At 40.9% G+C, this 144179-nt stretch overlaps 4 protein-coding genes across 4 annotated transcripts in view; 2 read left to right on the forward strand and 2 right to left on the reverse strand.

Annotated features, from left to right (window-relative positions):
• Window positions 1-229: 229 nt before the first annotated feature.
• On the reverse strand, window positions 230-85140 carry ADAMTS17 (ADAM metallopeptidase with thrombospondin type 1 motif 17). The gene is made up of 25 exons (XM_053463779.1): window positions 84946-85140; window positions 84580-84697; window positions 76273-76625; window positions 71350-71518; window positions 69984-70159; window positions 68249-68332; window positions 67400-67554; window positions 67025-67068; window positions 50895-51000; window positions 39269-39409; window positions 38348-38498; window positions 36136-36237; window positions 34800-34945; window positions 30964-31130; window positions 30627-30754; window positions 24400-24520; window positions 23665-23739; window positions 21710-21790; window positions 19161-19318; window positions 18306-18465; window positions 17347-17482; window positions 5971-6175; window positions 2962-3114; window positions 1422-1599; window positions 230-824 (listed from the first exon to the last, which is right to left on the reverse strand). The coding sequence occupies exons 1-25, from the start codon at window positions 85138-85140 to the stop codon at window positions 673-675; spliced, it is 3654 nt and encodes a 1217-aa protein (XP_053319754.1). The 3' UTR covers window positions 230-672.
• Window positions 85141-96886: 11746 nt separating this feature from the next.
• CERS3 (ceramide synthase 3) lies at window positions 96887-131180 on the forward strand. Its single transcript, XM_053462376.1, has 11 exons — window positions 96887-96999; window positions 102107-102280; window positions 108257-108374; window positions 117842-117960; window positions 124529-124586; window positions 125398-125448; window positions 125600-125692; window positions 127393-127521; window positions 127711-127817; window positions 128426-128579; window positions 130830-131180. The coding sequence occupies exons 2-11, from the start codon at window positions 102108-102110 to the stop codon at window positions 130944-130946; spliced, it is 1119 nt and encodes a 372-aa protein (XP_053318351.1). The 5' UTR covers window positions 96887-96999; window position 102107; the 3' UTR covers window positions 130947-131180.
• A 2979-nt stretch (window positions 131181-134159) lies between these two features.
• Window positions 134160-143303, reverse strand: LINS1 (lines homolog 1). The gene is made up of 8 exons (XM_053462367.1): window positions 143190-143303; window positions 141899-142140; window positions 141498-141664; window positions 140216-140305; window positions 139087-139228; window positions 137880-138464; window positions 136349-136517; window positions 134160-135066 (listed from the first exon to the last, which is right to left on the reverse strand). Exons 2-8 carry the CDS (start codon window positions 142029-142031, stop codon window positions 134301-134303), a joined length of 2052 nt encoding a protein of 683 aa, XP_053318342.1. The 5' UTR covers window positions 142032-142140; window positions 143190-143303; the 3' UTR covers window positions 134160-134300.
• Window positions 143304-143518: 215 nt separating this feature from the next.
• Window positions 143519-144179, forward strand: part of ASB7 (ankyrin repeat and SOCS box containing 7) — a 15694-nt gene continuing 15033 nt past the window's right edge. Inside the window, exon 1 of the mRNA XM_053462378.1 lies at window positions 143519-143663. The gene's annotated coding sequence lies outside the window, so the exon portion shown is untranslated. The remainder of the gene's footprint in view (window positions 143664-144179) is intronic.

Raw genomic sequence — 144179 nt, forward strand, 5'->3', positions numbered from 1 at the left:
TAGCATGTGGGGCCTGTTTGGGAGTGTCCCCTACTTTCACATTATAGCTGGACTGTGAGGCTTTCCGTGTGTGTCTAATCTTTAGCACCAGAAACTAGGATGTGAACTGATGTACACACCAATATGTTGGAATTTCTCATTGCCACTGATCTATTAATTAAAGTTAAAGGGACATTATGACCTGTAAAGCTGTACAGGTAGCTGTGCACACAAACATCCTGTGCAAACATGCAAGACTCACTATAAGCACCTTTTATGTTTTATGGAACAGTATTTCTAGTCTGGCATTCTTTTACAGCCAGGGACCCTGTGTGCACATAACGCCAATAAACATTATTATGTGCCTCTTTCACCTTTGGACAAATCGGCAGGTGTATCACAACCTCCTGCACTCAGCCCTGCTTGATCATCCTGAGAATATGTCAGTTGTTGCTCAACAACAAAACAATCCATAATCAAGTCGCTTTTTTCGTGCCACAAAAGCCACAAGTAGACCAACTAAGCAGAAGAACAAATGAAACAGTAGAGAGGTCCTTTAGGTTGGCGTGTAACTGTATGGCCGGTATATGGCATGACGAGCCAGCAGAAGTGGATTCAAGTTTTATTTGATTATTGCAGCACTGCTGTTGTGTTGCTGTATGTGGCAATGCTTCCGTCAGGATCCCAGATTCACTAGCTCTGTGGCTGCATTTTGGCGGCATAGAAGTCCCTGCACGTCTGGCAGCAGCGTTGGTACCATCTCATGTCCTGGCACAAGTTCTTTTCCCGGATGACCTTGCAGTACACTGCCCACTGGTCACCTGTGCATTTGTACGTCAGGGCAGCTGTGAGTGGAACAAGAGGGAGTAGAAACAATAATACAGGTTATTACGCAGGGAGTGCAATAAATGTTACCTAGTGTGGCTCCCTTGAGCTGCTGCCACTTTAAAATGTTGTTAATGCCTGTATAGGGTTATCAAATGTTGATGATTTCTTTATCTTTGTGAGCTAAAAATTCAAGACCCCTTTGAGCAGGGACTCCCCAAAGGAAAGTTTTGTCCTTTGTTCTATGCATTGGTGATGCCAACTAGATGACATTTACCTATTACTATGCATAGATAAAGATACGCACGTGCTTCATCAGCAATATAGCTGTACTATGAATTTTCTAAGATAAGCAGTCCCGTTGAACTGTTAAAAAAGGTGGGGTTGTAATCAGGGATGCTTTTCTAAAATGAAAATTATAATTCATTAATGAGCAGTTGGTCAGTTTGGGTCACTATGATTAGGTACAAAAATATCAGCCACGCTTGCCCTTTTGTAGCGTTAGTTCTATTCATCCACAAGCCACCCTGTCGATAAAGGCCAGCTTGGTGGCAACCCTACCAACTCAGGCTTATTAAGTAACAGACCCGCTGTCCTGTTATACTGGAAACACTGACCCAGCCTCGGAGAAGTGATGGTGTTTGCATTCATCTTCTCATTGCAGGCCTCTTGATGACACTGTCTGTAGGCCACCTGTTTGTCGAGAACGGAGCATTCATTTCCATGGCGACCTGTCACTTTATGCATACACTGCACCACGCGAGATTGCAGACCTTTTCCACAGGTGGCAGAACACTGGATCGATAGAAGTACAGTCAGAAATTAGATGAAATTCAGACGTGATGGAAATACTTTGTACCACGTATAGTGTTCCTTTGCTACGCACATCTTAAAAATAAAGATGAAATGATAAAAACCGACGTCCATGATTTTGCTAGCATATGGTAACCACGGGGTGCAAGTTAGAGTTTCATCAGCTTTGTTGATGTTAGATGGTTAAAAAAACAGCTTCTGACCAGTAAAAACATAATAAAGGCAAACCAAATGGAAGAAAGATCACAGATCTCCACCCCCTGTCTGCTGCCCCACATGTAAATACACTTTCACCATTCAATGAGGCAAAAGGGGCAATACTGTATGCCTCCGTACATGTCCACAGACAATGCATATCCGCAGGAAATAAGCATTTACTTTACACTGCAGTTGTCTGTAACCATTGCACTGACCTATGAGGAGTCTGTTTGATTTACGGATGTCACCTTTTATCGGCCATTTTGTTTCCTATTTCTGACTCCATAAATATTTCATAGCATGCTGACAAAACGCAGGCTGGGTGGCAGCTGCAGACTGACATCATTTGAGATGGAGTAATCGTAACAGAGAGCTATGGAATACGTCCAAGTAATTGATAGTTACACGAGTATATTGCATTATTACGTAGGGGTTCTACGTGGACGGCACTGGATGACAGTTGAAATTTTCCGAGTATTTCCAGAAGTGAGCGGAAACCTCTGTTTGAAGACAAGCTGACAGAGGTTTAACGTGGCACTGAGAATGTGACACGGGATAACGCGATTTCTTCACCTAATTATGAGTGAATACAGAAAGAATGTAGGGTATATCCAGGTGCTGTCTCTCGTACTTCTGCACCGATACAGCACAGTTATTTATTCTTCAAACTTCTGGGATAAAGGAAGAATGTGTGGCGTGTAAAGGTGTTGAGCCGTATGCCCCCAATATGCAGACCTGTGTATCCTCGACAATTCACCCTCGAATCTCAGAATTCTAGAAGACCCAATCTGCATCTGAAGCTACAAACCAGAGAATCGAGCAGGCGCTAATAATGAGATACGGGCAGGGTACACAGCCTTAGCATTTGATGCTTTTCACCAACACCTATTTTTAACCTACTGAGTATCACGGAGATGTGCACGTTATTATGGGGAGCTCTATTCTGCAGCCCTCTGGTAATCGCTGTGTTGTCTCTTTGTGCAATAACATAGTAATGTATGATTTTAATGATTGGTACATTAGTCCCCCCCAGTATTTATACTGTTGTAAGTATCTAGTCATTTTTACAAGCTATGCAGCAATTATGATTTAAAAACAAGCCAGGAATACTCTGATACCAATGAGCTATCAAACATGCCGTCTTACTTTAGACCAATCGCCTGTCTTCCACTCATAGCAACCCGCGTAATCCTCACACTCCTCTTCTGCCCGAGGCCTCGTGGCTGCGTCACATTTTCCTTTTGCATTTGTGCAAGATATTCGTCTCTTCCGGGTCCCGAGGCCGCAGTCTGACGAACACTACAGAGCGGGAAAGAAAGGTGACATAATACACCGTGAAGGAATAAACTATAAAATCTCTCCTCCATCTATAGCAATATGTATTAACATGTGCTCATATTGTTATTTTTGTATATTGTCAACTTAAATGTTCTTCCCTGTTTTTAAATAAGGCGCTATGATTGCCAATGTATATTCTGTTATAAAAATATAAACGCATCTCATCCCATTACAGCCAGCTTATACCCCCTTTTCCCAAAAACATTTTGTGGGTGTCCATCATTGCCTTGTACAGTGCAGAGTTCCTAGTACAGTACAGAGTTCAATTGGGACTGCTTTATGCTGTAGGCCTTGAATTAAATTAGGAGCCTCTATGCCTGTACACATACATTAAATATTCCCAAGCTGCTTTGAGGGTCCCTTGTATTGCAACTGGCCAAAATATCTCTAGGTAGCCTTGTCTAAGCCTTCTATTTCAGAATACACTTGAGCCACCAATATTTGCGTGGCCTTAACTGCTTCTAACATCATTTTACGCCACAAGCTTGTGGTATACAATCTACTACTGAGTTTCAAAATGTGTTACAATGTCATTATTCTGTTGTTATCAATAGAATGAAGAGACACTGTGCTTTGTTCCACAGGGTAAGACCAGCTTCTGCCATGGGCTCATATCTTCTTAGGAGTCCACTTTTGCCACTGATAGTCACTGGTCGATGGGGCAGATCTCTAGTATTACGTATAATAGGCTGCTACAGGGATTCAATAGCAGGGAGCATAGGGGCAAAGCTTTAGGTTGGCAAACATATTAAATAAGCCTCAGCAAAAAATAGCTTTTTTATTTGATACTGGGCTACCGTCCATTTCATTTTCAGTAAGCCCTGACTTGCTGACCTCCTCTCGGAAGTAATTCCTTAATAATGAACACAAGACGGTATCTCACATTTGTGCCAAGCTACAACGTTAATTCACAGAATTCTTCTGTTCCATTGAGAATCTGCTTCCAGATTCCTGACCACAGCTACTGTGCAAAGACTATACAGTCTTATGCAAAGCTTGTGCCAGGCCACACAAGAGAAGATGACTCTTGCTGACTGCAATTAAAAGGGGACTTGAACACATCAGCAGTTTTTCTCTTTTAGTACACTGTTACACTGAGCTGAGGGGAAAAGGGAAAAAAAGCCTCCAAGAAAAATGCTGTCTAGAAAAAAATGTTCAGCTAAATCTTTAAGAAAGCCCTGGCAGATATTTATCTGTGTCAGAGGTTGAGATGGAGAACTGCATATGATCGGACTGAGACAAGCACTTGGATGGGAGTCATTTATTCATGGCATAACTCATTTCAGCTCACTTAAGACAACTTCAACAGAGTTTTATTCTCCCACATCATAATTACATATTGTGATAGAGTCTCGGGAATTGTGGCTGATGGTGTGACCACCACTCCCCAAATATTGTAGGAATATACCCTGATTAGCCATAGGAAGATGCAGAGATACTGATTTATTGTTTATTTGCACTTGGACACTTTTAGAAAGGTGAGGATTCTAGAACAGGAGTTCCAACACTCCCTGATCTCACTCAGGTGCATCTCCTAATTAGAAAGGCGCTAGTTAAATACTCTGTCTGTACTGCGGTAGAGAGAGAACCATTTTGTTCCCTGAGATGTGGGCGCAAACACCTTCATGCATGCTTCATGCACAGTCATGCTGGAGTAGAAAAGGGTCTTCCCAAAACTGTTCCCAGAAAGCACTGTCCAAAATGTTCTGGTATGCTGAAGGGGACATATTGGACAAGGCCCTTACTTAGGGCTCAAAGCATATTAATAACCAATTTCTAGATCAACAGTATCTCCCTTTTTAGTTGTAACAGGACCTGTTACAGTCAACACATGGACTGGTTATTCTCTCCAGCCGGATTGCAGGAATGAAAGCAGGGAGTGAATCTGTCACATTACACTAGCCAGCAAGGCATGTAACCGGACACACTAAGGTAAGTGCACACAGCCATGCTCTGTTCTGCTTCACTAGCATAGAGCTATAAAAGATGACAGCCCAGATCCCAGGGCAACATGTATTCTAAAAGTAAGAGCCCCCTAACTTAAAATGAAATTATCGCAAAACAGTATAGTATCAACAAGAACTGCCCACATTGGAACATTGGAGAAAGATGGTTTAATATAAAGGTATGTGGGGTTTGACAAAGTGTATAAATGGCGCACATCCCTTTTAGTGATTTTAGAGTTTCCCCTTTGTTGTCTAATCTTTTTCAACAGAATTTTGTATAGGCTTTCATGGCTTTGAAGAACCAAAGGGCAATAACGTAATTCTGTAACTAATTACCTGACATGTGCAATGTATTTCTCATCATACCACTGGTTAGCAAACTTGCCACTCTGGGGGATGAAATACTGTGTTATACCGATGGCTGCGGCTACACCTTAAGTGTTGCAAACATGATATTACCAAAAACATAAAGGGATCACAAAGCCATCATATGCATTAAAGAGCAAATGATCGTTGCAATTTTGTAAGTGCCTGCTAGTCACCATGCCTGTTTGCGTGTTTGCATGTGTGTGCTGGCAGGTTTGTTCCTATTGTATATATACATATCTGGGAACTGTCCAGGGTTTGGCCCAGAGAACTCTGGGAGAAACGCCACTTCTCCGGTTTAACACCAAAATCCTCCAGGTCGATGGAGCGGGGGCCTGGCATGCCCCACATCTCGTCCATTTCCCCTATAAATGGGGGTGTTTCTTGCAATGTCAGAGAGACTCCCCTACAATGGAAACTAAACCTTTACAATATTTGTAATAAAGGACAATGGATAAAAGCCACTAACTCTGAGTTGATTTGGCAAAAAAAATGTTCCTCTTACCTTTGACCACTCAGAAGCCTCCCAAATTGACAGGCAGTCTTGACCTTCACAGTTTTGTTTAGTTGATGGCTTCGGGCCCACACAGTAAAGATCCCGGGTATTGACATAAGTGCCATTCTGTAGCTGGTAAACACAGGCCACCTCTCTGTGCTGGAAGCCTTTCTCACAGGTGGCAGAGCATGGACCCCAAGATCCAGTCACCCATCTGAGGAGTTAAAACAGGGTTACAACTGTGAACCAGGAATATTCATTCAACAGCAAAAATGACAAAAGAAAATTACATAATTTGTATATATACACTAGATAATAAAGCCAGAGGAACCACGGACACAGTGGATGGAATGATAATCCTTGCATATCAAAAATCTCTTTGTAAACAACATTTGGAGCATAAAGTGTTTTACTTAAGGGTTCAAGCAACCCAGAGTGAGACTATGAAGAATTTTCACCTTGACTGCCTTTTCAGTTGTAGCTCTAGAAAAACTGACATACCATTATCCCAAACTAAACAGGTCGGAACAAATATATTCCATCCTTACTTAGTCTGACCCTGACTTTTGTTTTTGCTCGTTGGAAATCTTAAACATAGTGGAAACTGCTTTTGTATCAAAATGAAATCTGAGGGGCCAAATCGACACGGTATCCATGCTACTGTAAACAATAGCGTCGCCGACCACAGGTTCTGTATCATTCATATTACCTGACATTTGCAGCAATGCACGGTATGTTCTTACAACTAAATGTTTTCTGGCTTAAACGGCTAATCCCGGCGCAATGCCAGAAAAATTGGCTCAAGGACATGAGGGCAAAATGCCAGTAGAATTACCTGGTTATCAATCAATTCTATTCTACAGAGTATTTTACTTTGAAGGCAGGCAGGTGTTTTGCCATTAAATTAACCTTAAAAAATCATTAAAGCCGTTACTGAGCTCTTCCGTTTCAAAACAATGTGATGAAATACTGCGTTACTCAGTTAGTTACCCAAGTGTGTCTTATTATAGAGATAAACTAGTAAGAAAATATCTCCAATAATTCAACGCCAAAGCCTATCATCAAAATAGAATTCCGGAATGATTTGGCTACCAAGAAGTTAAAGCACTATTGCCCTACCACAAAATGGACCCTCTGGTCTGTAAACAATGGGCCAGCTATTGGCCAAAACAACAAATGTGTAGTTATACAAAACCTAAAGAGCTAAATTTGAAACAATTTTCACCCTTTTAAAGATGAACTAATTCTATAACGTGATATACACAGCTCAAAACTGATTTTAAATACAGACTCATAGCTCCCAGGAAACAAAAATGACTTAAGGCTACAACGCATTTCTTTGTGGGGAGAAAACTATAACCAACGTGTCTTTGAAGCCAGGGATATGTTTATGGGCCTAAAATCTAGAGTAACAAACGCCACTATTAGGCTTGGTTTCCATTGGGTTTTTTTTTGCTAAAAACGCCTATAAAAACGCCAATAGCGCCACCTGGCGTTTTTTTGTGAAAAACGCATGCAGCCAGATGTTAGCTGTAATTCAATAGGAAATCGCAAAATGCCATTTCCACTTGGCGTTTTTCTGTCTGGCGTTTTTTCAGTCCTCTTTGGCGTTTTTCTGCTTTTTTGGGCTCTGTGGCAGTTTTTCAAAACTGCAGCATGTTGACACTCTGGCGTTTTTTGCAAGAAATCTTGGCTTTTTTTCTCCAATAGAAGTCTATGGGAGAGAAAAAAACGCCATGAAAAAGCCATGTGGGTTTATTGCCTTGGCGTTTTTTATGGCGTTTTTTCCACAGTTACAATGCACAGGATGGACCCAGTATCTGTGTGTCCTACGAGAAAAAGGCTGAAAACAAACAGTTTCACACAAAACAAAGTCCTGGACTGGTTCATATTGAATTTTACACCATTTGGAACAAACATGCCATTACAAACATACGCGACCGGATCCTGCGTGCCAAAAGCAACAGCAAACAATTTGCACCATCATTTGGGGCCAATCTTCCCAGAGGAGCAGACATTCGAAATAAAGCATGCCTTACAAACCACAGAAAAGAGACAAAAGGGTCTACCAAGTAAATGACATCAGGAGAGGGCAGATACTTGCCATTTATCCTAATCCCTTTTAGCTGGGTGAAACTTCTAACTTGTAAAGGCTGGAAAAACTGCCTAAGGTCAAAAAAAGCAATTTCCACAGAAAGGCTAAAACGCCAGAAAAAACTGCAGAAAAAACGCCAAAACGCAGGTAAATGCAGCGGCAGTTTTCTTGGCAGTTTTCCTGGCGTTTTTCATCAAGAAAAAAACGCCGGACAAAAACCCAAGTGGAAACCTAGCCTAAAATAAACTCAATCAGCCCTGATAGCCTGAATACTGTTCTGTCTCTAACTTCATATCCCACCTTCATTTTTTTTGAAACATACAGTTAGTTAAATAAGTATATATAAGTATACACAAGTAAAGAAAATATTGCCACATTGCAGGGAGATGGTCACAGCGGCAACAGATCAGAAAACGCATTTTTTTTAGGTTTTTTTTTGGAATGTGAGCATTGGCTTTCAACATAGGAAACCTGAGCAGCTAGGCATGCTATGCGGGACTCAAGTGGCATATATAACTTCCTAGGTATTATATCTTTCCATAAAGTGTCATTGAATATGTCCACCTGCCACCTGGGGCCTGTGAATCTTTCCAGATGCCCTGTAACTCTTTCCCTGCTAAAAGAAAACATCAGAAAGAAAGACTAAAGGCTAGCAATCAACAGAAATGTTCAGATGTTTCACATCTATATACACTTTAGAGACTTTGATTCTGACTACTTGGACTGAGTGGGTTGAGTGAACGGTTCTCAAAGTGCTGCTCTGTATTGCTATTGGTGTTATATTGACTGATTTTTTTAATGCCAATGTTAAATAAGTCCACAAGCCACAATTTGCAGTGAAATAATTTGCTCAAATCTCTACTAAATGTAAACCCTATTGAGGGACTGTACACTGTGGGAAATAGCTTCCCATCTGTCCGCATAATTAAAGGGACTCACGGGAACCCCCAATCCCTCCTTAATTATACTGTAAATTACATATAACACAAGCATGTTTCCCTTTTCAGACACTTGGATGCAAAATAACATTATATGTTATTTCGATATAAGGAATTTTCACTTTAACCAATGAAAATGGTTCTTTACAGTAGGAACAATAAAAATGTGGAATTCACTTCCTACAGAAGGTATGCTATGCCATTTGAAGCCATTAAACATGGTCTTTTTAGCAAAAGCAAGTAATATAACAGAAAATAACTGACAGGATTAGCTAGAGCTTGTTGTTCCAGTGAGATATTGGCTTCAATAAAAGTCTCTCTGGATGTTTGAATATTGTACCCCAGGGCAGTTAAACGGGATGAGCACAATTCTTAAAATCCATTGGGATATACATATGTCCACTCTGAAGAACAAAGACTTGTTTTTTAGTCATGTAGGAGGACTGGCTGATTAGCTGACCTCTTGGATCTTATTTGTTATACGTCTATATGGTGAATACTTCTGACCAAGGTCAGGAGGAAGACTTGCAAACAAGGGAGGTTTTAAACCTGATCCCCTGGATACAATGTTCCCAGATATGTAATCACATCACTGTTACCTGGTATCATATAATTGTACAACCCTGTTGATTATGATAATGATATATAAATCTATAGTAACAATATGTCTCCATAACCTGAAGGCAATACAGACACTCAACCTACAGGACCTGAAAAAGATGTGTACAGCCTTCCCTTTGAGGCTTGGATTTTTCCAAGTAACTTGTAATTAAACAATTAAAAATGCTTGTCTGTTACCCTGCATCATTTTTCAATCTACTGGCAATGTAGAGAAAAGCGGAGGTAGGAATTGCAGGGACATCATCACAGCTGCCAAGCAGATGTTCAGAGGTCCCTGGCGATGCCAGGAAAGCCATTTATGACCTGAGCCTATTGTGCAGTGAACAGCCTCTCTGCAAATATATAACAAATTCAATTGAAGAAAAGCATTTCCATGCAAAATGATGAAGGGTGCACAGACCTTCCTGGAAATTTTGAGTAATCATTTAATTGTCATAAATGGGTGATGTGTTATTGGGCAGGCAATGACAGCATAGAACTTATAAGCAGATATATATTGTCCTATAGCATGCATGAGGCATTTATTTGCCCATTTCTTCCATTATACATAATTTGGTACGGCTTCAATATGCCCGTAGTATACAAGGATTACACACAGATATACAGCTGCATAGCACACATCAGAAGAGATCAAATAGCCAGATGTTTGGGTAATGATATCTTACCTGGAATAATTAAGGAACAAGCACAATGACAACATTATCTAGGAAGTATGATAAGTAGCCACATTCTGCCAGGGGTGGATCAAGTTCAGATGTGGCCCTGGGGCAACAATGTTACAAGTCCAGTAAGCAAGTCCCCCAACGAAACTGCAACTAACTGAATGTTCACATGTAACCAAGCGGTAGAGATGGTATAAAAATAAATCTTTACATACGCCATGGAAGCTGCTGCTGCTCTTGTGTCGATACACTGATATACAGAGACACACAAATGCATAACACACATTAGCATATTATTAATTATTGTTTTATATAGTGGCATTAAATTCTGCAGTGTTATACTTTGGCTTACAGAAACATGAAGTTTGTGCCTTATGTTTTTCACCCCATTCCCTCTAGATTGTAAGCTTGTGAGCCGGGCTCTCTCCACCTAATGTATCGCTTTGTCTTAGTCTGTCAGTTCTTGTCTTGTCATAATAATAATAAGCACAATAATGCATTCCTACAGACACACACACAGACTCTCATAAACCCAGCTTCTATCTGCAGACTATCTCTCTTCTTGTAGTTGGTTGTACAATTAATCTGTTATATTACATTACAGAGAATTGCAAATAAATAACACATTGTACTGACACATGTTGTTATAATATGCTCCCCTACAGCAGTGCAATTGTATGATCGTCTTACCTGCACCACAGTGTGATTGGGTTATTTTATATGGTGTGGCTATGACTCTCTGAGCAAATGTAGACTAAGCCAACAGTGTTCACTTGATCTTATGGACCTAAAGGAGGGCTAAAATGCTCACTCGGCAGAATAAAAGTAGTGCTGGAGTCAGTGTTCATGTGTATACTGTAGTGTCAGTGGGTATGTGTGTAAATGTATAGTGCTGGAGTCAGCATGTGTAATTGTGTATGCTGTAGTATTAGTGTGTATGTGTGCTATATGTATTATGCCAGAAATAGTTTGTCTACTCTATTTTAGTGCCAGATTCAGTGAGTATGTGTATTCAGTGTGTATTTTAAAATGTATACTGTTAGCTAGTTGTGTGCATGTGTATAAGAGTGTGGTGCTAGCATGTATGGTGTTGATGTTACAGTATGGCATTAACATGAGTGTGTATGTCAGAATATATTGTTAGAGTGTTTGTATTTGTGTATGGTGTTACCATGTGTGTACATGAGCGTAGAATGTTAGTGTGTGTTAGTGTTTGTGAGCATAAAATGTTAGCGTGTGTCTGTCTGGTGTTAGAGTGTGTAAATGTTTATTAGTGCATGGTAAGGTTCGACAAGCCCCAGGTGTCCGGTTAGGTAATAAATTAAAATAAAAACATGATTGTGGAAATTAAAAAAAAGGTGTCTACTAACTTTTTTGGCTAAATCCTAGATCCAAACTAAATTTGTCAACCCTTGTCTTCTAAAATACTATCACTCATAAAATTCTACTCAAATGCTTACATATGGAAGTCATAACATGGAAATAAAAACAGCCCATGTATGTTTACTTCTCTATCCAGTTTAGTGCTTGGGAATACTCATGGATGATTGGTATTCTACCCCAGATACAATGGCCAACATGGGTACCATCCCATTCATGAAAAGAATGAGTACTGGTAAAGAGCAAAAGCCAGTTAAACAGTAATTTGATTATTTTGTGAATGTGCTGGGTACTTTTAAGTTTATTTGTTGAGCAGCTTCTCCTCCATCATTGGTGTTTGACATCTTTCATTATGTGAGTATATGACCTGACCACCAGAGGGTGCTGCAGAACATAAGAAAACAAGGTATGTTATACTATTTCTGAGATGGAACAGAAAAGGTTAACGAAATGCATACCCTAGACTTAAAATAATCAGGTGAATGTGGGTATGGTTAGCAGGTCCCACCACGCCCAGTCCCAAAAGAGCAGCATGAACACTTTAGGATAATACAGCTGCTCCACTCCGGCACTGTGGTCCAACACTAACATTCCTGCCTGATTGCTGAGAGAGGCTCCCCAAACATTTTCCAACTCGGTAGTCTGACCTCTAAGATGCCAACACCAATGAGAAGAAATCCATCATCCGATCATTAACAGAGATGCTTCACTACCTCCAAAATATTCAGGTGAACAAGGATCATGGGATACCACCTGAAAGGGTTAACAGCCTTCGGCTAGACTCACGTCAAGCCCAAATGAAACACAGCTGTTTTAGTGTGTGTTCACATGACATGTCATGGATAAATGTGAAAAACAGTGAAAATATTGGAATAAGAGTTGTAGGGGGTCATTATATTAAAAACAAGATCCTCTACTTTGATTTAAGATTAACGTATAAATACATTTATTAATCATATAAATAAAAGCCAAAAGTTACAATGTATCCAATACTAAGAAAGCACTCTGAATAATAGTAGTACCCCCTTTTTTAAATCAGGGCCACTTAGCTTTAGGTCCACGTTACCTGCGGTACATTTTTTCTGTAGCCATTCTATTTAAAATAGTATACCAGATGGCTTCTTTAACTTGGATATGCTATAGAATATGTATATTAAGATCATTTTTGCCCTCTGGTAAACTGGAGATGTAACACGATTTACAGGTGAGCTATTTTATAATGGGCATCACTAAGTGCAGGCATAGTGTAAAGCAGGGTATACGCGGAATTAAATAAAACCCAATGAATTCTCCTAATTCTGAGAAAGAATTCTGTGCTGAGCATGTTAGAGGAGGACTTATGAAAAACAGCTGTTGTCATTATGCAAACTACAAGCGTGTGTTTTCTGAAACACATTTACCTTTATTAAAATTATGATTTCAATTTTTAAAAGCAACAGGGAAATCTAAGACGCAGGGGGGAGTAAGTTAAGTTACTGACTTTTTTTAGGATGCGCATGAGTCATTCTTATTATTTGATTCATATAGCTCCATCGTATTCAGCAGCGCTGTACAAAAAAGGGGTAAAAAGGGCATAACAGCCGGTGCATCACATGATAATTTGAATTTACCAAAAACAAAAAGTGAGAGGGGACCTGCTCGGTGCTCAAGTTATTGTCTAGTGACAATGAAGCTCATGAGTCCACAACCTTGGACTCAAATAAAAAATAGTATATATGTTTATAAAAAAGAAATGAAAGAGAAAAAATACTTTCATCTGTGCCAGATGGCAGAGAATTGTAAAAATGGGCATTGGTTGCATAGGAACATGTTTATTTACTCCTGTAAACCACCAGCACTCTATAACACTTAATACATTTAATAAAGTGTTAATGTCCATTCTCCCGGGTTCACAGGACAGACCTTACCGCAACCATTTTCTTGGGGACTTAGAGGAGGTGGGTGGGGTATTTATTATTATTATTATTTTTAACTACTACTACTTTTAACCTCCTCCATCAAACAGGACAAGGGATGGCGAAGCTATCACTCATCTCCGTGCCTATACAAAATGTTACAGTCTAACCTCCAGCGGGCACAGTATGTGGAGTGGATAAGAAAAGTGGGCTCTATGCCCTCGGAGGGCGGACGCCCTGCTTTCCAGAAGTTTTATTCATCATATTTAATGTGGGGCATATGGATGGGTTCTTGAACTCCACTTATAATATTTTCTCCTCGTATTTTAATGTTTCATTTATAGATGTTTTTGGTGAGTAGGCGGCATTTCACCTTATAACTCATTTGATATGGAATCCACACCTTGCTTATTTTTTTGACACTCCTGCCAGCTGAGTGTCTATGAGTGCAGACATTAGTCTTACCCATGCGAGTTTGCTGCTAACTCTCATAAACTCACTGTTTAGTGAATAGAATTCACCACACGTCTTTCATTGTAGGAGCATTCGGTCACCTTACCAAACGGTCACCTGCTAAATATAGTTGTCAAAAAGCCACAGAAACATCCGTCTGTTAAATGCTAGCTGAGCTCCCTTCAGTATCCTTAAAATGCCTGAGAGGAGGGATCCCCAAATCAAAGTGAGTTCAACATATCCCGGACATGTGTTCCAAGGCTTACACACACAAAGCCCGCCATTCACACAACGGCCCTAAGAGGGATCTGGGATATTGGGTTTCAGTTTTTATTTCCACTGAAAGTAAGAGCAGAAAAGATCCTTTTCATAAAGTACGTTTTTCAAAAGTGAACTCCAAGTACCCAGAACTTCCTCAAAATTAATCATTCTTTAAGCATGAGCTTGCCAACAAAACTAGATTACTGCACTGCAGAGCTTGCAATCAAACTGTCTAGGAATAAATCCCAAAAAGTACTGCAATGTGATTAAAATATGTCTAAATGTCTCAACTTTTGCTTTTAAAAAAAAGTACCAAATGAGACACCAGGCAAGAACTGCCAGCTCACAGAGTACTTATACAGTTTAAATCTGGCAGAAATAATTCTTGACCCTAACTATTTTCTATACGAGTGGCTTATATATTCCAGTAAAGGAGTTCCATGCATGCTCCAACATTCTATACGACTTTATACTTCTTATATTTTAAAACAGGCTTCCCAAAGTACAGTCAACATACTTTTCAATGCAAGGGCACTAGGAAGGAGAGGCAAAAGACAGAGACACATGGTAGAGTGTCCATAAGGAGGGGTAGATAGGTGGGGGTACATGGTACAGGCATAATGCGGGGTAAAGGGGAGGCATATGGAATAGTCATAAAGAAGGGTACATGGTACAGACATAATGCGGGGTAAAGGGGAGGCATATGGAATAGTCATAAAGAAGGGTACATGGTACAGACATAATGTGGGGTAAAGGGGAGGAATATGGAATAGTCATAAAGAGGTGTACATGGTACAGACATAATGTGGGGTAAAGGGGAGGAATATGGAATAGTCATAAAGAGGTGTACATGGTACAGACATAATGCGGGGTAAAGGGGAGGCATATGGAATAGTCATAAAGAGGGGTACATGGTACAGGCATAATGCGGGGTAAAGGGGAGGAATATGGAATAGTCATAAAGAGGGGTACATGGTACAGACATAATGCAGAGTAAAGGGGAGACATATGGAATAGTCATAAAGAGGGGTACATAGCACAGGCATAATGCGGGGTAAAGGGGAGGAATATGGAATAGTCATAAAGAGGGGTACATGGTACAGGCATAATGCGGGGTAAAGGGGAGGAATATGGAATAGTCATAAAGAGGGGTACATGGTACAGGCATAATGCGGGGTAAAGGGGAGGAATATGGAATAGTCATAAAGAGGGGTACATGGTACAGACATATTGCGGAGTAAAGGGGAGACATATGGAATAGTCATAAAGAGGGGTACATAGCACAGGCATAATGCGGGGTAAAGGGGAGGAATATGGAATAGTCATAAAGAGGGGTACATGGTAAAAGCATAATGCGGGGTAAAGGGGAGGAATATGGAATAGTCATAAAGAGGGGTACATGGTACAGGCATAATGCGGTGTAAAGGGGAGGAATATGGAATAGTCATAAAGAGGGGTACATGGTACAGGCATAATGCGGGGTAAAGGGGAGGAATATGGAATAGTCATAAAGAGGGGTACATGGTACAGGCATAATGCGGGGTAAAGGGGAGGAATATGGAATAGTCATAAAGAGGGGTACATGGTACAGGCATAATGCGGGGTAAAGGGGAGACATATGGAATAGTCATAAAGAGGGGTACATGGTACAGGCATAATGCGGGGTAAAGGGGAGGAATATGGAATAGTCATAAAGAGGGGTACATGGTACAGGCATAATGCGGGGTAAAGGGGAGGAATATGGAATAGTCATAAAGAGGGGTACATGGTACAGGCATAATGCGGGGTAAAGGGGAGGAATATGGAATAGTCATAAAGAGGGGTACATGGTACAGGCATAATGCGGGGTAAAGGGGAGGAATATGGAATAGTCATGAAGAGGGGTACATGGTACAGGCATAATGCGGGGTAAAGGGGAGGAATATGGAATAGTCATAAAGAGGGGTACATGGTATAGACATAATGCGGGGTAAAGGGGAGACACATGGAATAGTCATAAAGAGGGGTACATGGTATAGACATAATGCGGGGTAAAGGGGAGACACATGGAACAGTCAGGAATGCTTAGAAAGTTCATGTCCAGAGTTGTAGAGCTGAACTGTGTCTGGAAGAGGGATCTGCAGTGTCAGCACTTCTAGTACCTGGATGTGAAAATGCCACTGGAAACTGAAACATTATCAAAAGGCTTTAAAAAGAAACCACAGCGCTGACAGGGATCCAAAGAGCAGCGCTGAAAGTGTGAATGTGGTCAGCAAGCGTGGGAATGCGGTATGTCAAACCGATACAGCGATGCCAAATCTCCCAAAAATTCAGCACATTCACAATCCTTCTGAGTCTGCTTAAAAAAGCCGAAATGTAAAGAGAATAAGGTAGAAAAGAGAAGATATATGCCTCTGTAAGATTTTTCACGCACTTCTCCATAACACAGAAGCCCAGAACAGGACTGTAATTAAGTTGCACAGGGTCAGCTTCCCTAAGCGCTGCAAAGTGGGGGTGCGCATGAGCTGCCCATTAGGAATGCCCATATGCCTCCTTTTTGCTTCTTTCGACAAGCTGAAGCTGCTCTGTACGTCTTCTGCAATAACAGGCGGGATGTGACTGCTGACCTGCCCCAAGTATCAAGATCCCTAGTTATATCACTGCCCCTGAAAAAGGACGTATCTGCAAGAACAGTACAACTTGTACCGATCTCAAGCGGGGGGGGGGGGGCGTTCAGCCTCCAGTTCTGTTGCTAAAATTATTAGAATAATGGGAGTTATAGTCCATTTAAGAGTTAACACCATGCCATCAAATTAAATAGACATATACAACGTATTTTACGTCTATGTGTCCAGCGCATGCAAACTGAATACAGTGTATTTCTCTGATTGGACTGAAGGCTCCCCATGTTACAAAACCTCAGCACATGAGAAGCATTCAGGACCTTATCGTGAACACATGCTCTCTTGCTAATCACAAAATGACCAACTAGCAAATGCTAACGGATATTCCTGATTAATGTTGCGTTCACATGTCATGGCCGCCTCTGGTCTGGGAACATTGCAAAGCCTCTGCACTGTATTGCCACAGACATCACCCACCTGGACTGACATGGATGCATGTTGCATTTTCGGACCTGTGGAAAAGGCCGGGAAACGTGTTGACACAGGCTCTCGTTCACGATTACCATGGTTTTATTCACAATCTTTGTGCACGAAACAAGGGTTCTTCGTTCACCTAATCAAACGTAAAAGTAGGAGAGATTGTGACACAAAGCAGATGCTTGGTATGAAAGCCCTTCAGAGAAAAAATTACTAACAATTTTAATAATCTGGAGCTACCAGTAAATGTTAAATTGAGGCAGATCCTAAAGCATTATTTACAAACCATTCTTTATATATATGCTGCTTCTAACAAGGAACTTCCGAACTGCGGTTTCCACAAGTTCTAAATTCTCTACGTCCATAAACATACATGCAACATGAATGTCAGCTCATATTTATGACGTGTAAATGCGTGTTGGATCTAGACAGATGCACTCTTATACCGGGATAACTTTCTGCTACAAGAAAGGTTAAGCCAGACCTGCACATAGTAGTACTGTGATAGTACAATGTAAGAAATGTCACTCATTTACTTTTGCATTTTTGTAGCTTGTGATACTAGTGAGTTGAAGCCACAACTTTCCTTCAACCTCTTGCTTTAGTGAATAGCCCCCAATATCCCATGTGGGCTCCTGTGGCATGAGTTCCTTCTAAAGCCTCCTGCTCTCCCAGCAAGGACAGTAACATCTGCGTGCTGTAAGTGCCAATGACACATTTCTTCTGAAATATGATTTCCTGATTATGTTGGCATGATGTGAAGATTTAACATTTCCAAAAAATACCAAATCCGTTCCTGAACCTGTGTAATTATTATGGAGATTATTTTGGTTTACAGTCATGGGATTCATTTACTTTACAAAGGCTGCCAAAACTGCAATGTTCTACATTTGACATTACCGGCTATACCCGTGTGTAACATGACATAACAAGGTAAATATAGTAGTCAATAAACTCACCTCCCCCACACTGCACGCTACATCCTTCCCAGCTACTGTGCGTCCACATGTATAGGGGATCCGGCTGTCTCTCTGGCTCAGGTTTCTGCTCCATGGAGTGGTTCACTGGGATGGTATACTCATAATGGATTCCATAGTTCTGGTCATGAAACAGCAGAACCTTTCCAGCATGAAAAAACAAACTTTAATGGGGAGAACACCCAGAGACCATGAACCATGATTAGGACGTGTAAAGGCTATAAATATTCTCAGGATTAAACGATTGCTTCCAGAGAAGACCAAACCTCTTAGCAGGTAGTTGTCTAAATACCTGATTTGTTTCAGTTAATTTACAATACAGCAGCCCTCAGTGTAAAATAAAGGCCGGCTTGCGATTAATTGCCAAGCAAAGTCTATTTAGTTAAAGGATTAATCAAGCTTTGCCCAGAAGTACATACCACAATTTGCCTGTGGCAGTGTGCAATGGATCAACAATGTTGTTCGAAACAAAATCTAAAAACTGATAATAACCGCGCTAACTGCGAAGATAATCTTCTTTGGCTTCTATGGCAATTGCTTCATTTTAGAACTTTGATCAGGATATTCTAACTATTGCTTCAAACTCCTTCTACTGGTCTGTGTGGACCATGCAAGTAAACCTCAGAACTCACTGTCTCCCTGATGTACCTCTTTTATACTGAGGCCTCAAAAGCTCACGATCTGGTTTCTTCCTTTGCAACGCTTTAAAACAGCTCTGCGTGGATACTGTACCCTCTCCATTCATAGATTTTGCAGAGTTTCCGTGTTCTATGTGGACATGTGTGCATGTTGTCAGTTCTCTCCTGCACTGTTTGTCATGATGAAAGTAAAAATTACCATAAGATGCAGAGGTGTTTTAGTCGGCCCCTTGGCAGATATCTTCTCCCACAATCCCCTTCGCACATAGCGGATGGTAGTGCCTGCGATTTGGAATTCCCCTGGAAGCTCAATTTTCCAGTCACTATTAATGGATTTCTTGATTGAATCTTTGAGTGCTGAAAGAGTTAAATCCAAAATGCATATCACTACTTGTCCCTTAAGACATTTGAGCACACCCTATTGTTTCCTGTCTAGGACCTACAAGACATATTTTCCATGCTGTACAATGACAATAAAGTACTGTATTCTTCTCACAGCTCCAGGTTCCTCAATGCACCCTGCCATTTCTCTCTAATCCCCCCTCTCTCTCTCCTGTGCTCCTGAGTATACTTTCAAATTCCCACATTTTCTTTTCTCATTTTGCCGTTTTTTCCACCCTGTTCCCTGCCAAGTTCTTTCCTTTTTCAGCTACCTTGAGTCCATGTGCTTATGCACAACATCCAAGAGCTGGGACGGATACAAGCGTCAAATTACGTTCTAATATCCTTCACTTGTTCCTTAGCAAACATTGTGTTTTCTTTGGCTACTGCCACTAGAGAAATCAGTGGGTTGAGAATTATTAGTGCCCGCACACATTTCTTCTGCCGTTGTGGGAGGGGATATATATTACGACTTGTTCTCCTTACTTCCCTTCCATCCAATGCCAATATATGGCCCTCACAGTGCAATCGCAGAGCTTCTCTCAGACGCTGCATTTTAACTCCACGTCCAACACCTCCTAGCTGCTTCCTGTCCTTCAGTCCATAAAGCCTCAAACTGAAAACACAACACACCATCTCTGTCCAAGGTGATCCTGGCCTCTATGCAACAGGAGGGAGGAAGGACTATTCTCATAAGTTATACATTTCCAAGTCAGTATAAGGCAGATTGTCAGGATAAAAATGCATTGTTTAATTCAGCTGTTTTGTACATTAAACCATACAAGATAAGACGTGCTTGGCCCACCTAGTCTGCCCTTTCTACTACTTCTAGAAGGCATTGGACAGAACTATCAGAATCAGCTATAGCCTCCCAGTGAGGGGCAATTAACAGTTATGTATGACATATACAACATACATGCAGCTCCAACGTGCACTCTGATTGGACCTTACGTTAAGCCATGCAAAAGACAATCCCCACCGAGAAAAGGCCATTATATATATATATATCACATAATATGGATGTTCTCCCTCCCCCCCAAAATATTCCCTCTAAACATTTTGTGTACCGTCTACATTCCGTTAATAGTATAAAATATCACTGATCTGTCTTCCACTACAACTACCAAGAGTGATTTATACCCCATCTCGCAACCCATCGTGTTCTCTAAATACCCTCCCCTGCCCTGGCCATCCTACTGCAAATTTCCCTTTAATCTATTCAGCTATATTAGGTGTAGGAAACATCTAACATCCGTAAAAAATGACTGTAATTAGAAATGAGTGTAATCAAAATTAAAAGCAATTACGTGATAATGGGTGTGTATAACATATGAAACGGGAGACTGCAAATCTTGACATGGGGACATTTGATCAGATGGGGGGGGTAATAAACAGAAACCATTAATGTTATCCTGTAGTTTTTGAGTTAAAGTAAGTAACAGCGTTGCCCAGGCCCATTCTATGTCAAGCAGTACGCAGTAATGGGACGTTTTATAAACAGACATAAATAACATCCTAATTTCTGGTTCGGGGATGCCTTGCTGTACTTGGCACCTCACCCAGATGCTGGGTTTAAACTCAGTTGCAAAGCTGTAAAAGCTGGGACAAGCTGGTCCTAGTGCCAGTGTACTCGCATATACAGAGATCTGGCACTCCAGCACGGCTGCCATATGTATTACTGAGTAACATGTCACAGGAAAGTCGTCTGAATCGGTAAGACATGAAGGTCAGCAAAGAAAAGATAGTTTGCCTTTGTTTTGTTTGGATATCCGACACCTGCCCCTTGGCCCAGTGGTATTCCAATCTATCAAAAAACTCTTATCTTCCCAACTTTCTTATACGATAATTATACTACATAATTATCAGGTTCCAAAAAGATAAGAAGTGCCATGTGGTAATCATATCTGTTACTTGACAAAGTTCTGTACAACATCTGTCATGTGACATTATAAATGACCGTATGATTGTAAGATCCAATGAAATTTTAAAATCAAATTCTAAGAGGTTAAAATTCCCAGCCATTTTGCTATATTTGGAATATAATATGAAGGTAAATTTCTGGTCAGCTCTCTTGTCATCACTAGAGTGACACTTCTGGCAACCCTCAGACTTTGGAGCAAGCTGGACTGAAAATAGCCCAGAATAAAACTTCTTATCTTCCAAACCCTTTCTCGAACACATGTTATTAACTAGGTGCCTTCTGGGCCAAACTGAAACACCCTTTCCAATTCCCAGCACATAGCCGTCTCTCTCACTTGCTAGACACACAATTGTGGCTCAATGTTCTTCAATAGTAACAAATAACCCAGCTTATTCAGACTTTGTGTCATAAGGAGCTCCAGGTTGGGCATGCACATGGAAAATTACCCAAAAAGCTGTGTGCTGGCTTATCCTCTACTACTCGGATTCTTCTGGCTCCTGCAGGGATCACAGTCGCTTCAATATAACCTGTGAAGGCAGGTACAGTCTAGAATTGGTAAAAGGCAATGTTTAATGAAATAGGTATATTTTGTAAAGATGACAGAATAATGGGAAACAGGTAAGGAGGAGAAGAAAGCGAAAAAAGAGATGCAGTGTTTGGGAAACAGGACTGTCTGCTTGGGACAGACCAGGACATTGAAATGCATGGAATCTGCACATGACACGCAACAACCAAAGCCCTTATCTCCACCACCTTTAACAGTTTAACAGACACTCCAAAGAAAAAGTTTGTTGAAAGCCAAACACTCCAAATCTGGAAAAAGGCAGAGCTATCCACTGAAATAACATGCAGAGGAAAGCAACAATTCCTTAGGATTGTTCGATATAAAACCATTTAAAAGACACCACATTGAGACGATAAACACATAAGAAATTGAATGTCAGCCTGAGCAAACCCAAGATCTGGTGCTGCTGGAACAAATACACGACAAAGACTTTACTAAGCAAACGTGTGAGCGGCTACACTGTAAACAGTCTGTGGATGTTGGGTTTGGCAGGATGGTGCTTACCTTGTTCTCATGCCAAGTTCTCTGACACTTTATCATCTGTCATGCGAGAGATGACCTTGTAGGACGCTGGCCCCAAGAGATGGGAGCGTGTGATATAAAGCTGAAGGGGAAACCTCAGACAAGCCAGATCTTGGTTTCTGCTCAGGATGACATCATGGCCGAGTCTTTAACACAAAGTATATAACGCGCTGGCCTGTGGTGCACTGGGGCTACCATGAGAGGCCAGGAATATAAGGAAACAGGAGAAGCCCCACCGCAGATCTCATACAATCCCCTTTCTAAGGTATACCTTTAGCCCCACACAGAAGGATCATTTATCAAAGTAAACCACAGCTTGTGAGCAGGGCCCTGTTTACCTAATGTACGGTTTGTCTTAGTCTGTCAATTCTAGTTTTGTCAAACACTTTGAATGTATGTATTGTAAGCAGCGGCATTTAAATTGTTGGCTCTATATAAAATAAAAGTTAATATTGACCAACGTATCTACGGGACCCAGTTTGTACAAATGGTAGTGTATTTCTTCATAGATAGACTATATGCTTGAGGTTGGCAAACATTGTCCCAATAACTATATAATCTCATTTAGAATTAGAAACAAGACTTTGATAAATCCCTGTAACACATTCATTGATTAACCCCTTCAATGCCGACTGGAATGCCACATTTTTGGTAAACAAGCTCTATGTACAGTATACGCTTAATTCAAGACTGTAAGCTATTGGCATGTATCAGGCATGACATCTTTGCTGATCTAATAATTGCTGATTAAGGTTGTGTGCACGGTGAGGGGAATATCTTGATCCACTAAGAAGAGGGGTAGCCAGAGGTATTATGCCTCAGCATGGGGTCATTTTTTTTTTTAGTCAGGAGACCTCTTAACTTTTCTCTGGGCATCGGTCCAGACCTCTTACAAATCTACCCACACATGATTGCAATTACAATGTGTATCAAATATTCAGCAATTATCTCACATGTGGGAAAACATGCAATAACATGTGTACTCCATCATGTCACCTTCCGATAAATCCAGGCTAACCTACATTTTCTTCTTAGCTCTGCTGGTTGGACTAACAGACATGTTAAGTTCTCCTTCCTTCTGTGCAAAGTTGATCTGCCTTGGTTCATCTACTACTTTTTCAGTTTTACTTTAAAATAAGAGAATATAAGGCCTTCATGTCAAGCAGTGAAGGGGTTAACTGTGCTCAAGATGTGGAAGAATACATATATGTTTTGGGTAAGTAAGGATGACATAACTCCTAAGGAAACACCAACCAAACACCACGGATATGCTAGTCAGCGAGGGAGAACACACGAGGTCCACACTGATCTTACATGTGAAACACTTGGGGGCAGTCTTTGGCTTTGTCAAGACACATGTAGAAACCTTCTTACAATGACTACTGTTAACTGGGGAATACAAACAAGTCATAAGACAACATTGTAACAATCAGAGGCTCTACAGTGACATTTTCAGCACCAGGGATGGACAACCCAGTGGCCATCCTGTGAATTTAACTCATATCATGCTTAACCATCATATTGGTAAGATACCTGGTATAATAGGTGATATGGACGTCAGCCACTAGAATGAATGCTGGTGCAGTGCAGCTTTTCCAGTGAGGGTTATAGCAAGGTAGAATGCTATTAACGATACATACTGTAGATATATATATATAATCTACTCCATGGAACGAGCTCCAAATCAGCTAGTGCAGTGAATACACATAATTGCCTATAATCAGCTCTCTAAGTTATTTGTTATCTAAACAGGGGAAATTCTCAGTACAGAGTGGAAAAATTCTCCAATTCCAGAACACAAGCTATTTTTAATGGTCTTATTGAAAACATTTTATGAAGTTGTCATGGAGGGTGCAGACATTCTACAAGGTGGGTTATTATTGAGCATGTCCCTAGACAGTCATTTAGAAATGGTTTAATAACACACGTTGATGTGTCATGGCCTCCTCACCCATTACTGGAGTTGTGAGTCACTTGTTACATGATGATTGATGGACTATTAAGTTCAGTTAGTTGGCTTGATGATAAGCTCCACCACGGTGCACTCACCCATTCCTTTGGTGAGGTTAAAGTCACCTTTCACCACCTTACAAGTCTTTCCATCTCCGTTGCAGATCCCACAACGATCTTCTTTGGCGAAAGAGCCAATGATCCCATTACAGCCGATTTTCTAAAAGGAGACAAAACATATGAATTGCATTTACTTTCCTCAAGGAGACATGTGACAACATAGTGGGCAAGTCCCTTCAGAATATAGGTGGCAAACAAAATCTGATGAAATATAACATCATAGTAATAGTCATAAGAAGATGGAAATACTCTGTAGAATAATCGTGCTGCTATGTTCCTTGTTAAATTTTCTTTATCGTATTGCAGGATACATAGGAACATTTAAATCGTAGAACGTGATAGCAGATAAGAACTTTCAGCTCATCTAGTCCAACCTTAACTCAGTCCATCTGACAGTTGTTATGTTTATGAAATATAGATATTCTCTAACCCATTTGAGGATGCCATAAGGCTTAATATATGAGCAAGGGTAATTTGCCAAGAAATGCCACCTGTAGTCTTATAACACTACTTCTGTTAGCTCTAAGATGCCAAGCCTAGTCCAGTAAGGTGCACCAGGTACTGTAAGCAAAGTATAGCAGGAATTTTCTCACTGTGTCTAATTAGAGTCTTGTACTAAACCACCGCAGAGAAAAACAGCAGAAGAAGTGGAAAAAAATGACAGTGTTAGGGAATCAATTATATTTTAGATAATATACATGAATAAAATGTATTTGCGCACAGACCAAAGAAATACGACAATGCCTTCTGTAAAATAAAACATTTAAAATAATAACGTTACTACCCACTATATTAGCAATGAATAATGCTTTGTGGTCGTGCAATATAGCTATGCACTCTCTTACAGAGACAGACAAGCCGAGAGCCAACAAAGTGATTTGCAAAGTAATTAGAGCCATAGGCTAATAGGTGTCATTTGTATTGATTTTTCAGGGGAATTATGTGTCAGGACGACATGTGAGGTAGACCTCGGCAAACTGAAAGACTTAATAAATTGTAATACTTGCCAGGCTGTAATTATCAATGCAGAATAAATATATATGGAAATATTTTTTATTCTTATGAAGTCATGTGGCATTTGCATTAACCCAGAATACGAGTGGTATTGGGAATTTGATGTGAAGTCGAAGTGAACCTCTTACCTAATAATGATAAGGTACACTTATACAGCTATATACCTCGGAACGCAAATTGCTGACTAATGCATAGATTGGGGAGAAGTGGCCTGACCCTTTTCTTTCATGTGATATGAAAGGTGTTATATTCACGGCTATCTACACATAGATTATTATAAAAATGCAAGAGGGTGGGACATGATTAATCCCATAACTTTGCATTTCTTACAGGCACATACATGACCACTTATATAAGAATCTAGTTACAGTCTATAGAATCAGCCTATTAGCCTGACATCATATAGTAGGGTTCTGAGATACATTCACCTCGATAACGAGGTTGTGAAAGGAGAGAAAGCTTGGTGTATGCGCAGCAGAACGTATAAGCTCACCTGAGCAGGACCCTCATTACCACTTGTTTCTGTAGGTCACTTTGTCATCTTACGCACTAATTGTTATGTCCTGTTTACCTACTGTACAGAGCTGAAGAATATGATACCGCTATATAAAACAGTAAATAATAATAATTGCACATGTGGTTGCTCTCCCTACCAATTTGTTTGTAATGTCAGCAGGTACCCAACCTGTCTCCAACTTACATCCACCAAAAAAGACTTGGGATCGGAAGCTTCCCTTTTACTTTGTTCAAGGTGGAAAACAGAACATTCACATACAAGAATTATTCATTGGTCTTAATATCAAAACCCTGCCTAAAAAAATCAAATACGTCTGAGGTTTACATTTTACTACATTACAGGAAAAATAATTTATGATTATCCATATTTTTACTATTCTACAGAAATGCCTATAAGTCATCTTTTAAAAAAAAAACAAAAAAAAACACTGGCACTGAATGTGTTAAGAAATATCACATCGTATATTAGGAATTAAGCAAAACATTATCAGTTTTGTTAGTGGGTTTTTACAACAACTTTGGGGAAAAAAATGCCAGAAACATCACTGTGAGTTGACGTATTTCTTAATGTCTCCCATATGTTTCTGTATTAAACTGTCTTGCTGGGTGATTTACCCTTATGGATGCCAGATGTTCTCCAGGGACTCATTCTCCATTTTGAGGGATTAATAATATGAAATGGTTCCTTAACAACCACTTTAGCGTTTTTTTTGTTTTTTTTTAAAGTCTGCCATTGCAGAACGAGTTCTAATGTAATTGATGTCATATATGCGGGAAAAAGGTATTGATCCACAGATATCCCATTGTACAAGTGAAACATATACATTAATTCATGTTTCACTATGCCAATCCAAATTAAACAGCATATATTTAGCAACCGATCATAAAAAAAAACTGTTCATACAACCTTTTTGGATTTATATATTTTGTTTTTGCTATTGGCACTCCAAAAGGAGCAAACTGACTGAAATACAATACAATTTATTTTACTCCATCATTTGATGACCGGAGTTACAATAAAACCATGGTGAACGATTAAAAAATATCAAAAACACATTATTATTATTATTATTATTTTATTTTTGCATCTTCCACATGCAGGATACCTAAGTAATATCATACTTAATGCTTCAAGTCATTTGAATTTCTTACTTACTTTTCTCCTAAAAATAAATACTTACCTACCCACGATAATCTTATACTATTGCTTCTTGTGACCTGAAACGCGATACAGCATGCAACATCACTGCATAGGTGCAGAGGCCAAAAATAGTGTTGTACTCCCATATAGAAGCCACATACTCCCAAAAAGGCCGCAAAATTTAGGCTTATTTCCAGCAATACACGGCTAAAGGCAACGAATGCAAATGTCCCATTTAGTGGAAAACCATGTACATTTTTCAACACACTCCTTCACCTAACACTAATTAGCTAAGCACATAACCCTTGGTACTCTAGTGACCAGGAGAAGAGTGTTTTGATGATTAAAAAGAATACTGACATAATACAACACAACATATAACCAACAATTTCTGTGTATATAAAACAATATACCTATGACAAATCCAGTGCAACCAATAGAATGCGGAGCCCACAAGCTAGGCTCCCTGGACCACGCTGGAGAGGAGGACGTGAGCTCCAGAGTATGGACCTTTATAAATTTGCATCCTTAATAAGCGAGAAAACAATGTAATAATACAGCAGTTTTCTAATAACGTTTACTATTGCTTTGAAAGGATAGGTAACTAGATCTTTGTGGGCCATCATGAAGAACTGATCTATTCTTGGCCACGCTCTAGAGTGGAAATCCATCAGAGTCAAATTCTGGAAATTAGTATTTAGTCTTGTCACTTGGCAGGAACGTGCTGCTTGTTTTGTAATACTCAGTCTTTTTCCTAATTCTAATGTTCTAGTACAATGTGCATTGTTCATGTTTGTTCTTCTATATTAAAAAAAAAAAAAAAATACTAATAAAAATCAAAAACAGATGAAAGCCTCTAACAAGCATTCATTTTAACAAACTCTGATCTAAATGAAATATAATCAAATCTACTGAAATTAAAATGTGACAAGGTCATGTTTTGTCAGGTATCAACACCCTGGCCTTTGATGGTCCTTCACAATTTATGTAGGTTAGAAAAAAAAGGCTTCATATAAGAAACCTACATAATGCAGACTATTCACGGGCACAGATTTTGAAGCTGAAGCTCTGAGGAAGATGGTAGAATTTGATTAGCTGTAGTAGCGTGGATAAGGTTGTAAATGCTATTCAGAACTTGAATTAGGTTTTGTATCAAAGTTTTGTCCAAGAGGACAGCGCGAGACAAGCAGGCTGTCAGTTAAAAGATGAGACCGGGATATAATCCTGACTACAGGGAAATGACTCCAGCTGTAGGGGAATGTTATGTGTATTAACATGACACTTTTATGTTGTGTCAGAGTATTTAAGGAAATAGTTAAGACAATGTATAGGAACTACAGGAAAGCACTTGCATTGAACTTTGTGAAAATGAAAGTGTGTCTTTCATCTCAGCACAGGTCTTCAAATTAAAATTCTCATTCTGAATGCTGGGGTTTTGGAAGAGAGGAAGTACGGTTCCTTACAGGCTCTCCATCTTTTCTATATGACACAATGAGGTATTATGTCACGTAGAGCCCAATGGGAGTTAAGTGTCTATCCTAATTCTGCAAACACTGTTTTAGGGGTCCATGAGTGAACCAACCCCACAGAGGCTAAGGAAATGATATGGCACTTACCCTCATGCATGAAATTATTACGTATTAAAAAAACCTAAGATACATTTTGAGCTTTTGAAAATCATGGGGGTCCATCTAGTGTCCTTTATCAATTTTATCAGATGGCAAGCTAACATTTGCCTGAGCCCATGTTGAGTATCACCCTGCTGATCAAAAACCAGGAAAACTATCTATTCTGTATCAGTCCTTTAATAAACCGCTACAAACATATTCAACCTACTGCATCCCACGATATGGGTCAATATGGAATCATTACTAAAATCTACAAAAACAAACAAGTAGTAGCCTTATGAAAAAAGCAGCAATACTATATATTAATAATTAACAGCTTTCAATGCTCATCAGCACATAAAAAGGACAACCTTCCCTCCAGACATTGAACGTATTGCGAGACTTATCCCATGCTACCTTCCCAAGAACCCAAGGTTTCATTTTAGGATGTCAAGTCTGCAGTTAGATAGACAAAGCTTGAAACAAAGAGAGGACCTAGACAGCATCAATGACCACACTTCCGTGTGTATTGTCCCCGAGTCCACATTCAGTCCCAGATTCACTGATTCAGCAATATAAGCAGTTCTCACATAAACATCTCCAGATGTTACCCTGAAACTCTCCATATAAATGCTTGATTAACAGTTTCATGAGACTTCATTTTAAAACAATGTCCTCATTAGCTCTCACCCTGATGAACAGAAAAGCCAGCCACCACTCGAGGTGCTGGCAGCTCTGCCTCGATGAGTTATGCCGGTACACCGGGCAGATCCAGATAATTCTAAAGTGAGGTCAAGGCGTTAGCACACCTGATAAGAACGTGAGATAACGTCTGAGGTACTGAGTGCAGTGAGGTTTCAACAAAAGCCTCAGCCTCGGCATTAGCCTTGCTGATGACAGGCAGGCTGGCAGCTTGCTTCTTGCTAACCCCTTTGGACGGGTAGAATTCAGCTTTCTTGGCACAGTGAAACAGTTAGTGAAATGTTTGTAAAACAATAACATGGCCAAAATGACGTGGCTCTGTGGTCCAGTTAATGTTTTTTTCCCTTTTGCAGACTGTAAATATGTTATTTAATTACTCTGTTGTATAAATGAAGACAGTGTCATGCGAGTTCAAAAGAGGCTTGTTTCTTTATGTCTAGCAGGCTGTTCTTATTTAAATTACTAGTTTTCCATTTCAATTTGTCTGCTGGAAAATCACTCCCTCTTGTGGGTGGTGTAGTTATGCATTTCCTTCTTGCCTCACTGAATATGTACCCACTGCCGTACATTTTCGATGGTTGGTGATACTGGTAATAGCTTGAATGGAGCAATCATTAAGTACCTACTAAAGTGCTTTAAAGAGACAATGGTATTATAAGTTCAAATCACAGATTTAATTTCCATGAACCTAAGACGAGATCAAGGACTCATTAAGGTTTAAGTCTTTACATCAGGAACAATGGGCAGACTAGATGGCATATAGTTTCTAACCTGCTGTCAAATTCTAAGTTTCTGGTATGTTAACACAACATTATTGGGGTAGAACTGCAAATACTGAAATGAATATAGGAGACATGGAAGTGATGTTGCATTGTAAAAGTTTGAAGAGAATGATCAATTTGTGAAGGAAACAGAAGAGGAATAAATTAAGGTTGGACAGGGGACATAATGTGGATTACTGTTTGGCTATAAAGTGAGTGAGTACTGAACAAAATCTCAGATGCTTCCAATGTAATTTTGTCACATCATTGATATACGGGCTCTGGGATTAACACCTAATAAACTATTTTTCTTGGCAAGTATATAAAAATCTAATTTCACCTCATTTTACAAACACACCTATGAAGAGTCACTAGCATGTTCATATGACCTACATCAGAACTAATGTCACCAAAACTATATGCATACTAGTATTTATTTATTTTTAAAATGGAGAGCTACTTCACCTGGCACCTCCCATGAACACAGATATCTGTCTCGTAAGGACCACAAGGCGTCCCGTCCAGTACTTTGTCTGATACCAGTATCGGAGTATCACTGCCCACAGGCGTACAGTACAGTTCACACGGCTTATCTGGGAAAGAAAGAATCGGGTTAGAATAAAGAGGAGAAACACAAGGAGAAAATGTGAGGACAGAAGCTGGGTAAGGCAACCGAATGAGTGGCAGCTGTGGTTAGAGAACTCCCATTTAGAAATGAAGAGAAAGTCAGTGGAGTGGAACCAAAAATATAAAATCCAAAATGAAAAGACTAGTGCGACGGAGGGTGTGAACGTAAATATACCATCAATAATGACAGCTGTCAGGGGGCTTTTCTTCTTGTTGCCGCTGCGTTCTTGGGCCTGACACTGATGGTCCCTGAAGCTTGAAGTGCCCTTGGGACAGGGGGAGTTCTCACAGACGATATGCTCCACGCTTGCACCTCTGCAGCTTCTCCCTCCAGGACCAGGTCTGCCACAAACAGAGAGAAAGCTCAGACGTTAAACCCTCATGGCCCGTTACAGACCACATGTCTTCTAAGTAGGTGTTCTATCTGACAGAGAGACTTCTACTGGTAACTGGTCTCAAGCTTCCTGGATGTCTCAGGAAAGCAGTCAATACGATTGAGAAACTTACAGTGCTAGTTTTACATTCTTATGCCGTCTTGGCATAGTGAAACTAATACACCAACTAATGTCGCATCTATATGGACAGCTTTAAAATGTTACTGGAAAAATATACATATGTTGAGTGCAAGGTGCCCTTTCTATATCCAGATATCTACATCATTGGAACCATTGTATTCCTTGTAAAATCAGTCCTACAAAATGTCCTGCTTATGCCGTAGGTAAATGCCACTGTGCCAGCAAGCTTACGCTTGACTGTAACAACAACTGAATAAAGGTAACAATATGAGGGCAGCTGTCTGACACTCCACAACTTCAAGCACCTAAGCAGCAGGGGGAGATTAAGATCAGGTGGGGCCCTGGGGCAAAAAAAATTTGGCTGAGATGCTCAGCAAGAACAGCCGCTTCACCGCCTGTCCTACGGTGCATCCCCGCTTGGGAGTATTTCAAATTTTAGCTCCCTTGTGCCATTAAAGAGGAAAAATCTCCATCAATATAACCATCTAATCTACCCAAAATGGCATTCATGTACCGAAATGCGAGGAGGCAAATTTCCTCTGCACAAGAGAAACAATAACCCCAGATGTACGTTTGGCCCTTCATTGGCCTTGTCCGTGGCATATGGTTGGTATCCCTCTAGGCACAAGAGAGCAAGGAGGTCCACTTCTGGAACACTTTGGCTAAACCCCAAGTGATCCCGGAAGAGAGAAATGCCATACAAACAAGATGTGATGCTCGTAACAGACAGCCCTGGGGTAACACCGTCACAAGCAGTGACGTACTTACCTTTGGTGCTGCCTAGGCCTAGGCCAGGATATGCCTACCAGCTGCCCCTCCCTTATTAAGTGCCAGGATATGACATCATACCCTGGTGCTCCGCCTTTCAAAGATGCACAGCACCTTTGGCTTCAGTACCCCAGCAAGTGGTGATGCAGTGTGGGATCCGAACACCTTACAAGCAACTTCCACTCTTACAGACTGCAACATGTGACAACAAAACGACAGGAAGTGAGATGCTCAATCTGCCATCGCTGATGATATGCCAAAAAATGGAGTCTGCCTGCGTCTTTGCAAACACCTTTGCTGCAGGAGAAGGACATCATAGACCAAGAGGGCCTAATCAAGTCCGCTATGATGGCAAGCACAACTAGCACCGTGTTAAGAATCATTAATGATCCCTATCCATACTCCAGCAATGTTTTCAGTAAACTTTTTCATTGATGCTCACACCACTACAGGTCTAGGTTCTCGGTGCCCAACATATAACACATTTTGGTGCCCCAATGTCTTTCATGTTTTTGTCATGGATTGGTTGGCAAAAATGCCTGCTATAACTTTTCACGCTTGGTCGCCTTTTGAAGGGGCCGGACCGGACTACAGGACAGTAATATGTAGTTATAGTCATCTAATTAAAACATGTTTCCGCAATGATGCAAACTATAATTCAGAAATACTAATAATGATTAAATTAAAATGACATAGACACATCAATAAGTCAGTACAGCAGATGAACATCCAAGACCATGTTGTACACTGTATGCAGAATGCATAGGACCTCACTCAATTAGCCATGAAATCACCCTCCCTGTGCTGAGTCAAACGATTTATCCAGCTGACACTAATATGTCCTCTGGAATTGTGAAAACAGCTTCAAAATACATTATCTCAGGGCCCTGGAGAAAGATGGTGTGCAGCCAGACTTAACTTTTTTTTTGTTCTGATTAAGAGATCATTTAAGTCTTTATTTAAAGATTAAAACTAATCATAGCTTTAATTAGCAGAACTTACAAAATTCTATATTTATACATTTTGTTTTAAAATTACAAGTATCATAATAAGGAGCCCAGCCCAGAGCTATTTCCTCAGTGTACAGCTATCTTCAAAAATGGTTTTATGGTAAATTGCAAATGTAAACGTGTGCTCAGACTTACACTGTAAATGTTCTAACGCTACATATCTGAGGTAGAGCAGTCGGCAGCTATGACCTCTTGTTGCACACTTTTCCAATTTCCAATTACAAAAAAAATATTTTTTACAGTAGCGAGAAAAAGTGCAGATAGGGGTCTTTCTCTGCTGTCACAATATGTATTTTATTATTACTAATTTAGTTTTTGTAAATGGAAAAAAATATAAAACTGCATGAGATGTCCATTAAACACAATGCCGGAGTTATTCTCAGCTAAGGGGAGAAGTTTATCTCAGTATTTGAAAACATGCCGTGCACATATTGACTGGACCCAACAGTTCATACAGTATAATAAGAGGTTCCTACAAACTCTTTTGTCATTTGTTATGGCAATCTTTATTACATTTGCTGAACTATGACACTGGATTACTTCCACAACCTAGTACTGGTCCCAATGGGCACAAAGGAGTGGGAACTGGAAATATAATGACTTTGCATCAGTTACAGGTGCAAGTCTGAAAAAAAGAAAAGGTTTCATTGCAGACTCCGTTCATAACAGCAAGATGTAACGCAGATTGACCCCATTTGACATTCCAGTGGTCTCTGCAGGATCTGCCAGAGGTGAAGCCAGGACACTATGCTCCGCTCTCCTGAAACACAGCGTAGTAGGAATTCTCTTCAGGAATAACCATGCGATAAAAAAAATACAAAGTTACTTCCAGGCAAACGGCGCTGAGCTGGACGTGACCCCGCACAGCTTGGCTGAAAGCAGCTCTGTTCAACCTGCATGCGATTTGTGCTCCGAGCACAGTTCGGTTACAAGATACAGTCTGTGTGTACTTGGAAAGGTCGTAAAAACCACCTCATTTTCCTGTTTCAGGCTTGGCTTTGACAAGTGTGAGGGTGACGCTGCCAGCAGCAAGCCCTTATTTTCTCTAAATACAGAGAGCAAACATCTCTGTTATTTTTATGATGCAGCCATCTGGAAGATGAGGAATTGAGAAAGAAAGCGATCAGCCCACATTGAGTATCCAAGCACACAGAATTTACCCTTTCAATTCTAGCACTGAGGACTACAACTCACATGTGGCTCGGTCAGCTTCTGGGATGTCACATACTCCATTGCATCTGCTGTGAACTAAACATCCCATAATACTCAGCTTGCCAAGCATCATGAGAGTTGTCGTCAGTTGCTGTCAGAGTCCAGAAACTGCCTATCCTCTACTTAATCCCTGCTTTAAATGTCTGAGAAACCGAGAAACGCAGGGAGATAAAAAGGAGGAACAAAACAGAAATACAGAAAACGTTTGCATGTCCAGGAAGTCTAGGAAGGACATGACGGCATTGAAATCTTCTGGATCATGAGAATCACTTTTCATCTATAGTTTGGGGACTGTAGGAGAAGCAAGAAAAGAACATATAGGAGAAAATAGAGAAGAATAGGCAGCAAAAAGAGAAGAGAACATAGAGCATATCCATAAATTCAACTATTCAGCTATGGCCTGGATGTCTTAATGTGTCATATATTGGGGAACTGGACAAGGTTATACAAACCTCTTGATGTTATGCTCTGCAGTTTTGCAGAGTCCAACACAAAGGGATACTCACGGGGGATTATCACATTTCCTCTGCCTAAAGCGTACTCCGGTCGCACATGTACGACTGCACATGCTCCAAGGACTCCATGCACTCCAGTCTCCATCTACGTGCTGAGGGATTGGGGTCTTACTGACGCACTCTCCAGCTCTGCACCACTGAAACACAAAACACTTCATGAATTCAAACTTAAATAACGCTGAAAAATGCTTAAAGTTATATGTTCATTAAATGCTAAAAAAGAGATGGCAAACGGAAGAGGCTATCTAGCTAGGTATTACGTGCTGACAAAGCATATATTCTTTTGCGAACAAAGTTCAAACTTCTTTGAGATAGAATCTGAATGTCCAACACAAGACCACTCACTTCACACCTCACGGCTTTTTCCATTGGTGGGCTCATGAGAAAACCGTGTCATGCCACATTCTTGTAACAAAGGCGTGATTTGTGCCAGGGAGGGCCATGTTGGCACCCTAAGCCCAATTTGGGCGTAAGGTGCTTAACGTGAGCAATCAGAATATCCCACTGGTTTCCATAGTAAACATTTAGATCTTTGTCCCAAACTTGACTCTAAATATTCAAACTAGTTTCATACCAGTCACACTTTCTCACTTCTAACCCCTAAACTGTTACTCTGTAACTACAATGAAGGAAGTATACAAAATGATTTAGTTACCTAATTAGTTACATGATTATTACCACTCTTCTAATAGTCAGGAGATTATAAACAGCACTCTGCCTTGTGTGCCATTGTTTTTTTTATTGGAAAGAATACATAAATACTGTAGGCTGCTGATGTTGATACAAGGGCTTCCCATGAGCTGTGCACACGGGTTGGCTGTACTTTGTCCGGCTTCTTTTTATCTTTGCATGTGTCTACATATGTGTTGTTTAGGAAGGATGTATTTCAATCTGATTTGCCATGGAACCTGCTGATATCAGCAGGTTTATTAAAGAAGAAATTATAGATCCATTGTTCTAACTTGTTTCATTGAGCGCCTGTTCTATCGGTTACGTGGTGAAGGCAAAGCCCGTCAAAGCTGTCTTGGAGAATTCTACAGACACGTTAATTGGCACCGAGGTCAGAAAGAGCGTGCCGGAGAGGATTACTATTGGGAGAGGTAGTGATCTGGATTGATTTCAATTGGACAGAAATACACTTTTGCACATGTTACGCACACAACGTCCACACTTTTACACAATTCATTTTTTTGTGTGTGTGAAGGCAAACGTGCAAACTAATGAGGACAATCTTTCAGCTCCCGGCTGGATGTAACCAACCCAAATAAAAGGACTGTTCATATTCCAGGAGATCACCTTCACAGAAATGAACGCTACACCTGCTCACCTTGTCTGCGCCACACTCTGTGCCGTCAAGTGGGGGGTCCAGTTTGGTTTTGCAGGAAGTGTCTCCCTCCACCAAGCACCAAAGGCCGGCACACATGAGATGCTGAAATCACAAAGCAAACATTTATATGGCCAAAAATAAATAGCTGTAATTAAAACACTCTGCTCGCCAGCTGTCTTTTAATGAATGCAGACTTTGCCTTATTCTGTATATGCTGACAAATGTTCTTTTCGGAATAACATTCAAAATAATGTTTTCTTTTCAAACAACAAGTTGCACAGCTTTAGTTTATTCATTCTAGCAGAGCAAGAAGAGATTACACTGTTGTTTACTATAAACCTCTCCAGTATTAAATGTGTTCACTAATACACAAGGCTTTACTGCCAGTACCCTTCATCGTGTTTCTTTTTATGAGCGTGATCAGTGGAAGAGTTCAGTGAAAGATTAATGGTTAGAATGTATACGGTTAACCGTGTAAGAATGCCTGTGTTCAGTAAGCATTAAATAGCACCAACAGTAGCATTATATAATAGGTATATAATGCGATGTGAAATGCGTGGGGTATTTTAGCATTGTGTGTCTACCACAGAGTTTGGTTTCAATTAAGCGTTCTGGTCATGCCATGACTTTCCAGTTACCTTCTCTTTTTGAGGTTGTTCTCCCATTTGTCATGCTCATCTAGAGATGCATTTTTCTCTGGATGAGTGTCCAAGGACCAGATTTTGAATCCATTTCCAAATTAGAGCACTTTATAATTTGTCATACTTGAGACCATTAAAATAGGGTTATACACACAAAGTGATTTACTGCCCCTGTAGATCTATCACCATACATCATTTAGGATTTGGAAGGGGGGGATTTAAAGGAGAAGCATCGACATTTATGTAATACACACAAAATTGTATATACTGTAGACTGCTACTGGGAGGTTATTCAACGCAAATACACATTTGGGGGCATTTTGAATATTCCAGTGTCTGCTACTGCTGTCCGAGGAGACTTCTCTCCCTGACAAAAGGTATTATGCACCTAGTACATCTTCACTTACTGTATATACATGTTTAAATGATGTACATAAATCAGCAACAGAAGACCATATCAGTATTTAAATGTAATAGTCAACCTTGGGTTACACAGGTGATCTACTATTTAAATCAAGTTGCTGATTACAATCAATGTCATCATTCCTATGGAAAAATAATGTGTTTCTTTAATAAAACCTAAAAAGAATCCGCGTAGACATAGAGGGCAAAAAAGAATAAAATTGCTTGTCTTGACAATTTCTCTTTAAACGGCTGCTGAGCTTTGCACATTAGTAAATGGCAGAACCCCGTGGCACATCAGCCTGTGACGTGGGAGTTTAAATGCAAAGCACATTGCAGGAAACAATTACACAAAAGCAAGTAACTCTATCTATGTGTTTCTGCAGCTACAAAGACCAACAAAAAAAAACAAAAAAACGGGTATTCAGTTTTGTTACAGCATCCAGCATTTAACCCTGATGCTTCAGAGATTTAGAGCAACAGCAGAGCCATCGGGTTCATCGAGCACATGAGTATTATTTTAACTGAAGGGAAGGCCATTTACTACGGGAGAAGAGCTGTGATTTGGGAACTACGGAGGGCTGCCAGAGGCAATCGCTGCTCTAGGTTGCAGGGTGCCATTAATGGATATTATTGGGACCTTTGGCTTCTCTTGTCACCCCTCTTCAGTATCCTAATTCACCGTAGTCCAGTGTTATAGAGCATAGGGACCTCCGTCCCTTCTCCATCTTACTCTGGCAGAATGAAGGTGCAAGATATGACTTTATATGTAACGTCTGCATTCTCATCTCCTGGATGCCAGACTCTAGATCAGCAGATATAAGGGATCTTGTGATCCTGGTTGCAGCAGAGACTTACATAGTCTTAGTGCTTAGTAAGGAATGCACTTTCTGACTTTTCCTCATTATCAAATTTGTCTACACCTAATATTAGAATGTTTTGCTATCCTTTAAATCCACAATTACAAGTTAAAACTAATGTGAAGTATAGTGAATCTATTATGATTTCTTAACCCCAAATTACATGTATTATTTAGACTGATGTTAGCAGACCAGAACATGTATTTATACACTGATATTACTACATTCTACTACCATGAATGGGAAGACTGTGATTAAGCCGGTGGACACCTGCTACTTTATTGGGCTTCAAGGTACCAATGCGCTCACCTCCATGTTCTTGCAGAATGTGGTGTTGCTGCCAAACAGAATCTGGCACTGCTCACTGGCGCTATAATGCATCCCTGGAAGCTTATGTGGAAGCCTGACAGCATGGTGGCTACGAGGGTCGGTAACCAGAAGACATGAGCTCACCTTGGACCTGCGCAGAGGAGGGTTTAAGCATGTAATTGAACTTGCTTCATAACATATCAACATGCTGTGCTTGACGAGGAAAGTGTCCCTTTCAATCTATACTTCATCTTCCTAGCTATAGACCACTATGGGGCATATTCTCTAAAGGGAGATTTTGCAAGAGAGTTGTGTTTCAGCTTCTTCACTTCACTATACATTATGAAGGTCAAACTCCTGCCTGGCTGGCTCTGTACAAAGTATAGTTAAATCAGATGTCTTCAAAACTTCCTTAGACATTACGTTATGCATCATACAGGACCAGCTCAGCCGTCCCTGTTGAAGAAAAGTGCTAGTGTTGGCCCTTCATAATGAATAGTGTAGTAAGAGTTGCTCTCCTGGTTGAATATGACAATAGTCAAAGTACAAAATCAGCAGAATTTGCTTTAGTTGCTCCATTTCTCTATTAAATACACTATTACTTAGTTGCATCTTTCCTATAAACTGCAATATTCCACTGCTGCATTCAAAGATGCCAGTGGCAAGAAACCAATTACACCTCATTGGTAAAGTCCAAGAGACGCCACACGTTCAGTAAACCATGGCAGGCGTGAGTTGAGCCCAATGCCTCCGATGGAGGGGAAAAGCAAGGAGCACCTGTCGGGACCAATTAAACAAAAAAACTTTATATTCTTCCACGTGAGGAAAAATAAAAAACTAACACGCTTCTTACTGTGCTCTAGATAAAAGTAAATATGTATACCCAACTTCATATATGCCCACAGAAGCTGAAGCACTTACTTCAGAAAGTTTTCCAGCTCGTCGCGGCTGCAGGTAGACCAGGACAGATCACTTGGATTTCTTCCTTTCACCCACTCGCCGGACATTATGTGTGAACGTCCAGCGCAAGATGGATGGTGATCATCATGACTCATTCCCATACTGAAAAAAAGCAAATGTGTATGAACAACGAGCCAGTGTTTGGTTTAGTAAATCAGTAACTCTATGAAGCTATACTAATAAGTGTTTTCATTATCCCTAAATTAGTTGGAAAACATGATTTACTGTTCCGAGTAACGCGCTCTGTGTTTATAACAGATGTTTCGAACTACACTGACCACAAATATGATGCAGCGATGGCTCTTATTTTGCACATGCTGTGTGCTTTCCATACTTTGTATGTACCAAGATATTTTGCCCTTAGAGCATTTCATTGTCATGGCAACCTGCAAACACCCAAACATGTTCCGGTTTACTGGAAGTGCCTTCTTTTTAATCAGACTATGTTGGAAACATGAAACCACCGGGCAGAACTCACTGATTTTTATATACAGGAATGGCTATCTACTAGGGGATGAGTGTCCCATCAAACAAAACCTCTTTTTTGCGCATTCAATATTTAATTGGCAAAACATTCTCACTAAATATAAGAGAGAAAGATAGAGAAGCTAATGCAGTTATTAAAACAGTGGATTGTTTTAGATGAATTAGGACAAACTTTCTCATTTTGTTACAAAAATGATTGAAGACAGACCTAGATAAAGACATTCTTTCAGTAAAAACCATGGTGACAAAATAATTTACTGATCTGCATTCCAGAAGTGAGAACAGATATAATATATGGGGTACATTTCTATGCTATACCAGGTCTGTATAGTTGTGTTTCACATCGTTGTTGGTTTTAGTGACTGATGTTAATCAATCGAAGAACTGAGTATCACCGTGGCTTTAAAGTATCATTCCAAAGCAGATGGTGATATAACTAAGAAAGGTTTCACTGTTTCATTTTGATATGTGATAAAAAGCCTTAAGATATTTAAGAAGTGCAACTTTTTCATTCTCTGTCCTGAACGCTGAACTGGAGATTTATGACATGCTTTCCGCTTTGAAAGTTATTGTATTTCAAGACAAAGGAATTTCTTGAAGAGCTGTCTGCCTAATAATAAAAATAAACTGCTTTGACCCAAAATTTCTGTGAGCCTTGCTAGAAAAAGATTCTTGTGCAAACCATACAAGCAATAACTTTACTGATTATGTTTTGTGATGTAGAATGCGAGTTGCTAATACAGGCACATCTCTCTGGCTTGGATAAAATCAATGAATTGAGTTATATTCTTTGTAATAATTGTTGGCCTTCTATCGAGTTACTGGACATCTTGAAACTCACAGATGTTGGCCTAAGCACACGACCCTCTGTTGCAACATTCTCTTTAAAGGCTTTCTAGATAAAACCCAAGTGGATAATCCTGTGATTGTATGTACTGGTATCAGGTTCACTAGATTAAATGCAGGGCTTTGGGTCATTTGGTGAGTTACACTGGTTGTTCTCAAGGTGTACATTATGGTGCCTGATGTGACATAGCCAACACTCGGAGTGCATATGCCCTAATTAGTTTCCATGTGCCATCAGCCCCATTATCATGTTTTTGCTTGGAACTAAGAAGTGTCCTCTATAGAACACAAGGCAAACAGTATAACATGTACCTGGGTTTGCTCTAACACACTTTCACACTACGACACAAAAATATAGATATAGCTGTACCGGTACAAGAGAAGGTGGGGTCTTTAATAGAAAATTATAACTTTTATCGGGGCAACATGGAAATAGACATAGAGTCACAAATACATTCAGGACCTCAGAAATCCAATTGTTAGAAGTGGCAACACTTCATGTAATTATGTGGCAAACATGAAATTCTTTGTATGTATAATTTTGATTTCCCTGGGCTGTAATTTCTGCTATTTTTAGTTGAAAAAATGTTCTATTTGCTGGAGCGCAATCATGCATTCTGCGGAATCTATTATCATTGGCTAGCTGGTGTTTAGGAGATTTTTATAATTGAATGCCTCTGTGCCAGTCTTCTAGGACTTGGGAACACTAGCAGAGATGGAGCTCCCACCATGTATTTCAGACAACAGCTGGTGTATCTAAGCTCGGCCACTGGGAGAGGTAAGGTCCAAATTGCTAATGGAAATGGCAACATAAAAAAAGAACCCAGATGGGTGGAAACAAACCAATAATCGCTGTAAATAAATCTGTAGATCCCACTGAACGCCTTCACTGCTCAGTGCCACACTAGCTATTCATAAACATGTTGTGTAGCAGCCTTGGCAATTAATCGAAAAAGCAGATCCAGATTTTGAAAAGTTCCCAAATAGAGCTGCACTAAATAAGCGTCCTGGAGAACCCAGCACAAAATTTAGAAACCTATGCCAGCGAATTTCCAATTAGCAAGAGGGATCACGGTGTTCGGGGAAGGCCGTATTCAGTCATTCATTGGCACCCATCTCACTTGTAGCTTTGTTGATCCTAGCCCCTTCCTTGATGACTCTATAACCCTCTGACGGCTCACGTCACAAATCTGATTTACAAAATGTCATTAACTGTCTGGATCTGGTCAGCGATGTTGTATTTTGCTCCAGACTCTGGATTTCCAGGCATAACGGCTAAGCAGATATTGGAACAAGCTGAGGATTTCAGGCCAATTTTTATTGGCATACCAAACTCTCCAGCAGTACAACACCTTTTCCTTAAAGGTATATCGTCACAAGTGTCCGAGTGACATTTGAGCGCAAAATATTTTTATGCTATTTGTCAATTTAAAGCAGTTTTTATATCGGAACCTGACTTTAGTCTTGAATGCATGTTAGTCTGGAATGTCCAACCAACGTTTGTAATATGAGGGAAACGGAGCGATTTAATGAACGTACACAATCTTTCCGCAATAGAAATATGCCATGACTAAAGTTTTAGTACAGTTGATAAGAATTGCAGGAGAATGCTAAGGATGTATTGCCATTAGCACTTAAACTGTGGTGATTATATATATCTTAACCCCCGTAATTAATGACATCACAAAGTGCATGGATAGACAGGAATCAGTTAAATTCTGTCTTGCTTTATGTTATTGGCCGCTAAGGTCCTAACCTCAGAGATGAGCCTAGGGTTAGTGACTCTTGAATGCAGCATTTCTTCACCTCACCCCACTGTAACTAAAACACATGCACACACTAACACCCACCTTACTTTAACAACATACACTTACACATACAAACACACGCTATCTCCTTCCTTCTGCTCCCTCACACCACTATCTCTATGCCCACCCCTGACGCTCTCCATATGTTGACACACATGCTAAAACCATACACTAGAACAAACACTCAAGCACCATAAAGCCACATATGCTAACGCCAAACACTAACACATACATACACACATACATACAAACTCTCACTCCATCCCTGTCATCACTGTTACCCTACTATGCGCTTTACATGACGGCGCTAGGTGCCTCTGTTACGGGACACATTGGTGTCGGCACTCATGTTAGTTTGCCCCTAGCAAACGTTTACCAGTTAGCTGATTGACCTATGACTCCAAATGGGTTGCTTTTTCATGTTTTTAAGTTGAAATATCCAGTATGTTTTTGGAATGATAACTTTTTTGTGTATTGGTTTAGCTAATTCCCAGCACTCTTTGTTTCTGCTTTCATCAACGGAGCACTCGATAAATCCCTGAAACAAAACAACAGCACAGTTGCCAGAAGTCATTTTATGGGGATTCTTTCTAAAATTTGTTTTTAACAGTTTTCAAGAAAGGTTTGAATAGTTTGGGGCTTTGCATCTGTGAACTTTGAACATGCTTGCTAATAATATTGGGAGCCCTCAGATAGAAAAGTGGTTGTTATGAATCACCCCATTTGTTTACTTCTCTGGTGATAACCCATTTAATTAAAAAAAACATTTCCTATTAATTTGTGCCGGTCTTAAAGGGCCACTCTAGCCATCTAATGTTTGCAAATACATGGGGTGATTTTGAAGAATTCCCCCTTACGCATTTCCTCCTTTACTGCCCCAGCTATTTTCCAGACAGGAGATGCATTTGGCTGAACAGATATTAATGCACTTGTCATAGTTACTGCCAGCCAGCCCCAGTGCTGGCTCGGTGAATGCTGTGGTTACGGGGTGCCCGTTCAGACCCTTGTGTGCATGTGCCGGAAGCACCCCCATTCATTTTAAGCAATCAGTGCCAAGAATCACTGGACCACAGAGGACGTTCTACATCAGGGACATGCATAGTACTTACAGAATACAGATTATATGCATTCTTTCTTTTTAAAGAAAAACTTCAGTGTCCCAAGCAGGAATCTCACTATTTAATGCATACACCTATAATCTACCCTCAGGAGAAGCTCCATAACCAGTCTCCTCCATGGTCACCACAATGGTTTAAAGGGACCCTGACTCAGCTATCATATGTGTTAAAGTGCATATGATTGCTAGATTGTCTCTTTAATTTGTTTTCTTTGCCAATAGATCATAATATACACGTGTTTTTAGTATCATTGTAGGGGAGATAACTCTAGACAAGACTAAGTAAACATAAAAAATGCAGGATGGTATGTACTGGTACTGTTAATAAGAGAATCTGTATTTGTAGTGTTTCTTTTTTCAGAGCTAACCTTTATCTCCCTTTCATATGTATCTGGAGTTCAGGCAGGGATACGTCTCAGTTCTGGAGTTTGATGGCAGATTCCTGCAGCTATACTAATCATGTCTCAATGAAGGCAGGATTCGCTCTATTCATACATCACATTTTTGACTTTTTAAAATGTACATCTCAATACATTTATCCCAGTCTAAAACATTTTAACCACATTAGAATATGCCGTATTCACTATTTATGGATTCTCTGACAGACGAAGACAGAATATAGTGTGGATCAATGATAACCATCTTTCATTTATAGTGGGCTAATTATATTAATTGTCAAGTCACTTCTGGTGAGTATGCCATGTGGGTAATGGCAGCAGGAGATGTGTTTGGGCTGCAAGCCAAAGTAACTGGGGGCAGGGTGTGCATATCGGGGATTCTAAAGAATAATCCCATCCATTTGCAACTGGGATCACACAGAAATGTAAAAGCAAAACTCTGCTATGATATAAATTAAAGTGCATATAATGGTTGGAGAGTCCCTTTACTGATTTGGGATGGATGGTCATGTCTGGTCAGATCTTGTATATGATACCTTATGCTGTAATTACAGTATAGACCAACGTAGCAAATAAAGTCTGTATTTATTTTCTAAATTGTGTTACCTTGTGGTTAGTTCCATTGTCCATGACCAGAGCCGTAGCTAGCTAGCAAGAACGGAAATTATTTTATTTACACTGCCTTTATACATATCTGCCCCTAAACACACATATGGGCTCACCTAGGCAGATGTCCATAGTTCCTTCACTGCAGATGCCTTCACATTCCCACACATTCTCCACCTGCTAAGTACTAAGGAGTGGCACACTGGGTGAGAATGGTTATACATGTACTTGGCTTACTAACCCTGATAACACTTCTAAGATACAAAGACTACAGACAGCTTCCACGGCACCTTTGCTGATTAAATTTGAGATTAGTTGGATGGTTCTTTTGTTGGGAATGTTCGGGTATGTAGGGGACTGAAAATGTGAGGTACGATCCAAGAAGAATTTCACAGCCTCTGAGTTATATACAGATTAGCATTGTGTTAATGTGTGCTCATTGGACACAGTTCATAGCTTGGATCAAGACACCAACACATTGCTTCTAGGAAGATTTAAAAAATATGTAAAAAAAATATAGATGATCCAAGTGATGCTTATACATATATTACGAACTGATAAAGTAGATTATTAAAGTAAGAAATAATTTACGGAATCCAAAAAATAAGGTACTATTTCAGAAGGCAAAAATGCATACTAATAATCACATGAATAGTATGAAGTTTTGCCATCTGAAATATTTTTTTCACTTTTATTTTACTGCTCTTTGGAGGAATTTGTGATTGCTGATTGACCTGGATTTATTAGATTAACTCTTGATTATTAATCTCTGGATACATTTTGCTCACTGAGTTTCTGTAACTGGATTAAATTTGTGATTGCTGATTGACCTGGATTTGTTAAAGGAAGTTTTGATTATTAATCTCTGGATGAATTTTGCTCACTGATTTCTATAACTGGATTCATTTGTGGTTGCTGATTGGCATGGACTAATTAACGAAACCCTGGACTATCTCTGGATGAATTTCGCTCACTGATTTGCTATATTGTTACATTAGTGGTTTTAGTATTTTCTGATTGATACATTTTTCACTTTTTTTACTTGGCATTTCTTTACTTTGATATGTAAATCATGCTTTGGATCCAATTCTACTTACGAATGATCATTATAAATATCTGATAGGAATATTAAGGCACCTATATTATTACTCAAATTATTACTCACTTTAATAATCTACTTTATTTATATAACAGTTCCAAAAGTGGAGTGTGGCTAGTGATACATACCTCCCAACATTTCATATGGTTAATAGCCTGGCCAAGGGTGCTGTTTTACTACTTTTTGTCACTTTTTGTGACTTTGTCATCTATTGAAAGCAAGTTTTGTAACTGATCAGGAGATTTAGGAAAAGACTAATGTGTATAAACATTTCTGGTTGTTCCTATATGCATTATTGTCATATTTAGGGCTGTAGAACACTGTGATACTCTCATACCCACCAAACATTGTGAACTTCTGGACAAGAGGACCAACACAACCTGATAGAGGGGCACTGGAGATATGAATCTGTACTCAACTTCATTCCACTCTAAGCCATTTACCTACTGAACATATATGAAGTAGTTACTGTACAAAGGCTAAACAAGCATTTCCCTTTGTGTAAAACCTCAACAATGGAAGGCTTCAGCCAGTATATTAAAAAACTTTACGGTAAGAAATAAAACATTTTAAGAGTCTTAAAACTCTATAGCAGTAGGCTATAGCACTTCTCAACTTTCAAGTAAACATAAGCACAAGGTTTCACAAAACATTCTTCAGAATTTTCCAAATGCGTAAAACTTACTACAAGTTTAGGTAAGCAAACAGTAGCCATGTATTTTAGTCATTCCCTGCCAATACATCTAAGGAAATTTGCTAAGTATATTTCAATGTGCTGCTCTATCTACTCTGCTGAATCTCATACTTTTATTGATCATAGATTGATCAGCAGCTTCATGAAGAATAAAGAGAAACTGAAGCCTAATTGCTGCCTTTAGAAGCAATCGTCCCATGGAGCAGGTAGTCTAACATGGCTGCTTGCTAGCATGGTACCAGACATTGTGTGGTGGGATGGATTAAAGTGCAGCTCACCTATTTTGAGATCATCCCCATTAAAACTAATTTGACACATTTTTTTATTTTTATTTTAATGATGAGCTTTTAGTTGACTTCAATTCTGCTCACTTTCAGCCACAATACAGATGAAAGAGACAGAAGTTGTAGTCCCCAAAAGCTGTGTGCCAGAGACACAAAAAAGGTTGACATACTTGTAGGGATATGTATTTGGAACCTAGATTACAAAAATATAACCCCTTCGTATATGTAGCTGCCTTTCACTATATTGTGTACAGTAACATCCATGGGTTGCACATCCAATCTACGTGTGTGAACAACCACATCTGTTGGATAAATTTACCATGGCGGTGAGGGTTTCTCAAAATGATTTATTTTAAGCTACTTTTACTATTTGGTTTGCAATTTATAGAGAAATCATGTTTTTTCGTTTGTTTTTGCTGACATGATGCACATTTTACCCTAAACTAGTTATGTACGAATAACTTAACTTATTTCAGTATTAACGGTTAATTATAGATTCAATTTAAGTACAGGCTTATAGAACATGTAAGACTCCAGAAATATTAGGGGTGTTACAGACATTTCAGCATCTCTTCTCTATAATCACACACATGCACTTTTTCCCATAGATGTTAATTGCTTGGACTAATTATAAGCCAGTCGGATACGTATTACCTAATAAGAGATCTGTAGGAAACCCTTTCAAGATTCACAAGGCTCCCCAGCTATGCTTCGCTTTAATCTTTTCAGCAAAGAGATTAGGCTTTATTTTTGCTGCATTAGTGTTGTGCGCTCCTAGCTTTTAAATGAGAAGCCATTGGTGGTGACTGCTGTGTAATGTTTTTAATTAAAGATTTAAAAAAAAACAAAACACACAAACCTCTAATTGGAACTTGGCTATTTTTAGAAAATGGTTAATCATGGGTGTTGCACATAAAAGTAATGATATTTCATTTCCTATTCAAATATACATTAAGTCTAATGTGGTTCTCACCTAAATAAAAAAGGGTTCTTATCCAATGTCAAATTCTTTGTTTCTATGCAATTAAATTTGTGACGTGTAAATTCTTTCTTCCCCTACCCACGTTACCATAAGGGGCACCTGTGGGGCTCAGATACACAGTTTCACAAGGTGGCCTTGTGTGAGCTGCAATGGCGGTCTGTGTTGCAGCGGCACAGACCTCCATTACAGGTCCTTGGGCCGGTCAGGGGTGATCAGAAGATCTCCCCAACTAGCCCATGATTTCCTATGCTGTAGTGCCCAAATTAGAGGTGTCACACAAAAACTGGGACACTTGGGAAGTATGCTACCAGTGGCAGGTACAACTACAGTATGCTTGGGGAGGGGGCTTGCCGAGGCCACCATTATCATTAAAGACAGCCCTGAGTTGCAATTTTACCTTAATCTAATACAATAATGTGCTTCATTCGCTTTAATAATAGGAAGAAACCCTAGCTTTCATCATCCGAGATAATTGAGCCTTGTCATTTCTTGATAGACTACTTAAGCACTTAAGAGATGATATCATCCTTAAAAAACACAATTTATGCCCAGATTATTAGAATTTCACAGAGGCCTGCCAATGAAAACCAGCTTTACATTAATCAAAGTATCATGAAAACATATGCATATTTTGTATGATTATTTGTTTTGGACTGAAACATTTTAAGATATTTGTAATTATATGTATCATGGCAGATTTGTGTAATGTTTCCCAGGATGCACTTGATCTTGGTGTCTACCCAAACGGCTGCTCATTTGGTGCATTTTTTAGTCTTTATAAACTTTATAGTTGGTACGGTGGAGGGCTAATGAGATAAGTAGATTGTTTAGAAAGGAAGTTAATTAGGGAATAGCTGCCGATTCCCCAAGAATTATTAATATTCCCTCTTAGTTATATAAAACTAACAATTTATGCAGCACTTCTTGCAATACACAAAACTATAATGCACAAACTAAGACAAACTGATACTGTACATTAGATGAAGATGTTTACAATCTCGAGGATAAGGAGTTCTGTGAGCGCCCAACACTTAGAATTCCTTAAAAAATAACAGATTTTTCCAATATATCCAACATTTTAACGAAGCAGGGAGGCCAGCACCACCTCCATGCTGATTAAGATGGAATAGCCAACAGGTTGTAACTGCTGCTGTCCTCCGACTCTTTTACTTAGACTGTAAGTTCTTCAGGCCAGGGACCTGGTGTATTCATACATATAGTCATCATAAAGTTTGTATGGCTATATTATTATATAAACATTTTCTGCTGTTTCTATACACATTATTGTGACTTTAAAGGCTGTAGGACACACTCATGTCTACCAAACATTCAGAGCTCCTAGCAAGGAGACACCAATGGAAGAAAGAGGTACTTGAGTCCAAGAGAAGGTCTATCCTTTCTAAGCATTTAAAAGGTTTGGTCCACATTTATGATTTTAAACTGCAGCAATTAGCACTAAAACAGTGAACACAACTCTTCAACTGTGAGAGCAGGTATTTCATTTTGTGACTAACTAGAGTAAGCAGAAATCGACATAATTACATTTTACTAATGAGCGTATTTCCCATGCAATTTATCTCTGTGTGTTTTTTTTAGTGGATTCCAATTCCTAATTATTCTTCTATTTACATTATCCGCATCGGCTTAGTGATCTCATAGCACACATGCATCCCATATGGTGATGGCACCACTACACCAGATTATTTATGCATTCTGTAAATGTAATTAAGATCCATTGTGTGTTAGATTTTACTACTGTGGAAAAACTTTAACCCTTGAACAACACAGGGGTGTACACAACACATCACAAATTTGGGGTACCCATTTATGAGCTGATGCTTCCATAATACAAACTATTATCACACAATATGACCCAGCAAGATCTAAACCACAGTTTACCAGAGATCCATTGAGTTGGGATTTAACCCACTGAGCACCTGCATTCTTCACTTCCCCCATTTTGGTATGACATTTTTCATTGTGATTTGAGTGGAAGTGCCTTTCTACGATTTACATGGATACTACAGATGCATTTGTATAGAATATGTGAGACTTTGATTTGGGGTATGATCTGAAACATAATTTTTTATTTTTTATAATAATATGATTTTTGTTCCATAATGAATATCTAATCCGGATACAATCCCATGTCCTTTGTTTTCCAGTTGACTCACTTTGTACATGAGAATATTTTTCTTTCTATTTCCTTTTATATGGTTCTACGATTTTTGCTGATGCAGCAGCTGGACGTCTGATGACTATATGGACTTTTTTTTTTCCCAGGACGTATTTATATTTCTTTCCTCAACAATGTTTGAGCTGGGGGTCACGCATGCAGCTGCTTTTGTAATTAGCAAGGGGATGGAGATTATATTAGTAAAATGCTAAAATAAAAATAGACTACATCCTAATAAACATGTGTAATATAAAGCGTAATGGCCAGGACAGTTCTTCACACCAAATTAATTTTCAGCTTACAACTAATTTTAGCTGGGCAGTTCTTCATAGATTCCATCTGAATAAGAGACCTATGGAGTTCTGAAAGTTTGCATGACTTTTATTTCTTATTCTACGCTGGACAAATAAAAAGGTATCAACTTTAACTAAAGACCCTATGGGTACCAGGGTCTTTAGTTAACCAGGGTCCAGGGTAGTTAAACCAGGGTCCAACATAAGAAACAAATAGCATAGCAAAATGACACAGTACCCCAGTAACGTCCCCCAAATGACCACCGAATGAGAAAAAAAACCCAAAAAGCGAATTGGGGGACACGACCAGAAATTATGATAAAGGTCTGCTCCTGCCAGACCACACTTGGTTACTGTCTTAATTTTAAATATAACTAAATTATTAGATATCCTGAAGGGTCAGTTTTAAGAAATAAAAACAGTAAGAATTATCTTAGAATTGGACAAATTGGGGTATATGTAAAATTGTACGTAAAAATAGTAAATTGTACTGGTTTTTGTAAACTATAATTATTCTTAACTTCGGTAACTGATTCCCCTCTAATTCTAAATTCTAAAAAAATAAAAAAAGAAGAGGAAATGAATGCTTGCGCATCTATAATCACAATTGTTATTATTCCCCACTTCTTAATATGAAGTCCACGCTATGACTTTGTGTTTTCACATCTGTAATATCCCTACACCTGAGGTTTAACTTTCAGTGAAACAACAATAATCCCAGCATATGGAACAGATTGACGCTTTTACAAATCAAAAAAAAAAGTTAACTACCATATAAAAACTCTGAGAAAATCTTACTTGTGACCCAGCTCGTGAGCGATGGTAAAGGCCAGATTCAGACCGTTATCCTCTGCCAGAACACACTTGCGTTTCGGACTGCATGCACCTCCCAGATAGGCTATTCCTGCAGACAGAAAAGCAAACACTTTGTTATTCTCCTCCGAAAAACAGATCCCTTAACGGATACACGTTAATATAATAATAATTAATTAATATAACTAGGACTGGTTTTATCTGCATGTTCGGAATAACCATGCAGCCAATGGGAGATAACGAGGGATGACGAAGGGCTATATTCAGTAGAATCTGGATAATTATTGATTGGTTTCCTTTATATATTTTGCAAGACTGTACACTAAAAACTCACAAATAAATGTAAACAATCCTAAACTGTTAGGGTCCAGGAATGGTGAATATGTATTTCGATTGCATCTTGGAACAAATATGAAACAGGTAATTCTGCTGGGCATTCATGTCAACCAAACTCATATTTCGACCTTTTACTGTATGTAGCTATACTGTATACAGCAGGTATTCCAAAATTTAAAACACCAGAACAGTGGTTTTTTTAAAAAAAAATATATATATATATTTTTTTCTGCATCACAAATGGACTGGTGAATCTACCTGAATACCAAGGGACTGATTGATCTGTCTTTTGAGGACATTAGGAAAATGTTTATCACTAGTCCAGAGCATTTCGCAGCTTCTATGCAGCCTTGTTTTGGGCTGCTGTATTACCGGGCTTTCGCCTGCACTTGTCCTGGGCTGAAAGGTAAAAGCCCTTCCCCGATGACATTATGCCCCCATGCTTCCAAGCTAGAGTCTCTATCCGTCATAGCAAGGAACCTAGAACGTAAGTGCCCATAAACATTAATGCATTTAGACCTGAAGACAGTCAGTAAACAACTTAAAATAAAGGGTACCCAAGTGGTTAATTATATAGCGAGTTTATGAAATTAATCTTTTTTCATTTCCAAATTCCAGAGGAAAAAAAAAACGCAAGCTTGCAAAACTTGTAGCCACAACATTCGAGTTCAAGTGTTTATTTCAGGAACATTGTTTAAATCAGACAGATTTATAGATAACGTGAGTGACAGACATGTATACACATGTTAACCGGGTTACACTAAGTTACAGTACACTGCAAATTAGTGGGTTACCCCAGGACATGCCTAGAAAATGCTTTGAGAACGTGAGGGAGTCATGCTGCTTGCATGGAAAATGTGACGGGGGTCTAATTATATATGCTATTTATCTTTACTCCTTCTACTGACCTCAGATAAACCACACATGACCTAGGATATATCTTGTTATGGGAAGACTTGCGTTGTGTGTAAAATCTAGATTCCTTAAAAAATTGCCTTTCTGTTGAGTTAATGAAACCAAGCGGAACATGTTCTTTCACTGGGGCTTTGTTTTTACATGTGGTAATATTAAGCACTGTCGTGTGGGGTTTTGTGACTTCTGTTGGCAGATCAATGACCTGTCTAAAATGTAGACTTTTGCAGAAAAGTAAGACTGCACACTGAATCATTCTTACTAGAACTGTGCACCGATTCAATGTCCATTGCTGCCACAGCAGAAGCTCACTACTGCCAATGAGGTACAGCCACTAGTATTTGTACTTCTGGCTGATGTTAAACCATCCTGAATGATCATATCATTTTTTTACCCAACATGGCAGTCTCTGGTCGTGTGAATATGTGTTTTTTTCTAAGTGAAACACCTCTCTTTTCATTAAAAGTCAGGCATCGGTAAGGCAAATGCTTCACCGATATCAATGAAGGAAAACACAGTATTACTCTCCCTTTAAGGATACTTGCTTAATTGTGTGTGCCCCTCCTGCTTAAATGCTGTTCCATGAAAATACAAGAGGATGTGACCAGAAGCCTTTTCTATGCATTTTACTTGCAGTTCCACATGTGGCCACCAGGCTTTAGGCAGAATTTACACACTGCCTGTATCAGTTTTGTGCTCCTTTCATGCAGTCCATTTTGACAAATATGCATTAGACATGGCAGGACTATGTGCATTGAACATTGTCGCTCATTTCAGTATTAGTCAAATATTTTGGGACACTATATTAACCTCTAGCCTTTGCCTGTCCCCTGGGCTGGAATCTACTACTTGTATGCAGTAGAGTAACTGGGTTAGTGGGGGGGTTACATTTCCGTCACATACAGTTGCAGTTTTGGATTGTGCTCACAAAAGTTTTGTGAATTATTATCATTATTATTATTATTATCTTTTATTTATATAGCGCCAACAGTTTATGCAGCGCTTAATACAATACATAAATTCAAGGGATATGACAAGACAAGAATTGACAGACTAAGACAAACCGATACATTTGGTGGAGAGAGCCCTGCTCGCAAGCTTACAATCTAGAGGGAAAATGGGGTGATAAACATAAGGCATAGAGAAAGGGTGAGAGGTATTGTGCGGTTGTATCGATGACAAGGATGTTCTAGCAGCTAAGATGGTATGCTTCTCTGAAGAAGTGGGTTTTTAGATGTTTCTTGAATGTCGGGAGGGAGGGTGAATTCTGAAGGTTCCTTGGGAGCAGATTCCAGAGATATGGGGCAGCTCGAGTGAAATCTTGTAGACGGGAAAAGGAAGAGGTGACGAGTGAGGAGGAGAGCCTTAGCCCATGGGAGGAACGTAGGGATCGAGTAGGAGAGTATTTGGTAATGAGGTCAGAAATGTATGGAGGAGCAGTATTGTGGATGGCCTTCTATGTCAGTACCAGGATCTTAAATTTAATTCTAAAGGTAATCGGGAGCCAGTGGAGGGTTTCACAGAGGGGGGAAGCAGAAGAGGAGCGACGTGCAAGGAAGATGAGCCTAGCAGCGGCATTTAGGATAGACTGTAGAGGAGAGAGTCGAGACAGTGGAATGCCAACCAGAAGAGTGTTGCAGTAGTCAAGACGGGAAATGATAAGTGAATGAACCAGAGTTTTTGTGGATTCTTGGGTGAGGAATGGGCGGATACGAGAGATGTTTTTTAGGTGTAAGCGGCAGGATCTGGCGAGGGACTGAATGTGAGGGATGAAGGAGAGGTTTGAGTCAAGGATGACCCCAAGGCATCGGGCCTGGTTAGTAGGGGAGATAGTTGTGTTGTTAATGGTGATAGAGAATTCAGGTAGTGGAGTGGAGATGGAGGGAGGGAAGATAATGAGTTCCGTTTTAGAAAGATTAAGTTTCAGGTAGTGTTGTGACATCCATGAAGAAATAGCAGACAAGCAGCTGGTGATCCGGGACATGAGAGATGGAGAGAGATCAGGAGAAGATAGGTAGATTTGGGTATCATCTGCATATAGATGATACTGGAGGCCAAATGAGTTGATTAGTTTGCCAAGAGAGGAAGTATAAAGAGAGAACAGCAGAGGGCCAAGGACTGAACCTTGGGGGACACCAACCGAAAGTGGAAGGGGCGATGATGTGTTGCCTGAGAAGTTGACAGAGAAGGAACGGTTAGACAGATATGAGGAGATCCAGGAGAGAGCTGTATCTCGGATGCCCATAGAAGCAAGTGAGTCAAGAAGAAGGTGGTGATCAACAATATCGAAAGCAGCAGAGAGATCCAGTAGTATTAGAATAGAGCAGTGACGTTTAGCTTTGGCAGAGAGCAAGTCATTGGAGACTTTTGTTAGAGCTGTTTCAGTAGAGTGAAGGGGTTTGAAACCAGACTGTAGAGGGTCAAGGAGGGAATTAGAGGAGAGGAAGTTAGTGAGGCGATTGTACACAATCCGTTCAAGCAGCTTAGAGGTAAAAGGAAGCAGAGAGATAGGGCGGTAGTTAGTCAAACAGACGGGGTCTGAGGAAGGATTCTTTAGAATTGGTGTGATTAGCGCATGCTTGAAGGCAGATGGTACAGATCCAGATGATAGAGAAAGATTAAATAGGTGGGTAAGTGATGGACCAAGGGATGGACATAGAGACTTTGTGAGGTGTGAAGGGATGGGGTCAAGGGGACAGGTTGTTGGGTGAGAGGAAGAAAGAAGAGTGGCTATCTCTTCTTCGGTTGTAGGGGAAAAGGCAGTTAGTATAGTAGGAGTAGAGAGGGTGGTGGTGAGTGGTGTAGGAGGGAGTTGTAAGGAAGAGAGGTCTTTTCTAATAGTCTCGATCTTCTCTTTGAAGTGGGTAGCAAGATCTTGGGCAGTGAGAGAGGTTTGTGGTGTGGGTGTGGAGGGACAGAGAAGGGAGTTGAAAGTAGAAAAAAGGCGTCGTGGGTTGGAAGAAAGAGAGGATATGAGAGTGGAGAATGGAGTCCACACATTAATTTTGTCACTAGACACATCTTTCGACAGACAGATACAAAAGGAGCAAAGGTTAAAGAGATAGTCCTCACACTGAGATAATCCTCAGGTGTGTGCATAAGGGTAGTCGGTCACATGTTTATTTTCTCCCGCATGTTTTCAAGCACAAAACGTAAGCAATGTCTATTTCCAAACAAAAATCTATTTGGGTGAGAATTCCTAATAAGTAACTCTTTGGGGAAATGGTATACAACAAAAACATAAAGAGCCGTTTGACCATTTATTGATTGCTTGGTTAACTTGGTCACATTATATTGTGATGCATACTAATTGTTCAGCATGACAGGCGTGTATAATTGTTTAGTGATGCCTTTCACGCATCACATGATCTTATGCAGGTAATTCCTTCTGATATAAAGTAATAAAGTACCCTGGTTATGATACAGAGAGATGCCAGGACCTCCCTGTGTCAAGTACACCGTGACACTTTGCTCTTTGCTAATAATACCTAATAACAACATTTAGCTAATTATGGCCAGGCGGCTGTTACAACACACATTGATAGTGCTAATCTTACCTAATATTGATCCACTCTGGTGTATCCGCATCTCCTAGGTAAATCTATCAATTTGGATTTATGTGCTTCTTAATGTATGGACATAACACGTAGTTCTAAGTTATAGAGGACATACATCTTTCCTTAGAATAATAATCATAAGTAGTATTAAACCACAGATGAGTTTACACCGTGTAGAACTAATATATCATTGAAAGAATAGTTTTATATCATGTTTCACATGTAAATTAAGCTAAATTAAGCAAAGTTGAAGGTTTAAATCTGCAAAAAAATCCATCATCGAATTGCGGTGATATTAAAAAAATATATAAATTTGAACCCAAGGGGTCATGTACTGAACAAACATGGTGCAAAATTTAAGTGCAAATTGTATACCAATGAGGAACCATGGGGTAATTATAGCCCCATTTGGAAGAGCTTTGTTGATACTTTAACATTTATTAGAATTGCATTTGAAATACTAGAAACTAATCCTATTTGAGCATTTTTTTTGCATTATTATTATTATTTTTGCATGATGTTTTTTATTTGATACTTACAAGAAGAACAATGTATTTTATTTACATAATTTAATTTACAAACACACTTCCAAAATAGGGTAGTTACTACATAATAATCTATGTGATAAGTGTCACCTATAAAAGAGTTAATATTTTGGATCATTTCTATCAACCAAGTTTCTAAATATATGTGAAATAGATCACAGCTGTCGGATACAGAGGCAAGGATGAATCAGAACACAAAATTAATTAAACTTCTGGAAAATGTCCAAAGTTTTATGTACCCTAATCACATTTATCTCTGCCTCATGTCAGCCTCTTTTCCTCTTTTTGATTGCTACATTTTTGTCATCAATGCCTGTGACTGCCAAGGCAGAAATTCAGAAAACTGTATTCTAGCTCATGGGTGATAGGGCCACATTTTAGGATTTCGCAAACCCCGTGCCATTCAATGAACGGATAAGAGTGTTGCTGAGTAATCAACAGAGGAGTTCAACTCAGGGGAAACGTGCTGGAACTGGGTTCCTGGCACGCTTCCCTGTGATGAATACCTTGGATAGCTTGAAATACCTTTAGTTGCCTTGTCCTTAAATCAGATGAATTCTCCTCAATCTAAGAACATACAATGGTTATTGCTGTACTACTACAGAAAACAGTGTAGAGATGTTTGTGACACTTTAAACTGGATTTTTTTTAGACTTTTTTAAAAATCCACAAGAATCTCAAACATAGTTTTAATATCCTTCGGTTTCTTTTTGATGGTTACCTGTGCAGTTCTCCCTATTACACATCTGCACCGTACATAGTCTAAACAGGAGACATTCTCTATCCACTATCCAACCAGCTTATTCCACTTCAATTGCAAGCTGAAATCAATTATTTAAAAATTCTAAATGTCCTGACTGCTGCCAAGTGCTTCTCCAACAACTCAGTTTTGGCTTATTAATATACAAGTTATTTTTAAGCGCCCTCCCACTGGCCAGTGTCACAAGAGGAAAGTATTATTTGCAGATGACTTCATTCATTTATAATCATCCTGCTTTTCTAAAGACATGCCCTCTCCATGATTTGAGTTGTCCTAATGGTCATACAATCACAAATCATAGTACCCATGGAATCGCATTCTATACTAATTATGTTTTAAATGACAGCTTCCTTAACAAAATAAAACGCCAAGCTGCCTCGTGTAGATGGTACCTTAGTTGCAAGAAATATTAAGAGTTAAGCGGTCCTTCCAAGTTTATCTTTGTCCGTCCCACCCTACATCTATGACTGCCTATTCCAAACACATTCTATTGTGGTCACAAGTCAGCAATTTGTAAGGAACATCAGGTTTCTTTGTTCAGCATGTGTCTTTTTCCAGGGTGAGTGGAGCATTTTTCTGGGATTTTGATCATGTTTAATTAAAATGTCCCTAATCGTAGCCTTATGATCACTGATTAATAACTAACTGAAATACGTTCAGACAGTGCTCTTAAAAATAGTCTTTGTGGGTAAACCCAGGATGCTTTCACAAGTCAAAAAAAGGCCAAATGGTACAGAACCTCCTAATCGCAATGTAATGCTATAATACATGAAATAACTAGTTTGCCTTTACAAAGGCAGCATGACCACAGCCAGATGTTACCAAGCCCGTGAAATCCCTTCTTTTCAAGTGGAGCACAATATCAAACATATATTCTTAACATAGTCATGTGTTGAAAGTGGACAAAAAATATCTATTCAGGTCACATTGGACCCTTTTATGCAATGTGAATGTTGGTCAGTGAACTTAAACATAACAAATAAAAGAAGCCTTATGAGGAAGTGAGTCTTTTTTGATGTTCCCACACCTACTTTAAGCAGGTACCAACATAAATGATTGTCTGGGCAAGGATCTAGTCCCGGGGTGTCACAGACAGAATGTCTTATGTTGTCACCCTGGCTGACACTTTAATAAAACTGGCCTTCTGGGTTATTTTGGAGAATTCGTGAAACACAGGCTCAACCTGACAAATAATAGCCCAGCTAACTAATCACTAAGCCAATCTATCAGCCATTAATTATCATCTCCAGTCTCACGTCAACCTGGACATTTCTGTATCGATAAGTTCAAAGTGCAATTAAAAAGCCTCTTCCCAGATTTTTAGACCGCATGACACACACCTGTACTGTGGATCTATGCATTTAAATACTAGTTACGAAATCTTATCTTTGCCAATTGCTCCAGGTAGAAAATGATTTCTAATCAATCAGAAGGTCTTTGCAGGATATTCTTCTGCTGAAACATTTAATGTGATTTCACTCCCTACACGTGTAGGAGCCTATTTTGCTGGACGAATGCCCAAAGCACATATCAGGAATCCCTTTCAAGTTTATATTGCTTAAAGATTGGAGATTTAATACTGAACCGGACCCAGTTTTGAACCCCGTCCATTTAAAATAAGGCTTTAGATCATATATCAAATTACTTACTTTTTTACATTGTATACAAAAATACTAATGTATTTAAATAGAACTATATAATTAAATGTACACTTCAACCATCATATGCACTTTCATTTGTATGATAGCTGAATATCACCTTATATTTTACCACTACTCATTTCAATACAATCCCATTTGCTCTTTTTGCCACCCAGGATATTTTTTACGCAGGAGATATGTTCTCCTGCTCAGTAGTGCATATACCTACAAACTAACCAGTGATGGCTTGAGCAAGATTTACAGGGGTCTACGTCTATGTCTAGGTGTGTGTGAGCATGAATGTCTCTGTTAAAGTGTATGTGAGCATGAATGTCTATGTATCAGTATGTGTTAACATGAATCTGTATGTAAAAACTTTATGTACGAGCATAAATGTGCGTTTTTATGTTTGCATAGATTTGTGCGAGTATAGATGTTTAAGTGGCGTGAGATGGATTGTGTCAGCATAGACATGCATGTGTTGGGTTTGTGTGTAAGCATGAATGTGCATTTATAAGTGAAATGAGATGTAGTGCGTGTATTAGAATGTGTGTAATATTAGAGTGTGTACATGTGTGTTTGTTAGCGAGTATGATTAAGTGTATGTGAAAGCATGGGTATGTGTGTTGGCATGTGTAAATTTGTGTAAGCGTGTTTACATATGTGTGCCAGAGTGTAAATTGCAAGGGACAATGGTGGCACAGAAAAGCCGTTTGTGAGTTAGGATGAAATTGATAAGCTGCTTGAGGGCAAAGATGGCACTGTGGGACAGTTGCTCGGTGACGTTGGGGGGCAATTTTATCTCCAGGGGCCTTGTGGTTTTAAGTTAAGCCTCTCTGCCACCCTCTCGGTAAAATAAAACTTCCTTACATTTCACCTAAACCTCTGATCCTCTATTATTAGACCTAAACAAATTAATGATTTCTTAATTTGCATTGCTGTAAAGAGCAGAATGTCTCCATTATCATTAAATTATAGTCTCTCAACCTCAACACCTCTGTGCTGAGCCCAAAAACGTGATTAGCCATTTTTTTTTTTTTTTTTTTTTTTAAAGATGGCATATAAAAATGTTCTGGTTCAAAAATTAAGTAAAAATTACAAGGTACAGATGCTTTTTATGCATTCCCACACTATGCATTTTCTCTATACGTGTCCGGTTATAAAAAAAAAACTCGAACACAGTGTGTATGATCAAAGTTTTTGTACAACATTAAAGCTCCAGAAACGCCAAGAATTATGTGTGTAGTAACAGCATTAATTAATATGATCCATAGAACAATAAGGGGGCTGTCATGCCTCCCCCCAGGTCTCAGCCAACCCATTCCTGCTCGCTGAAGTACTAATGGCAAGTACCCCGGAGCATGGTCTTCAAGGATGAACAGCATATTGTGCTGCTGCTGCTACCTAAAGAGGAAATCCTCTTCTACTGCAGTGGTTGAGGGTGACTGCAGCCAGCATGTAATTCCGAGTAGTATGCATCGGAGAAGTACTTCCTTCTTCTTATACGTATTTATACCCTAACTCTCTCTATATCCCTTGCCCACGCAAGAGTTTTTCCATTTTCTTGCCTTGAGTTATCTTATCCTGTTTTACTGTCACCATTGGATTCTCAATTGTGTACAAGACTTCTGCTTGGCTTTGACTTTTGTTCCTCTCTTATCCCTGTGTCTTGACGTCTTGAATGCTGCTCCGGTATACCAGACCTTGACCAGCCTTGACTATGATTCTTTCTTGCTGTCCTATACTACTTTCCTGCTGTTCCTCTGCCAAGTTTTGTCCAAGGTGATACCAACACTGGATTGGGGTTTCTTATCCTGACACCTATACCTAGCATGACAGGGGCTCTCACTGCCCAAGACTTTACAATAAATCTGCCTAAGCATTTACACCACTTCAATGTACCAGGTTAATCCCAGCGGTCTTTTTAATAATAGTTTCCCTGTTGATCAGTAAAAAAATCTTAAACAATGTGAAAATCTTTGGGAAAGCCATGAATGTGAGGTTAATTTAATGCATTATTTTATCTGTCAGCCACCAGACATGCAGCAGTTAACCGGGTGCCCTCTCTTTCCACTGGCAATGAATGAGGTAATGAAAGGGGTCTGGAAAAGAGATTCCGCTTTCTGCAAATGCTTGTACAGCTCCTCCAATATCCCTTTGGATCCTGTATCCAACACCCAAATTCATACGCATGTCAATGCATTTTACATGTAAATATACATTCCCAAGTGCTTGAGCTGTAGTGAGTCGATATAATTATACCCAAGACAAAATGCCCTTTTTCTCCATATTTGCCTTTGAGGTTAGAGCCTTAACAAGGCCACAAAGATGCTGCTTGGCACATCTGTGATTACGCTGAATCAATAAAACTTTGTACTTCTTCTCTAGAGCTTTCAATGGTGTCCCTCAACACTTATCTTCATCCAGGAAGCAGTGATATTAAACTCTTGTAGTCCTCAAGGAACCCCCAATGCTTCCAGACTTTAGATTTAGAACAAACAGTACAATCAGTCTGTGCTAATGAAGCAGCCCATTGGGCCTTTGTCAGGTTGTTGAGGAAACATGCACAATTTTAGGGGCCATGATGGCCATAGTTGGGAGCCAATGCTCTAACAGTTTAGCGGACAAGGGCACACGCATTTTACAGACAGCTGTGTCCAGCACACACTACACTGCAACGTCACGCCCCAACCTAACTGCTGCAATTCTGGAATGACCCTAGTTCCCCCCTCGCCAATCCTGTCTGAACCCCGTTCCGACATTTCTGTCAAAATAATTTTCCACATCCTGTGAAAAAAAAAATAACTGCTTCACAGTATGTGCTTCCCGGTGAGGTCACTCTGCAGCTGCTGTGTATCTGCTGTAATTGTCAAGTTTACCCCAGACAACATGACTGAGCCATTAAGTATATATACAGTGTGTTATACAGCCTACTTAAGCACATTAATCTCCTTGATTGAGGAGCTGCACATTAAAAAAGTCATGCTCTGTCTGGGGCAAACCCCTTCACCACAGTAGCTGCTCGGTGCTGACATCATCCTTTCCAGCCTGGCAATATTTAACAGCATTACGCAGCTAGACAAGAAGCCCATACCTTATATCTGCTTGAAAACATAATATTTTCAGCTGATAAAATTAATTTAACTGAATTATTAGCAAGAACCATTAGGGTAAATCAGGAGTTTATTTGTCTTTTTTGTTTCCAAAAAGGGTAGGAGGGGGAGTATGCCATCACAGGAAAATACTGATTGCACAGTATATCCAATAGACACAGCATTTGGCCCTAGATCGTGTATAAAACATGAGACAAAAAAGGGAACATCACAATGATAATAGGTGACACGACATTTTTACCGGCTTAGGACAAAGCTAATTCGGGCTGCGTCTCACATCGGAGGTGAGGTATGGTGGGAGAGGGGCGATGGGGTAGGGAAGGCGATGGGGAAGACGGGAAGATAAAGGGAGAAAAGGATAAGAAGGGGAGAAGGGTGGAAAAAAAGGGGGGGGCGAGGTAAGCGCAAAGTAAACAGAAAATCCAAGCCTTAGAGGCTCAAGCAGACGCGTCACTTAGTAAAGGCCGAACCTAAGGGCTAGAGGCAAATGAAAGCCAATGAAACCAGGTCTTCTGGTACCTCTCAACAGCACCATCTGCTGATAGAGCCAATTCTTCCATTGCTCTCTTATGTTCTTTAAACATAGGAGGGGATGGGTCACCGAGTGCAAAGGTATCAAGGCCTTGCCTCCGTCAACAAATGACGGACGACCGACTTCTTATACCAAGAGACAGTGAAAGGCATTTGTTGAAGGAGAAATAATTCAGGTGCGCTGCGTAAATTGTTGGCGCTATATAAATAAAAGATAATAATAGTAATAAGGTGTGAAGGGGATTGCTTTGTCTGTAAAGGACTGTAAGCAGTCATGGATAGCAGACCAAAAGGGGACTATTCGCGGGCATTCCCACCATAAGTGTAAAAGGGAACCCGGGGATGACCCACATCTCATCACGTCACGTCAGGTCTGTAACACAACGCTACCGCAGGGGGCCTATACCAGTGAGCCAGTAGTTTGTAAGACATTTCCTGGTCCCTATTATTTAGAGAACCACGATGAGTCAGGATATAAATTTTCTCCCACTGCTCCCCCGTGAGGACGACCCACAGCGCCTCCTCCCACTGTCCATAAACGCCGGGGGTACAGAATTCAGGGAGGACATCAGCAAGCCGTACAGTCCGTATATACCATGGGTTTCAAATACAGATAAGTCTCGCAACACATTATGTCTCTGTACTAACGAGCGATGATAGCCAGTTAATTGGGCAAATCTAAACTTGTCGAGCAAGGTGGGCGGGGCAGGTGCCACTAACTGCTCCAGAGGCCGAAGCCCTGCACGAATCACGAAAGAGCGGATCCTTGAGCCCTCCCCCGAGGAGGGAACAAGTCAACTCCCAACCCAGGAGGGAAATCAGGTTGGATATGGTGGGATGGTGGATATCTGCGAGCCACTGGTTAGCAAATGCCAGACTTGCAAAGTAGCTCATATGAAAGGACGGGGGGAGGCGAGACGCCAGGCCCGCAACGAAGACTCTGAAGACAGAAGCCTTGCGGAGGAGAGTGAGGGGCGCCGAGTGGTTTCAATTGGGGGGGGGCACATGGGGGTCACAGCATGATGTAGGGGGGCCGTGGCCCCCTCTGCCCCCCCCGCCGACGCCACTGCCCTTCCTACTAGCAAATGAAAAATTAAAAGGGTCTTGAGGGGTTATTCATATGAATAACATTTCAGCTCTCTGATATCACTATGCATTATGAAGCGCCAACCCCAGTAAACTACTGCAAGAAGGACTAAGATGCCTTTTAAAATACATAATATTAATAGGAGAGCTGTTTTTCTGCAACCTCCAGGGTAGTAATACATATACCGGTATATAATAATTGATGGGTTTAATCTGCTACTGATACATCTCCCACATTCACTATGGCACTATCTCTTACATTTTCTCTATTTCTTATGTTTTTCTATAACTCATCGACTTGCAAGCAAGGCTTTCTTTATCTATTGTAACACCTCATCTTAGTTTGTCAATTCTTTTCAAGCTTGCCTTAACCTATATATACGTATAAGAAGTGATGTAAAAATTGTTGGCGCTATATACAAGATAACAAAAATGTTTCCAGGTATATCCATTATTTATTTATCTGCTTCTTCTGGGTGGACAAGGCTGGAGTACAGTTTAAATAACTAACTATACCACTATTTTCTCTGGACTATATATTTGTTAGATTAGAGCCCTATAGACTTCCTATGTACAACGTAATACCGGTTCCCCGCTTGTTCATCAACGTGCTGTGCGTATGAACCACTAATTCCTTGCTTGCTTAAGAACACCCATATGTCTCTGGGTTGTGGAGAAACCGTAAATCCAGGTTCTCCCTATAGAGGAAACACGTTGATAGAATGGAGAGATGTTGATGAATAGAGTATAAAGATTCTATAAAAGGTAACTTCAAATTATCCGTAATACACGTCTATTGCCAGTGTTCTAAAATAAGGAAAAAGTGCATCTTAATATTGAGATTTATATAGTGTATGATAAAGGAAGACTGGTTTTTTTAAATTTAATTTCACCCAATAAATATAGTATATATTACATACGGAGTCTGCATCATATATGCATGTAACATTGGGAAGCAACGAGGATTGTGTGGTGGTCTTTGCTAGAAAGATCTAACAAACAGATAAAGAATTGCTTGACTTACATACATGCATCTCTGGGAAGGTCATACAAGGTCACGCTACTGAAGGGCCCTGAGCTAAAAGTACCATGACGGAATGCTTAGCATTTTCCAGCAAATCCACAGGATTAATGACAATATAAACAGCTTCTTCGTGGCCACATGAAATATGCTGAATGTGTATGAACTTCAGTTATCATAATCACATTATAAATGAGCATGTTTTTCTTTTTTTTAAATTATTTGATCCATGTGTTAGATGGAAAATAGCAAGATCGGCAATTTGTAAGGCTTGGGTGCTCATTTTTATATAAAGTATTGAGGCTGACCAGCTCTCCAAATTGCTACTGTCAAGAGTTTTTTAAAGCCGCCGTTTCCATAATGCTAAGAATAAAACAGATATAGAGTAGGGGTCTCACATCCACTACAACAGAATAGATCTCCAGTGACCAAGACACTCCATGTCTGGAGTAGATGCTCTCAGAATTCTGTACTAATAATAATAAGAAGCTTTCATTAAATGTAAAGTCACAAACCTGATGTAGAGTTATTTTTTGTGAAGAAGTTTATCCGGTACAATAGCCTAATGCCCCTTTTTATCACTGTTACGTATAGTCCTGAGTCCATTCTACCATCTGGCCTAAGAAGCATCTCTTGGCATCTGGGATCCTGAGTTGAAGGTAAGGGGTATTTTGAGTTGCCTTGAGAAGCTGAGTTTCAGAGGAATGTAGCAACTACTTTGATGCACATAGCTCCCTCTTGTCTGGTTTCAGAATGAAGTGCTGACTGAGGCTAGTTGGAACTCAGTTTAGAAGGGCCATTACCTGCTCAGTTAATGATGGCATGTTTGAGGAAATCTTCCAGCCAAGCGCTACATTCCACTTAATCTGAACAGAGTTTAACTAATGACATATATTGAAAGAAAAGCGCCCAGAAGCTTTGCAATGGTTCTATCAATTCTCACCCATTTTACTCTATTATTATACTAGTAGACTAAAAACTACCGCATCACAGACTTCTAAAGATTCTACGGAGGTATGTCATTAAAATATAAAAAGTAGTTAGGAGATCTGTATAAAATTTTCTTTTAAAAAAATCCTTTCTTACACCCTAAAAAACTGGACTGCAAAGAAATTTTAGTAAATCTGCCCTTATAATAATAATAATCTTCAGTCAGCCGCTGTCACAATCCAGCACAAAATATTATATTAAAATATTATATTTAATCATTTGGCTGCTATGTTCATTTACTCCTTGCAAACAGTTTGGATGATGTATTATTATTATTTCCCTGGAAAGGTTGTCTCATTTAGACAAATTCTATCATTAACATCTAGGCACATAGACATGGGTCAATAGAGCAAAACAACCCCAAAACTCTCTAAGAATCACACCTCGAGTGTGTTGGGTGTGTTACGTCTCAGAAGTAGAAAAATGGTTAAGGAATTCCAAGAAATAAGCTGAGAGTTTCCTTCCAACCATGAAGGATTCTGTATAACAATATCTTCATACATGCGAACCTTAAAACACTTCTTTCTCACTTTTTCCGTTTATAACATAACTATGCATGTGATATCCCGTGTGAAACCACACTGAACCCAAACAGATGAACTTATTACTACTTATTACCGGATGATTATTTTTCTCTTTAAAACAGTGCCTTTTCCTAGATATAGTAAGATCAGAAATTAAAGATCTTCCCAAAAAATATTATAGTTTACATTACTTAACAATGCACTCAATACTAAGCCAGGCTTGTCTCAATTCTAAGTGTTATTGTTGTTTTCCCGTCATTTTCCTGCCTTTTTAGTTCTATACAGAACATTCCATATTTAGATGGAGCAATGTGATCCCGAGTAACCCTAGTAGAGAGAATGGTGTATCAGATTGTATACTTTTCAAATGTTTTAAACACCCTTCTTGAACTCAAAAGGATAAGCGTTGGCTGATGCTTTCAAATAGCTGTAATGTCACCACTTGGAATCTGAGCAGTTACACCAGGCGGAGGAGGCAACTGAATACAGAAGGAGGAGTGCGTATACTTAGAAGGTGACTTCATATGAATGAGCAACTCACAGCCATTAAGAAAAGCTTCCAGCGGAATGTTACGTATCTCCATTCATAAGACTATTGTTACACATGGCTGGAGTTAAATGGGGTTACTTCACCAGAAATCCTTATATGTATACATTGCCAAAAAGGGGCAAATGGCAGATGTATAGACGAGACAAATGATTTTTAGAAAACAAACAAGCAATGTGTTAAACACTAGTGAATAATCTAGTCAATAAAAGGGAAACAAGACAAAATGACCACGCTCCCCACATTTACATGTAAATAAATACATTAATATATAAATAAGTAACCAAGGCTCACTTAGTCTTAAAGGCGATGCTTCACCTAATATATCTGATATATGGCATTATTTTTCCTGGTAATGTTTAATACCAAAATCAGGAAAATCAGGCACTGAGAGATTGTTGCCATTAAAGCTATGAGGTTAATGAAAAGTTTCCGTGATGTCACAAGAAATAATTAAATCAGAGATATGCTTACGTTTGTTAGCTTATCATGCCATAGAGCTCGGTTCATGTTTAAATGTGAAATGTATGCGGAATAGATTTTATTTACTTACCCACAGTGTCACAGGGTTCATCTTTGTGGACACAGAAATCTGTCCTGAAAGAAAATGGTATACTGTAAAAGCTACTCCAGGCATCTTAATTAGAGGTGCAAAGCCCAGGGAACCACCTACATGTACAGCTGAGTTGGGTTAAACCTCCATGCATCCTAAAAAGCCTCCATGCATCCAAGCTACAAGACGCTCTGTCCACCTATCAAGTTTGGGCATACAGGTTCCATTTCTGAGCTTGGTAATATGGTGGTAGTGGCCCAACAGCATATGAACAGGTGTCCGACAGGTGTTTTTGGATATGCCATAACATACAGATTCACTTATTGTTGCAGTTACATGAATATTATTCTGCATACCTCAATCAGAAGTCCCTACCTGGTCATGAATACAGCTACATCCACAGGGGTGTCATCCTTGGCTCCTGGCACCTGGTTGTTTCCCAGGTACTTGGAACCGCCATACTCGTCATTCTGCCAATGGCAAAAACTCTCCAAAGACCTCTCCCCATGATGCCCGATAGATAACTTGGCCTGGTAATAGAAAGGTCCTTTTAAGGTTCTGCTCTCAGGGAAATAATAATATTTAATAGTTATTTTATCATATTCCACCAAGCTGTATTTAAAAAAATTGTGATTAATGCATTATGTTTTATTTTTTTAAATAAAATATTTGCAAATATATCGTAGGAATACAGCAGTGATCTAACAACACACTCATTCATTCCCCATTCGCTCAACCATGGAAAACTTGTCAGACTTGTCTAAAAGCAGTCACCTCCGCCACTGCTTACCTCGGCTATCTTGGACTGTAAAATAATCAAATTAATCAGCTGCCTAAGCTATAGTGACTAAATTACAGCTGTAATCTGCAATTACATACCTCCCAAGTGTCCCTCTTTATGAGGCACAGTCCCTCTTCGGTACCCACATCTCCCAGTCTCATTTTCCACCCCAACCTCTTTTATGGAAGTTTACAATGTTTTCTGTGTAAGAACGTTCTAAGACCTCAAAGTGACTGATCTATCAGCCCTTGGATATCTTACTGATGTGAAATTCAAAGAGCAGTGACTCAATAAAACGTGTGACTTTAATATATGGATCAAACAGAGCCAGGGATGCAAATACCATGCTGGAAGATTACGATACACAAGTAATCAGGCTATATTGACGCTGCCACATCACACATCATACCAGGTTTTCGGTTCTCTATACACTCCTCACTTACTGGTCGGCTGTGTAGAAGGACCAGCTTAGTGACCCGTATATACACTTTTATTCCCAAACTCTGGTGCTGAAACATGTTGTATACCTGCAAGAAGCAGAAAATAAGTTTACTTATATACCCAGAGCCGAACTAATATAGCTCTGTTACTGCCAATATTCTTAGCCAATTATCCATAGCCATACAGCGAGTCATATTCCCGTAATGCATGTGCAGATATTCCTCTGCAATAATATTTTTGTGATATTAGTTTTACGGGAAGGCTACTGAGCCACATGGATAGTTCTCCAGCACAACCATTCTGAAACCAGACAGTCAGTTCGTTGGTTGTCGGTACTTCTAGCTTTCACAGCAGAGAGAATGTATGGCATGTTGCTGAGGCTGCAATTCCTAGCTAAGGTTAGACCTGTAAAATGGATGCAAAAATAAGCAGCTGCCAGCGGCTCCCAGCTTGGGCAAATAGCTTGTCTTTTTTTTTTCCACACTTATCACTAACCGCAGACACCATTCTGCGGATGGTAATGACAGGCTGCACCTCTTTTGTTCCTCCGGGCAGAAATGCTTTGCTCATGACATGCTGCAATGGGAATTCTTCTGTGGCACATTTTGGTCAACACTGACTTCCAACACACTTTCCCCTCTGGCCTCACAAGCTTCTGATTGTAGGCTGGTGATGAACATTTTATTCTAGAGATTTATGTAGACTGCTTCCAGTAGCTGGTCATCAATCAGGCTACAGAGACGATACGGTGTTCTATGCACAGAGAACGTCATGCAAGCTCGTATACAGTGTGCCCATTCTGTAATCACCAGTTAGACAAAACCCATCTCCAGCATGCATAAGCCTATGCCACCTTACTCCACTATCCTAAATATAAAGAGATATATGAAAGCACAATCCCCAAATATCAGTTCTTCACCTCCTTGGCATTTAAAGGGTTAAATAAAGTTTATGGCTATTTTCGAGAAAATAGTTCCCAGCTAAACGCCTTTTTTCTGACATTTCTGTGGGATGCGGTTTATTTTGGGTATATATTGTTCGGACGATGTTGGGACACGACTGCCAAATAGAGGGCCGGAGATTCTCCAGTGCCGGCTTGGACAGTTTTTGAACCCTAGGCCTGGGCGGGTAACATCATCCCACAAACATAAGCGTACAAGAAACTTACAGGACGCTGCCTTAATTTAGCAGTGAAAAGAACTTAACTTCAAGAGGTGGCCACACTCGGAGTTCAACCACAGCTATGTAATTGGAGCTGTACTATTTTACGTGCTACAACTTTATTTATATTTGTCGGGTGACATAATGCCGCCCCATGAAAGGGCCACCAACTTTGGGTGGATTCCAGACAGTCTTCAAGGGCTCCACATTTATGGAGTCTCCAGAACAGCTGTTGTTGAATTGGAATAGTTACATCATGTGCTATAGATACACGCGTGTTTATGTACAATACATAAAACACATGTTTAACATAGCCAACAGCATTTTAAAACATACCTCCCAAGCTTTGGTGGACATAACCCTGTCAAAGTGTTCTACAGCCCTAAAGCTCACAATAATATGTATATAAGCGAAAGGAAATACTGTGTATATTTTGACTAACATCCTCATTTTCTGAGCCTGGAGGATGTCTGTGCACGAGCGGTTACCCCACATTAATAAAAATGAGAAAGGATAAAGTATAATAGAAGAAATGTTGGAAGATGTTGTTCCTCCAATCTCTGCAAGTGGACGTACCATGTTCATTACAGTAAGAATAAACCTCTGCGCAGCCTCTGCACCGTGATACTGCACCATGTCAGCATCCGCTACGACCAGGGTCTCCACCGTGTGCTCTTCAGACAGCCTGATTGCATTCCTCCTTTCCCGCCATTCACTGGCAGCCTCGCTCTTCTTCTGCTTCTTTTTTTTTCCTGCAGTTGTACACATGATATCTTATGAATACCTCATTACACTTTTAAAGGTTAACCCATCCGTGCAGTTAATTGGAAGCCATCTCCGGTGCTTGTGATGGCTCTTTAAAAAAATACATACTGCCGTCCGGCAAGACATTTATTGGAAGGCTAGACTGATAATGAATGAACCTCACCACCTACATGCATGTGTATTAAAAAACACCAGGCATTGTGGACCATTGCTTAGGGCCCAATCGTCTTTAAGGGTCCATGGTGGGATGACCCCCTACCTGGCATATTACTGACAGGCCAGTAAGAATGTAGGAACATAGATTCACTAATAACCCCGGGGAAACAAGAATAGATAGGGTTAAGCTACGTTTAAGACAATATTGCTTCTGTTCAGGACTGAAAAACCTGTAAAGAATTTAATCCTGGCCTAACCTGCAGAAATGCCTGTCAGGTGTGGACACAAAAAAAACGTCCTATTATTATTTTTAGAATTACTGGAAGTGAAAAGGGATATCCTGTCACTAAAATAACGATAACATAATCTGTTAAGTGTAATTATATGCCATTAAAATGGCATGTTGAGACAAGACTTGCCTGAACAGAATTATGGTTTAAGAGCTGCGTAATCGAGTTTAGAAACGAGCCCAGGAAATGTGTCTGTAAGGGCTTCGTGGGCAGCAAAAAAAAGTCAACATCAATGAACTGGAAATACCCTGAACTGGTTATTTAAAAGGGCAATTTTAGTGGTTATGTTATTTATACATTGGACTGATAAGTTATCCTGCTATATAAATATACATTTATTTTAAAAGAATAGTTACGTTAGTTTTTCTTTAGCCCTCTAAAATATCTGGTGCCTCCTCACATAATACTATTTAGCCCCCCCTTCAACATTATCTGGCAGCCCCTCCTTCTGCACACAACACTATCAGACAGCCCCTCTCCACTCTACACACAACATGATCAGGCAGCCCATCTCTTCCTCACACACTACACCATCCTGCATACCCTTGGTGTGAATTCTTGTTTCCGACAGGGAAGGTCCAATCATTGTGCATGTTACTTTAATTCCTACCCAACATTACCAGCCAGGAGTATAGTGATGAAGTATTTAAACATAGAGAAATAAGTGTGAAGTCTGTACAATAGAATACTTAAGACTTAATATATAAATATATATACTTCCCCAAACACACCTGATACAACATGACAGTTACTGTGATGAGCATCAACAGGTGACACAGGTGTTGCTGAACGCTTCTGTCGGACGATGTGCTCTCTTTCAGAAAAGGGGAAGATGGATTCTGACGTACTGTTGGTTGGTTGAATTATCAGCTGCTCGTCCCCTATTTGAATGTATCCATTCTGACCAAGAAACAAATCAGGGAAAATATTAGCGATCTGGCCTAACCAGATGTGTGCCTCCTGCTCCTAGAGAGCTACAAATCTAACACAACCCCAAAACTTTACCAAAAGCATAGCAAGCTGTCCATAACCGACTATTATAGATATACAGAAGTTGTACAAATACAGCAAAAACACTCCCATTGTTAATAAAAAGGCATATGTAGCAAGGTTTGTTGTTGAGGGCTGGTGTACACCTGCCACTTTGTAAAGTACAGACGAGGACTTGTGGGTGATGCAAGTTCAATGCGAAGCCCATTGAAGTCAAAGGAGGTGTAATGCAGGCTTCTACCACTGGAGGCAGCTGGGGTGAATCACTTTAGCCATCATGTGCACATAAGGGCATATGATAGCTTATATGGAGCATCTGCTAATATACGATTCCAACTAGCATTTGCGCACATGAATCTCAGGCACTGATATATAAAACAGCAGGTTCATGTAGAACAACAAAGACTAGTTTGAAGAAGAACAAAAAACAGTCCAGGCACAGACTGTTAAAAACTGTTTTTTTAAACAGTATTTAAACTTGGGTATCAAGTTCATGTTAGTTGTAATGAGAGAGGTCCATAGATTTTAAGAGTTGTGTCCATGTTAGATACCGGCTTTCATTCTGGTACCAAAACTCCTGGCATACTAATTAGTATTCCGCAAGCCGCAAACAGGATCTCAAGTATTATGGACTGTACAAACTGCTGGCTTTTCCCAAAGAGGAAGCGGCTATCTGGATCCGATCCTGTAAATTCTCTCCTTCTTCCCTCCCATCTGGCTGTAAATCTTGCCATCAATGGCGATGTCAGCCATATCAATGCAAGCACTGGCCCCAGTACTTTATAAGTCATACAGGTAGAAGGGTTGTCAGACTAGGATCCGAAGATGGAAAGTACAGACCCACCGCATAACAGTATTCCACCAAAAACAAACATGAAGAATGACAATTTGCTAGTCAGGGAAGGGCGTCGTGGCCCAAACCAAGTACACTTAATGATTTCTTAAAGACAACAGGAGTCTCAAGACAACAGTTTGGCGGTACCATCAGAGAAGTATAGGTGCAGACAACCACAGCTGCATGCACAGAATATCGGGCACAATAATTAAGGACCCTGAGACTTTTAAATACCGTCTACTGTTTTCTTTTAAAATAAAACTTTTATGTGTTCAGAGAAGGCTTGTCTCCCATCCCAGTTTTGGAGAAACAGTCCCCAACGTAGGTAGACTCTCCTGTGTCCTGCCCTGCCTTGTGGCTACCAGATTTCCGAAGAAGTATATGATACATGCATGACACTCTTGCTTCAGACATGGACTGTGAAGATCACTTAAGAGATAGCCAGAGAGCTAACAATATCTCATATCCTACCTGTCGGAGGACCTTGGTCTATCATCTAAACCAAAGCTGTGACAGATGCACAACAAAATACATTGACACTTCATAAATTATCACCCTATTTACAAAATTCTACAACAGTCTACTGATCCCCAAGCTGGTACACAAGAAACTAGCAGGTAATGATGCCCAGGGACTCACTGGCTTCAATCCAGTGGGAGATAGAAAAAGAAAGACTCAGTAACAGTCTCACTCCCAGATACGGATCTAACCTACTTATAGGGCGTTTATCCTGACAGCGGGTTAAAATCAAAAGAAACACTTACTAAAGAACAACAGATGGAGTCCTCATAAAGAAGGAACCTCTGTTTCCTCTTTCTCCCCCACCAAGATAAATGGATTTCTCCAACTGAATGGACACTGCAGATTTAAGATGACCTGGGTTCAAATGGTTCCCGCAGCCCCAACAAGCTGAAAATGGGCTCGCCGTGTGGGTTAAAGGGCAGCTGTCCGTGACTGTCTCTGCTTTTGCGTTCAGGTTGTTTTATTGAGGGATTCACTGCTGGCGGATAAACAGTTACATCCTTCAGTGACCTGCAAGCCTCAGCACAGAAGGAAGAGGATCACAATCCTGAAGCTGAAGAGAGGCTACATTATCCATAGAACTTCTGCCAACAACAACGGAAGGATTTTCCTGTGCAAATAAAGCTCTCAAAGCATAGAGGACCTACAGCAGAGATTAAACTGAGGTTCCTCTGATAACTGCAGTGCGGTTGACTTGGATACAGGGTGTGGATGTGCCCGGGAGGTATAAGATCGTGTGAAAAGAGGTGTTTGTGCTTTCTAGAAAGCACTGCACTGGGGCTGATGGGTCTGTAATGCGGCCGAAGAGGTTAATGAAAGTGAAAGTATCAGCTCTGGATAAATAATTAAGCGAGGAAAGGGCCCAAGCACATATATCATACGGAATGAGTTATTAATCATAAAAATATATTAGCCAAATGCACAGCGCCCCCATATGGCTTTAATTATAACCTGACTTGTGTGAAATTGCCCTACGATGATTATTACAGGAGGTCTTCAGAATAACAGAACATTCTGGAGATGGGTTCTAGTTACAAGGTTCAGATGACACAGCTAATCAACTTTCCTGCTATGGCATGGGGTATCACTACCGATACATGTCTTCTCTTTTTCTGGAGGGGTACATTGAGAAAACATTTCTAACAATTACCAACACAAATCAAACCGATTGCAAGTAATAACAAAAAATCATCTTAAAATACTTTTAAGAATTATGATGCCGTTTCACTTATACAACATATAAATTAAGCTCTGTAGATCAGGGAAATAAGCAGATCACACAAACAAAACAAAAACTTTAAAAACACTTTTACCGTTTCTATGGCAACAACTTATCAGTGCATGCTCTTCTGTCACATGACATTTAAGTGTTTCCAGCCCAAAAAAATATGAATGGGGTAGACTTCATCTGAGTTAACGACTATTTCTAGGAAGGGGTTGGACATTCAACAGTAATAGGGATGTTTATAGTGCTGTGTTTAGTAACAAAAGTTACATTGCACAGATGGAGTAGATTGAATAGGACTTTAAACCAGGCATGACCGTGCTCCGACTAGCCATCTGGCAAATACCTAGCTGCCCGGTAGCCGATAGGGTAACATACTTACAGATAGTACTGAACCAGCAGTAGGTTGGGTCCCACAGCATGCAGCCACAGGCTGGACACGTGCGGCCATGCGCTGCAAGGATATAAGAAAGGAACTTCCAGCCACACTTATCTAGCTGTCAGCCGCACATCATTTAGAGACCGCGGGTCCTGAAGTGCCAAGGCCGCTTAGCGATCCTCAGTACGGAAATGGACGTCACCTACGTATTCCTGACTTTGACATCGTTATTTAAATTAACAGCATGGGTAACTTACCCAATATACTTTTGCCGATTACTACCACACTTCAAAATCAATATTTTTGTATGAATTGATAATATTTATCATCTTCATATGCTTCTATAAAAAGCTCATCCTATTAATATGAATAAATGAAATATAAGTACTTGTCACTTTAATATTCCTGTTTTACATTCACACCAGCGAGCTCTCCTGCTTCAGCTCGGAGTCTCCAGGTAAATCCCTGCTTCCCCAGGTCTCTGGGTGACTACGCCCCAGAAGAAAGAGACTTATCTGGTAAGTTCCCAGGTATGATCATGTCCATATATCTGTGCGCACCTTGGTAATCACATATGGATGACTACCATCACGTACTTTAAATATTCAATTCAATGTACTGAATATGGTGATGCAATATTGAGTTCTGGCCCTTCACAGACAGAGTGATAAATAATGTTTTCTGTAGTTTTAGAATCCTCCTTTTTTGTATTATTTTGTTGCTTATACGGTACAATTAAAACAATGATCTGTAGAATATTCAGCTAATTAAATATCTGAACTTGGCATCTCTGATACATTCTACCCCACTCAAAATATAGTAGCCTTACTTAATTGCGTTTCTATGATTACTCTCCCATCTCTTGCTGTTCTTACTTTGCAATGGGTTACTACAGGGGCCGACAGGAGCCAGATAGTCATGGTTTCTAGGGTTTTGGATCTGGCTCCAAACTTTTTGTGCCATTTTGTTGCATCTATGGGTTACTTAGCTTAGTTAGGCTAAATCTGCTTGAAAGATCTAATGCCCTGGCGACATGTGCCCAGAAAATTAAGTATGAGGAACTTGGGGTTAGTAAGATGCCATGGGTTTTACTACCCAGTTCAGTTGACATTGAAATCAAAGGGAACTAAATGCTTAAAAGCTGGCGTTTCTTGGCAATTGTGAATTTTCACAAATAAAGTTCCAACATACATGATCACATCATTTTGTGCTTCTCTCGCTAAACATTGAGAATTCCGTTCCTCACCAGACAAGAACTGTTTATCCTATTAATCTTCTTTCAGATGTTGACAGATACTTTAAGAACTTCTGAGCTCTTGAAAGCTTACGTTTTTTTCTGTGAATGTAGTCAAATTAATTCAATTTTGAAGTACCCTCGTGTTCATGGTCCATGGATCCATACATGGTTGTGCTCCCTCATTCATAATAGAAAACTGTTTCTCAACATACGCCCAAACCCAGAAACGTTAGTATTTACCTTTTATTCTGTATGTACTCCCCTTGAAATGTTTATTATGACTTACTTCTAAAAATTGGACAGGCACTGAATCAGCTTGAGACTTTCCAAAATTCCCCAAGGGGTACGATAACACATGATTTACCATAAACCCATGTATCTCCTCAACCTTAGGTGTCCTGGTTATTCCTGGGGATATTAGTTATGCAAACTGCTTGTGCATATGACAATAAAATATGATACACACCAGTCCTGCGCATGTGCTGACAGATGCAAAAGAATGGTTGTAGTTCAGAACTTCTCCGGTATAAAAGCAAAGCAGCTCTGCTGGTATTCCAGACCGGATTCTGCCTCCATCGTCTGTCCTCTCCTCTACCGTGAAACCCGAAGCAAGAAAGTGATGGTCCTTCTGCAGGTGTAAGTACAGGTCTCTACCGAAGGCAGGCAGACGGACATATAAGTTGTCTGGATGGCTTCCAGGAATGGAGCGTGGTCTCCTGAGACTCCGGAAATTCGGTTCCCCTCCTCTCTGAAGCGGGACTGCCCCCTCCCATACAATCTGAGGGATTATAATTTCTACTCCTGGATCAGAGGATAAAGCTGTGAAACAAAATATGAATTAAATACACTTTTTTTGCATAATATGCATGCAGCAAATAGAACTTCCCAAAGTCACTCCAGAAAATCTACCCAAACAACTTTGTATCCATATGTTTCCACATCATAAATGAATAATCCACATTGCTTGAGTGGTTTATAATACAATGTAAGCATTGTTTTCCTTCCACCAGCAATGGAAATGTTAGGAGTTTAGGGTAAAGGTTGTAAATTGTCACTGGAGGTTCACTGGTAGGTCTCCGGCTGTTCCTGGACTATAAGGACCATCATCCTTAACCACATTGTGCTACCACCCTGATCACCTGGAGAGCTAGAACCTCACGTGCCGTCTGCTACTGTGTTACACCTTCACCAAAAACATTAAGTGAAGCCAGATCCCTTTCTCAGCTGAGCTCCAGACTGCTGCGCCATGCACTCAGCCTTCAGCCGGACTCCAACCCTTAATGAACGGAAACTATGATGTTCAAAGAGGGGGGCCCTGCCAGGATCAGCTCCGGCTCAAACATCAGCCATGGAAATATAAAGGGCCTCTTCACGCTGCTCCCCCCAGCCTTCTGCACAGCACACGCATCCAGCAAGATGCTCACAAGGTCTGAGGGGCCCCACTCAACTTGCTAATATATAGTTCACAAGGGAAGTATTTACTAAACTGTTTTCTGCCGTAAGGCACAATAACTTAAGTTCCATCGGCCTGTGGTACTGTTACCTGTTGTGGTATCGCAACAGCGCTGTTCAGCAGGGGGCTTTGATCTTAGATCCTATTAATAATTCTGTTATAGCCTTCAACTGTACAGCTCTTCAGATTCCCTGCTTTGTGTTAATTAGAATCCAGATCTAATCCGCAAGCCCGATAAAAAAATTAACCCTTTGGCTAGACACTATTATACCATATGTGCACAAGTGCATGCTTAAAATATTTAGACAAAAAGAAGGCACTCAAAGGGTTATTTGGTGTAACGTGACGTGAAAGAATGTGTCCTGTATTGGTTTACACTAATATTGTGAGCGAGATCAAAGCATGTGGGGAGACCCAGGATGGGACAGCAGATGTTAACTCATTCCGGGGCAAGCAGAATATTGCAAGCAAGCAGGTATTGCGTGCTGCCCCTATAAAAACTGGTTTAACCCTTTATACTTAACACACTTTATACATAACACACGTTCATGGCACTGTGCTTTAAAATCCATTGGCCATTTTAAAGCAAATACGAGACACTCTAGAGTCAAAGTTCTAAATTTTGGAGCCATCTGCTGAAATACACACGTGGGCTTATTTGCAGACTGCTAAGCGCTTTTTTCTCAGAAATCCGCTTAATAAGTAACAAACCACCTGCTTCCATTCATTTTAAGATTCATTCTTAGCTTATCAATTTTTTATCCAGTATACAGGCACTCTGCACCAAGGATTTTCTATTGTCATTGACATATTGGGCATTGGGGGCAATGAAAAAAAAAAGGTTAATAAAAGTGAGGCAATTAGCAACAACATTCCACTAGTTGCCATGGTGATTGCCCAACTGGGCAGCAGAATGCAAATATACACTGAGTTATAATAAACTGGCCAGGTTTGTTTAGGTAGAACCCAAAGTGTTCCTTTACCTGGATATATATAGGGATAGATAGATAGACAGACAGATAGATAGATAGATAGATAGATAGATAGATAGATAGATAGATAGATACTGTATATATATTATACGTAGCTATAATACACTTTGTGTGTATGCACTATGCTTTTCCAGTACGTCTTGTGCCATTTAATTACTCGGTTACACATAATATGTCTTGCTGGCAGACACTGGTCTAGCAGAACCTGTCCAGATGTGTTCTTCACTGGGATGAGTCTGGTGCATGTGTGGCAGTCTCCTGCCTCTGGCAGCATGGAGTGCCCTGGAAGGTCCAACAGAACAAACAGACAGGATGCCTGGAAGAAGGAGGACCGCACTGAGCCAGGATCTGGGAATATCCAATGCGCCTGCGCTGCCAAAGTGACGTTAACCTTTTAGCTGCCAAAAAGGGGGTACACTGTGCATGGAAACCACAGGTGAGTGTGGCTATTAAATTTGGGGTTGTAAATGAGGGAATGCATCATTCACCAAACTCTATATGTAAGTCACGTCTATTAGGACAGATGACTAGTATTGTCTGCTTTCCCAGGGGTTCTTCCAGTTAGCAGTAACACATCCCAGAAGATAACACAATGAAGTGCTCACTTACCTGGGGGTAGTAGGAGGCACAGAAGGCTTAGGACCAGCATGTCTTAACAGAGGGGCAGCCCCTGCATTGGCTGGGTACCTGGAGGGCAGGTAGACTCACTGCACTGCAATGCAGCTCCAGCTGTGATAGTGGGTGCAGTGATGTGAAACTAGGGCATGTGAATTCAATCTGCACCAAGACAGCAGTATATATATAAAGTGTATGTATCTTTGTGTAGAAGACTATGTGCAGTGAAATAAATAAATAGCGCAGCACTCGTGTAATTTGTGATGCAGTGCAAATCCTGGCAGGTAGTGCAGTGAAGATGCAGTGCCCGGTAATGGGAGAGTGCAATATAGTAGCGGTGTATGTGCGAGGTGCGGTGGCTTCGTTGCAGCGGAGGTTGCAGTGTTCTGTTGTGCTAGGATGCAGATCCAGTTACCGGTTCGTACAGGTTGCAGTGCACTGCCGGCTCTTTGACAAAGCAATTAGTACAGCAGAGAAACTCAACTGGAGTTTCAGGTCCCGCCCACAGGGCTCCGACTCCTCCAATTACAGCGCGACCGGGACCGATGTCTGACAGTTACAGGGTGGGTATTGGAGGTGCGAAGGGGGCTGTGGGCGGAGACAAGTTCAGTACACGTGGTTAGAGCTCAGTACTAGGTATCTGCCGGCAGGGGGGGTGCGAGGTGTGAGTGAAGGTAATTTGGTTGGGGTATTTGGTGACGCGGAGGGCAGGTGACAGGTTAAGTAGAGCAAGGCTAGGGTAATAGCAGTGGAAGAAGGTTAAAGGTAAACAGCAACGTTTTAATGGGTATTTCGTATAGTCCCGTTTGCAGTAACTCTACTGTAGCTCTATAAATCCCTGGACCTGTAATCTGATTTATCATTTAGTATTGACAGGTCTGGTGCAGCATCACATAGAGTCTGCACTGGCACTGGCACTGGCACTGGCTTGCTTTATACACCTGCTCTAATGTTTCTGGTGCTCCAGGATGCTGGGGGTGTTATGTATTAAAGGGACACTCCAGAAATCATATGAACTGTAATGCATGTGATAGCTGAGGGGTCTCTCTTTGTAGAATCCCCCCATATGCATTTGCCTCTTTCCCCACCCCCAGCTATTTGCCATGCAGTTCTGTTCGGCTGGGCTGGGGCTGCAGTGATGGAGCAATTTTTTGTATAGATATAGGTTTTGTTTTTTTTTGGCACAATACATGTGATGTTTTTTTAATTTTTTTTATTAATACTAGAAAAAGAATCTGAGGACCGGGATTGTAATCGGGTTGTTCCAATACACTGAAAATGCCATGGTGGAGCTGGCCCCCCTAAAAAGTTCCAGGATTCTTTTTTGGGGGGGGTGTTAGGTAGCTGTTCTGTGCACGCCCCCTATTCGATGATTTCAGTGGTCTTTTCACTTGCGAGGAGGGACCTAGAAAATCTGGCACTTCTGCAGGCCTTTTTGGACAGTGTGGCCCCCCCAAAGAAAATAAGAAGGGGGGCCTGACCACCATTTTTGGCACCAAGAGCACAAGTTTTTTCTTTTTTTTCTCAGCGTAGCCATTGACCTCGGGGCTTCCAAAATAAAATATCTCCTGGCACGTAAGTATGCTTACTGTCCAGCTTCGTGAGGAACATTACAGGGGTGGGAGGGGCTTTAACGAGATCCCCCACCCCGTGCGCACGTGCGGAAAGCACTTCCATTAATTTAAAATAAGAACCTTGCCGTTGATTCGCTGTTTCAAGCAGCCAATCAGTGGTAAGAATTGGTTGGTATGTGCAAGAGGCGTGGAGCTGCAGCTGTTTATTAAAAATAACATTTTAAAGAATATATAAAACAAGTACTCACAAAGTTCTTTAACAAACCATTATTCTCTAATGAAGCTCCCGGGGAATGAAAAGGTGTAGCCAAAAAACAGGCCATCTTTTTTTTTTTTTTTTTTTTACAAATTGTTATGATGCGATTCTTTTTCTGGCATTGTGACTAGGCTTGGTGCGCCATTATACAACCCCTAATCATCCCTACCTTTAGTACCTTTTTGTATACCTCATAAGTGTCCTGGTTTATGCGTAACAATCCTGATTTTCAGGCACTCTAATGATATCCTGCGTAGCTGTTCCGCTGTCATGCATTTGCAGGCTGTGGGGATCATGACACCCTACAGCTAAGCACCTCAATGTGGCCCCCCTGCCTCTGTTGACACCCCAACATTGGTGTCCCGATTTGGACACTGAGGGGTATTTGAGCATGCGCCACTGCTGCCACTGGCAGTAAATGTGAATGGCACCTATTAACACTTGTCTCTGCAAGTGCTCGAGCTTCAATACGTTCTAGGGATTCTAGGGTTCTAGACGAACCATGTCTTCCCCAGTCATACATGTACAGCTTCCACCAGCTCACACGCCAGTTCACTTGTGTTAAGATCGTCTCCGGTTGGCAAGCAGCACTACCGGCTCAGCACACCATAATACTGCTACCAGCTGGTGCTGTGATGTCATTAAAGTGAAATGAATGGAACGTCCCCTTTAATGAACAGGAGTGCATAAGAGATGCCCGTTAAATGAAGAAGGAAGCGAAGCAAGGGTTAATTAAATTAATTGGTAATAAAGAATACGGTATATGTGGCACCAGTAAAAGAGGAAAACCTGAGTAATGGATTTCATTAATTGTAATTATTTGATTTTCTTCCCTAAGGGCTGTAAGAGGTGTAAGGTCATGATGCTCAGTAAAAGCCCCCGTGTGTTCTGTTACCCCGGTATAGGGCTTGGTAAGGCAAGAGGAAATCCTAACCTTGCAAATCTCCCAGCTGTGAGGAGAGGTGAGAAATACAACCGAATCGTGTATCATCTTAAATGTTGATGGCAAACCGCCCGCCGAGAACGCAACGATTCAGCCAAAAATAGCTGATTCTGAGAGCATAGGAGGACACAGGGCCTGGATTCCAGTGAGCAGGCTTGAAACTGGGCTCCGGCAGTGCAGCCATAGCTTGTTAGCGGTAACCCTTTCAGTGCTAGTCCGGAATCCACTATCCTGATTAACTGACTCCCAGTAATTAGAAGTATGGCCAGTGTCCTACAGAATAACCCAGGACTATTTACACGAATTAATTTATTAATTATATGATTTCCAGTTTTGTCTACTGGGTGCCAGCTGCGTCTGAAGTAACCGTCCCCTTTTCCCAACCTTTATTCTAAACCTTAGCCAAATGTATTTATTTTAATAATAATAATATCATTTTTGGGCAATAGAAATGGGCATTTTACATATAATAATTGAGGCTAAAGAATAATGTGTGTGGGGTATGACCTGTGTTTATCATGTAAAACAACAAAAAATAAGCTTGGATAGTGCCTTTCTATCAGGAAAGAATGAAGTGTGAAAATTGGCTGTGGCACTTTAAGGTCAACAGCCGACATGGGTGCCTTATGGATATACACAGCTGCGGCTTTTTATTATTATTATCTTTTATTTATACAATGTACGTAGCTCTTAATACAATACATATATTCAAGGGGTACGACAAGACAAGAATTGACAGACTAAGACAAACCGATACTTTATGTTGAGAGAGCCCTGCTGCAAAGCTTACAATCTTTTCCTTGCTGCCTTTGGCTAGCTTATTCTTTGATCAAGTAAAATTTTGCCTGTTTCCTATATTTTGCAAACCCAATTGTCATGTGACACAAAAGCGGGCACTGATAGGATGTTGCCGTAGAAACCGAAAAAGCTTCTTAAAAGGCTTTGTGTTGTTTTTATGTGAATGAAATCACAGATCTGTTAATGTTTATTGGCTTCCCAGCCTCCCAGGGAGCTCGATTTATATTTTGTCCGTGTAGAGCAGAGCATCAGGAGGACCAGGTCAGCACCTCATCACAGAATAATTCTCATACAACGAAATTCTGGATCCTGACATATTAACAGCTAAATAAATAGTTCCCCTCCCCTCCACATACCCCCAACAAAATAGTAAATAAACCCGCGCTCTACTTGTGCAAGTTATTCATGTGTCACCGCGATCGGTCAAAGTACAGCTCGAGTTAGGTCGCTTGGTGGTGGACGTGTCTCCTGTTTGTGGTTCGGGGGGGGGTCTGTTTTTTAAGCAGTCACAGTTTGTTTTGGACGTAGCTGCGAGAGAGAAAGCTTGAGGACGTCATTATAGTTCTAGCATCCTCAATATTCATCGGCTTCGGTATCATTTTTTTAAACATTTTTACACCTTTTAAGAAACCAAAAAATAAAAGGGTGGAAAGAATTGGATCATGAGAAGGCGGTAATGAATAAAACTGTCCCTGTAATAAATTTCGTACATTTGTGGCCATTTTAGAAAAAAAAACAGTACCTGGGGAAATTTTTTTTTTTTTTTGCTGAAATTGTGAAGTTTTTTTTTATTTTATGTTAGTATAAGGGGAGGGCTGGCAACCAAGTGGCCCAGTAATAAAGTAACACATTCCCAGAATTCATAGGAAGCCAATAAAGGATCCAGTAAGGATTTACATGTCACCTTAAGTCCTTGTTAGTCTAATGGTAGAACACTAAAAAACTTTAGGTAATGGCCCAATATGTTTAAATTAGAGCATATCGAGGGTGGTAGCCCCTTGCCAACTCACCCCTGTTAAGTATCTTGATGCAATAAAATGTCACTACAAATATTGCACCAGAATCAGTTTTTATACATAGCCCTATGGGTTGTTTTTTTACATCTTCTTTGTATACAAGAATTCTCTGTCAATCTGACCCTGATGTAGTCTGCACAAAAGTGAGATAAGAAACGTACTTTTTTTTCTCTCTTATATACAGCTAATTCTGGAAACTTAATGTATGTGGGGGAAATCAATATTTTTTTTAACCATCTTGAGTAAAATAAAATTTAAATATATCAATTTCAATTATCAATTTTCTTTTGGTGTGTTCAAGAGAGTAGAGTATGGCAAAGGCTTTTTACAGTGGCTAAGCAACAGTGCCACCTACAGTAGCTGATCTATACACATTTATACATATATACGTATCTCATACATATATACGCCGTGTCGCCATTCTATGTCTCTAATGCTGACACAGAGCTGTGATCTGAGCATCAGTGGATTGCAGACCCAGATCTCACTGTGCTTCATCAGCTATAGCTCTCCCAGCGACCCACTCCACCAGTGCTGTCTATATGCTGTGTACAGCCCAGAGCCCTGGCTACACATGTACAACAGTCTGAGCATCTGCAGCTATACCTGCATGAGGTCCTCTCCCACAGGTCCTCCAGTTGCTGACACTGGAAAGTGAGTTGGCATCTACCATTATTTTGGGAGGGAGAGAATATGAGGTTTGTATATACAGTGGCAAGAAAAAGTAAGTGAACCATTTGGAATTACCAGCATTTATGTATAAACTTGTGTTCAAATATTGATATGATCTTCATCTGTTACAATAATGAGCAAATACAATCTTATTTTAACAAATTAATGTACTGTTTTTGTCCATATTGAATGCATCATTAAAACATTCACAGTGTGGGCTCAGAAAAGTATGTGAACCCTAGGCTAATTACTTCAACAAAAGCTAATTGGAGTCTGGAGTTAGCAAACCTGGAGTACAATCAATGAAACGGAATTGGAGGTGTGTGTTTTAGAGCTACTTTAACATAAAAACCCCACTCAAACATTTTGAGTTTGCTATTCCATGGAAGCATCTACTCCTGTGATCCATGCCTAGCAAAAAATAAATCACAGAAAACCTAGAATCAAGAATTACTAATTTGCATAAAGCTGGAAAGGTTTACAAAGTAATCAAAGAGTCTGCTCTCCAATTTGACATCGCTGTTCAACTGTAGTTTGCTCTCCACAACTCTACTGGGAAAATGTTTTGTGGACTGGTGAAACGAAATTTAAATTGTTTAGGAAGGGAACTTCCGGTCGGCGGCCATACCTGGAGGCAGCATATTGACAGGGCTCCCCCGCGCTTATTACAATCCGGGGTGCATCACCCTTACCAAGCGCCATCGCCGCTCCCTGAGAGTACCGGGAGGCGGCGGACACTCTCCGCGATCTAACTACCGCTTTAGTGCGGAGAGGAAACGGCGGGGGGCTGCCGGCCGGGAGCCCGACGGTTGAGGCCTACCTTGCCGACCACGCGACCAGCTTTCTGCCACACCGAGGCCTCGTTTCGGCGACGTTGGAGCCGGGGTTGATCGGTCACCATCCCCTGAGCTCGCCGGTACAGCTTCAGACGGTGGAGGAGGTGCCGTCCATCGCTTTTCATTGGATCTCCCGGAGCGCCGCGTGGCCGCCACCCGCTGCAGGACCCTGGGCTCATCATCACACCATTCAGGCCTGTATACACCACAGCATATATATGCCCACAGTGCCTGACCACTGTGTGGGAAAACAGCTCTTACCTATATATTGATGGGCTATCAGCCATAAATTCATTATACGTATTTTTCAAGTTTTTTTTTTTTTTTTTTTACTGGGCCCGGTCTGCCTAACGGCTCCTTTGTTTTGATATATAACACATTGCATGAGGCTCATATCAGTCTTCATTCTACAAATTTTGTGCTTTATCACCGTTATCTTTAAGTGCCAAACTCAAAAATTCAAATTAACCCTTTACACGTCGACGGCTTATTGAATTCAGCAACGATTAAGGCGTTTTGGCCCTAAACTATAAGATCTTTGCTCTGGGCCGTTACTATATGATATATATTTGAATTTTCCTACACAACTCTCTAGCACCTGTGCTGAATACCTGCTATATATTGGAGCCTTACTTCCACGACAAAGCGTGGCTCAGTATTTGTTTTATTTTCCACGTTTTTACATATTATCATTTCAAGCCTGATTTACTTACTGACAGCACCGTGAGCAACAGCGCATCGTGCATGACGCTCTTCAACTTTCACCTTGCAACTACAACACTTCATTGGCAATATTCTTTCCTAGCAAATTCTATTGTCTCCACTGACTCTTTTTATATCATAGTGTCCTCACCCATTACAGTACCTATTCTTTTCTGCAAATAATCACTACACTGTTCAAGAAAACCAGACAAGGAGAGGTGACAGCCAAGGGCGACCACGTAATGATGGATAAATTCCTCAACTCTTCGGGTAAAACACCCGGCAAATCCTCTCAAAAAAAGCGTTTAACGAAACTACAGTCATCCCAACCGACAAGTGAAGACTCGCAGTCTCTTTCTCCCAAGGCTGCCTTCTTTGAGGAAGATCCAGAGGACGGCGCTTCCCCTCCTCAGGCTCTGGCACTGGTGAAAGCAGTTTCTGACGTCATGATGCCAATGCTGGACCAGCGTTTCCAAGACCTCAAAGAAACTTTACTCACTATACGGCAAGAAGTAACAGATCACACTAGTAGACTCACCACGTTAGAACAGCGCCAAAGTGACAGCGAAGACCTCATTGCCAAAATGGAAACTGACCTATCTACTCAGGCCCAACAGATTAAAACACTCACTGACAAATTGGATGACCTTGAAAACAGAAGCAGAAGAAACAATTTGAGATTTGTAGGTATCCCAGAATCTGTCAAGCCGTCCTCTCTACTCACGACGCTTCAGAGCTGGCTTCCGAAAGTGCTGCAGCTGACTCTAGACAACGGCTTACCCCTTCAAATTGAACGTGCCCATCGTTTGGGCCCTGAGAGACCACCAAACAATAGCCGTCCGAGACCTGTCATTATTAAGCTGCTGAACTTTGTCGACAAAATCAAAATACTAACAGCTTACCGTAAAGTTCCTGATCTCCGATTTGAATCCTACAAAATAATAATTTTCCAGGATTACTCGGCTATGGTGGCGGCCAGGCGGCGCGAATTCGCTCCAATATGCAAGCGGCTGATCGAGGGTCAAATAAAATTCACCATGCTTTACCCGGCAAGACTTCGCTTCACAATCCATGATACGACCTGGGTCTGCGACTCACCCCAAGAGGCGGCGCTACACCTGGATGCGATGACGTCTTCGCCTATTCCATCTGCTTCACACAACTCTCCATGAACTCTGGCCTGTTCGTTCCATATTCACACGTATACACGTCTTGTCTGCGGTATTCCGAAGACCCGACGATGATGGCACTTCTTACGGTTTTAAGGTTTCATTTGTTTTGTTTAATTTTTGTACTGCTCCTGCGTGGTGTGTGCGGGTATACCCGCTTTTTCTTTATTTCTCCTGTTTTTGGTTTGCCCACAATACCTCACTTCCTGTGTGAGCTGGGACACACAGGGATGCATATTGTTTCATTATCTTTTCAACAACTAAGTGACCTCTTTCTACCCTCATCTCTAGATATCAATGACTGCACCATCTGATCAGACTCACACACAATGCCCCTTAAAATTGGTATCCTGGAACGTGGCGGGACTTAATACCCCTGTCAAAAGGAAAAAGGTTCTAACAGTGTTACGTAGGTACAAACCCCATATAGTGTTTCTCCAGGAAACGCATTGGAAAGTAGGTTCCCAATCGACATTAAAGGATTACTGGATCGAAGCCTGCTATTCTGCCCCTTATAAAACTAAATCTCGGGGAGTGGCAATCTTAATTAGCAAATCCTTACCTTATGACATCCATAATACAATTATTGATCCCAATGGCAGATACATACTCTTGGATCTCACCATACACCGCCAGAGGTTTAATATTATTAATTTATATGCTCCTAACTACCCGAATCATTCATTTTATGTACACCTTTATGAAATGCTTATTAACCTCTCTTTCTCCTCCAACTTCCTCATAGGCAGTGACTTCAACACAGTTCTAGATGACAATTTGGACAGGACGGGACGGACTTTACATTCGTTAACCCCTTTGGAAGGTATTCACCTATTCACCAACTCATTACACCTAGTGGACCCATGGCGTGTCACACACCCTACACATAAAGAATACACTCATGCTTCTAGAGTACACCATTCTTTCTCTAGGATCGACATGTTTCTCACATCATCGTCGCTTTTACCGTTTATATCTACCACTCACATAGATACAATTGTAGTCTCGGATCACGCACCTATTCGTCTTACGGTCCAACTACCCAACACACAAAGGTCACATAGACATTGGAGATTCCCTGCTCACTATACCTGTAGAGACGATTTTACCACCATGTTACAAACATCTTGGGCAAATTACCAAGATGACAATTTGGAACACATTGATAATCATATGCTTTTCTGGGAAGCCTCTAAAGCAGTAATAAGGGGTAACATCATATCTTATGAGGCAACTCAACGTAAACGCTGGTATCAGAGGTATGATTCCTTACTTGCAGAAGTGCAACGCACTTTTCTTGACTACTCTGTCCATAAAGATGACTCTCACAAATCCAAATACACAGAATGTAAGCAGCTTTTAGACGCTTTGTTATTAGAGAAAGCCCAAACTCAAATAGATTACACAAAAAATAAATTTTTCCGATGGGGCAACAGAGCTGGTAAATTGTTGGCCAATATGGCGAAATCCCGCAAACCTAAACATATTATTCATAAAATCGTTACGGATGCGGGACATAGCGTTTTTCAACCTAAAGATATTAATCATGCATTCTCAACTTTTTTTACACACCTATATACCCCTGCACAAGATAACATAGAGTCAGGCATACAATTACTGCAGAAGGCAAAACTGACAAAACTCACCAATGAACAAAGGGACAACTTAAATGCTATCATAACAGAGGAGGAGGTTAAACACACCATTCACTCTCTGCCCAACGGTCGTGCTCCTGGCCCAGACGGCTTTTCCGCTGAATACTATAAGATACTCTCACAACACCTCGTACCAGCCCTCACTGCATTATATAATGATATTTTTCAAAACAATTGCCCACTACAGTCTTTGACACGTTCCACTACTATACTGATACCCAAACCACACAAAGACCCTACAAATGTTCAATCATACCGACCCATCTCACTTCTCAACCAAGACTTGAAAATTCTCACTAAATTAATTGCCTCCAGACTGCAATCCTTCCTACCAAAATTATTAATACACCACCAATTGGGTTTCGTGAAAGGTCGTAATTCAGTCAGGGGTATCCGTACAGCCCTGGCAGCTGTAATAGCATCCAACTCTGACCCTGATCGCCATCCTCGAGCCTTATTAAGTTTAGACGCAGAAAAGGCTTTTGATACTGTAGCTTGGCCTCACCTCTACAGGATCTTAAAAAAACGTTTCTTTGGACAAAACTTTTTAAACTTTATACGCAATTTATACACGTGTCCAGAAACGGTTATCATCACAAACGGGATGGCGTCTGAGTCTATTCGCTTGGGCCGAGGGGTTAGACAGGGATGTCCTCTTTCTCCTCTCCTCTTTAATTTGGCTTTGGATCCCCTACTTCGTATTCTCATTTCATCCACTGATTTTCGAGGTATTTTTTTTGGTTCACTGGAACACAAACTGACAGCTTTTGCTGATGACATCCTCTTATACATCTCTGACCCCAAAACGTCCATCCCACACATTCTCTCTTTACTACACACCTGGGGAGAGGTGATAGGTTTTAAAATTAATGTCAACAAATCGGAGGCGCTTTATTTGGGCCCTTCTGTTTTGCCTCCGGATACCCCTAGTTTTGGCTTTCATTGGGCGACGACCTCAATTAAATATCTAGGCATCACTTTACCAAAACACCCACGTCTACTCTACAGATTAAACATTACTAGGATCATTAAGGAGGTCACGAATGGACTGAAATTATGGCACGCGTTACACTTGACACTGACTGGTAGGATTAATCTCATTAAAATGATTAGCTTTCCTAAACTCCTTTACACCATACAATCTTTACCCCTTTTGATCAAACCCACTGATCTCAAATTTTTGGATAAACAATTTAACCTCTTCCTCTGGAAGGGAAAGAAGCCCAGGATTGGTTTATATAAACTTAAACGCACACCACAGTCCTTGGGTTTTAATTTCCCGGATATTAAGCAATGTAACATAGCTGCTCTTTCACGACACGCAATTGATTGGTTGTCCCTGTCCCACAAATTTACAGACACCTCTCTTGAGAGTCAATTATGCACCCCGCATATGTTATCTGTCTTATTACACACGCCATACCTTTTATTACCGGAAAATGTGAGGGAAAATCCTTTATTATACTCCACGATTAGAGCTTGGAAATCTCTTCGTACCCTCCTCAAACTCAATTGGCAATATACTTCTCACTTACCGCTTGTTCACAACCCAGCCTTTCAGGAGGGCCGCTCCTCACTTCCATTCACCATGTGGCACGCCATGGGTCTCACATCAATTTCTCATCTCATTGATGAGTCTAACCAACGCATTCTTACACTAAGTCAATGTCGAGACAAATTTCCTAACCTACAGATTCCTTGGTTTGCATACCTGCAGCTTCAAAGTTATGTTGGTTCGGTCACTGCTCATTTCACCCACCATGACTGGCACAACCTTCTTGACAGACACATTTACGAACACAGAGGACATACACCTTCCATCAGTTTTTTATACAAATTTATTCGATCAGCATGTGACTCGACTGACAAGATTGGTGGACTGGACAGATGGACAAAATACATACCGACTGTTACCAGAGATGACATATGTAAAGCTACCGTTACCGGCTCCTCTGTTCTGCCAGTGGCGACGTATAAGGAAATGGCTTATAAAATAACTCATGATGTATATTTCTCTCCTGAGCGTCTCCACAAACTGGGTTTGCGGCCAACCTCTAATTGTCCTAAATGCAATGCTGAAAATGCACACTCCTTTCACTGCTTCTGGCAATGCCCTTTAATTCAAATTTTCTGGTCCCAAGTACATACTTTTGTTTTGAACCACAAGATTGTATCGTTTCCGCTATCTCCTGAGGTGGCGATGTTTGGTATGGCTGGTCCTACTGGCAGTTCTTCTAAAAAACTCACACATATTGTTACTGCTGTGGCCCGTAAATGTATACTTCACCACTGGATCCGACCTCAACCACCCACTCTCACTCTTTTCCAAGACAAATTGTTTTACCTATTTCGGATGGATTGGGTAGAAGCCACGCTGACAAAAGAAAAATCCACCAGTAAATTTTTTGACACTTGGGGCACATTTATTTCCACATTGAAAACAGACACACAATTGTTGATCCAATCCGCTTTTCAACATACCTCGTGGTACAGTCTCCAACTTTTTCAAGGCAGAAATCCAATTGTACCTGCATAGGTTCTGTCGCTGTGCACAACATGGTGTTTAATAATGGGTAATCCCCCCCCTTTTTTTTTTTTTTTTTTTTTACCACCACGCAGGATGAGCAGAGGGTTTATTTGTTCTTGTTTGTTATGTTCTGTTTCATTTCACACTACATTTATACACGTTCACGTCTATGGATACATAATGTCATATTCACCTCACGACGAGTACCTCTGTACCTACCCATATGGCTGACACACACATTACCATCTCACCTCCTCTTTGTGGACCTCTACTTGATACCATGTCATTCTCCTCAAATGATGAGGACTACTCATGCTTTTCGTTCTTTTTGCTACATATCCTCAACTTATACACATTCTTACTTATATTTATTATACGACATTCCTATTGTGTTGGATCTGTACCCTTTCACATGTACTGTGTGAATATGTTTGTCATTTGAAATTTACCATGGATCTGACACTGCATTTTATTTATTTTTTATGACCCCCCCCTTCTTTCTTTCTGTATCCTTATCGTGACGAACCAAAGAAAACATAAAAAAAGGAAAAACTTTAAATAAAAAGAAGTTTGAAAAAATTGTTTAGGAAGAACATGCAGCACTACGTATGGCAAAAAACGACACCGCGTACCCACATGAAAACATCATCCCAATGGTGATGTGGATGGAACAACATGCTTTACTGCCTCAAGGCCTGGACCGCTTGCCATCAACAGGATAATGAATTCCCACGTTTATAAAGGTGTCAGCTGAAGCTCGGTAGAAGTTGTGTAATGCAGCAGGACAATAGCCCTAAACACCAGGGACTGGCAATTTAAGTCCAGGGACCAATAAAATGGTGTAGTGTGAGGCCATGGGTATCCAACAGGCGGCAGCACACTACCGTCTTACACATTTGCAGCCAACGCACGTTAAACAAAAGTAAGCATCATATGCCTGGTTTACCCAATGGCCAGTTAAGCACATACATTGGACCAGGCTAGATTTCTAGCTGTTGTAGAACTACAACTCCCATTAATCACAGCCGTTACATGTAGGTTTTTCTTCATATAAACTCTGTACAAAACAAAATGATAGCATCTGTTGGAGACAGATGCCACCAGTGGAGAGATTTTTATGCGGTCAAAATAAATTTCACACATTTTATTGAAATGATCTCTTACTTCTAAATAATAAGGGCTGATTTGTGGATTATGTTCTTTACAATAAATACTTGAGAACACACAATTACATTTTTTTCTCACTCTTTGTTTACAAAAATCAACAAAAAATGTAATTTCCGTAAACTTTTTAATCATTTTGTGTTTCTACACCCACCCTGTTGAAGAATGACATGTCCTGTATGTCCCTATTGTGAAATCCATGTATAAGAAATAGAGAAAATGGGACTTTAAAATATATACCCACCTATGTATAATATGCATGCTTAATTTCAAACTAAATTTTCAGGGAAACTAAACTGAGGCCATGTTATTTTGTAAAAAAAGTCCTAAAAAGTGACTATAATGACCACAGATCATGCATCTTCCAGAACCTTGTGTCTTAGATTGGAGATTCTACCAAAACATCTGACACTCACATCACAAATTCTACCTCAGTGAGAAACATCTCTCAAGGAGTGAGAATTCGTCATTTTATTATATTTCAGTTGCATGGCAAATTTAGTAGACGGCCGTATATTGTTTATTCAACATGAAATACCCGTATACCTGTAAAAATGTGGGCTAAAGTTCATCTTTTGTGTAAGCGTTGGGGGAAACAAAGCCTTTGTGAAAATTTAATAAGGATATTATGGATTTGCTGTTTGTAGTTGGCTTGAAACACTGCAGTGAAAGTTGTACCTAAATAATAAATTAAAGAACATGCGTAACGAGGCTCCAGGGGACGTTTGGTGATTACAGATGAGTATAAATGTAGGACGACTTGGTGTCTGCACCAGAATAAAGGTGAACTGTGGGTCTGTAGGTGAGTGAAGAGACCGTGTTACTCTGCTGCCTCCTAGTGGATGTTCTGAAATAGCACCCTCCAACGCATAACCTTTATTTAGGGGCACCCAACTATGACTGACTCCCATTATCACCTTGATAGATGAGATTATTAGGAGGTGAGTGGCAAAACATTACTGATTTGTATGCCAAAAGCTTTGGTTTATTCTAAAAAGCTAATGTCTCAAATGGCAAGATCAATCTTTTGGTTTCCATGGTGATTGTCCAAGATTTAAACCTTTGCCCTAATTTTTGACCTTTATGAATGTGGTATGTTTTATAAATAGTTAATAGCTGGTCTGGTGGAGCTAGGACAGACAGTACCTCGGTACTCCTGAGTTTTTAGTTCTTAGAGCATAGCCGGCCAAGATAAATGCATTTCATATGTTCTATTAATATCTCAAGTGCACAAACTAAAAGTCGGATTGTAGGGAAACCATTTAGGGGAAAATAGCTGAACATTACTGTATTAAATGGACAACATGGTAATTGAATTTAAATGAATTCCGCTGATAATGCTGTGTTCTTAACTTACATTCTATCTGAGAAATGATGCGGCTCCATCCCTCTTATCTCATCCAGTGAAACATTTTTTATACATTTTTTATTCAAAGAGGATATGGCATATACAGAATACACAGTATGGGCAAACCAAGAGATGGTCCATAAATACAACACATATATCAGAGTCATATGAGGAAAATAAAGCATATGGCACATATTGAGTACTCAATGTAGGCAAACCAAGAGATGGTACGTAAGTCCTATATATATGTAGCAGTATCATATAAGGCATATAAGTCACAATTCCACAAATGCCTCAACAAAAAGTGTCATAACAACAAACAGTGGGAGTTAGACAGTAAAAGTAAGGAAAGGAATGAACATCTTTCCTAAAAACGATGTTCCGGGTGAGCTCGCCGGACCCCCAAAGCCATCACACCACCCAAGACCTAGTGAAACATTGTTATACCCATTGGAAAATAAAGCATTGGATCAGAGTGTTGTGAGTTGTAACCAAGCACCACTAGGAGTGCTGCAGCATGCCTGACCATAGTTTTATGGAAATATCAGTAATATGACCCTTCCCAAATAAAGATGTCAACCAAATGGGATGGAAAACCCCATTTTTGCATTGTGAATTAGGATGAGCTGGCTGATGTCATTTGTCCTGCGTAAAAACACTACACCTAATCCAAAGCAGTCAGGGCCGGGGATACTAAAGGCTGTGTGGATTTGAAGCAGGATTAACATTTGGTTTGAACTTTGAACACTCAAGCAGTGCAAGACCTGCCCCGGCAGGTTAATATCACATGGTGACGAGGATTCTTTCTATTTTGGAAGTACATTTCACACAACCACATGAGACCCAGGCTATGGTTACTGCTGCCAACACTCTGTCGCCAGCTCGGGACACTAATCATAAGTGGTGGTTTTGTTGTTTTTTTTTTTACTTTGTTTGAAGAAGAATTCCATCAGTCCAGTCCCAGTCCCAAGACTTTGTACAGCCTGCGTCCAAGGATGAAATGTTACCTTCCCCCCAATAAAGCTCACCCCCACATGTAATTCAGTTAGATAATAAAGCTTGCAATCTGATGTTGTTCAGTTCACCAATAAAGCTCACACTCACATGTAATTCAGTTAGGTAATAAAACTTGTATTCTAATGTAATTCATTTTGCCCCAAAAACTCAGCTGATGGGAGTGTTTGGTGTGCATACAGCACACATGGACCAAACACTATTCACACACATTTTTTATTTTGTTTTTGGTGCATTTCGACGAAATTCTGAGGGCTTTTTCCATTCAAAATTCGTTATCACTCATGCTCTCTTAGTGTCTCCCTACCTTCTCCGTCAACCAATTCATGCCTCCTTTTCCACAGCACCGCTGTCTTAACTGGCGTAACTACAGGGGACCAGGGCAACCCCTTCTTCCTGCCTCCCCATGACGGTTCAAAATCGTTCAGAAACTATTTTGAACCGGCACGGGGAGACAGGAGCGTATAGGGGTCACGTGACCCCACGGTGAAACAGAGGCTGCTTGCACAGAGTGCGCAAATGTGTGAGCATGGATGTGTAATTGTGTGTGTGTGAGCTTGAATGTGTAGGTGTGTGTGAGCATGGATGTGTAAGTGGGTGAAATGGAGTGTGTGTGAGTATGAGTGTGTTTACATATGTGTGCCAGAGTGTATGTTGGAAGGGGGGCAAGTGGCAAAGAAGGCAAGTTGTGGGCCCTGTGGTTTCTAGTTACTCCCCTGGTTGTCTACTTTCATTGTCTGCTTCTCTCTGCTCCGATAACCAGGCCTCCTGGAGCCCCTAATTAGAGGAGAGGGAGAGGCAGTCCCCGTGGTGTGCGACGTGGAGCCGCTCTTTTGCAGGAGTTCTGCTGATTTGCAGAGAAAGTCATCTTTACACAATGCATATGAGAGTACCGGTACTTACAAATTACTTTCAAACGCATTGTTTGTTTTAGGGCCTTCCCTGGCACGGTGGAATGTCTGATTTAATAAGTAGCTTCATTCATCTGATGACTCGTTATCATGACGTGTGCATGTGAGCATTCTGTATGCTATTTTCTACCATTTACAAGGCAGCGAGGAACTGCATGACCTCCAGGTATGAGATTCACAGGGTGCGGGACTAAATCTAAAAGGTTGCAATATCAGATTGTGCCCCGGCGAGGAAGTAGGGAAAGCAGAATGAGAATTCTATCTGCCAAAGGTTCTGTAAATAAATAGCTGCCAAGCAGGCGAATGCCCTCCTTCCACACAGGCGTGCAAGAATGCTGCGTGAATGTGTTTAACACCCCCAGTGCCAGAACGGCACGATCAATAAAGACCGCTGCCCATCCAGAACCAGCTAACTGAAACCTTGAAGCCCACGCAAAGAAATGCGTCCAATCCAGGAGCCAGGTAGGTATTCCGGGACAGAAATTGTAACATGTTGATGGTTTCATTTCCGGCAGACTTCTGCATTCGGATGTGTGAACATTTTCATTAACGAAATTTGCCAATGTAATTAATTCGTACAAATGTACGAAAACGAGGAGGGACGCCCAACAAAAACAAAGCAGAGAGCTTGGCATTGTGTTGGTCTCTCACGCACTCTCTCAATGTCTACCTACCTTCTCCGCCGACTGCTTCCGTGTCCCCGTCTCCTTTTTCTCCAACAACAGATTTTAGTGTTGGATTCTCACGTTAAAGCGACAATCCAGCCATCACATGCAATTTGATGAATATGATATCTGAGTGGCCCCCTTAACTCTTCATGTGGTTTCTCTTGCAAATGCATTGAGGGGATTCTGCAAATATACCCCCCCCAGGCTTCCATGATATGTGTTTTGCTTCCCACGTGATATACTCATTGCCAGTTGACTCCAGTTGGGTTCATGCACAAAGTTTTTTTTATTGAGGAGAGTAATTATCTTTATGGCATTCCGAAGGATTAAAAAATAAATATTTTGTCAGCGGATCCTATTCCTTTGACCTATTTAAAAATAAAAAAAATAATGTTCCTAATTCCTCTAGATTGTAAGATCATTTGAGCAGGGCCCTCCTCACCTGTAAGTAAAATTGTTATGTTATATATTACTAGTTATGTCCTGTTTACGCATTGTACAGCGCTACGGAATATGGTGCATTGTGGCTGGGGTCTACTACATATTGCGTTAAGTCTGCTATTCTTAGTAAACATGCTTGTGATTGATGACATAAGCATCGCCATATGGAGTCACTTTCGATGATGGGGTGTGAGTGAGAACTGGAGTGTGATAACGGCTGCACCTATGTAGCCTTTTGTGTAGCTGCTATACCTTTGTGCTCCCGTTCCGCTCCCTAGCATTTTAATCATCTACAGCCACTGGTTACCAAGCAGAGTTACTGATTTGCAGATATATCGATAACACAGGAACCGAGCTGTCCTGATGTGTCTTTTCACCTGTGTTTACAGAGTGGTAAAGCTGGTCAGTTGGGAGAGCGAGCCACTCCATGCGGACACGAGTAAGTACAACGGGCAACCAACCACCCAATGGTGGCCCTTTAATTCATACAAATGTTTGTTCAATTTATTAAAATGCTTGGATGGTCCAGTGTGCATAAGGATGTTAGATTTCCTAGTATGCTTTTTTATGTCTTCTTTTATGTCTCGGCTGATGTTACGAGGACTTTTACGTAAATGTTCATTTTGAGTGTTTTTAGTCTGCTACTTGTTGAGGTGTAGTAGCATTATTAGGACAATGTTTAAATATGAAGTAGACAAAGATCCAGAAGTGGGAAATGTGGACTACTATTCTCATCATGCACCACAGCCAATGTTCATCATGGGGTTTGTAGCTGAACCTGTTGAGTCCCTTCACACTCCCAGGCTGCCCTGTGCATTACTCCATCATAAGGCGTCCATTCCACCATTGTGGTAGCGATGTCACCTCTCTCTGTATAAATGTACAAACTCTCACTGTATGCTGTTAGAAACCTGGCACCGATATGTTTTCATTTTAAATTACTTATATAAATGGCATATATAACCCCACAGATGGAAATGACAGCCTCACCAATACATCGCACCTACTGTAGGGTAGGACTCCATTGGGTCCTCTATTACCCTTTACTTCAGGTGCAGCCAACAGGCAGCGCGCTAGCTGTTGTGGAACTACATATCCCACAATGCTTATGGAGTATCCTATAAGGTGTCTGCATATGGCAGGCTTTACAATGATGTTTTTCATCTTATCTTGCCTCCTCTATGCATTAGCCTGTTGACTGGGGCCACGTTCTTTTGTAACCTGAGGAATCATTATACAGTTTATTGGTGTACTTATCACTTTACCTGCTCCTCCATTTCTCCAGCCAAATGTATGTGTGTGTGTGTATATATATATATATATATATATAAATATATATACACATATACAATGTATGTAGCATATAACATATCAAGAGGCTGATGTACTATCCTTTTAAACAAATACTGTTATCCATTTTCAATAGTTCATCTTTTATAGTCTGGATTTGGAATAAGATAGGAAATCAATTCTGGGGGGTATTTTTTTGGTTTGTTTTTGGGGGGGCTAGAAAAAAATGGTGTACCTTTAAAAAGAATAAACGCTGACGGATCATTGTGTGACTCTCTCTGGCAAATGGCGCAATTAAAAACAATAAGTGACTATCCCTGCATCTGCTGACTGCAGAGCACGTGATTTATCCTCCCAGCAGTACGATCGGTAATAGCGATGTCTATTTCCTGACTCCCCGTCTCTTAATATTCCTATTAATATATTATTTATTGTACTAATTCACGCTTTCATGAGCGTAGTGATAGTGGGGTAATGACTAGTGCTTAACGTAATAAGCTGCCTGTAATTTGCCCGTTGTTATCTTAGACATTGGTGCAGGCCTATTATATACCTCTATAGTTCACTAGCCCACAGTTTTAGTTGGTGGGACTGCAGCTTTAATCTTGTTAAAACCTTGCTTTAATGTAAAGATTTAAAGTGGTAAAAAGGTTGGTACAGTTAAAATAATAGATATATATATAGATATATATATCTCCAGTACAGGGTTACCCTGTCCGTATCTTTGTGTAAGTTTACGCAGTGTTAGCTAAGTTTTATTTGCCGACTTCTTTTTTCTGATGTTGTATGTTCATCCTTATTTTCCACAGGCAGCCAATTTCCTCCAGCCTTTTATTGTATTTACCGACACATAGATAAGGATGGGGCAATGTAAGGGGGATGTTTTCTTAAGTTGTGGATTTGCTTCCTGGAAGGAGTGAAACGATTTCTAATCGCGGTATTTAGCAACAGTCTAAAGAGTGCCATGAATCCAGGTAGATCATGTTTAGCCCACGTGTGGGCCTGTATAGTAACGTCTAAAGGCGCAGAAGTCAACGTTCAAATCTCCTCAAAGCAATTTTTTCTATATTTTAAGTAAAATATCATTTTGGAGAATTCCCGAAGCTTTATGAAAACCCTGTTCCGTGCAGAAATACCGGTAAGTATGTTGAGTGGGTTTCTCATACATTGGTGTGATGTGCTGCGAGTGCGTTCCTGCCCTCTGCTGGGTTTGGGATTGACCCCATTGGCATCACATCCAAGCATTGAGTGCCTTCTAGACAGGCGGAGGTGCTGGGGCGAGAAAATAAATGTGCTTCTCAGAAACACTACCCAGGGTACGTGGAGACAGGGATCGCTTCACTCAAGCATTACCTTTCCCAGCTGGACTTCGGACCTCATGGTGCGGTAATAGCCAGTGCTGGATTCCCCAGACACGATGCCATGTATTGCTGAGAATACGGCTGCACTTTGCGGCATTTTCAACATTTTGTATGTGGCTTCTGTATGGGGTGCCTGATGGCATTTGCAGCATCAATATTAACCAATTATGTTTCACGCTACGTTGTGTGTGTGATGGAATCGCTACAGTGGTTGATCAGCAGGATCACAAGTTCCAGAGGATCATGGTTAGGTGAGTACTTGCCATGGGATATAAAGGTGAGTGATAAATGTCTTTTTTATGGGGGGTTTAGCAAAAACATTGAGCATGTATTTCTTTTTTTTTTTATCTATGCTCTTAAGGAAACCTTTATTTTAATATAAGTTTAGTGCTACTGTAAAGGCAAAGTCTGGTTGTTTATAGTGTGTTTGTTTCTTAATCTAGTCCCTAGAGGTTGAAGAGGCGTTAAGTGAACTGTGATATTAAAGCATTCCCTGTAACTAATACATTGGAAATGTCCAAGGGGCAGATCCAGAGCCTGACATTGGGAGGGGAACTCCCATTAACACACACATCCACACACACTCACTAACATCCACACACACTCACTAACATCCACACACAAATCCAGATGCGCACTCTAACATGCACACACCTAGACACTCACACTAACACACACATTCAGACACTCACCCTAACATGCACACTTCCAGATGTGCACTCCAACACGCACACACCTAGACACTCACCCACACACACATCCAGACACTCACACTAACACGCACACATCCACTCACACTAACACGCACACATTCAGACACTCACACTAACACATCAAGATGCGTACTCTAACATGCACACACGTAGACACTCACACCAATACGCATGCACATACACTTTCACTAAAGGATGCAAACTCACGCTAACATACCCAAAGACAGTTGGTCACACACTAACATGCCCAGACACCCTTGTACTGACATACACCCCGCCATCCACACAAACATATATACACCCCCCCACTAACCCTGCAAAGCAGGCACGTCCAAACACTTTTTTTAAAGAGTGCCAGATTTGATGAAGTGAACATGTGCGAGGGCCGACCATTTTGCCTGACATTCTTTGAACCATTAAAATTAAATGCAAATTAACTATTTTATGCAAAGTTTATTGGAAACGGCATACTTTTCATTTTGTGACTTGGATGACAAATCTAAACAGGTGTTAAATCACTCTGCCTTTAATATCAAAAAAACAGATCTATATTTGGGCAACTTATCTGTGGGGCCTTATCAGTCCGGAATTGGCCCTTGGGCCCGACTTTGGACATGCCTGCTGCAAAGCCTCAGCCGGGCTACTCCTGAGGGGGTCACACAATGCGACTTACATGACCCCACTAAACCCCGTCACCTCCTGGAAATAGGGAGTGTGTGGGGGGGATGAAATGTCCCTTTGTATTCTGGTTTTGATCCCTTATCCATTCCCAGTGCTTTATGTATCCCTGACACCTAGACATTCCCGTCATTGTCAATTGAACCCTTTATGTGCCAAAGAAGAGTGAACACCCCTCTCTTTTATCCACACACCAATAATTGGTTCAAGCCGGAAAACAGTCTGCAACCTCTAGTTTACTGTAATTTCAGGCTATATATAAATATATATAAATATATAGCTTATATACGCAGATACTAATATGAACAACCAGCTGCCAAGAATATGTGAAACAAACCCATGAGTTTATACAGGCAGCTAACGGTTAAAGCCGTACTTAACAGTACAATACAGGCTGATACATGCAACTGGTTTTAAGCCCAGACAGCCAGTAGGAGGCGGGGAGAACACTTCTGATTGGCTGTATAGTTAAGATGGGCGGGTCTTTTGGATGCTTGCCACTACTAAGCTTAAACCTACGCTATTCAACCCTTTCCCTGCCAGGTTCTGCACACTGTACTCCCATATACTTTTATGGACAAGGGCAAGAATTCGCGACAGCGGAGAGGACGCAATGTTTTTGTACCGTATTTATAGTCATACGTCCCCTGTCTTTCCTTTCAGTTGCTAGTGAAGCGCAGCAATACTTTATTTTAACCCGTCATTATCAAGGACTGGTTTGAAACTTCAGTGTAAAATAAAAAATGACATCACGCATCGGCCATCAAATTACACGTAAAATTGGTCCAGAGTAAAAAGCAATCCGTAATCAAAGGGTCTGTCTGTAATGTTCAACGCCATTACTAGAGAATAAAATACACGGCCTACTGTCAAGCGAAATCGCCGTCACGTCTCGCAGGACAGGAAGGTGCTTTCCCCCGTCTCTTCCTTTTGTTACATGACTTAACCCCATTTGTGCCACAGGTGAGGGATACTTACACACCCTGAAACAAGGCTCTGTTTCACAAAAATATTTCACCCCCCCCATAAAGCCTCGGTGTCTGTTATCCCAGCAGAACTATGGCGTTTTATGCCTCCGGCACTGACACTGTTAAGCCGCCTCTTTCTGAAGCATTCCAGTTGCTTCTGCCAAACAAGCGAATGTTTGTCTTAAGAGCCTCTGAAGCAGGATGTGGCAGACCAATCAAGCGCATGCCCTCCACATCCTCTGACATTACGCTGTCTGGACAAGCTGTTTTTTTCCAACTTTATAAAGCTGGATTAGTACAAAAAATGTAAAAAAAAAAAAAAAAAAGAGAGAGAGAGAAGAGGAGAAAAAGAAAAAAAAAAAACCCAGAATGAATCACTTCCCGTTTGCATGCAGTGTGTCGGTCACAGGACTCTTCTTGTAGCCGTGTGAGGCTGTGGGGGTTAAGGAGGGCTTCAGAGAGACGCGCACGTTACACAAGTGCCACCCTCCGCCTCTCCCTTTTTGACAACGCTGGGCTCTCCCTTGTTTCTTTAGGATGTTACACACCGTGAGCGACTGGTTTTGGTGGGACCGAATTTGGCTGCCGTGTAACTACACCTGGGAGGATTTGGAGAACAGTGAAGGCAATGGCGCCGTGTCCCCGTCCCAGCTTTACATCACCATCCCCCTGGCTGTACTCTTCATGCTCCTCCGATATGCCTTCGAAAGGTAAGCGCCTCATTTCCCAGACGTGACCAAATTAAGAAATTAGCAGCAAACTGCCGCAACCCCTCGGGAAAGTCCTGAAACTATGTGATAAAGTGTGTGTGGGAACCCCCAGCATAATGGAGGCCGGTTAGTGATCCGGTACATGCCCCGGTTTCCATTAATATGTGTCCCCCACAGGAGAGTCACTAAGGGGGGCCTCTGAAATAGCTCCCCTCATTCACACTCCGGACGAGGCCTGCAGGATGCACTTACCTATAGCTTGTGCCACCATATAGACTCTTTTTGCACTTGGTTAGGGCCCCGGGTTACCATTCTATAGTATTTTGCCTGTGTTTGGGGAAATTAGAACTAAATTGAGGGACTTTTTGCCTTAACTTTGTGCCGAGAGGATGTCTCATTCGATTAATTTAATTGCTGGGAGGGTTTTATTTTTCTCGCTGCTCCGGGAACAAAATTGAGAAACCTTATGTCTCTTCTAAATATATATATATATATATTATAATAATAATGAAAAAAAATATAGCAAATATACAACACCTGGCTGATAAAAGTTGAGCTGAGAAGTTATACCGCGGCTGGTATTTATTTTGGAAATAGTTAAGGCCTGGAATTTTGACGTATACAGAACATGCCATGTGTCAATTTCTAGGAGACACAATCCTGCAAATGGCCTTAAAAGCTAATTTTTTACTTTTTCTTTTACTGTTTCTGAAGATGTTTTGTATGTAACCAAGATATTATTTATTTATACAAAAGGTACGCAGGAACACTTATTATTTTGATCTCATAAAAAAGCACAATTGAAACATATGAATTGCACTTAAGATAGAACGTTACTCACATTAAAAGTTTTGTAATATGCAAAGTACAACTATTCAAATGAAGGCATTCAGACCAAAGTTTGGACCCACGTAATGCAAAGGTTTATCTGGTTGGGAGAGGGACTTTGTTAAAAAATAAAAAAAACATAGACTTCTGTTCCCAGACTTTAGCACCCTGGGTGCCTGATGTCTGACTAATGGGTTAAATTTGCCTCCTCTTTCAATGTTGATGCTAAACGGCTTTGATGTTTAGTACACAGACATTCTGAGTTTTTTTTTTTTACAACAAGGCTTTCTCTGTAGAAAAGGTGTGCTGTGTTTTCTCTGATAATGTAATGAACCAGGCCCAGGCGATTGCCTGCTGTAATGCAGTGTCAGGTCATGGTACCCCAGGGGTGGGCAGCACAGATCACATGGTGGCTGCCACCCAAGCACAGTAGATCAGGAAGTGCTGCGCATGCTGTGTGGACTGCAGTCCCAATGCACAGGGCTAACATTTCATTCTGATTCATTTTTTTCATTCTGCGTTATGTGTGCATACGCTAAAATCACGCATGTAAAGATTTCCTCATTTCCGCATCACATATGTTGGCCCATGTCTATCCAACTGGTAGATTTAACTACACGCAAGCCTAGGCAACAAAAATGTTGACAAACCAGTATGTTTAAAAAAACAAACAAACAACCCCCCCCAAAAAAAACAACCTGATAAATCTACTGATGACACTCCTTAGCAGTTGCATATCCTACTTGAATGGTCCCTGAATATCTGGTTGAATAGTTTCTTCCAAGTAATTTGTACCATATATATGGGTATGAGCTCAGCCACTAATGGGAAATCCATCAAATAGGGCAACTCACAACAAGTAAGGCACTTCTTGGAAAGTTCCCTGCTCGTACTGTGCTGAATTTAGCATGATTGCTTTATTCCCGGTACTTTAAAATTCCCAAACCCTTCCAAGAAAGCATGTTTTGAGTGCAATGACACCTTTAACAAAGTGACAGGGGCCTTTAGGGCAAACCGTTTTCCTTCCTACTCTATCTTATATTTATTAGGGCAGGTTCTCTTCTGAAAGTATGTATGCTCATGTAAGACGATCCTGATATCCCTGGCTTGCTTTGTGTGCGAAGAGCTAGCACTCCACTGCCACTTTTGGATCAGGCGTTTTATTTAATAGATTTTGGTCAAAAGGTAGTACAAGTTGTACATCTCCTGGATTCTTAGACATTAACTTGTGTTAGCTGTTAGTTTTGGGAAAACTTGTGTAACCTCTATGCATTATGAGGGGCCGGCCCCATTGAGCTTTTCCATGTGTATGCAGTTAATCTGGGGAGATTTCTTCAAAGTCACTTTACAGATTAACTGTGTGTTTTGTAGGGTCAGATCAGCCATTGTTGAAGGAAAGGCTCACCGGGGCTGGCCCTTTGTAGTTCGGAGTTAGTTCAGGAACTTGAATTGTTTATCGCTCCCACAAACTACTAGGTTAGTAAATACACAATGAGCGCTTTAGTGTTAACATATGTAAAATGGCTCATGGCCCTAACATAAATTGCTGCTTGAATGGAAGTTCATGCTAAAGGTGTATTATGCCCTCTATTGTGTAATCTTATCAAAACAAACAACTCACTCTTTAATCAAACATCTAAGTCCCGATGACCACGTTTACATGAATTTGTAAATTATATATTGTGATCCTGCTTTGTGTACTAAAAAAAACACACATCTTTTATCTGAATGAACCGCTTTAAATGAATTTTAAATAAAAAATGTAAAAATCTGCATGGGGCACCTAAGCTAGAAGACATGTGAGGTCATTTAGCAGACTAGTGTACCAGCGTCATTGACATTAAATTAAATTGTATTTATAGAGCAGATTCTGCAACGCTGTTACAAAAGGGAAGTGAAAACAGACAACAAAAGGAGTGTTGACAATATACAAAATGTACAAGAACACAAGGAGAAGAGGGACCTATTAGGAAGTTGAGGGGAATGAGACAGAAGGATGGGAACTGACTGGATGAAGATGACTTGATTGTAGTGAGGGTGATGTGCAGAGCCAATAGCATGGAGTACTTGGAGGTCGGGATATCAGAAGGTTTCTTTAAGAAAACGGGTTTTGGTATTAGGAGGATAGATTTTATGCTCCTCTAAACAAGTGGGTTTTTACTTTTGCATTTAAAGTTGGAATATGGAAGGGAGAGTCTGACAGAAGGAGGTAGGGAGTTTCAGAGAATAGGAAGAGCACAGGTGGTACATATAGTGGGCTCAGTGTTGTTAAGGGCCTTGTAGGCAAGAGTTTGGAGTCTACATTTATTCTGGAGTGTATGGAGAGCCAATGGATGATATTTTGTATGGGTCCCCGGTCTCTGACTCCAGTATTGCAACAGACTGGATGCCCAATCCAGGTTTGCAGGTTTCTGTCTAGGGCTTTGACGAAGCCTGCATCAGGCACAAATATTGGGCATTAAAACCCCCTGGTGCCTCAATTGGAGAGACTGTTGAGGAAAGAGAGTCCCCCAGTGCTCCCAGGACAAAGAGAGATCCTGAAGAATCCCTACTCAAAAGTGTAGCATTACCTGCTGTCTGTGGGATTTGCCAGAGTCGGATTTGACAGGGAGGCTGTAATTAGTAGATATTTAGGCTGGTTAGTCTGGGCCAGCAGGGTTTATGTCAGAGAGGGCTCCAATTGGGAGCTACACTTTGCTGGAAATACATTTTTCTGAGCTGTATTACCCAAGGGGACTGTGCCTAAGATCCTGAAAAAGTGACTTCTTCACCCTGAGGAATAGGAGGGCCAGGGTTGGATTCACCGTTCCCTGAGCATACAAGGAGGAGGTTAATAACAGATTGGAAGGATATAAGTTTGAGTGAGATCAGTATGTCAAGCAGAATACCTTGTGATGCCAAATGACATGATGGCATAATTTCCTACAGTTTCCCTCCAGCTAAGCTCCAGCGGAGCTCTTATCTGACAATTCGTGATGAGTTTGCTTTGGATGAGAGGATACTTGCAGCTGTCTTGCTGTTCCAACCGCCTGGTTCAATAGTGGCTAGCGGAGAATGTATATCTCTTTAAAGGAGAAGTTATTTCAACAACAAAAAAAACTGTACCTCTGGCAAGATCTGACAGAAAGTGGATCAGACGCTCCTACAGCATAAAACAGATCACACCCTGTGAGTCAAATATAAGGAGACATTTTCTCTGTGTTGGGCACACCTTCATAACTTTCTAATGGATATGGATCATTCCAATAATAGCTTTTGCTCATGTTTGTAGTGGAAGAGACCATTGCCCCGTATGACACTATGACATTTAAGAGCTCAATAATTGATGTTAGCTCATGCTTTTGTTATTCCATGCAGGGGAGTGTATGTATAGATAGGATCAGTGCTTTGTGTGTCTTGTCGTTGACCCTTAGTACTATCAGAAGGGTGTTCGTGGTTTTTATCCTTGGTTATTTGCTCATCTCCCCCCTCACACACACACACACTCACTCACACTCTGCCATGGCTAATGATTAGAAAGTCATAAAGAATCATGTAATATACATATAGATCATGTTACTTATCTTATACTTCCAGCATCTATGCTGCTCTGCCACCTCTGCCGTACCCTAGCAGTTTCTTCCGATCCCTAAAGATCCAGCTGAAGGGGGTAAATGTGTAGTCACCATCCGATGATCACACGTGAGAGGAACCTTTTAGGTATAAGCAGCCTTGAATTAAAACAAAATGCTATAAAGCTTTTCTTGCTAAGCGTTTCCATTTGATGGAACACTTGCAGCCTTGTATACATGACACAATGCAGGTTATGTATAAAGTGAATTTCTGCAATCGCCAAAGCAACCAGGGGTCTCTTACCTCTTTGCATAACCCCCATGAGCCATAAGTGTCAAACTTCGTAGTGGTTATGGAACAGCAGGGTTACAGGTACACCAACATTACCATTTCCTTTATAGGGAGTATAGTGCAGAGGTGTCTAACCTGCGGCCCTCCAGCTGCTGCAGGACTACATCTCCCATAATGCTCTTTCAGCTAAGTATGGGATGTGTAGTCCTGCAGCAGCTGGGGGGCCGCAGGTTGGACGTACCTGGTATAGTGAGTACCTGGATCTCTATATATTAGGGGTTATTTTGATATGTCAGACTGTAAACAGGAAACAGATGCGTTACTTTGTTTGAAGGATTCTGTGCCGGGCTAATGTATTGTTCTGCTAAATGCTACAAAAGTCTGTGAAGCGGCTTGTATTTGAGCAGTTCTGCCTGCAGCCATGAGAGCGGTGTAAAAGTATAAAACAGACGCTACATAGAATAGGATAATCTGGTAAAGAATGATTTTACACAAGGAAGAAATGATCATGCAGATCTTGAGAACAGGAAGTCGAGGGGACTGCTCCTATCGGTATACACAGCTGATGCGTTTCTTATTCATATCTGTAAGTTTGTGTGTATGAATCTATCATTTGTAAGCTATATGGCTGATATCCCAGCCTACTGTTTGATAGCACCTCCACCAGACACTACCAACTGTCAGGCTAATTTGTGACTATATAGATAAAGGCTGTGAAGATAAGAACTGGAAACAGACACACAACAGTCATAAAGTATTCTAGCTGAAATGGAATGTTTGCTCCACCAGACAGGCTAGCATAGATATGATCATGTAAAGGTTCCTCTACATGCTGTCAAAACGTAAATGTGACCACAGATTTCTCATTATCAGCCTAGAAGGTTTGTTACGTAGAATACATTTCTCTTTGTAGTTACCATGTGGTGATGGTCACGGTCACATACGTAACATTATGCACCAATCAGTTTGCAGTGAATGATTGGCACGTAAGCAGTAATATCGGACTGATCAAAATTACATGCCCTATCTGACCTGATGATCTGTTATAGAACGTTGTTGGAGACACACGTCATAGTAAATTAATGTGTTTGCTGTGCTTATGAATTCAGTCTGAGATGCCGCTATGATTGCATGTTTGTTTTTAGTGTTTTGCCTGCCCGGGATGTGTACAATGTTGGTTAATTAGAGGGCACTTATTAAATGAGTTCAGATTGTACTCTATGCAAATACTAGTATATCACAAAGATGTTGCTTTATACAGGGATATCAAAGTCTGATTTGTGATATATATCTTTATATCTGCAGGTTTGTTGCCACACCTGTGGCTCGAGCCATGGGGATAAAGAGTAAAGTCCGACTAAAAGCTCCTGGTAATCCGGTCTTGGAAAGTTTCTACATCTCGAGCTCTAAACACCCATCTCAAGTAAGTGCTTCCCAGCTGCTGCACATTGACGGTGAGAGCGTGGCAGTCTGAAGATACAATGGAACCATACACAAGAACTTACTGGCAAACATAATAGTGATGTACATGCCATGCTTGAATGTTGGTTGAATATGCACTGAATATACTGTTCAAAAGTTTGGGGTCACTTAGAAATTTCCTTGTTTTTGAAAGAAAAACAAATTTAGTTCATTAAAATGACATGGAACAGAGATACAGTGCAGACCTTCTTCATAGGTGTACAGAGAGGCCCTTTATCACTCCCATCACTCCTGTGTTCCAATGGCATGTCCGCTAATCCAAATTTAAGTTCAAAAGGTTACTTGATCACTGTAAAATTCTTTTGGGATTATGTTAGTTAGAAATACCACTAAATGACCCTAAACGTATGAACAGCACTGTGTTTATAGATAGAGAAATCAGGGCCTGATTTATATATGTAGTTACGTATCACACACATACGCCGTTCAGGTCATGTATTATGACCACTGATACATGAAAAGAATAACACTGATAATCTTGTTATCATGGCACCTGTCAGTGGATGGGATATATTTGGCAGCAATGAACGTTTCGTTCTCAAAATGGGCAAGCGTAAGGATCTGAGCTACTTTGACAAGGGCCACGTTGTGATGGCTAATGCTGGTTCTGATAGAAAGGTGTAAGAGCACACAGTGCATCTCATTTTGTTGCGTATGGGGCTGCGTAGCCTCACGCCAGTCAGGGTGCCCATACTGACCCCTGTCTACGGCCCAGCGCCTACAATGGGCACGTGAGCATAAGAACTGGACCACGGAGCCATGGAGGAAGGTGGCCTGGCCTGATGAATCACGTTTTCTTTTACATCACGTGGATGACCGGGTGCGCTGCTTACGATACCACAGCACACCTTCAGAGGTCTAGTGGAGGTCAGGTCAGGGCTGTTTTGGAGCAAAAGGGGTACACAATATTAGGGAGGTGGTCATAGCATTATAGCTGATTGGTGTGTGTGTGTATATATAATATAACCAGTATGTATAAATCATTCAATTTCTAGTGTTTAATCGCATTAGGGTGAAATACTAGTCCCTTGTGTATTTAACACTTTGCATAATGCCCTTTCACTCAAAAGGTTATAGCTGCTTCAATGGAGCTCTGAGTCTCTCAGCTAATGTTATCTACTACATTCTTCAGTGACACAAAGTAAAACACCTGTTAGATTAATCAACAAAGGCTGGGGATTGATTATAATACTAATGTATGTAAGATAACAAATGTAAATCCATAGCCAAAGCCATTCAAAGCTTTGCGCTTTGTACAGACTTACACAAACATGAAACATTTCACTATGCTGCATAAAGTGCAATTACTAACCATTCAATAGTTATCAATTATTAACCGTCTGTCCCACCAAATCGAACCTTACTTTGTCTGCCGAGTAGCCTATATCGGTATGTATATTAAATTTTTAAGTTTATCCTGACCTGTCCCTTTTGATGCAGCCCGTGAAATTCTGAGAGCTATAGGACACACCATTTAAAGGCAATTTAAAAATAATTGAAATTTGTATATGTAATCTATAAATTAAGTTAGTGATTTGTTCTTTTGTGCGAAGTACCCTTTTAAGTTAAGTTTTCTGTATTATTTTCGTTATTCTTCATGAGTGGATATATATGTGGGTAAGCTGCACTTACATGTACCAGTAAACCATGTGAAGCACAGGCAGCAATGTTGTAACACAGCCTCTTTGTGCTGTGTTCCTAGTGAAGTCCCTGCACGCAGGAGCTTATTGTGTGTGTGTGTATGTATATATGTATGTATATATATGTATGTGTGTGTATATATATATATATATATATATATCTCACATATGTAGTTATAGTTGGTACATCACCCTCTCCTGCCCATGATCCCGCTTTAATGTAACAGTGTCGGAGACACTGCTGTAATATTCAGTCTATTTTCCATCATGGTTCTGCTTCCTAGCAGAATCAAGCCTAGCATGTAGTTAAAGATTTGCAGCGTTCATAACTGGAGCAGTCCCCCCGATTAAACCAGGGTTTTCCAGGACAAACTTATAATTCTTTAACCAGGGTAAACGGGGACATTGAGAAATAATTCTCAGATTTGGCTTTGATTACTAACCTAGATCTGGTACAACATAGACCTCAGCTGCTACAAACCATCTTAAGAAATTAATTTGTATGGTTCTTTTCCTCTTTAAAGCATCTATTATGACAAGGAAATTAAGAATTGAGGGTTGATAGCCTTTGAAAAAGATAAGCATAACAACCAAAGCTTTTTGGACCTCGGCTGTCTCTCCCATTCTTATAGCATACATCATGAGGATAATCGGTATTTTATGTGGCTACATTTCCCTCTTGGGTCGAGTGTGTGAATGTGTGCATCTGAGTATTTACAGCGAGGGGGGGGGGGACCAAACACTGACCAGAATCTAAAATTAGACAACGGGGGTCATGAAAGCTACATAATTTGACTGTGCAAAGTATATTTGTTGCATGTTGTGCAGATATGCAAAGCTCAGTGTCACGGAGGAAGAGTGTTTAGATAGCAGAGCGGTATGGGGTGCGAGAGCTTTGCATGATTCAGTTGATTCCGTTTACGCTGGTAAAAGTTCTAGCCATTAAAAAGTGTTTATTTTTTTTATATATCCTGTATCCTGTAAATTTGATAGCAAGATCCTGACGGTTTCTGCTTTCCCTATGCAAAAGCATTTGCCTGTTTTAATTTTTTTTTTTTTTTTTAAACAATAAATCAGATATTGCCTATGTAGCAGGGCATGCGTCCTTATGTATGTACTTTCAGAGTGCCAAGCTGGCATTCTCTTCAGTCTCCTTTTGTAGTTTTTTTTTTTTTTTTTTGTACCCATGTACAATTAAACAGTCCGCAAGGCCAATCCTGAGCCTTGGTGAACCTGACACGTGTGAAACTGTGTAAAAAGTGAGGAGTTAATCGTCAGGAAGTTCTATTCAACTTCGCTGCTGTAACTCTCCTATACACTGTGTTGGCTATTGTGTTGAGGAGAATAACGTTTTAGGAATATAAAGTCGATTCACAAATCTGGGAAGTAAGCGCTGTGTACATTGTTGGCGCGATATAAATAAAAGATAATATAATAAGCGAGGAGTCAATTGCCAAGGATAAGTTGAAACACAGGAAAGGGGGGAAAGTATAAATTGTACACTTACAAAACAATTTAGATAGGAGTGTAACACCCCAGATACAATGTTTCATGTAGTTTGATGGGGTAAATTGGAGTGGCTGTGTTCAAAGATAGGGCAAAGGTACAGATTGACCAAAACGGGGGGGTGCACCTCCCAAATGTGGCTTTTTAGCATCCAAAATAAGACAAACCCATGCATAGGTGATATCGCTGTACCCAGGAGATGATGCTGAACACACATTGGGTTGTTGGTTGACGGTGACATATACCAGGAGCTGTACATCCATACCTGAAGTACAGTTTGTGTCATAAAAAGCACAGAATAAATTACTACCACAAAGTTTGACAAAGGCTGGTAGTAGAATTAGTGCAATGAAAGGGGTTAAAATACCCTGGTGTGTCTAGTTTGAAAAAATGATATGGTTTGATGGGGTAAATTACTGAAATTGCACATGGGGGAAGAAATACCAGATTTGGGGGAAAAATGTACTTATTTACTTGTACTTATTGCCCCATAACGTGCAGAAAAAAAAGAGTAAGGCTAGGTTTCCACTTGGTTTTTTTTTGTGCTAAAAACGCCCATAAAAACGCCAATTCAGCCACACGGCGTTTTTTTAGTGAAAAAACGCTGCAGCCAGATGTTAGCTGTTCTTCAATAGGAAATCGCAGAATGCTATATCCACTTGGCGTTTTTCTGTTTGGCGTTTTTTCAGTCCTCTTTGGCGTTTTTTTGCTTTTTTGGGCTCTGTGGCAGTTTTTCAAAATCGCAGCATGTTGACACTGGCGTTTTTTGCAAGGAAATCTTGGCGTTTTTCTCCAATAGAAGTCAATGGGAGAGAAAAAACGCCATGAAAAAGCCATGTGGGTTTTTTGCCTTGGCGTTTTTTATGGCGTTTTTTCCCACAGTTACAATGCAGAAGATGGACCCAGTATCTGTGTGTCCTACGAGAAATAGGCTGGAAACAAACAGTTTCTCACAAAACAAAGTTCATATTGAATTTTACACCATTGGGACATAACATGCCATTACAAACAAACATACCAACTGGATCCTGCGTGCCAAAAGCAACAGCAAACAATTTGCACCATCATTTGGGGGCAATCTTCCTAGAGCAGCAGACATTCGGAATAAAGCATGCCTTACAAACCACAGAAAAGAGACAAAAGGGTCCGCCGGGGCGTTTAAGTAGAACTCTACCAAGTAAATGACATCAGGAGGGGGCAGATACTTGCCATTTATCCTAATCCCTTTTAGCTGGGTGAAACTTCTAACTTGTAAAGGCTGGAAAAACTGCCTGAGGTCAAAAAAGCAATTTCCACAGAAAGGCTAAAACGCCAGAAAAAAAACTCCAGAAAAAACGCCAAAACGCAGGTAAATGCAGTGGCAGTTTTCTTGCCGTTTTTCATCAAGAAAAAAAACGCAGGACAAAAACCCAAGTGGAAACCTAGCCTAAAAGATTTTTCAAATCCGTGTGTGTGTGTGTGTGTGTGTGTAATTTTCCATCATATTTTATTATTTTGCTTATCGGAAATTAGATGGTATGATCAAAAAATAGTATCTGAAGAAAGCCCTTCTTGTCCTGAAAAAAATATATAACTTGTGTGGGTTCAGTAAATGGAAGAGGAGAAAATTCTAGCTAAACACGAGCACCACAAAAGTGTTAAAACGGCCTTGTCACAAAGGGTCCAAAAATTATAAACGGCCTGGTCCTTAAGGGGTTAAATCATAGAAACACATAAAAGATCCCAATATCTTGATTTATTTGAGGATGACATGAAAACCTGCACTGCTATAGGCTCTTGATGGCCAGAGAAAAATGGGGTAATTGTGTTTGTTCCGTGGGAACCTTATAATGTTTTCGTTATTCCTTGCGCTAAGACAAAAATAACAGGTGTAACTGGACTGTATATCGACAATGATTCACATTGTTTCACATCATATAATCTCAGAAAAAACTAGCTTTTGGTAGCTTTTTATTTTTATTTTGATTTATGTAATTTTAGATCCGTGTTTCATTATGCATATCACTTCTTCATCGTAAAATCTGTCGATTTGTTTACGGTGTCCTAATCCATGGGTCATTTCCTTAGTAAATTAAAAGGCTTTGTATTGCTGTTTTTAAGATATTTGGACCAATAGTCTGGAAGTGACAATAATGTCATAGAAATGGTGTGTGTTTGTGTATGTATATATGTGTGTGTGTGTATATATATCTGTTTTAAATTAAGAATTTGCAGGTGAGTAGTTAAATAATTTTAGTTCACCGACTCCACTTATAAAGAGTCAACCTTGTGCAAGAAGAGCTAAGCTGGTCTTTCATAATGCATAGTTAAATTGGTGCGATGACAATATTATGTACAGTGCACTCACCAGTAGCGATGTGCTTTACACCACTACAGCTGACGCTTGGCTTTGTGCACAGTAGCTGCTTCTGTGCAGCTGCTCAGCCATGGAAACCCATTTCATGAAGCTTCAGACGCAAAGCGCTTGTGCTGATGTTGCTTCCCAAATCCTCAAACTGACTTGTGTCATTGAAAATGTTTCGCCCCTCCTCTTATGGGGGACGCCTCTGTTGAGCCGAAAGCCTCCCGGGAGCTCTTGAGTAAATCTGCAGAACCTTCAGAGTGGCAGCGCAGATATCTGGGAGAAGTAAATAATTCAGACACACGCAAGGTGTTCGTTCTCAGTCACTTCTCAATTTATCCATTGTTGCGAGCGGGTTTAAATACTATTTCAGGGAGACTGCTACAAAACCATTCACAAAGAAAAATGTAACACTCAGCATATCAAACACAGACTAAAGAAAAAGTTCTTATTTACACAAGAGTAAATATCTTCCTAGCATACAGACAGGTAAACATATGTTATCTCGTTACTTAAGGATGAGAAATAAATCATGAACAAGACTTGTCTACATTGGCAAAAGTGTCTACAACAACATGTATATTTAATACAAAATGGTGTTCATTTAAATTTCATATTTACAGTCATCCTATGGCAGTGCCGCTTTCAGTCGCTGAGCTTTTCAGTACGACCCATTCTATTGCCAATTTCCGTCAATGGAGATGGATGCCTGTGTGCTTTTATACACCTGTTAACAATGAGACAGCTAAAACCTCAGTAATTGGGAGGGTGTTCATATACTTTTGGTCATATAGTGCATTTGTTGGTAATACCCAAAAGGCTAAGGAACCCTGGTTTGTGGACTACTGAGGTCGTGTTCGCCCAGCATTCTTTCACCCCCGAAAACCTTCTTGCATCTTGGCAGCTGTTGTTGCTTTCTGTAACTGCCAACCATCAGTGTTTCTTTGTTGTTGTATACAATGGCACAGTGATACGAGTTGTCACTCACATTGCTTATATTACAGTTAATATAGAAATATTGGTATACAGTACTACTTCTTAGAGCATCTATCCTTTTATGAGGGAACATTATTATTCTAATAATATCATTACCCTTCCCTCTGCTATCGTCCCCCGAGAGGTCTACAGACCATTACAGTTTTTAACAGAAAAGTTAAATGGACTGGTGCCCGATGAGGGATGTTCTCCCAATGCTTATACTGTCTTTACTATTGTCGTTTTGGAAGCATCAACCTAATAAGCATACTTCTTCCATCGAAGAAGTATGCAAAATAAAACTGAGGCGCTTTACTTTAAAATTTCCTTCTAACTAGGAATAACTAGGCCCGACCCTTTTTAAACTTACAAAAGATGAATTACAAATTGTGGCATGGAATCATCCATAAAGCGACACCTGGGCAATGCACTCAGTGTTCACCAACATGGTTTTCCTGACTTAATGGTCCTTAGAAGGGAGGTTTGGGTTCCATCAGAGTTGCAGATGCAATTTCAAGTATTTCTCCAATATGCGTGGCATTGTTACTGACTAGATTTCACCAGTCTGTGTGGATTACTTAAACTCCATCTTCTTTGTTTACAGTGGATGTTAAATTCCAGATTTGCTTTATTCTCCATTATTTTAAAGTTCTAAGCTATGTTTTAAGGTGAAACTCTTGGTTGTTGGCCTACCCCTGATGTCCCTGTTTCACTCGATGAACACAGTAGAGCAGTGTTACCGCACACAAGCTCCCTGTGTAGTGCGCTTAGTTTATGTAACATTGTATAGCTATTTGTGACCTGTTTTTTATTTTTTTATTTTATTGTTTATATATATACCCCGGCAGGCCTATTTCTTGCTGTAACCTGGTCTGACATTTATTTAAATTGATTGCTAGCTAAGCATTTTGAGATGTATAATCAAGGACCTCTTCCCAAAAGAATGTTGTGAAATACATTTTGCGAAAGAGCCTTACTTCCTCTAAGAGACCGATACTGGATTAGACAGGAGGCTATGTTAATATGAATGAAGATGCGTTTTTACACTGTTGTATGCTCTAGAAAACAAACTATACGATGATAGAGATACCAATTCCTGGCTGGTCACTGCAGAACACGTTTTTATCCTTGGTTTATTGCAGGGGTGTCCAAGTTTTTTCTGCAGTGGGCCACTTCATCAGAATTGTATACGTGCGCGGGCTGCACTCATTTTTCACTGTGAGAAAATATGGCCTTTAATAAAATATGCAGATGAAAATAAAGTAAATGACACAAAACCTTTACTTTTCCTCTCACTGATTTCTGGGCCTAGAAAGGTTTGTGACTGCAAATTCAGGATAATTAAAAATGAAATACTTCTAATTATTCTAGGGATGCACCAAAATGAAACTTCTGGACTAAAACATTCACGGTTCACTTAGCCAAAACCGAAAATGGCCCCCACCTTTAAAAATAATAATAAAAACTCACATTTTTAATAAAAGTAGGTAACACACCACAGTTGGACAAAAAAATTAGCAATATGACTTGGCATGATAGGACTGTGATTGCTAACAGCAATCACACTCCTATCATACCCAGGCACCCAATAAATGCTGGTACCTAGGCATTATGGGACTGTGATTGCTGTTAGCAATCACACTCCTATCATGCCAAGTCAGCCAGTGCATGCTGGTACAGGGTGGCTGTAAGTGATGTGCAGACCCCATACTGCTGGCACCATCAATACACAAGGGGGCAGCTAGCTAGGTTTCAGCATGTACCTGCTGACTTGGCATGATAGGAGTGTGATTGCTAACAGCAATCACTGTCCCATCATGCTTAGGTTCCAGCACTTACACATCCATGCTATCACACACACACACTCATTCATTCATATACTCATTCATTCTCAGATTCATTCCCTCAATCACGCATACTCATTCAAACAACCTCCCCACCCCCTTACCTGCACTGCAGCTCCTCGATGCCGCTCACAGACTTCAGCAGGGGGCGAGGCCTCCCTCTGCGTTCTCTGGTACTGCACAGAGGAAGCAGGACTGGAGCAGAGTCATGTGATGTCACGTGAACTCTGCTAGGTTCCGCTTCCTCTATGCAGTACAGAAGACCCTCCCACAGGTAAGTAGCAGGGCTCGAGGTGCGGCCCGCGTAAGATCGGTTGACCTGGATGCATGTTGGACACCCCTGGTTTATTGCTTCTCGGTGATGAGCTAAGTTTCTTTAAAAAAATTTGCAAGCAGGTACTTCACATGAAGCTAGTTCTATAGGACCAGTGATGTGCCTGGTTTGTTATGGGTGAAAATTGCACCCAGGATTTCGTTGAGAAGGCCAAGACAACCCTGTCAGCAGACGGATTCAGTACAAGCAGCGGTTACACGGATAGTGTTTGAATACCTCAAATCTCTTCCTGCATTGTCAAATGTGACAGTGTGTGTGATGATTCCTTGTGTCTGATCACACACGCTGTGATTGAGAAACGCAGGGCAGTAGAACTCTGCCTCCTGGTCTCTGTGATCTGCAGAGAAGGTGATCAGAGTCAGAAGAGGGGGGGGAATAAAACTTCACTGAAGTCATTGCGCAGTATTAAGTCCACGCTATGATTTTATGCACCTGGGGCGTTCCAGAACATTGTGCAAATGAAGAGAAGGTTATTAAGCATAAATGATTGATATATTGATGACAATATGTTGTTGACCCATCTTTTTATATTTAAGAGGATTTGTGTAAAAGAGTTTACATGATAAAATAATCTGTATGGAAGTATTAGAAATCTAATGCATATTGGCTACTACATTATTTTCCTCTGATCTTAGGAAGAACAATGAATAGGAGGAGGTCACTCAAGGCTATGATAGGGATTAATTATGCTTTTAAAAAGCAGCAGCCAATTTGATGAATACTTTTAGTGATACAGAAGGCTTTTATTGATGTTAAATGTTTTTGCAGACGGAGGTATATGGTTTGGCAAAGAAGATCAATCGCACTTCTGTTCAGGTGGAACGCTGGTTCCGGAAGCGACGAAATCAGGATCGACCAGCGGTGATAAAAAAGTTCCAGGAATCTTGGTAAGGATGTATGTATATTACTACAGCCCACAGTGATGGTAGGTGTTTGAAGTGTGCGGCCGGATAAAATCAGGATACAGTCACTGCTTGTAGACCAAACTCGCATAGTTCATTGTTAAACTGAACTTTCATTACCTTCCCCTATACGCAAGTAGTGTGGGCTGTATAACATTTTCGTCCAGTCGCTTTTGCATTTTGTTAAATGATAAAAAAAAAAAATAAACTGTTGATGTGTGTCTTTGAAAGCATTCTTACTTTAGAGCATTTTTCACACCTGCCTAAAACTTTTGCACAGTACTGTATGTATATATTAGTACTGCTTATATAGCGTTACTCTGAGACTCTTAAGAATTATGGCGCAAACATCTTAGAGACCAAAAGATTGGCCCACATGTAGCACTTTGCATCAGAATTCCTCTGTATAGCTATAGATGCACATAATGCTTATTATATTCTATTGTGCTCGTGTGAAATCTAGTTCTATTTGTAAATGTGCGTTTCTTCAGTAGATTGGGTGGCCTGTGTCATGTCGTTTATGAATGCAGCGTACACCGAGCAGACTGATCAGAGGTTTAATGCGTGTAGAGCCTCTTACCGCACCCTCGTGTCGTGCCGCAGCCTGTCAGTTTCCCAGCCTCTGAATCGGCACAGTGTTCCCTGTATTATGTTACTGCAAATAGCTCGCGGCTTATAAAGGAAACTCTGTGTCACTGCTGTCCCTGCGGGCTACGGACTGGCAGGAGCACAGTATCTTTAGTCCTAGTGCTGGAGCTTTTATCTTGAAGGAAAATGTTTAAGTACATTAATAGAGTGCCGGCAATGGCTCCACGTCCGGAAGGTTTTCTTTATGAACCAAGGCAAGTGCACAGCACTGAGGAGCCTGGTAACCAAATGGCCTGCGCTGTCATGTAGCACGTGTGACCCCCGCAGTGCTAGCAGAAGAAAGGGTTCTGCACAATGTAGGAGGAAGGGTGAAGGAAGGATGGGGCGAGGTCTTTGTGAGCTGCACTCATGATGGGAGTAGGAGAGAGAGAACCTAGTCATCTACTGTGGCTGTAGTTCATTGAAGCCTAAACCAAGGTCACCTACCATGTTTTCATCGATGTGGCTTCGGTTGGCAGTTGCAAGTATGCATAGGAAATGTCTGCACTCTTGTAGTTCTATACAAAGTCTAGTGGTTTTACAACCAATGGCAGGCCCAGGCTGGCAGTTCGGCAAATCGGGCAGAATTTAAGTCCCAGCATCCTTCATAGGGCCGAGCCAGTCTACTGCGTATACCTATAAGTATTTTCCTTCGGAACCATCTCTAAATCACACTGAGATCTGCCTGATCCTGTACAGACTTCATCAACGTCATCTTTCTCTGTTTTAATATCATCTGAGTCAAGTGGTTATGAGCTTGATCCACAAGTTTAAATGGAAACTTTACAGGAACATACTGTTTTAAATAAAAGTTTTTAGCAGAGTAGATTGCCCTTGTCTGGCCTTGTTAGTGTGTTGGAGCTGAAATGTGTTTTCCTCCAATCCTTATTTTTATTCATGCTAACATTTTCATTTTTGCTGTGGCTTTTCCCATTAAAAAATAGTATTAATTTTGATTAGTATGATCATCCAAAATGTATCGCTTTACTGACAACAATGGCAGCCTCTAGAGGATCAGGTTTTAGTCGCTCTTACCCTACATTACTGTATGTAATGTTACCATGTATTCTGTGCTCAAGCTGAAAAATATTTTTTCCATGAGACTTCACCTTTAAACGTCCTGGAAAATGAAATTACGTTGGTTTCCTAGTTATCTTTCAACCTGTGTAAACAGGATTTGTTGAAATATCCTCATTTGTCTTCCATGTAAGCTGGGGGCCTCTGACAAAATGTCTTAGGTGTTGTCATACATCCACAAGATAAGAGAATATCTTTTTTACTTTTGTTTTGCACAGTTGTGCACCAAAGCAACCAGTCGTCCTCATTCTGTTCATGTTATCAGAAAATTCATATGTTGGGGCTCGCCAATCCCCACACGTGCCCTGACGTGAGTAGCAGTCCGCAAGAGCCCAGGTATAGATTTTAAATATTGTATGTCGGACATTTGAGGACAGGTTTGGTTGCTGTTGACTATAGCCCTCTTCATTTGTGTCAGTGGAGACATTGCCAGAAATGCAGGTCAGGTATATAATATATATACCGTATTGGCTCGGATATAGGCCGCCCCCGTGTATAGGCCGCACCCTAAAAGTTTGGCGCTTTTTTAAAGAAAGTTTTTTTTCTTTAAAAAAGCACCAAAAAAACATGCTGCCACTCTGCCCCCCCCTCCGAGATATGCTACCACTGTCCTCCCTCCCCGAGATACGCTACCACTGTCCTCCCTACCCGAGATATGCTACCACTGTCCCCCTCCCCCGAGATATGCTGCCACTGCCCCCCCCCCGAGATATGCTGCCACTGTCCCCCTCCTCCGAGATATGCTGCCACTGTCCTCCTCCCCCCCGAGATATGCTGCCACTGTCCTCCCCCCTCCCGAGATATGCTACCACTGTCCTCCTCCCCCCCGAGATATGCTGCCACTGTCCTCCTTCCCCGAGATATGCTACCACTGTCCCCCCCCCCGAGATATGCTGCCACTGCCCCCCCCCGAGATATGCTGCCACTGTCCTCCTCTGCCCCCCCCCCCGACTTACCGGAGCAGACTCCCTGGTGTCTTGCGGGGCCCGGCGGGGACATCTACGCAATACAACTTGTTGTATACGCGTATTGCGTAGATGTCCCCTGCCGTCCCGGGAGTCTGCTCCGGTAAGTCCGGGGGGGGCAGAGGTAAAACGCATGGTGCGGACGGTCCGCACGATGCGCTTAGACAACCTCCCGTGCCGGCACAACCTCCCCCCCCCCGCCACCGTGGGAAGTGCTGGCAGGGGATGCTGTCTGAGCGTATCGGGGAGTACGATGCAGGTCCCCTGCACCGCTGCGGGGGATCTGTTTCCTAACCCCGCTGCCTTTCTGAATGTAGGCCGCACCCCCACTTTAAAGACTAAAAGTGGGGGGAAAAAGTGCGGCCTATATTAGAGCCAATACGGTAATTAGTTGATGTGCGCAGAACTCTTTTGTAATGGGGAAAAAAGATTGCACAACATAAGTATGTGCACACTGAATACTTGTGCAAATGTAAACCTCAAATTGTTTCAAGATAATTTTGGCACACCCTCTCTCTCTCTCTCTCTCTCTCTCATGGCCAAAAAACTACACCCCCAGAGTCCCTTCGTCACTCCTTCACCCTGCTGCAACTCTCTTCACCGTGTCTGCCCCTTGGCATCAATCGAGCAGTGAAACAAAGATCTGTATTGTAGGCCAGTTAGAGGGAGATCCATGATCTCCCCAACCGGCCCTGCTACTCCAGCAGTGGACAGTCCAGTCTGCTGCAGTCGAGGCGACTGCAATACCCGTGGGAAACATTGCATGCCGCTATTTTACCCATTTTTAATCAAGGGAACACAGCAGGCTGCCCACAGATGCATCGCGGCACAAAGTGTGCCGGGCGGTATTTTTCAATTGTCTGAATACTGATGGATGGGCTTTTCTTTTCAGGAGATGCATGACAAACACCCCACAAATTCTATCCGTGCCAAGCAAAACATAACCGCTTGTTGCATTAGGTATTAGTATGTTTTGGGACATGTTGCTTTATAGGTGTTTCTTAAGGTTACTATTTATAAATGGACTATAACATAAGAGTAATAATGCTGATATCATGCCAAGACAAATATATGTTTCTAGAGGCCACGTGCAAGCTGGAACCGTCTTTATTTTAGTGCTGAGGAACCACAGAGTTGCGGCATTCTTCCATGGGGCTTTTTAATGTATTTGTAAATCATACAGTCATTTGTAAAAACCTCAATTCAAATACAATTTAAACTCATACAAGAGTCACATACTTGGAAACGTTCGGGGTTCATTCCTTGTCTCTGTGATTTTGCTCCGATCTCAGGTTAAATGGGTAGATTGACAGGGTTACTTGGTGTGGAATGGACCACTTTGGTTTTTAAACTGATCTAAGCTTTTGTGTCTTCCAGCTGACGCCATCCTACTATTCAGTACCCCTTGAGCCTAGGTGACTATAGTGTGTTTACGGAGGACCTGGTGGAGCTTCCTATGAACCATAATTGTTGAGTCTTTACATAGAATCTTTGGAGTGGGTTATTAAAGGGTTTATGTTTGTAAACGGGACAGGGTCCACTGTCTTAACTCGCCTATCACCCTATGTTTGTAAGCAAACTAGCAGTTTTCCTAGTGCCCTAGGCGACCACATGCACTAGCTAACATAGGAAAGAACATAGTAACGGCACTCTTTAGTGAATAAACCTTAGGTCCTGTGCAAATCCGTGTGACCTTGGGATTGGGATCTGGTTAGAATTGCGAGAACATTTAATTGTTTGTTTTGGAAAGCAAGCCAACCAAGAATGGAAGCTTTCCATTAGACTGGTTAACTTTAAGGGCCTCAGCTTTAATATGTTGTAATTAGAGGCAGCATGAGTCCTCTAGGGTCCATAATTACCAATCACCTAGAGAGCAATCAGTAATAATTTATGACAGGATGGTGCTATTGCCAGACATGGCTGTAATTGCATTACAAGGACACAACAGGCACACATGAGTTAATTTAACATCTGCTAATATTCCCAGTGATAATTTAAACCCCTACTACAGAAGCTATGGTATTAGGGCTACCTGGTCAGGATCTGAAATGACTCCCGCCTGAGGCTTTGTCTCATTCATATTCAATAAGCTACAAGAAAGGACTTCTAGTCCACGAAAAAGGATTTCACCTTAGGGGTTCTTGTGTACCTCTCTGGGTGGCTCTCCCTTAAAATGGCCCTGAACAATGATGTACGTTTTGCTAATTTTAAATGTTTCTATAATTCTCGTTACTGTGGTAGCTTTCACTCTTTGGAATTTCTAAGTGCAAATCTTCATATTCTTGTGAAGATTTCAGGGATTGAGGTGGCGTCTGCACTAGTTAGATGGCCTACATTGTCAATCACATCTACCACGATGTATAGGTCTTCAAACTGCGTGTGTTCAGAAATTTTCGTAGTTCTAAGTATAAGGCAGGCTCATTGGTGAACTGAGTTAGTTAAGCCTCCATTTGAGCTCTTGCTTAATAAGAATAATAAGAATTATTAGGTACAGATTAGGAAACATTGCATCATTTTTCTGGAGAACGTGATAGTATATAGTTTTTTATTTTTTACTGAATACCTGGTACATCATGGTACCAGCGGACCGTGACGTACCGTCAACCCCCAAAAATGCCCCCACGTCGCCACAATCGTGGTGATCACGGGGGTGCTGCTGCTGCTGCTGTCTGCCCAGGTGTTTAAGCAGACCAGCACAGACACCCTGAGCGCCGCCTTCGATCACTCCCACAGAGCGATTCTGTAAGCCACAGGCAGCTTCAGGGAAGGGGTTTGTTTGTTGATTAGTTCCCCACACTTTTTTTTTTTTTGTGTGTGTTAGAGTAAATTTGGAAGACCAGGATACCACATTTATAAAACAAAAAACAAAACAAAAAAAACAGCAATGCTCGTCATTTTATATTTAACCCTGTAAGTGCCAAAAAAAAAGAAAATACCACCCATATGAAGTGTTTCCAAAAACAGGACAAATACACTTTTGGAGTTTTCTTTCCATTTGCACTGGTTATATATAGTTTTTATAGGGGAAATCCCCCCCCCCCTAATTTCCCCCACATTTTTAGATATTTTTCATACTAAAGGTGTGTATATAATATATAATATATAATATTATATATATATATATATATATATATATATATATATATATATATATAATATTATATATATATATATTTTTTTTTTTTTTTAAAAGAAAGCCCTACTTGTGCTGGAAAAAAACAATATATGGTTTGTGTGGGTGCACTGAGAGAGGGAGAGAAATTAGAGTTGAAGAAAGACACAGCAAAAACAGCCTGGTCTTTTAGTGCAAACATGATTTAAAAAAAAAAAAAAAAAAAAAAACCCGGTCCTGAAGGGAGTATATTGTGGTGCTTTAAGGGTATACTGTGTACAGGTGCTGTGCATGCTTTGTAAATTAAGAACATACATAAATAAGAATCCAGTAGCATAGCAACGTGATGCATTACAAGCTCTTAAACATTTTCATGGCTGTTAACTACTTGAACACTTACACCGCGGAACCTAACCCTCCTGTCACTGAATGCCGCGTTGGAAATAGTATCTGTAATACTGTTAAATGTCCGAACCATTCACAAAAATTACTTTCAGCATGTCAACTTCTAGGTTTAATGTATGATTCTATGACTCGTTTAGCATTTTCATTTTGCTGCTGTTGCTAATTCATGGTTTTTTTTCATGTGACACAAGCACCGACGTGATGTTACCATATTATTAAGAAATAATGGCAAAATGTTTGTGCAATTAGGTTGTTTTTTTGTTTTTCTCAAAGGCTTGAACCTTTTGTAATCAGTTACATTATTTCCTTTATTTTCTTGAGTAAGGATGATTTTTATCTTTAATTTTGACACTTGCGTGTTTTTCAGCTGGAGGTTCACCTTTTACCTGTGTGCTCTGGTTGGAGGGATTGCAGTCCTTTATGACGTAAGTTACTTTGTACGGCCTGTTATACCATCATTTCAGCTATAAATCAACAGATCACCCTGATTTTGGAGTAAACGATAAAAAAATAGATATTGTTGTGTCAGCACTTTTGTTAGGCCAGCAGATAAAAAGCTGTAAAGTCGCACAAGCTTCGGGACATCAGAGTTCTCGTCTTCAGATGAAATGCATGGAATGCTAAAGGCACCAGAGTAACTTTGAGAAGTAGCGATTTAACGCTGCTGTGCTCTTCGTCCTTAATGAAAAGCTTTCAAACGCTTAATGTAAAAGTGTTAAAAATTATTGTGAATGGGAGGCAGATTTACACCTAGTGGAAAGGTGATCTCTTTAATTTACTAGTTATAATATATTGTCAGACTAGTCTGGCCAATTGCCCATTTCCAGAATTACTGGAAAAGTGCTTGTTAATGCATGGCATCACTTGGCAGGGAAAATGTCCTATTTTCCCTGTGGCTTCTATGGATGTGATGTGAATATAGCATTTCCAACATGTATATTGTTAATGATCAGAAGATTCTCCTTTAGGAAGCAGACAAAGATGATTTAAAAGTGATTTCATTTGGCACGGAGGGCTCCAAGACGGTTTACAACCACAAACTATGTTCGTGCAAGTAACAGTGTTCCCTGGCACCACACAGGGGATTTCCCAGAAACAAACAAAGTAGTGCACATTTTTGTAGCTGGCAGGACAATAGGGTTTTAATAACACTTATTCTATTCTGGGGAGCTGTTGATGAAACTTGGCTTGTACAGAGTCTGTTCTCTTGCTAAATTCTGTCTGATTCTTCTGCAGAAACCTTGGTTCCATGATGTATGGGAAGTGTGGGTCGGTTACCCGAAACAGGTAAAGTTATAATAACGATTCAGAATTCATCCTCTTGAGTGCATGTGCAAAATACTGCTCTCCACCAGAATATTTAGTGTCTCTTCTAGCTTCTGACAACAATTGTCAATGAGAATCATTAATGAAGGATGTGCATTTCTCTTGTCCCCAGGAAGTGCTGTCCTCTCAGTACTGGTACTACGTCATGGAGTTGAGCTTTTATTGGTCACTGCTCTTCAGCGTTGCATCGGACGTCCGAAGGAAGGTGAGGCTACCAAAAGAGAAGCTGCACAGAGATCGTGTTTAGTAGTAGTAAATATGATACCAACTTCAGAAAAGCCTTACAGTAGATGGTGTATGGTCTACAAACTAATTTATTGCCCTAGAGAGATACATTGTCATTCATGAATTTTTCAAAATGCTTTCCCCTCCCAGAAATGAAGGCAGAGGAAATTGCATTTCATCATAGGGTACATTCTCTAACATTCTCTGAAACGATAGGAAATAACAGGATTTGGTTGTTAAAAGAATCTCTGGAGTATGTATCAAACAGAATAATGATGAATCATTGTGTATGGGTTGTACAGTCGGATAGGAAGTATGACTTACTATTTAGCAGATAATTCCATGGAATAAATAATACAATTAATGTTTCTGAAAAATGATTGGTGTAGGTCTAGTTCAACGTGGCACTAAATGGCCATAAGAGTTCACTATTTGCCCAATTGGTGAAACAGAAGTGTTGAGTCTAACTATAGCCTCCCACTGACTTTACTATCTTAAGAAAAGTGCCTTCTTTGCTTTCCCCGACTGGTTGGTGAGTCTGCATTGAACTCGCTAGGTACGAGGTACCAGGGTACTGTGCTGACTTCTACCGGCGAGCACAACTTGGAGGACTTTGATGATTCTTGGGATGTTATCTGGGAATTCTAATTTGGCAAGGTGGTCGTTTTTTGGAATTGGAAGCAGGATTCAAGGTTGTATAGTGTAAGAGGTTAGTAGCAGAAAGAGAGATGTGGTCATGGCCAGTGATGTATTTGTGGAGGCTGCTGCCCTAAGCCTGACCCATTGCAGCACCTTCAGCCTAGTGTTCCAAGGGGGCCCTGTTGGCTTGTTGCATAGGCCGATTAGAACTATGGTCAGATCTGGAGGCTAGCAGCCCCTGGAGTGCTTTACTAAGAACTGATTGTCCATCTCTGATCTCGTTTTAAACTGGACAATGTATATTACAAAAGCCTGTGAAGTCCTTTGTAATATTTTTACAGCATATCCTGAGGTAGGGGTGCTGGAATATGATGTCATATTACAGCGCCCCGCTTTAGGACACCCTGCAAAGGTATTACCTCCTGATCTGACACCCTAGGTTTAGACCTAGTTGGCCTAGGTGATAATATGCCACTGTGCACCCTCCAGATAACTGGTCAGTGCTCGGTTTGAGTGGGATAATACTGATTAGGGGATAGGCTAAATAATGTCTGCATATATAGCTAGACAAAAAAAACATGCTTTAATCCATTACTAAATCCAGATGAGCCAAGTTCTGTGGTGATATGAATATGTTCTGGGCCAGGTTTTTGAGGAGGCCAGTTTGGGAGCAAGATACTTCAGAGCTTCCTGAATGTGAATTTGAAGTGGTGAGTGGGTTAGCTGCCCACCCAGGTCCAAAAATGTTAGTCGGGCTCAAAGGAGATCATTATATGACATGTATTATATGACATGACCTGTATTTATAGGGCTGAGGCTTTAATTTACTTTCACCAGTATGACGTTGAGCACGTATGAATGCATAGAACAGACATGGTAGAGGTTTTTGCAGTGGGGGAATTTAAACCTAGATAGACCTAAGGTTATCCCAAACAAGGCAAGGCTATACTCGAGTAAGGTTTGAGATTAGTACAGGTGGAAAATATGTAGACAAAGTTCTTATTTTATGTGAAAGTTTTTCAAACGAGGTTTTCATTGCAGGATTTTAACGTACAAATTGTCCATCACTTGGCCACCATTTTCCTCCTGAACTTTTCCTGGAGTGTGAAGTATATCCGCATGGGAACACTCACCCTGCTAGTGCACGATGTCTCGGACATTTTACTAGAGGTACAGTTTTTCCTTTCTGGGTTATACACAGCGATAAGTAGGAAAAATGTGATAGATGGAAAGGGCTGTTTTAGTTTAGTTTATTCCAGGAAGATTTGTGTTTTGAATTGACTATTTAATCAAGGAAGAATTTATTGGCTTTTGTAATACTTGCCGCTATTTGTTACATGTTTCTTTTTCTGTCCTCAGGCTGCCAAAATGTGTAGTTACGCTGAGTGGAAGAAGTCATGCAATGCCCTGTTTCTATTGTTTGCTGTGGTTTTTGTCATCAGCCGGCTCATCATCTTCCCATTTTGGTAAGGTCGCACTATATTTTGTTATGGATAATGATACTATGGGGAGGGTATTTAAATTGCTATAAATAAATTCCTCAGCTGTTGGGTATTTTCACAGTCCAGTTTTTAGCTTTGATGTATATAGTCTATAAAATAGTAAGTACATTTATAGTTTAGTCAACCTTTCCCATAACCAGCTTTAGACATCGATGTCACCTACTAGTGACCATGTGGACAAGTCCGAGGGCTCCTCACCTCTAATGAGAGAACACAATACTGTTTTAAATGTAAATAAAGGGAAAGCCCACGCACAGCTCTGTAGTTCTGTGGCATGACTAGAACACGTTTTATATAATTTCCTAAGAATTGCCCATTTCATTCACACACAGAATTATTTGAGCCTGCTGGAGAACCGGTGTGTGTTCGCAGGGGCATCGCCTGCTTCCTCTAATGGGAGGCAGATGCCATTACTGTCACATGTGCATCTCTGAACCTATGGCTCTTGTGACTTAACACTTTAATTCTTGCTTTGTTTGCACCTAGAATGTTGGCGTCCATGCCTTTGTACTCTATAATCCAGAGATACCCCTGTTTTGACTGTAGTTCTGTTTGTATTTTTCTCCCTTCAGGATTATCTATGCCACAGTGGTTTACCCCCTGTACTACTGTCCCACGTTCTTCCTCTATTACTTTTTCAACATGCTTATGTTCGTGCTTCAGTTTCTCCACATATATTGGGCCTACCTTATCTTCAGGATGGTCAAAAAAGTAATGTCAGGAAACGTAAGTTCTGTATTTTTACTACTTGTTTACTGTCTGCATTTCCTAATTCTTCATCCTCGATTACGCTGACTAGCAAACAAAACATGAAAGCAACAGATGGTGTCGACAAATCAATATAATTATAAGCTATGGCATTTCGCCTTTACAGACTTCCCATGGAGGATCCATAGAGATGTAGCAGTACTAAACGGCAGCTTTCATGGTTAATTTGCAGATGCAGTATGCTAGGGGCTGTGATAGCCTCTGTCTCTACTGAGATGCACGCGGTCGCGGTCTTTGCTTACGGAAATAGGTTGTTCTGTTATTTAATGTTTATCAGCAATTTCATTGCAGTGAAATACAAGGAATCCTAGAATAATACACAGCGTACTGACTGGTTATGAAACCTGTCACAAATTCTTACACACAAACAGAGGAAGCAATAATGATACAAGCACACCTGGATGTTGTGCCAGAGGTCTCACATTCCTCTCCTTTGTGTTTATATAACCTAGATTGTTTCTTTACTATAAATTTGGCACTTAACCCTATTTTATGTGTTCAAGTAGCACCTCTGGGAAAAAAAGTGTGAGATTTTTTATATATATAACAACTTTACTGTAGGCCCTATGCATTCTGGTAGGTAGCGATCTCCTGGCATCTGCCGAACCCAGATTTGTCCATCAGTCTTCCAGAAAGTGAAACATGTTTCATCACTCCAGAGAATACGTTTCCGTTGCTTCAGAGTCCAGTGACGCTGTGCTTTACACCACCCCAGCTAGCGCTTGGCATTGCGCATAGTGATTTTCGGCTTTTGTGCACCTGCTTGGCTACGGCAGCCCATTTCATGAGTCTCCCGACACAGTCCTTGTGCCGATGTTGCTTCTAGAGGGAGTTTGGAACTCGGTAGTGAGTGATTCTACAGAGGACAGGAGAGATTTACGTCCTGTGCGCTTCAGCACAGGTCATAGCTGTGTTCTTGTTACCCCTAGATTCTTCACTTTACAATGATAGCACGATTGGGGCAGATCTAGCAGGTCAGAAGTTTCGTAAACTAACTTGTGGCATCCTGTGACCCAGTCTACTGCAGATGTTTGTCTATGGAGACGGCTGCCTATGTGTTTGCATTTATAAACCAGTTAACAAAGGGGTAGCTGAAACACCTAAACTCAGTAATTAGGAGGGGCGTCCATATACTTTTGGTCATAGAGCATATCTATGAATAGCTTAACTTGTCTTGAATAATCATAGGTTTCCTAAGATATAAAAGTATAAGCTGTTACCACCTAAATATAAATATTGGCCTTGCCACCCAGGGGAAAATGTGTCCTGACCCCCCTACTCTCAGACGGTTAAAGGATAATTTTAAGTTTGAGGCTTGCTCCTCTTTAGTATCCATGCAGGTTTGGTTTTTATAAGTATGTGCAAGCTGAGAATAGCTATACTTACCCCACTAGAACACTTGGTTTAAAACGTAACTTCTGAAGGAAGAACCCCCACCACGTGCCGGCATCCGAGGTTCTTATTATGCTTCTCTTTGTGCCTCTGCCAAGTAAGGGTTTCAGAGCTGAATTCTGCTCTAAGCCTCAGAGCCCACACAGGCTGGGCGATGCCTCCCGGAAACTAAAGCAGGGAAAAGTCATGGAATGCGCCGTTAACCCTGCGGGTCCTAGAGGTTGTGAGCCATGGCTATAGTCGTATTTTATAAGAAGAGGACTTTGAAAACCTTGATGGTGCACAAATGTAGCCAGTACCAGTCTGTGTGCTACAAAAGTAACCAAAAAAAACCACATTGTCCAACTGTGCTCTATACCAGGGATGCTAGATTCCAGCTGGAAAAGGCATCAGAAATGCATTAGTTGAGTGAAGCACAAGTAGGCGCAGGGTTATTGAGGTCCCTCTTGTCACATGAGTTTGGGCCCAGTGGGCTACAGGATTGATGATTCTATAATATAAATAGTTTACCTTAAAACTCAATTAGTGCCTAAGGGGTACAACATGCATCTAGAATGGTGGTAGCATTTTTTGGCACAGGAATCCCTAGTATTTCTGCAACCATGTCCTTTCACCTAAAAACAGGAGTATGTAGCTGGTTATTGAAATAATAAAACAAAGGCGATTTGGTGTATGACCTGGTGGGGGGTTTCTAGAAGCAGCTTTCCAAGTATTAAAAAATGTACGCCACTTTAACTGATATGTTATGAGTAATATGCTTGCTAGGTGACAGGAGTAGCTTTGTAAATTGTGACTACTGTCCTTCACTTTGTACAGATGTCTGGTGATGACCGCAGCGATAAAGAAGAAGACGACAGCGAAGGAACCAACGACCCACCAATTACCAATGGAGACGGCAAGCAGCATATTCTAAACGGCCAGCATGATCGTTAGTCCATGGACCTGCCTAAAGCTACTTCCCCGAAATACATCCCCCCAGCAAGAGTTTATAAAGACCTTAATTGTACATTGGCCTTCCAGCCGAACATTTAGCAGGGGGCGGGGACAGAGGACCTTTGGCAGGAGCAGCACAGCTGACCAGAAGGTGCATGGTCCTTTCCTCAGGGATTGGCTGTGGTATAAACCAGCTCCTCCCAAATTTCTTAATATTTTCAAACTAAAAAGAAACATACTGTAACCTCTTGTTCTGTCAATGGAGCAACGTGACCTACACAAGCTCATCCGGCTCCTATGTCAGTGCAAAAGGTTAAGTGAGATGAGGAAGTGGCCCGGTATTCCCATTTCCCCCTGCACTGCTGGTTACTCCCGTTGGGAAGGAGATCAAGGTGCTGGTGGAAGCAGGATTTAAAGACTGCAGTAACGTAGCCGTAGGCCAACTTACTCACTGTGGATCTCCTTAACCTCTGCAGCGGTGGAACAGGCATCTATTAATTGCACTAAATCTCAATGCTATCTGCTGCCACAAATCCACTAATCCAGCAGTCTTCTAGCAACAAGATGGTTTCCTATGCAGTGCACCAAAACGACTCTACAATCTGCTGCCTTTTCTGTATTTATACCGTATCGGGAACACAGGACGTAGTCTGCTATTAGCGGTAGCCCTGTGTATTTACTAACATCATACAGGACAGCTGTAATGTACCGGAGGGGTCAGCTTTCTGACTCCACAGCCTTCTTCGATACTTGGGCTCTACGACAACATGGTCTTCCTGCTATTGGCACAGATGTATGAAGGCAGTACCTAGTTTCAGTAAAGCGCACAAGACTTTTTGATCTCCAGACTCCTAGAAAACATATGCATTGCTTATAAACTAAACTAAGGTACACACAGTATTTGTAGAGCCTAAAGCATTCATATGGTGCCAGCCTTTTAACAGGGAAAAAACAGTGCCATCAACATTTGTTAATCCCTGCCGCACTCAGCTAATTTTTATATAACTGTACAAAGTACCGGCATTAATAGAGTACCAGGTAAACTAATAAGATGCCTTGACCCGCCATAGTCTCTTCCACATGCAAACATCACAACAGTACAGCAAGTTCCAGTTGTGTTACTGTAATGACTAACAATGTGTATATATAGACACGCAGGCTAGAAATGGTCCTTTTAACTTTTCAAATGCAGTGAAGCTACTACATTCTATAACTCCTATGATGCTCAGCAAGCTGTTACCTGAACATGATGGGGGTTGTAGTTTAGTAGCAGTTAGGGGTCCAACAGCCCTAATAGACATTAACATCAAAGTCAGGGAGGGAAAAGTACAGTTCATGATATAATATTCAAACTATGGGCCTTCTCTGAAATAAGCTAGTCTTACCTTTGTAGATCAATATTAGTGACTTAGTAATCGTTTTGTAGCTAAAAGCATACTTTGTGTTTAGTGTTTATTTTTTAAAATATTTAGCCCTCCGTAAATAAAAACAAATGCAATCTTCTCCAGCGTATGTGGGAGAAGGGTTGTTTAACCCCTTAAGGACAATGCATTGTGAGTCCATACATGTACAGGCTTTGTCGCGAAGGGGTTAATGGTGGAAATAACCATAAAGACAACACGGCTGTGTTAAATAAACCTTCTGTGTTTCTTCTCTGACATGACCGCCTTGTCTATCCACAGTAATCTGCTTTTACATTTATATCTAGTCTAAGTAAAAACAATAAAGCGCTCATACTTATTTCAAATGGTACCAAAGTGGAGAAAACTTTGTGGTACTTTTTTTTTGTGTATTTCATTTTAACAGCTTGCTTTCTTGTCCCAAAATACACCACAGAATCAAATTTCTTCAGTGGTGTATTTGTTGCTCCATCTAAAAAAAAAAAAAAAAAAAAAATCTTTCAATAAAAAAAAATCCAAAAAACAGCTTTGCTTGTTTTTAATATACTGAATTAGTAAAAAAAAAAAAAAAAAAAAAAAGGGGGTAAAGTATCAACTTATAAACAATATTTCCCATTTTTAATGAACTGTATGGTGCAACTATATTTGGAAAAAGATCAATGCACACCAAACTTGATAAGAACGGGTTGAAGAAGCTATAAAACTATTGCGTAGAAAAAGTAAGTCTGTAACCTATATGATTGGTATAGAAGTGAAGTCATTCTATTCGACTGGCCATGTAACTTTATGGCTACATAGTATTTTTTTTTTCTTTACAGATTTAAAGTTTTTTTTTTTTTCTCCCCTCTGCATACAACATTCTCTTTACACTCATCTGTTCCTATTGCGATAGCCATAGTAAACTCCAGTGGATGTATGAAGCCGCTAATCTGTGTTGCTGTGAAGGGGCATTAAGGAATGTGCTGCTCAGAACATTCCTTCACCTCCCACTGATAAGTAGCGGCCTGGAGAAATGTTCAGCCGTGCACACTCATTGCCTCTAGAACTAAAATGGTCCCACACCACATGGATTTGTCAAAGGAACATTTGTCAAGTTTATTTTTCTTTTTAAATAAAGAAAAAAAGCTTTTCAAACCCTGAAATTACACCATCCTGTACCACCATAGTGTAATCCCCCCCCCTCTGTGGCTTCTATGCCCCCAACCGCATGTACCCGGCCCTGCTGTTTTTTTTTTGTTTTGTTTTTTTTATGAACCGTTGCAAAGGGGAAGAGCATTTGGAGTATGTGTATTCATACCCACAGCACCTCTATATTAGTATTTAGAATATATTACATGTGATTAGGGTTGATTCTTCAAACCTTATAGAACCAACTTGCATTTTATTCCCTCCCAGGTCAGTCTTTCATGCAGGGCAAAAGGTGCAGTCCAGGTTTGTTTTAGGTAGCAACAGCTGTCCCTTGATCCTCCTCAACAGGCACAACGAATAGTGTATGCATTTGGGAAGGTCCTGAGTTTGGAATCCTGTCCCACTGTAGAATGTTTTTATTCTACGTGATCGCCCAACTGAAATAACTGGGCCCTCTGTGTGCACATCACATACCTACTGTCCCTAACTTACTTTGGATGTGGGAGTAGCAGGAGATATCTTGTAGGCCGAAGAAAGATTCACAAACTTTACACAACATCATCTTGAATTCTACGGGACATTACAAAACAAATATTAGTACTACCCAACTCCCAAACCTAACACTCCACAGAACCAGACTGTTGACAGACTTTCAACAAGGGATAAGATCTTTCACTCTTCGATAAGTTAGGTACCTTTATTAGGAGATTGGGTATGTAAATATACACAGACAGCAGGACGATGTTGAACTACTAAGCGATTTCTTCTTGCAGGTCTAACAATACATAATGCAGTGGGGATGGTGGTTTGGGCAGATTATTATTCCTCAGTGGGTGTCTCTGTTCAGTGCGCTGACCTGCGATAGCAATCTCAGTAATGCAGATGGGTTGTATGGGAATAGTTGCTTGCTCTGCAGTTTAGAAATGGCGTCCTGTAGTTCTCCCAAGCACCTTGTTAATTTATTTTGATTGCCCAACATGGGGTGAGTGTTACTCGCAGTGCTTTCAGTTGCTGGTGTGATACCGAAGCCTGTCTTCGGTTGCGGTTTGCCTGTCTGCTTATCTAGGTCTGTACCGTCAGCCACGTGAGTCTGCACAATGACAGATGGCTCCTTCTCTGCACATTCGGAGTCGGAGTTGTCTGAGCTGTCGTACGCTACGAGGCGTTGAAGGGCATCCAACGAGGATAAGTAATCACATGGGTGAGAAGGTGCTGAGTGAATGGCATTTCCCCCAGTCACCGGGACACACGAGTGCTCAGCTGGACAGCTGCTGAGCGCTCCTACAGTGTGTGCTTGAAGTTGAGAAGGGGTCAGAGGATCACTGAGAGGTGTACGCGTCAGACCGGAGCCCAACTCGTCAAACTGCCTACAAATGAGGCAGAATTGAGGCCATTCTTCTTTGAGAAGCTTCAGGTATCTGACAAAATATTCCAGGAAGCAGGTCTCAGAAGAGATGAGAAAATCCAGAAGAACAGAGGCATCAAACGCCACGTTTTTCAGAAACAGCAAAAAGACACAGTGAGGGTTGCAGCCCATTTGATGAAAAATATTGCTCCGGTTTTCCATCTGATCTTCAGTGGAGGAAAAGTGGCTGTAAAAATGGCATAGCATTACAATAACGTGGAACGCAGGGAACTGGAACTATACTTCCCAGAAGTTTATTCACTAACAAGGGAGCTGGCAGGAGAGGTGCAGTTTCATTTCACAGACTTCATATATAAAAAATAAAAAGCCATCCCCAGTAAGTTTCTGCTCTAAGAACAGCATGGACAGCCCTGTATAAAGCACAAATAAACTGGTGACATTTCTTGAACGTCTCCTCACTGAACTATACAGGGCCAGCAAAGTCCTTCCAGAAGAGAAATTTGCCAGGAATGGCCCTTTATAATGTACAGTGAATTTAGGGAGATGATACCAAGTCATGCTTTAGTGAATACAACCCAGAGAAATGATCCCTCAATGGACAAGGTCTGTGTGACATTCAGACCAAAGTAAAATAATAATAATAATTACACAAAACAGCCACTCCACCATTCTGCACAAATCATGTATACTGCTATTCATACAATATACCGTATTTCCCCAAATACGGGGGCCAAAATTAAAAAATATATATATATTACATAAAGTTATTGCACTGGCTGCCTGCTGAGTGTGATTGATGTTAGCTGCTAGCAATTGCACTCCTATCATGCCCAGGCAGCCAGTACATGCACATCACTTTCAGCCTCCCTATGCTCGCTACACACGGATCCATGCTAAAACACACGCACGCACTCACGCACACACACACCAGATCCTCTGCTGCCGCTCACAGACTCATGTGATGCGATGTGCATTCATGTGACTCCACTGGGTTCCTGTGTCGCCGCGGCGGATCAAGAGACGCTGCTGAGCAAAGCAGGTCCCCTTTTTAGTAAAAAAAAAAAAAAATATATATATATACACACATCTACCACGGCTGGATAAGACGCACCCAATTTTAAGACCCCAAATTTTTCTAAAAAAGGTGCGTCTTATACATGGGGAAATACGGTATGCAGTTTCAACAGATTTACTCTTCATAAACACAGCCCATTCTCTAAAGAAGCAGAAGTAGCATTGGATATGGTTACTACACCGCACCCTGAATATCCCAGAATCCCAGTGGTCTGTTAACTATGGGTAGAGATGACCCAACTCCACTTGTACATTTGTTTAAAAATACAGGACCCACAAAACCTGAGGCTGAAAGGTCAACCTGGCTAACAATTCTTTTGGGGAAGTTCCTCATGTGAGGTTCACTCAGTTCTTTTTGAGTTTCAGATACGAAACCCATAGCTTGGCAAACAGGCTCTCTGGGGTATAGGAAGTGGACCGCAGAGTGTGCTCACCTGTGACACTGAATATACATCTGCAACAAACACTTTGCCACGTCCAACATGTCATCATCCTGCTCCATGAAGGTCACGGACACCCACTCGCATGGGTGGACCTGTTCACTCCACTGCAGATGGCGCTTTAGATAAGGCAGTAACTGGCCCATGAAAGTCTGCAAATATACTAAAAAGAAAAGCAGATAATATTAAAGAGTGCAAGTCCTCATGTGTGATGCATATGTATAGATACGTTTATTTAGAAGGTGAACAAAATAAACATTTCCAGTTCCTCCAGGTGCTTTAATACTCACTATATCTAGTCGCCTGAAATTCTGCTAATATATCTGGGTAAGCCCTCTAACAAATAATTACAACAAACAGGAGGTTGTCCATTCTTGACTTTTACGGCACTGCTTATTTTTCTGGAGTCCTAAATATATTCCTAAATCCATTGGTCATTAGTGTTTCTGGATGGCCTTGTGAGGGCTGCGAGCTCTCCGTTGCCCACTTCTCTCGTATCGTTACCATCCACTTTAAGCGCATCTGTGGCATGCTGGCATCCGTAGCTCTGAGAATGACCCTCAATCTTTGTTGGCATCCTTAGCATAATTTATGACCCTCAACATTTCAATGAACACGGAGTGTTTATCTAAAAAGTGATTATATGTCAGAGAAATAGAAAGTTTTTACAGGAAATCAGTGGAGAGGGTGCTAGACATAGTGCCGATGAGTAAATATGGCACAGATCCGCGGCCTTTCCTTATCATTTATAAACATACTACTCTTTAGTAGCAGTCATCTGGTGGCATGGTGCGAGCGGGCAGGCGCCACATTCAATCATCTGAAGAGGCTGGCTGGGTAAGCAGAGCAAGTGAAGTCATATTAGGTCAGACTAACATGTTATCGCTTTATTCTGTTGTAATTGATAAAAATTTAGCTTGGACATTGAAGGACAAGCTTCACCATTTATGTAGATAGGAAATCTCAACCACAACAAAACATGTGGATTGTGACAGTGAGCGTACTTCTCTAGGGATCAGGACATCCCAGACGCCACACATTACTGATGTACCTTTCAGCCACAAAGATAAAAACAAGCCCTGAGACCTGGCTAAACAGTATGTGAGTCCACATCAATTTCACACGTGCAAGTCACGTCTTATGGAAAAATATTCAAATTATTAAACTACAGTTAGGCCTGTGCACCCACGTTGGACAAATTACTTTCAGTAACTTGTCGTTTATGAACACTGCAGTCGTGTGGTCAAGATACAATACTGCAGGGAAAGAACTAATAGCATGTAGGCTAAAATGTTGAATATCTGGTCACCCTGGAATGCTCACACCTGGATGTTCAGGGTTGTGGTCTAAATGGGTCCTGAAGAAGATTACACTACTGACTTGGACATAGCTTTTCTGAAACGAAGAAAAAACCTACATCATGTGAATCACACATTGAATTTAGCAGAATACGGCATCTGTCTGCATGTGGCAGGTATTGTATTAATAAGGAACATATGACTTTTGTCAAGTCCATTGTAATTACCTGTCACAGCGCTGATTTTGGTTCCAGTGAGAAGCTTGACTTCCAGAGCCTTAAGCGCACAAAGACTCACAGCTCCCAGAATGCCAAGGTCAGGGCTGGATTCTGGAGTATCATTAGCACCTCCAAAGTTGCTGGGTCTGTCACGTACAGGCACTTGAAGCAGCCAACCCTGACTTACAGCGCCCAGCAGCGCCTCTGCCAGGACACTTGTGTGCTGTTCTAACACCGGATCTGGCTGATGCGACACGGGGTGTGCAGAAGGGAGGAAATCTTCCCCAGCTTTGTGTAGAAGACATTTCTTTAGCACCAAGATAAATTGCTTTTTTACAAAGTATGGGACAGGGGAGGACACAATGTCTAAAGCCTGTGGTAGAGACACAGATAGAACATGGTGGCACAGAGAGAACGTTGATCCAAGCTCTACCCGCAGAGCAACCAATATCTCGAGCAAATCAAGGACACAGGAAAGGAGGTTGACAGATTCAGAGTCTTGCGTCGCAGACTGGCGTTGGGTCGCTGACAGCAGGGAAGAGCAGAAGGTTCCAAAAACAGGATGCAGAGGACCCAAGAGCTTCAGTGGGATGTCTGCTAATGATATCACAAATATACACAATTATGCAAGTTTAGAAGTTATGACACCATAACCTTGGAATCAACAAAATTTTTGTCTTCTCCTCCAAAAGTGATTTCAGACATTTAAATCACTGGCTGTATATGACGCATGCACGCACGTAAAAAAGTATTTAATAAACCAGGCCTCAAGCCACCCATCTCCCACAAGCACCTCACAAGGTTGCGCTCCTTGTCGGTCAATCTTATTAAAATTAACATAAGGGAACCCCAAAAGGTGCTCACACCTAATCTATCCATAGCAATTACCAGATTGCTGAGATGATGATCTTTTAGAAACAGGAGCCGTCTCCTGCACTGAAATTCTTTGTTTTAAAATAAAAACGCACAATGCTTCAGAAATAATATAAATCCACAAACATTTCCCATAAAAGTGGACTTTGCAAATGTTACATATGATGTACATATTTTAGAAGTTTTTTCTAAGAAACTAAACAATTTTACTGTTTTCTATAAAAGTGCTGATACTTGTCACTATCATATTCCCACTCAGTTTTCTTTTGGGCACTAGGCTGAATCGAGGAACACTTTCTTCAGTTTAAAAGAAACAGTATGGACAAAGTGATAGCATGCTTACCTGCATGATGAAAGTCCTTGTCCCTGAGGATTCCTTTACACACATAGATCAGAGATGTCAGACATGGCAGTAACATGCGGCAAACCGGATACCCTTCAAGGGTTTTCAGGCAAAACTGGAGCCATTGGCTATTAACCTCTTTCTAGGGAAAATGAAATTCATTATCAAAATCACTTCAAAGTGTTAAGTGCTGCATTTTTTCCCATACATTTATAAATTATAAACATTTAAAGCAATGTATATTTTAGAGCAAAGTCAACCAGTCAAGGAAGATACAACAAGGTTGAACTTCCACAAGGAGAGGTGCCTGACCTCATAAATGCTCTACTGGATGATAGGGCATAAATCCCCACAGAAAAACACTCCAAACTCTTGTGGAAAGCCTTCCCAAAAGAGTGGAATCTGTTAAACCTGCAGGGGGGGGGCAACTTCATATTAATGTCTATGTATTTAGAATGCAATGTCATAAAAGTCACTGGTGTAATGGTCAGGTGTCCCGATATTTTTGGCCATATAGTGTACATATACACACACACACACACACACACACACACCCATTTTTTATTTTACTGTGGAGGGGGGCAAGGCAAACGTTTGCAGCTTTGCTATAGTTTTAGTTAGGTAACATATACGGATGACAGTTTACCTAGGGAAACCTATATATTTTAAGACAAGTTGTCATTCATAGAAACCCTGGACATGCAGGCAACAGTACCGAATATAAAGTAAGGTTAAGTGTCCAAAATGCCAAAACTGTGCTAAAGAAAAAAAACATAGGAAGAAATTACACATATCATCATCATCATCATCTAGCTGAAGGGGATGAGAGTTGTAGTCCATAAAATAAATGCACAGACTGATCTGCAGCATTCTATTTTAACTTCAGCATGTAACTGTATGTGAGACTTCCCTCTTTAACGCATCTTGCGTGTGCAACTAAACAAGCTAGACTTCTGCTAGGAGTGGGAGAGAGACAATATCCGGTCAGCTCAGGACCTGATAGACGGCCTCCACCTGGCCACTTTCCATAATCATAAATGGTTGACATTCAAGGCCTTTTCAGGCCCATACAGGTTAATTCTTCATTCACAGAGGAGATACTCCACTACCATCAGTGGTGGGAACTCACCTGGCACTTCAGCTGAAGTAGCACCAAACTGGAGAGGCACTTAGAGGACAGGTGGGTCAGCACCTTGTCAGGAGTGTCAAAGAATCGGATCTACAATATAAGAATGTATGAATCATAATATCCCGCATAAGTGGGACAGACCCAGCAAACACACAGGCTCTTACTCAGAAGGACCCTACTAAGTGAATTGTGTTTGTTTAACCATACCTAACCTTGTCACATAGTTTACACATTCCGGGTTTTATTCAATGCCTTGTGTTACTAAAGTCGAAGGAGTACGTCTAGAGTCTACGTTTCAGCCTCTCATAGGCCGCATCAGTGTGGTATGGCTCCCATGATGTTTTGCTCGCCTTAGGTTATTCAGGGTTTGCCCGGACGTGGCTCCCTGGCTCACCACACCTAGAGAGATAACAGCCGTACCACACTGACGAGGCTTACGAAAAGCTGAAACGTTCGTCTCGTGCAGGGGAGGCTTGCCATGCATTTCGGGTCCGGAGTGCCCTGATGGGTGGGAGCCGTCTGATATGTTACCGGGTCTCCTCTGTAATGGTGCAAGTGAGCAAAAAATGGTGATGCCCCTGCCGAGAAGGCATCTTCCCTATAGGGCAAGCTAATTCAGCGCTGTCCGTTCTCAGCCGAGATGAGACTCCCATGTTGTTTATCTCACCTTATGTATAAAAGAATACCGACCAGTAACAACTTCCAAGCAACCTGTAAATAAATTGCACTGTTTGCATTTGGATGCTAAAATAGTTGAACGCATCGATGGTTGAGTGACAGGAGGCCAAAGGTTGGAGTTAATGGTGTATGTTTAGAGGAAGGACTTGTTACTAGTGGAGTATCTCAGGGATCAGTATTGGCCCCGTGATATTTTTATCAGTGATATAACAGAAGGTTTTGATGGTAAATGTCTACCTTCTAACCAGAAGTAGCTTGTAGGGGAGATGTAATAGGAGCATTTACATACTTAAAGGGATTTAACAAAGTACAGGAGTGAAGGTTATTTCAGGAGCAAAGTTACAACAAAATGTCATGGTCTAAAACAAGAGGGTCAGAGGCTTAAATGTAATGTGAACAACTTTACAGAGGGAGTGATGGATAAGGGGAACAGCCTCCCAGAAGAAGTAGTAGAGGCTAATGCAGTGAGGGAACTTAAACATGCTTAGGACAAGTATAAAGCTATCTTATTTTAGTGCTCCACATTAGTCCTTTTTTCTTCAATGTTATCAGTAAGATGAAGTTGGCTATGAGTAGTACACATAACAATATTGGAATCTCTTACTATTGTGGTTTCCACACCATTGTGCTGCAGCAGTTCCACTAGATGGACATACTGACGTTTCACTGCAGGTTCTGTGCTTGGGTTCTCTGCCTTAGAGGCCAACATCTGGATGAGAGAGAGCTGGAGCAACGTCACATCGTGCTGATGCCAAGAATACGGCACTTCTCCTGCGCACAGAATGTGGAAAAAGCCACGAACATCAAGACACCGTGTTAAATGAGCACACTGCGGACGCCGTTTGGGAATACGGTGGGTTAAATGCGTCAGGTTTACTTCACTGATCATATCTGACTACTGTACAGATGATATGTTTTATATATAAGTGCTAAGGCTAATGACCTTATAGAAAGGAATAACTTGAAGCCAACGGACATCTAGCCCCACACAATAAAATACTTTACCTGGACCTTCTAACGGCACATCTGGAATCCGAGGGGCCAACAAAGAGGCATATTTCTCTACGTCTTCAGGTAAGGGGACTGCTTGGAGTACATTCCTGTACAGATGCTTCAAGAAAGAGAACGTGTCTTCCATCTCCTTGTGTTACTTCTTCCGGAGCTTATAGGCATCCTCCGATGATAAAGACATCTTGGACTCTGTGCCTTTCATCCATTTATTAGGAGAAACATCAAGACAAAACGTGCTGTTTGGAAACAAACACAAGGTTAGGTACTTTTACTCACAATATTGAAAATGCTCTAGGAACAAATGGCTCTACGGTTAGCATTAAAGGGTTCCCATTGTTTCTGCAGAATCCCCCCCATGCATTTCAACGAGGGAAACCGCAAACATTTAAAGGCGCCACGCAGCTATAACATGCATTAAAGTGCCTATGATGGCCGGAGCATCCCTTCAAAAAGTTCTGCCTACTTTGCTGAATTTTACAGATGTGTAACTGTAAACCAAGAACACAAAACTAAGCAAAAGTTGTTACCATAGAAAACTGAAAATAGCGTCTCTTATTGACAGTGTAATGATGGCCTTCTCCATAAAGTTTAGCAACACTTGCTCCCAGCCTGTGTCATGAATGTGGCCGCAGAGTATCTGCAGGAAGTGTACTTTGGTATGCTTCCTGCTTACGCTTCCTGGTTTCAGTAGAGACAGCCAGGGGAGGAGATTTAGGAGGTAGAAGTCTCATTTTCAACTATAAGGAATGCTTGCACTAATTTGCATGCAGTCAAACCTGTTGGATATTACACAAAATCCCCATTTAATGGTCAGATGGCTCATATAATAGTGCCCCATCTACCTCCTCCTGCCGTATGCATTAAATTGGCCATAAGGGTCCGGCGAGACATTTATGGGATTCACACCACGAGCCAAGTAAACGACACCGCGGCAATCCCGATATGAATCACATTCCCTATATCAGATCTGCTGACTTGACAATTAACCCTTCTGCATATTCAGGATCTATACATATCCTCATTTAGAAGGAGATGTTTCACATTTTGCCTTTTATGCTGAAATCTAAACAAAAACAAGATCATATTAAACCCAACAGAACACATTTATTAAAAACAATTCTGGATTAGGGGGGAAAGTACTGACTGTATAACACGCTTCGTGAACCCAAACTACCAATATTGCTGTTCTGAAAACTATGAGCCCGTAATTGCCTAATAAAGAATAATTTATAACAACATTAATATTCACTACAAAAATACAATAAAGGCCCCGCTGCTGGCTTACCCGAGTGGGATAGTGACATGAGGGCGATTCAGATTGTGCCTAAAGCCTTATAACCATTAAGCAGACTTGTCAGTACCTTGTCAATGCACGCCGTGCACTACGGGTGCTGAAAAGGTTCATACTGCCCCAAGGTATAATGGGAAATGTAGTTCATGACCGTAGCTAAGGTACGCATGCGCAATCGTTTTGGTATCCGCCCACAGCAGCTGGTAGCTGTTGCTTGGCAACGATTAGGAGCCCCACGAAAAGGGCGGAGTTTGGGAGGTCTTGGTTGCGGAAACTGTTGTCGCGCAGGCGCTTTATATTTTTTTTCGTCTTTATTTTGCGACGTTGTTAGATCGGTTTACGGTGCTGGGTACTGATTGGTTGCGTCTTGGGGGTTTCTGTCTGCTTCCCGTTAACGCGGAGGGTTATGGGGCAGACCCCGGCAAGTACGGACCGGTATGAGGCGTTGGGCAGCGGTGTGCCCCAGGGGTGAGTGTGTCTGTAACTTACCCAATTGCCCCAGTACCCTTGAATGCAATCACTACTTTCCTGGCAGGCCCTTATCCCCCAGTATTCTGTTCCCTGTACCCACTACCCGAGTGGAACAGATCATTGACCATGCTAAGAACTTCCTATACACCCTAAAGCCCCTGTTATCTGCCCCCTGTTACCCAGATACCTCCTGTGTCTCCATGTACTATGGGCAAGTAAATCACAATATCCTGTTCCAGAGGCTCGGTCCCGCTTGCATTGTGCTCCCCTACTTTAAACCTGTTAATCCGGTGCGTCTCCTGTTTCCCAGCACAGCGGATCCTGGAGTCCGGGTGCAGTCTGCGGCTTCTTCCTTCCACTGATTTGCCCTGGTTTCCCGGGAAAGATCTATTCCCTGTTCGTTCGGGATTTGTTAGTGAATGCTGCGGGGCTCGTGGCGGCGGCTGGGAGGCGGAATGCATTTATTTGTAGTGTTATCGGTAGCTTAGTATCCGGTGCGTTCTCCATACCGCG

This window comes from Spea bombifrons, chromosome 4, assembly GCF_027358695.1.
Source record: "Spea bombifrons isolate aSpeBom1 chromosome 4, aSpeBom1.2.pri, whole genome shotgun sequence".
NCBI classification, from domain to species: domain Eukaryota; kingdom Metazoa; phylum Chordata; class Amphibia; order Anura; family Pelobatidae; genus Spea; species Spea bombifrons.

Bases quoted from the DNA above. Each gene is read 5' to 3' on its own strand.
- LINS1 (XM_053462367.1), bottom strand. From the start codon at position 142,031: ATGGAAGACACGTTCTCTTTCTTGAAGCATCTGTACAGGAATGTACTC. The intron at 141,665-141,898 runs GTAAAGTATTTT...TTCTGTGCGCAG, and splicing joins TGTGCCGTTAGAAGGTCCAG to GAGAAGTGCCGTATTCTTGG. The intron at 140,306-141,497 runs GTAAGAGATTCC...CTTATATTGTAG, and splicing joins ATGGTGTGGAAACCACAATA to ATCCGATTCTTTGACACTCC.
- ADAMTS17 (XM_053463779.1), bottom strand. From the start codon at position 85,140: ATGAGCCCAGGGTCCTGCAGCGGGTGGCGGCCACGCGGCGCTCCGGGA. The intron at 38,499-39,268 runs GTAAGTGCTTCA...TCCTCTGCGCAG, and splicing joins GAGCTGGAAAACTTTCTGAA to GTCCAAGGTGAGCTCATGTC. The intron at 31,131-34,799 runs GTGAGTATCCCT...TGTTTGTGGCAG, and splicing joins AGGAAATGTGATAATCCCCC to ACCTGGTCCTGGAGGGAGAA.
- CERS3 (XM_053462376.1), top strand. From the start codon at position 102,108: ATGTTACACACCGTGAGCGACTGGTTTTGGTGGGACCGAATTTGGCTG. The intron at 108,375-117,841 runs GTAAGTGCTTCC...ATGTTTTTGCAG, and splicing joins GCTCTAAACACCCATCTCAA to ACGGAGGTATATGGTTTGGC. The intron at 128,580-130,829 runs GTAAGTTCTGTA...CACTTTGTACAG, and splicing joins AAAAAGTAATGTCAGGAAAC to ATGTCTGGTGATGACCGCAG.